The sequence below is a fragment of the Oncorhynchus nerka genome, linkage group LG1 (genome assembly GCF_034236695.1).
Source record: "Oncorhynchus nerka isolate Pitt River linkage group LG1, Oner_Uvic_2.0, whole genome shotgun sequence".
Lineage (NCBI taxonomy): Eukaryota > Metazoa > Chordata > Actinopteri > Salmoniformes > Salmonidae > Oncorhynchus > Oncorhynchus nerka.
In genome coordinates this window covers 28,632,345-28,776,523 of record NC_088396.1, presented here as the reverse complement: position 1 = coordinate 28,776,523, position 144,179 = coordinate 28,632,345, and the positions used below count along the sequence as shown (strand labels likewise).

The 144,179-nt window shown below is 44.7% G+C and overlaps 4 protein-coding genes and 1 long non-coding RNA gene across 12 annotated transcripts; 2 read left to right on the top strand and 3 right to left on the bottom strand.

The window, feature by feature from the left end:
* Positions 1 to 245: 245 nt before the first annotated feature.
* LOC115131099 (M-phase phosphoprotein 8-like) lies at positions 246 to 24,935 on the top strand. Of its 3 annotated transcripts, XM_065017846.1 has the most exons (6): positions 246 to 333; positions 16,562 to 18,644; positions 18,873 to 23,678; positions 23,848 to 23,988; positions 24,126 to 24,212; positions 24,752 to 24,935. In XM_065017846.1, exons 4-6 carry the CDS (start codon positions 23,860 to 23,862, stop codon positions 24,773 to 24,775), a joined length of 240 nt encoding a protein of 79 aa, XP_064873918.1. In that variant the 5' UTR covers positions 246 to 333; positions 16,562 to 18,644; positions 18,873 to 23,678; positions 23,848 to 23,859; the 3' UTR covers positions 24,776 to 24,935. The 3 variants fall into 3 exon arrangements, 2 of the variants coding, with proteins under 2 accessions (XP_064873918.1, XP_064873911.1); XM_065017839.1 differs by having other exon boundaries at positions 18,873 to 23,988; XR_010463841.1 differs by lacking the exon at positions 246 to 333 and adding an exon at positions 388 to 461 and having other exon boundaries at positions 18,873 to 23,988.
* Positions 24,936 to 25,893: 958 nt separating this feature from the next.
* LOC115128823 (zinc finger MYM-type protein 2-like) lies at positions 25,894 to 60,634 on the top strand. Of its 3 annotated transcripts, XM_065017836.1 has the most exons (25): positions 26,717 to 26,816; positions 30,562 to 31,490; positions 37,584 to 38,394; positions 38,556 to 38,844; positions 38,936 to 39,098; positions 39,435 to 39,647; positions 40,606 to 40,762; positions 41,113 to 41,222; positions 41,438 to 41,563; positions 41,799 to 41,949; positions 42,202 to 42,374; positions 42,548 to 42,713; positions 42,795 to 42,829; positions 42,949 to 43,081; positions 43,193 to 43,314; positions 43,597 to 43,747; positions 44,038 to 44,160; positions 44,754 to 44,854; positions 49,670 to 49,820; positions 49,970 to 50,124; positions 57,901 to 58,015; positions 58,377 to 58,622; positions 58,744 to 58,882; positions 59,051 to 59,249; positions 59,380 to 60,634. In XM_065017836.1, the coding sequence occupies exons 3-25, from the start codon at positions 37,602 to 37,604 to the stop codon at positions 59,437 to 59,439; spliced, it is 4,071 nt and encodes a 1,356-aa protein (XP_064873908.1). In that variant the 5' UTR covers positions 26,717 to 26,816; positions 30,562 to 31,490; positions 37,584 to 37,601; the 3' UTR covers positions 59,440 to 60,634. The 3 variants fall into 3 exon arrangements, with proteins under 3 accessions (XP_029514823.1, XP_029514810.1, XP_064873908.1); XM_029658963.2 differs by lacking the exons at positions 26,717 to 26,816; positions 30,562 to 31,490 and adding an exon at positions 25,894 to 25,977; XM_029658950.2 differs by lacking the exon at positions 30,562 to 31,490 and having other exon boundaries at positions 26,711 to 26,816.
* An 8,715-nt stretch (positions 60,635 to 69,349) lies between these two features.
* On the bottom strand, positions 69,350 to 76,580 carry LOC115128782 (gap junction alpha-3 protein-like). Of its 4 annotated transcripts, none has more exons than XM_029658931.2 (3): positions 76,498 to 76,580; positions 74,668 to 74,729; positions 69,350 to 73,442 (listed from the first exon to the last, which is right to left on the bottom strand). In XM_029658931.2, exon 3 carries the CDS (start codon positions 73,405 to 73,407, stop codon positions 72,115 to 72,117), a length of 1,293 nt encoding a protein of 430 aa, XP_029514791.1. In that variant the 5' UTR covers positions 73,408 to 73,442; positions 74,668 to 74,729; positions 76,498 to 76,580; the 3' UTR covers positions 69,350 to 72,114. The 4 variants fall into 4 exon arrangements, with proteins under 4 accessions (XP_029514791.1, XP_029514784.1, XP_029514780.1 ...); XM_029658924.2 differs by lacking the exon at positions 76,498 to 76,580 and adding an exon at positions 76,088 to 76,175; XM_029658920.2 differs by lacking the exon at positions 76,498 to 76,580 and adding an exon at positions 75,931 to 76,018.
* Positions 76,581 to 76,768: 188 nt separating this feature from the next.
* LOC115128813 (gap junction beta-2 protein-like) lies at positions 76,769 to 80,080 on the bottom strand. Its single transcript, XM_029658941.2, has 2 exons — positions 79,875 to 80,080; positions 76,769 to 78,977 (listed from the first exon to the last, which is right to left on the bottom strand). The coding sequence occupies exon 2, from the start codon at positions 78,948 to 78,950 to the stop codon at positions 78,138 to 78,140; it is 813 nt and encodes a 270-aa protein (XP_029514801.2). The 5' UTR covers positions 78,951 to 78,977; positions 79,875 to 80,080; the 3' UTR covers positions 76,769 to 78,137.
* A 2,019-nt stretch (positions 80,081 to 82,099) lies between these two features.
* LOC115128774 (uncharacterized) lies at positions 82,100 to 133,051 on the bottom strand. Its single transcript, XR_003863550.2, has 3 exons — positions 132,875 to 133,051; positions 83,489 to 83,595; positions 82,100 to 83,013 (listed from the first exon to the last, which is right to left on the bottom strand). It is a non-coding gene; the product is annotated as an uncharacterized LOC115128774 (long non-coding RNA).
* Between the last annotated feature and the right edge of the window lie 11,128 nt (positions 133,052 to 144,179).

Here is a 144,179-nt window from a genome sequence, read left to right as displayed (position 1 = left end):
TTTAGGTAGTGGGTTCAAATCTTCCTAGAAGTCAGAAAAACATGCCATGGGACATGTGAAAAAGAATATTTTGGGCACTTAAGGAAGTTTTTAGTTATATTTCAAATCTGATTTATGAAATGTTCCATGTGGTTTATATTAAAATTAGGCTGGTAGTTCCTCCCTGTCGCTGACCCATCTTCCAGCACAGTAGGTGGCGGTAATGCACCATTAACGCTGGAGGCCAAACGTCGATTAATCCCACCGAAGAAGAACTGCTCATTGTCGCGCATGCGTTCCTCGATGTATGGCATGGCACAAAAGTGGCGCTATATCGTTTCAACCTCTACTCAGGTAAGAATTTCCAATACCTTTTGTACAATTTTACGGTTAATTAGTCAAAGTTGCAACAACTAGCTATGGTGTAAGACAGATGTCCACGGACTTCCCGTGTCTCCTGATATGTTTTAAAGTAAAACAAGGTGACCACTTAGCAGTAAATGTTTAACCCGCCTGAGATTGTATTTATTTCTCATCCTCTTGCCTCTGCCCTCTCTTATTGTTTCGCGCTGTCTCTAATGGCGGACGTGAGGCGGTCCTGCTTGCTGACGGAAGAGGGGCACATTTTAGCCGTTGTGGAATATGTTATATTATTTAGAATAGATTTGGAATAGTGTTGTAAAAACGACATACTGAGAATGATTGTTTTTAGGTCTGTCAAGTATTTTCACACAAACAGGGCAGTTAGACATGTAACAGTATAGCGCCTCCCTTCGGCAAGTTGACTACGTCACGTGTATTTTCTTTGGTTGCACCGAATATTTTATGGGGTAACTTTCCAATTAAACGTTGACTTTACACAGTTATCTCAAATACAAGACATTTGTTTTGACTTGTGAAAACAATGTCCACTGTATTGTGTTCGGAGCACGGTCGTTTTTTTTCCTTCTATGTAGTGCTCTTGGATTTGTGTCGGTTACATGACTCGCCAGCACATGTGTTACTAATAGTCGGAATAATTTATACTTTTTCTGTAATAACAATGACACAGTCTGGTTGGCTCTCCTCCCTCCGGCTCGCCTCTAATCCATTCCCGCCAGCACGGGTGGGTATAGCTACAGTTTGTAAGGAGGTAGGCTGTCATAGGGACAGCCGTGGTTGGGCGTACAATTGGCTCAGCGTTGTCTGGGTTTGACCAGGGTAGGCTGTCATTGTAAATAAGAATTTGTTCTTAATTGTCTTGCCGGCTTAAATTAAGTAATGTGTTCTAAATACATAAATCCAAGATACTCCATTTAGTATGGTATTAATTTGTGTTACCATTTCGTATGATGCACTACATGACAGCCCCAGACTATTATTCCTCCTCCACCAAACTTGACAGTTGGAACTATGCATTCGGGCTGGTAGCGTTCTCCTGACATCTGCCAAACCCAGATTCGTCCGTAGGACTGCCAGATGGTGAGGCGTGCGTCATCACTCCATAGAACGCTTGAACCTGGCCAACATCCTGTGAAATTGTAGAGCGCCAAATTCAAAAACAGAAATACTCATTATAAAAATTCATAAATATACAAGTGTTATACATCAGTTTAAAGATGAACTTCTTGTTAATCCAACCACTGTGTCAGATTTCAAAAAGGCCTTACGGCGAAAGCATACCATGTGATCATCTGAGAACAGCACCCAGCAGACAAATCATTACAAACAGTAACCAGCCAAGTAGAGGAGTTACACAAGTCAGAAATGGAGATAAAATTAATCACTTACCTTTGATCTTCATATGGTTGCACTCACAAGACATTAATTTACTCAATAAATGTTTGTTTTGTTCGATAAAGTCTCTCTTAACCTGTAGTGACGCCCAGCCCGTGAACGGGACCGTTATCATCATCTGACACTAATTAGCATAATGCAACGGACATAAATCTTCCTATTCATGAAAATCACAAGTGAAATATATTGGAACACAGCTTAGCCTTTTGTTAATCACCCTGTCATCTCAGATTTTCAAAATATGCTTTACAGCCAACGCTAGACAAGCATTTGTGTAAGTTTATCATAGCCTAGCATAACATTATGCCTTGCTAGCAGCAGGCAAACTTCTCACGGAAATCAGAAAAGCAATCAAGTTAAATAGTTTACCTTTGATGAACTTCGGATGTTTTCACTCACGAAACTCCCAGGTAGACAGCCAAAGTTCATTTTTTCCCAAAATATTATTTTTGTAGGCGAAATAGTTTGTTCTTCACGTTTGGCTGAGAAATCGCCCGGAAATTGCGGTCACCACAACGTCGAAAAATATTCCAAATTAGCTCAATAATATCGACAGAAACATGGCAAACGTTGTTTAGAATCCATCCTCAAGATGTTTTTCTAATATCGATTCGATAATATATCCGTCGGGACAATTCCTTTTTCTCTAGGACCGATTGGAGTAATGGCTACCACTGCACTTTACGCGAGAATCTCTCTCGGAGCCACCATCTGACCACTTACGCAATGTGCCCCCATACGGCTATTCTTCAACAGAAATGCGTAAAACTACGTCACAATGCTGTAGACACCTTGGGGAATACGTAGAAAGCGTAAGCTCATTGATGGTACATTCACAGCCATAATAGGGAGTCATTGGAACGCAGCGCTTTCAAAACCTGGGGCACTTCCGGGCTTTCGCCTGCAACATCAGTTCTGTTATACTCACAGACAATATCTTTACAGTTTTAGAAACGTTAGTGTTTTCTATCCAAAGCTGTCAATTATATGCATATTCTAGCATCTTTTCCTGACAAAATATCCCGTTTAAAACGGGAACGTTTTTTTTCCCAAAAATGAAAATACTGCCCCTTAACACCAAGAGGTTAATATCCAAAAACCTCAGTTTTTTTGCTTGCACGTTTTGTTCGATAATCCACAGGCTCAAACGCAGTAACAGGCAGACTAAAAATCCAAATGGTATCTGTAAAGTTCGTAGAATCATGTCAAACAATGTTTTATAATCAATCCTTAGGATTTTAGCCTAAATAATGGATAATATTTCAACCGGACAATAACGTCAATATAAAAGGTAAACAAAAAAGGCGCGCTCTCTGTCTTGTGCATAAAAAGTCTCTGGGCACTGAATGGTCCACTCATTCAGTGGTCTTACTCCCTCATTTTTCAGAATACAAGTCTGAAACCATTTCTAAAGACTGACATCTAGTGGAAGCCATAGGAAGTGCAATTTGACTCCTAAGTTAATGGATACTGTAATGGCATTCAATAGAAAACTACAAACATTTAAAAAAAGTCCACTTCCTGAATGGATTCTTATCATGTTTTTGCCTGTGAAATCAGTTCTGTTATACTCACAGACATTATAATAACAGTTTTGGAAGTGTTACTGTTTTCTGTCCAAATCGACCAATTATATGCATATCCTAGCTTCTGGGCCTGAGTAGCAGGCAGTTTACTTTGGGCACGTTTTTCATCCGGAAGTGAAAATCGTGCCCCCTACCCTAGTGAAGTTAAGTACTGCCTGTGTTGAGCACAAGGAGCTGTGGGCTTCTGCTATGGTGATGGTGGACCTCTGCAGATAGGCGGACAGTTTGCGCCGGTGTGTTAGTGTGTCATGCAGGAAGCCACAGAAGCGGATAACAGCCTCCCTCGCAGTACTGGCCTTGGCCTGCTAGACATTTTGGGCATCAGCATATTGAATCTTAAATAGATAAAGAACAAAGACATACAAATAGTAAATTGCTGTCCAAAAAAACCTATATTAGATATGACACATTTTATCAGTGCATAAATCATGGAAACATGGTACCAATTGTAACTGTGTATGTTGTTATTTACTGGACATTACATATTGATGATGACTTTTGGAGTACTTAGCATAGCAATCTAAAGCCAGTACCTGTTCCAGGTGCTGGACAAGCCCCTGGTAACCTCGCAGGAAGTGTTCCAGTGCACGCAGTAGGTGTCCTACCCATCGGGTCCCGCCAATTCTGGTGGGCACCAGTGGTGTGTGCCCAAGAACCTGGAAGCTGTTTACCAGTTTTGCCCAGTTCAGTGGACTGGTGTGGTAGAAGGTGTAGAGCCCACTGATGAGGTCTTCTACTTTCTGAAACATCAAATCAAATTTGATTTTTCACATACTAGAGGTCAACCGATTAATCGGAATGGCCGATTTCAAGTTTTCATAACAATCGAAATCGGTATTTTTGGGCGCCGATTTTGCAGATCAAAAAAATATTTTATTTTTATACCTTTTATTTACCTAGGCAAGTCAGTTAACACATTCTTTGTTTCAATGACGGCCTAGGAATGGTGGGTTAACTGCCTCGTTCAGGGGCAGAACGACAGATTTTCACCTTGTCAGCTCGGAGAATCCAATCTTGCAACCATACAGTTAACTAGTCCAATGCAATAATGACCTGCCTCTCTCTCGTTGCACTCCACAAGGAGACTGCCTGTTACGCGAATGCAGTAAGCCAAGGTAAGTTGCTAGCTAGCATTAAACTTATCTTATAAAATAACAATCAATCCTAATCACTAGTTAACTACACATGGTTGATGATATTATTAGATATTATCTAGCGTGTCCTGCATTGCATATGATCTGGCTAAGCATACAAGTATCTGACCGAACGGTGGTAGGCAAAAGCAGGCGCGTAAACATTAATTCAAACAGCACTTTCGTGCATTTTGCCAGCAGCTCTTCGTTGTGCGTCAAGCATTGCGCTGTTTATGACCTCAAGCCTATCAACTCCCGAGATGAGGCTGGTGTAACCAAAGTGAAATGGCTAGCTAGTTAGCGCACGCTAACTAGCGGGACGGAAGCTATACTGTTACACTGGCAGTACTAAAGTGCCAAAAGAACATCCAATAGTCAAAAGGTTAATGAAATACAAATGGTATAGAGGGAAATAGTCCTATAATTCCTATAACTACAACCTAAAACTTCTTATCTGGGAATAAGGAACCACCAGCTTTCATATGTTCTCATGTTGTGAGCAAGGAACTGAAACGTTAGCTTTCTTACATAGCACATATTGCTCTTTTACTTTCTTCTCCAACACTTTGTTTTTGCATTATTTAAACCAAATTGAACATGTTTCATTATTTACTTGAGGCTAAATTGATTTTATTGATGTATTATATTAAGTTAAAATAAGTGTTCATTCAGTATTGTTGCAATTGTCATTATTACAACAAACAAAATGTAAAAATTGCCCTGGTGAAAAGCAGTGGTTTTCGCTTTCAGTTTTGCGTGAATGCTACCATCAATCCACGGTTTCTGGTTTGGGAATGTTTTAATAGACGCTGTGGGTACGACATCGCCAATGCGCTTTCTAATGAACTCGCTCACTGAATCAGCGTATTCGTCAATGTTGTTGGACGCAATGCGGAACATATCTCAATCCACGTGATAGAAGCAGTCTGTTCCTAGAGCGATCATCACATTGGACCGGATGGCATCAAAAGTTCATTTCAAGGCGGTGTGCCATACAGTGGATGGCGATGATTTAGGCCCCACCCCCCTTCAGCATGCTGACCACACCGTTCTTGGCTCTGGTCATCACAGCAGCTCCATCTGTTCCCAGAGCGACCAACTTGCTCCCCCAATCCTCACACACTCCCTCCATGATGGCGTTGCTTATGTGTTCCGCATGTTCGACTTTCTTGATCGACTTTCTCGATCTTGGCCTTGTGACAGAATCTGACAAACTAACTTCTCCTCTTTCACAAAACTGTCTGTTTTGGAGGAAAAAGTTGGTGTTTTTCAGATTGTCTTTGATGTTTCTCTCCACCTCTGCAATATGGTGCATAAACTCTTTGGCATGCTTCTCATTTCTCTATGTTGAGCCCACAGTGATTCCTATTTTTTTTTTCATGCAAAAAATCAAACTAAATTAATTAGATATTCAATCATGTTATCCAATATAGCTGGCAGTTGATTGTGCTAAATTAGCCTTCTACCCTTTTGTGTACTTAAGGATCAACACTATAAGGCTGGTAAAGTTAACAAATTCACAATGCTTTAAAATGTAAACCGCACCTGGAGACAAACATTAAAATACAATGTTACAGAGCCACAGGAAAGCATGGAGATCCATGTCAGCATCAGTAGGCCTATCATTTTATGGTGTTCATACACTATTTTGAGGTGAACAAAAGCTTATCAAGAGCTGAGAAATAACCTACAATACTGGACCACGTCTGCTAAATAGACTTGAAAAAACTACCTACAAAAGTACTAGTCTAGCTACAAGAGTTAACAACATTTTCTCTTACTCGCACATCCACTGGATGTCAGAAAGTGGTCTCGCCTTCTTGCCAATGACATGTACAGTCCTAAACAGTATCTTCGTGTTGGTCTGCTCTGCCATTGCCATTAGCACCGTCACAGAGGGTGTCGAGGGGGGGCTCCGATTGGTTGCCTGCGTGTCTGTGTCCCTGGCTCAATGTGACACTTGCTGTGTTCATGTTCACAAATGTTCTCCAGCTTAATTTCCGTGTTTTATTTCCGATGACAAATTAGTTGTTTATGCTTTTATCTTTAGCGTACTTGCGACACCACACAGAACAACTCATCGCCTCTGCATCATACTGTAGCTAGCCTCTTGAAACTCCATCTCCATTTCTCACAAAACATTCTTTTTTTTATGTGAATTGTCCTCCTTTTCGTCGGTGGGTTTTTGTTTCAAAGGTTGGCTTACGCCAGGTAAATGTCGCCACATAACAGCTATTTAATGAACAATATCTAGCAGCAGACCTGTGACAAGTGAGCGACGTTGAGAAGCTGATGCCCTGTACGGTAAACAGTGCTGCGAAACTAGGAGCACTAGAGGCGATCTGTGGCTGGCAAACATGAGTAATTTCCTCCGAACCATCATGCCAGATATTTTATTATGTGACTTTTGGTAAAAAGATTTTCCTGTCAGTGCCGTGAAAAGCCTTCTGAGATTTACTCGCCAAATGGAAAATGTACCCGCATTTGGCTCTTGACGGGTGTTCATTTCGGACCCTGCTTGTATGTGTATATACAGTATAGTGGATGTTATGAGTTACAATTAGTATGATATGTTTCGAATTTCAAATATTACATGATGTTACAAGTTTTGCAAAAAGTATATGTTATGAATTCCAATTTGTTGTGTCTGACATTGGCTTGGTGGCTAATGCTAGCTAGCTAGCTAGCTGGTTAAAGTTAAGATGAGGGTTACATTCAGGAGTTAGGATTAGGAAGACGACTACAAAATCCAGATCATTCTGTTTCAAAATTGCTAAAGTTGTTCAAGATGAGATTCAACACGCAACCCATCCACCCCAACCAACCACCCTCCTTTAGTTTTTGCCTGAAGTAACCTTATGTCTTATGTAACTTACTTACTGACTTTATTGTCCCCATGGGGAAATTTTGTTGCAGTGTCATGTACACATTTAAAGTGGCGTTTAAATACAAAACAAGATTGACAATACAACTTTCATAAGTTACGCACCAATAAAAATAACAGTAAGAAATATCAAATTATTCATTTTATTTTTTTAACAAGTAAAGACTAGCCTGCTGGCCTTAAGGGGTCAATGGGAACATTCGCCCGAGATATTTAGGAGGGATATTACATCTGGCACAAATGATTGTCTCGTTCTGTTTTTCCTGCTGAGGGGGGCCCTATACCTGCGCCCAGAGGGGAGTAATTCAAAGTCCAGGTACAGGGGGTGGCTTGGGTCTAAAATGATTTTGTGAGCCTTACGGAGGGCCCTGACCTTAAGATCTCACCCAGGCCTGTCTGTTTGACTCCAAGTACCTTGCTTGCTGTGGTAATAATCCTTCTCAGCATGTTTCTCTGGCTGACGGTGGCATTGCCAAACCAACAAACAATACAAGAAGTTAAAATACTCTCAATAAAGGATTTGTAAAAGAGAGTCGATATAGTACAGTCTATATTAAAAGAGCCCAACTTTCTTTAGAAAGTACAGTCTCTGTTGGCTCTTTTTGTAGGTCAGGGCTGTACATTTACTCCACTGAAGCTTATTGTCTAAAAGGACACACAAACTAATTTCACTCGTGCAAAAGAGGGAGGCGTGCACTGCTGGTGCTAGCACATGCGCAGATCAAATACACCACAAACTCCAATTAGTGTTCACGTGTCCTTTATAATTCGAAATATTGCTGAAAACAATCAATGACCGTACACCAATTTTGAATATAAGCAGCGTAAGATGTTTGACTAATGCCATTCGCTACCCAAGAATAGCAAAGCACCCTTTACTGGCTCAAACAGTTGTCCAATCAGCTTAGTAAACTTTTGGGATTTTTTTTTGACCAGATACAATGCTATTTCACAGTGAAACAAATTAACTGGTACAAAAGGTATTGACCGTAGAGCCCCGATAAAGGATTGGAGGCACAGATCTGGGGAAGGGTACCAAAAAATGCATTGAAGGTCCCCAAGAACACAGTGTCCTCCATCATTCTTAAATGGAAGAAGTTTGGACCCACCAAGACTATTCCTAGAGCTATCTGCCTCGTCAAAATGAGCTATCGGGGAGAAGGGCCTTGGTCAAGGAGGTGACAAGAACCCAATGGTCACTCTGACAGATCTCCAGAGTTCCTCTATAGAGATTGGAGAACCTTCCAGAAGAACAGCCATCTCTTCAGCACTCCACCAATCAGGCCTATATGGTAGAGTGGCCAGACGGAAGAAAGTCCTCAGTAAAAGGCACATGACAAATCGCTTGGAGTTTGCCAAAAGCCACCTAAAGGACTCAGATTATCTGGTCTGATGAAACCAACATTGAACTCTTTGGCCTGAATGCCAAGCATCACTCCTAGAGGAAGCCTGGTGCCACCCTAGGGTGAAGCATGGTGTTGGCAGTATCATGCTGTGGAGATGTTTTTCAGGGACTGGGAGACTATTCAGGATCGAGGTAAAGATTAACAAAGTACAGAGTGATCCTTGATGAAAACCTGTCCACAGCGCTCAGGACCTCAGACTGGGGTGGAAGTGCACCTTCCAACAGGACAACGACCCTAAGCACACAGCCAAGACAATGCAGGATTGGCTTCGGGACAAGTCTCCTTAATGTCCTTGATTGACCCAGCCAGAGCCAAGACTTGAACCTGATCTAAAATGTCTGGAGGGGCCTGAAAATAGCTGTGCAGCAATGCTCCCCATCCAACCTGACAGAGCTTGAGGATCTGCAAAGAATGGGAGAAACTCTCCAAATACAGGTGTGCCAAACTTGTAGTGTCATACCCAAAAAGACTCAGCTGCAATCGATGCCAAAAGTGCTTGAACAAAGTACTGAGTAAAGGGTCTGAATACTTATGTAAATGTGTGTTTCTGTTTTAATTTTAATAAATTAGCAAAAATGTCTGATGTGAAGTGAAATCACTGTTACACTAAACAAAGAGCTGCAGTCAGTTTTAGAATGGGTGGAATGTAATAAGCTAGTACTAAATATTTAAAAAAGAAAGCATTGTATTTGTGACAAACATTCCCTGAACACTAAATCTTGTAATGAATAATGTTGAAATTGAGCAAGTTGAGGAGACTGTCATGTTCAAAACATTAATGCAACAGTAGCTAAGATGGGAAGCGGGCGGTCTGTAATAATGCGCTACTCTGCTTTCTTGACATTGCTATCAACAAAACAAGGTCTATAGGCCCTAGTTGTGTTGTAACTGGACTACTGCCCAGTCATATGGTCAAGTGCCACAAAGAGGGACATAGGCAAATTACAGTTGGCCCAGAGCAGCAAGGCTGGTCCTTAAATGTACACACAGAGCTAACTCAATGACATGCATGTCAGTCTCTCCTGGCTCAAAATAACAAAGAGATTGACTGCATCACTACGTGTCTTTGTGAGAGGTATTGACAGCACTGATCTGTCTTTTTAAACAACTAGCACACAGCTCAGACACCCAATGGGTATCCCTAATAAACATACTCGGCCTACTGCCATAATCAGTTTAATATTGAATTATTAGTGTTCATGTAAACGTGGGCTATTCAATGAGAGAAGTTCAGAAATAGACAAGATGACGACGTACACATTACATTGTTTGATTACTTCATGGAGCAAAAATGTATTTTAAGAACGGCACATTTTCAAACGTTCCATCTGCAACTAGCGATAGTTTAGGAGACACCGGTGTCTTCCATGTCGAGAATGAAGAAAGTATCGCCACCTTTAGATTAGTTGACCGTGCTTTTCGTTATCTAATCTGTAGGCTTGGGCGGTGTCCATATTTTTATATTGTCATACCATCCTTCTCTCATAGTGGGATTTACAATATTACCGGGTGTTTAAAAACGCAAGAAAAGCCCATTGGTCCTCTACCAGAATGTGAGCAAAACTAGCACAAACAAATGGCGAAATCACATAGACGCTGTTAGTTTTCGCTTGTTAGCATTTAGCTAGCAAACTAATTGCAAATCCAGCTCAAAGTTATACAAGCATAGCTATTAGCTACCAAATGTCATTTTTGATAAGTGTGGACATTTACAAGCAGAAGTGAACAAGATAAATTGTGCAAATGAACAAAGTTGTGATTCATGGTTTTCTGAATGAAGAGCAGCAGGGTTACAGAGAGCAGATGGGAGAAGAACGCAGGTGGGAAGCACAGGAAAATAATTGCAGCTGTACAGAACTCATCCAGAACTCTGACTTCTGTCAGGAAGCCATTAATACATTTATGATGGCAATAATTTAGTAGTGAATTGCATACATCACCTTGTGCGCCACACAACAGACTCGCTGATAGATATTGAATGCTATGGAATAATCAGCTCGCTTTCTCCCGTTGTGCTATTTACAAACAAGTGACTGGCTCAATTGTTCTGGGAACTATGGTGAGCTTCATAATTTAAAATATTGTGACAGGGAAATCAAGAACGCAGTCTGCTTTACCTCCTAAGGTATTGCACAAGTTGACTGCAGATAATAACTTCAAGTAGCTACAAATATTCACATTTGTTGAAACACTTCACAGAAGTAGTTTTGACAGTATTGAAAAGCCACCCCGTGACTTTTTCCAAATACCCTGGTATACGGTATACCGCCCAAGCCTACTAAGCTGTAACGGGTATGGAAGTATGCCAGAGTACATTATTTCATACCCTGTATACAAACTGTAGCTTGGATGGGAATGGAACTGTTTTGTAGTCATCAAGTTAACTCACTGACCTCATCTACCCCTCTTCTCTGTTCGCTAGAGCGGCTTATCGGGTATCCATAATTTTATATTTGTCATCGGTCTATTATCCACCTAATGTGTTGGACCAATCGCTCTAAGTTTTCTGAATAAAAATGATAACTCGGGGCAGGTTGACATCATTATCCGTTTACCTTGAGAGTGGAGGAGCTGTGGAATGAAAGTTATACCCAGTTTTTGTAGTCAAGGGCACGGCCTCATAGGGGGGAAAAGAGCGCTTTGGGACAAATGTGGTAGGCTTTATTTTTTTCATGTATTGAGCCACATCATTAGGATCCTCAGCTGTTAGTATCTCTGAACATGGGGTTTGATGGCAAGAAATTATGAGTTGCATTCGCAGTCTAGCAACAGGAACGTGCAATAACATCTGCTAAACATGTGTATCTGTAATTTAGCATATTCCGGTGTTTCAAAACCGTAAGAAACTGATTAGTGAACTTGACCACCACCCAATTTTTTCTGATGTCATCAAGCAAGCAAAGTAACAAACAAACCTTGGAATGAAATTTACAGAATGGAAACAAATGTGTGACAGCTCTTTTTTTAAATTGCTGTGTGAGTCACATTACATGGGTTTTTGTAAGCCTGACACATTAATTAAACTACTGGATTTTGCCTAGGCTTCAGAATTGTATGATATTTCACGTTGCACTTGGAGAATATTTTCCCTTCATTGTCCATGGTTTGAGACAAAATGGATCCCATGATGCTGAGGCAGTTGCCGTGTTTACTATGTTGTCATAACAAAATTACCATTCAGTTGTGTTCAGCTTTGGTCTTTGGGGGTGTCCGTCACACTCATGAACGGCTGTGCAACAGCATTGGCGTGCTATGTCTCTGTGGCAACTACAATCAGTTGCAGTCTACAACCATGTTTGATATAGTTGATTGGCTTATACATGGACCCAAACTGGAGAATGAGTGTGGCCAGGTAGTGCTGCATCTCGGCTCCCGTTTAGTGCCTACTGCCTAGTACTGAATGTTAGCCTGATGTCTACCTTCAGATAACAACCAACCCCCATGGTAGTCTCCTGATCACTATGGCAACCAAGGTGTTGGATCACTTGTCCACCTCTACCATCTCTGTTGCCAAAGGGGGAAGAGAGAGACCGAGGATAGATATTTATTTATTTATTTCACCTTTATTTAACCAGGTAGGCAAGTTGAGAACAAGTTCTCATTTACAATTGCGACCTGGCTAAGATAAAGCAAAGCAGTTCGACAGATACAATGACAGAGTTACACATGGAGTAAAACAAACATACAGTCAATAATACCGTATAAACAAGTCTATATACAATGTGAGCAAATGAGGTGAGAAGGGAGGTAAAGGCAAAAAAGGCCATGGTGGCAAAGTAAATACAATATAGCACAATAAAACACTGGAATGGTAGTTTTGCAATGGAAGAATGTGCAAAGTAGAATTAAAAATAATGGGGTGCAAAGGAGCAAAATAAATAAATTAATTAAATACAGTTGGGAAAGAGGTAGTTGTTTGGGCTAAATTATAGGTGGGCTATGATATGTGACAGTGTTTGTAGGGGGAGGTAGATGTTTGAATGAGAGGAGAACCTGGACAGAAGGAGTAGAGGGAGCCCAAACGGGGTATGTGGTAGAGGTCGACCAAAATGAGTGTGCTATATGACATTTATCATGAAGTCACCCAGGTGTCCCAAACAAGTAGCCCAAATGTACCCAAGTGGCCAAATTGGTGAAGTTATACATTTTGAACAGAATAACTATATACAAAATACCAAAATGGTATTCTACCCCCCCCAAAAAAAAGTGGAGAAAACATTTTTTTTAAATACTCGCATTTACAAAATAACACTTTCAATATTTGGAAGAACTGCAGTCCTCTACACAATATTATGCTGCGGATGCCAGGTGCCATAGCACATCCATGCCTGCAGAAATACATTTGGGCAGATGAACACCACTTGTGGCAGAAGCTGGATGAACCAGCTTCAGTCGGGATGGACACCTTGGCACTGGGGGCTCCCATTCGGAGTCAGTGTCACTGTGAAAGAAAATGTTCAGTTAGAATAGTTTCACATATGAGCCCTGTATCAACAGGTATAATAAACAGATATATATATATATATGAGTACAGGGAACATAAGGTTGAATATATTATTATAGATCTGCTAGATCTACTGTCTCTATTATATTATGACAGGCCAGCTAGATCTACTGTCTTCATTTCACTTTGGCCATTGTTGTGGGCCTGCCCTCCCCTCAACAGCCTCAAATAGGCTATTTCATTTCACAAATAATATTTTATATTATTTATTTCAAACAACGGCATTAGCATGAAAAGAACTTACCAGTCCAAAACAATGTCCTCTCCGTTCAAAAAATATTCCTCCATTTGGGAATCGCTAAATGAATCATCCTCGATCAATTTCTTCTAAAATTGTGTGTACATCTGTATATCTAGACTTCGATTTAGCTTTTCCTGACTTAGTCGCCATACTGATTGATATATATAAACAGCTGAATATGTGCTTTACCAAAACAATGCTGTGCGCAACATGTGTTGCTCCTTCCGGTATGAATCATCAATGGCGAATTAACCTCTTTACGCCGGAGTTTACTACATGGGTTGGTCTTCTGACACACAAACGTTACATATTGCCGTTTACCTCAGCTCATTGGCCATCTACCCAGCTAGATTTCAAGACGATCAGTGGTCATTGGGTTAAAATACAGTCAATCAACGAAACAGCAGGCAAATCATTGGTGCACAATGATGTCATTACTTGTCTTCAAATCGGTTTCTTTCAGTCAATACGTCCCGCGAAATGAGTTACAAACAAACCAAACCTGATGGGTCATTTCACGGGACGTATTGACTGAAAGAAACCGGTTGGTTGGTTGTGTTACAAACAAACCAGTTGATTGCAATGAAACCAAACATGACTGGAAAAGTCACGTTCTGTGTGTATTTACCTCGAATGTGTCATCAAATGGAATGAGACGGAATTCACGACAAGCGGTTCACGAAATGTTTTGTGTTAGGCTATAAAAATGGATTTTATCAAACAAAAAAACATTCATTGTGTAACAATGAGCATTGGGATTGCAAACCGAGGAAGATCGTCAAAGGTAAACAATTTATTTCAATGCAGTTTGTGATTTTGTTACGCCTGTGCTGGTTGAAATAGTTGTTTTTTATGGGGCTCTATCCTCAGATAATCGCATCGTATTCTTTCGCAGTAAATACTTTTTTAAATCTGACAACGCAGTTGGATTAGCAAGATTCTAGGCTTTCGAAACATGTGAGACACTTGTATTTTCATAAATGTTTAATGACTATTTATGTAGCGATCACCGTATGTTTTCGAATTTCAGCCCGCTACCGGGTTCCGTGCGCAGAGAGGTTAAGAACACATTCTTACTTTCAATGACGACCTAGGAACGGTGGGTTTAACTGCCTTGTTCAGGGGCAGAATGACAGATTTTTACCTTGTCAGTTTGGGGATTCAATCTTGCAACCTTATAGTTAACTAGTCCAATGCTCTAAGAGACATTGGTTGCTTTCCAGAAACACATTCTATTCAGGAATTCTAGAGACTTCCCTAGGCATTGTAAAACATACCTGACATTCTGTGCATGCCTGCGCAGTTTTGGTGTATTTGAAAGACTACTGTGGTCAGAGGACAATGACAGGGTTGTATGTGGAGCATAAAAAGTCCTGCAATACCAGACTGTCCAGGGGAGCCACTGTCTTGCAAGAATACTAATCTCTGCACATTTTCTCTTATCCTGTCCCTCTTTCTAGTCCCACCTACTAGAGGTCGACCGACTATAACTTTTCAACGCCGATACCGATTTATTGGAGGACCAAAAAAAGCCAATACCGATTATTCTGCCTATTTTATAAATTTTTTAAAATATATAATAATTTTTAAAAAATGTAATAATGACAATTACAACAATACTGAATGAACACTTATTTTAACTTGATATAATACATCAATAAAATCAATTTAGCCTCAAATAAATAATGAAACATGTTCAATTTGGTTTAAATAATGCAAAAACAAAGTGTTGGAGAAGAAAGTAAAAGTACAATATGTGCCATGTAAGAAGGCTAACGTTTGATGTTCCTTGCTCAGAACATGAGAACATATGAAAGCTGGTGGTTCCTTTTAACATGAGTCTTCAATATTCCCAGGTAAGAAGTTTTAGGTTGTAGTTATTATAGGAATTATAGGACTATTTCTCTCTATACCATTTGGATTTCATATACCTTTGACTATTGGATGTTCTTATAGGCACTTTAGTATTGCCAGTGTAATAGTATAGCTTCCGTCCCTCTCCTCGCCACTACCTGGGCTCGAACCAGGAACACATCGACAACAGCCATCCTCAAAGCATCGTTACCCATGCAGAGCAAGGGGAATAACCACTGCAGGTCTCAGAGCGAGTGACGTTTGAAACGCTATTAGCGTGCACCCCACTAACTAGCTAGCCATTTCACATCGGTTACACCAGCCTAATCTCGGGCATTGATAGGCTTGAAGTCATAAACAGCGCAATGCTTGAAGCACAACGAAGAGCTGCTGGCAAAACACATGAAAGTGCTGTTTGAATGAATGCTTACGAGCCTGCTGGTGTCTACCATTGCTCAGACTGCTCTATCAAATCATAGACTTAATTATAACATAATAACACACAGAAATACGAGCCTTAGGTCATTAATATGGTCGATTCCGGAAACTATCATCTCGAAAACAAGAAGTTTATGCTTTCAGTGAAATACAGAACTGCAAATTAGGTGGCCCAAACTGTTGCATATAGCCTGACTCTGCGTGCAATGACCGCAAGAGAAGTGACAATTTCACCTGGTTAATATTGCCTGCTAACCTGGATTTATTTTAGCTAAATATGCAGGTTTAAAAATATATACTTCTGTGTAGAAAGGCATTGATGATTATGGTTAGATACACATTTTTTTTTCCCGCGAGTACGCACCGCATCGATTATATGCAACGCAGGACACGCTAGATGAACTAGTAATATCAACCATGTGTAGTTAACTAGTGATTATGATTGTTTTTTACAAGATAAGTTTAATGCTAGCTCGCAACTTACCGTAGCTTACTGCATTCGCGTAACAGGCAGGTTCCTCGTGGAGTGCAATGAGAGGCAGGTGGTTAAGTGGACTTTTATAAGCTCTGCTCAGGTAATGATTCTTAAGAAATACACCTGTTAGCCTAAAAAGTGGTTGGCTATATTCTTATTTTTTTCACATATACACAGCTTGTACCTGGAATACTTGCACTCAACATGTTTACCATGGACTATACTTACCCATAGGCTTATGGTAGGTTTATCCTAATAACCTGTTTTGTGTTTGTGTGGGTGCAGGTGGTAGCAGCCTAAATGATGGACGGGGAACACCAGGAAGAGAATCCTTCACATGAGAAAGAAAATGCTCTACACAATGAAGAGAAGACTTCATGTGATGTGGAGAAGACTTTATGTGACATGGAGAGAGCTTTGTGTGACATAAAGAAGAGTGCTGAAGAGAGCATTTCAAGTAATGACGAGAACAGTTCAGATGATGAGGTTGGACAAAGACTGGATTCAAAAGTCCCAAATGGCTCAGAGCCTCTTCCATCTAATGCAGAACACCCCTGTGATAATGAATCTGAGCCGTTGCCACAAAAAACCTCCCAAGCTAAAAAACCTCAACGTAAGAAATTCGCGCCACGGAAAGGTACACGGTCAAGCTTACGTTCTAGCACAAAAATGACAGTCAGCGCGTGTAGTATGACAGATGATGGTAAAAGAAAATGGGACAAAAAACACTTCTGCCTGTATTGCAATGAACCACACCACAAAATTGCAAGACATTTAGAAAGGATGCACGCAGAAGAAGCAGCTGTCGCTCATGCTATCAGCTTCCCTAAACTCTCTAAAATCAGATCTCTCTTGCTTGACCAACTCCGTAACAAAGGCAACTATCAAGTTCTTCAAAGTGGAGATGGTGAAATTGTGACTAAGGATAGACCCTCTTACGATGGTGTTTCTGTGCGTGACTGCCTGCCCTGCCAACACTGCTTAGCTTTTTTCAACAAAATTGATTTATGGAAGCATGAGGGCTCATGTAAAGCCAGAAAAGGACCAGATGAAAAGAGGGGAGGAAAAAGAGTGCGGGTCCAGGCTGCGTCCTCTCGACTTCTTCCACTGCCTGTCTACTCTACTGGAGGGTGTGAAGAAATAATACACAATATGAATCAAGATGACATCTTATGCCACATCAAAAATGATCCCCTAATATGTAAATATGGCAATGCATTATCTGCAAAGCATGGCCATGCCAAGTCACAGTTTACATACATTGGATCAAAAATGAGGGAATTGGCTAGATTTGTACTTACTGTAAATGAGATGGACTGTGGTGTCCAATATCTGCATGAAGTATGTGTACCATCCAAATTCAAATTGGCCGTTCATGCTGCCAGGAAAATGAGTGGTCATGACCCTACCTCCGACAGGTACAAGACCCAATCTCTTCCTTTAAAGATTGGCTATTCCTTGAAAAGAGCTACTGAAATAGCTTTTGGGGAGAGTCGTATGACAGAGGACCGTGAGGCAGAGGCACAAGCCAGAAGGTTCATTGAGCTTCTTGAAAACGATTGGAATAACTGTTTTTCTGGTTTGTCCCTCAGCGCTGTCCCTCAGTGTGATGAAGTTGATGTGTCTTCACTAACTGAGGATTTGATTAAACTTCAGAAGTTTCTCAAGGTTGCAGAGGACACAGCAAAGAGAGAATTGCTCGAGAGCCCCACCAACGCTGTCTGGAAAAAGCTCAATGAAACTCTTCTTGCTGAAATAGCTCTCTTCAACAGAAAAAGGACAGGAGAGGTTGCGAAAATGTTGTTGGAAACATACACAAACAGAAAGAAATCTCCAGCTAGTGCAGACATTTTCAATAGCCTCTCAAGGCTGGAACAGGAGCTTGGTGACGACAAACTAACCAGGGTGGAAATAGAAGGCAAAAATGGTAGAACAATGCCGGTCCTACTAACGGCGAGGATGATCTCATCTCTTGAGATCCTAATTGCAAACCGAGACAAAGTTGGTGTGTCAAAGGACAACCCTTATGTCTTTGCACGGAGCCCAGATGCAGCAAGCTACGTCAGAGGGTCTGACTGTTTGAGGAAATTTGCTCATGAGTGTGATGCAAAGAATCCTGAAAGTCTGATCCATGCTACAGTCAGGAAAGAGGTTGCTATCCATTGCCAAATTCTGAACTTAAATGAAAGTGAATTGGATCAGGTGGCAAAATTATTGGGACATGACACCCAGGTCCACAAAGAGTACTACAGACTGTCTGAAAACGCAGCACATCTAGCAGAAATCAGCAAATTGCTGCTTGCAATGGATCAGGTTCCAGTGGTAATACCAGGACCATCTGAGGAAAGGATTGTTTCACCTACATATGGTGAGTATCTGTTGCTTTGGATAGTATTTGGAGAACATTTTCATTTTGTTTCAAGGGTTAAATGTTCAGTCAAAATCACAATTCAAATTTTGTGCCATTTACATGTTGACTAGAGCTAGATTTTTGAGAAGCTCGCAACTCATTACCCTAAACTATTTTCTCTTCCTCTTACAATGTATGATAATGACACATTCATGAATCATTTTCTTCTCTGTATTCATTTCATAGGGGCATATTCTGCAGGGACATATTCAGCGGGAACCGATTCTGCGAGGGCGTATCCTACTGGCACATATACCACTGGGTCATCTTATCCTACAGCGACATATTCAGCAAAGTCATATACATTGGGGGCACAGCCTTCAAGGTCATATCATGCTGGGACATATCCTGAGAAGTCATATCCTTCTGGATCACATTCTGCAAGGTCATATCATGCTGGGACAGATTGTGCAAGGGTGTATCCTACTGGGATAAATCCTGCTAGATCATATTCTGTGACACATCCTGCAGAGACCTATCCAGCAGCTTCGTATGCTGCCGGGACACATCTTGCAAGTTCATATCCTGCAAGTCCTTATGACCTATCATCTCCTGCAAGATCATATACTTCGGGGACAAATCCTGCAAAATCATATCCTCAAGAGACATATCCTATGGGGACATATCGTGCAGGGACACATCTTGCGGGGTCACAACTTGCAAGGTCATATTCTGCCGGAACATATCCTGCACAGACACTTCCAGCACGTACTGTTATTACGCCAACACTTAATGCATCAACACTTCCTGTTGGGGCAGTGCCTGTGGTTGCTGTTCCTTTGGGTGCAGTTCCTTTGGGGACAGGTTCTGTGGGGACAGATAAGGTGGGCACAGTGTGGAAACAGAGGATGTGGAGTGATGCAGCTAAGGCTGCGGTGAACCGTCAGATGGGACACTTTATCTCAATGATGGAGGTTCCAGGTAAACAGGACTGTGAAGTTTGCCTGCACAATGAACCAGCTCTAAGAGACAGGACATGGAGAGACATCAAAAACTATGTGCACAACACAGTAAAATCTATAAAACGAAAGAATGGCCTTACAAGAGTGGACCCCACAAAACAGACAAAGAAAGGAGCAGCAAAGAAACAAAAAGAGGCAAAGCATGTTAAAGAATGGGTTGGTGGAACAATGACAGTACCTGCACAGGGTCAAGAAGACAGACTTGAGGCAGGTCCTGTGGCAACACCAAGGAAACAGAAGATATGGGGTAATGAGGCTCAGGCTGCGGTCAGGCGGCAGCTAGGAGACTTCACTAAACTGATGAAGATTCCAGGTAAAAAGGAATGTGATGCATGTCTTGCAGCTGAACCAGCTCTGCAAGGCAGGACATGGAAAGATGTAAAAAACTATGTGCGTAATACATTAATGACAATGTGCAGGAGGCATATTTCAGGCAAACAAAACATGGACCATGAAAAACCAAGTCCAAGGACACCGAAACCAGGGGTCCAACAAAATCCAGGGGTGCATCAGAAACCAGGGACGCTGTTGGGACTTCCAGAAGATCCTCCTGTTTATCTGTATTTATGATTACCTTGAACTAGTTTTAAAAGCTTTTGATTTAATCTGACATCCTTGCTCATTCTGATCTCAGTTTGGAACATAAAGCAAGAATGTAGAACCATTTTAAGGACATAATATCATTACGTACTTTATTCTACAAATGTATCCGTAGTAACTAGACTACATAGTGACGTAGTATGAATATAAACTTGTTTAGCTGAATTTTACGTACTTTTTCTCAGCTTCTTTTTTAAAAATTTGGCACGATGTATTCTGACGCCCAAATTCAAAATCCTTTGGCATAAGCTACACCAACGATGTATGTAAACCCTGGATTGCTGATGCTATGTGTTGTCCTTTAAGAGGCTTTGAAGACACTGGTTGGCCTTGTTGGCACTCTCCACTAGGAGTAGTCCTCCATAGGAATGAATGACTGGAATTCTACAGTATTTTAATTAAATGTTTCAAGGACAGAATTACATGTGGTTTGTTGTTGTTGTAGTGAGGACAGTAACATTAGTACTCTAAAATACTTTAAGGAAATTGTCTTTTTGCCTGTACCATTGTATGTGTAGTTAATGTATATGTGTAGGTTGGGTTTTGAATTAAAACAACTGTTCAGCAACCCGAGGATTTAGTGGGTTAGGCTATTCCTGGTAGAAGTGCGGTGTGAATGGGTTAAAGTACTACATTTGTGCCCAGGTTAGAGAGTATGGTTTGATGTTTGAGCCGCTTGAAATCCACCAATCACGTAAAGAAAAATGTTTCTTTGGCTGTTCTAGAATTATACTGAACGAAAATTATAAGCGCAGCTTGTTACGTGTTGGTCCCATGAGCTAAAATAGATGACAAATGTTCCATAAGCACACAAACCTTATTTCTCTCAAATGTTGGGCACAAATTACTTCACAGCCCTGTTAGTAAGCATTTCTCCTTTACATTACGACTTACAGTAAGGAGGGTATACATTTTAATATTTGTTCATAATGGTCCCACGTGGGAATCAAACCCACAGCCCTGGTGTTGCAAGTGCCATGCTCTACCAACTGAGCCACACAGGACCTCCTTTACCAAGATAACTCATCCACCTGACAGGTGTGTCTCTCCCAGACTGATAAGAACCTTGGTGTGACCCTGGACAACACCCTGTCGTTCTCTACAAATATCAAAGCAGTGACCCGCTCCTGCAGGTTCATGCTCTACAACATCTGTACATTACGACCCTATTTAACACAGGAAGTGGCGCAGGTCCTAATCCAGGCCCTTGTACTCTCCCGTCTGGACTACTGCAACTCGCTGTTGGCTGGGCTCCCCACTTAACCCATTAAGCCCCTGCAACTTATCCAGAATGCTGCAGCCCGCCTGGTTTTCAAACTTTAAGTTTTTTCATGTCACCCCACTCCTCCGCACATTCCGCTGGCTTCCATTCAAAGCTCTCATCCACTACAGGACCATGGTGCTTACCTACGGAACAGCAAGAAAAACTGCCCCTCTACCATCAGGCTATGCTCAAACCCTACACCCCAAGCCGAGCACTGCGTTCTGCCACCTTAGGTGCCACCCCAGTTTACAATTGGCTCATTCATACCCCTCCTCTCTCCTGTAACTATTCCCCAGGTCGTTGCTGTAAATGAGAACGTGTTCTCAGTCAACTTACCTGGTAAAATAATGGAAAAAGAAAAGAAAGAAAAGGTCTCTTGGGTCTCCCAGCTCAGGCCAATCCAAGTTCTTCTCTTTCCTAGCACCCCTCTGTCCTGGCAAGCCCACCCATGGCTGTGCCCCTGCCCAGTCATGTGATATCCATAGATTTATATGCTTATGAATTGTAACTCAGTAAAATTATTCCAATTTTTGCATGTTGCATTTATATTTTTGTTCAATATAGAATCTTCACATGACTACACAAAGACCAGCTCCATTAAATGTTTTATTTTAATGGATTATACATGCATACATACATACATGCAAGTAACTGAAATGTGTTTTGCCAATTGGAAACAGTTCCTTCGTTCTGTGTGTGTGTGTAATTGGTTTCAGAGAATTACAGAGCCTATTCCTCTTGTACTTCGGTCTTTAGCTGTCCATGTACACTACTGTTCAAAAGTTTGGAGTCACTTAGAAATGTTTTTGTCCATTAAAATAACATCAAATTGATCAGAAATACAGTGTAGACATTGTTAATGTTGTAAATAACTATTGTAGCTGGAAACGGCTGATTTTTCTTTAAACGGAATATCTACATAGGCGTACAGAGGATCCTCCCACTCTTTCTATTCTTGTTAGAGCCAGTTTGCGCTGTTCTGTGAAGGGAGTAGTACACAGCATTTTATGAGCTCTTCAGTTTCTTGGCAATTTATTGCATGGAATAGCCTTCATTTCTCAGAACAAGAATTGACTGACGAGTTTTAGAAGAAAGTCCTTTGTTTCTGGCCATTTTGAGCCTGTAATCGAACCCACAAATGCTGATGCTCCAGATACTCAACTTGTCTAAATAAGGCCAGTTTTATTGCTGCTTTAATCAGAACAAGTTTTCAGCTGTGCTAACATAATTGCAAAAGTGTTTTCTAATGATCAATTAGCCTTTTAAAATGATAAACTTGGATTAGCTAACACAACGTGCCATTGGAAAACAGGAGTGATGGTTTCTGATAATGGGCCTATGAAGATATTCCATAAAAAATCAGCCGTTTCCAGCTACAATAGTAATTTACAACATTAACAATTTCTACACTTTATTTCTGATCAATTTTGTTATTTTAATGGACAATAAATGGTAGTGTAGGTCTACTTGTTTTATTAATGTTGCTATTATTCAGTATTGATTTCACAGCAGCAGTTTAAGTTTTTCAACACTAATTTTGGCTGACTAACCTGTATAGGGTGTGATAGCTGTTGCTTCTCTATATTATTTAATCCACTTGACTAATATTATATATTTCATCCACTTGCCTCCTAGATAATGTTATTATTGCAAGTCAATCTTTGTTGATTCTAATTGCATTAAGGTTCAAGGAGGAATTATGTAAATGAGTTTGTTTATATTTATCAGTTTGTGTAATAACTGCAACATATCTGCTACGGTGTTAGGTGTTAACTGAGGAAAAATAATCAGGGGTTTCAACCACACCCCACTATTTACTGTCTAAAGATGTTTAAATTGTTTTTTTTCACCAACATGTATTTGTTACCAAGCTGCCTTTCGTTGCCCCCTGGTGTTCATTGTGTGTAATCTAAGATACTATATTTGCTTCGTTAATAAATTGTTACTTGATGTAAATGTTAAAATGTTATTCCAGTTCTCAGAATATTCATATAGCCTTCTTGAGGTCCACCATTAGTGTTCCAACAGGGATTTAGAATTGTATCAATAACAGTTCAAGGAAACAGCTTTGAGATTTCATGACGTTGTAATGCTAGGAATCTATCATCACCATTGCTTTATGCTTTCATGAACTTAACCTTTTTGGATGAAAAGACAACGCCCTAGGTAAGTATACAATCAGCTAAACCTTCAAATAAGTGAACTGCCCCTCTAATTCTTTAAGCAATTAGCCCCTCCCCATTTATTATCATATATAACTTGTTTGCTACAAGTGGCTTTGGAAAGCTGTGGTCCTTGGTAATGAAGGTGTGTCTGTGTCTGTTGCCTCCCACAGGACTCCAGTGGTATGTCCATGAGTATGTTGGCAGCAGCAGGGGGACAGGATGACATCCTGAGGCTGCTGATAAAGAAGGGGGTGAAGGGGAACGGACGGCAGAAGAACGGCACCACTGCCCTAATGCACGCTGCAGAGAAGGTAACACAGGGCAGACTGGTTTAAACCACCTTATTACAAGTACACACATATACATTCCCCTTGTTTGTATGTTAAATATCTGTTCTGCAATGTTTACTTACTAACTTAACCCGCTATCCTTTCATTTATCATTTCAGAACTTCCTGACCACAGTTGCTATCCTCCTGGAGGCAGGGTCCTACGTCAACGCTCAGACACTGGGAGGAGAGACTGCCCTGATGAAGGTACGGGGGAGGAGAAAAAAATAAGGGGGAAATGGGGGAGGTGAAGATAAATGCTGTGTTTTAATTAGAACGCAAACATTTCTAAAAAACTAAACATTTTTGCTTTGTCATTATGGGGTATTGTGTGTAGATTGAGGGGGGGGGACGACAATTTAATCCATTTTAGAATAAGGCTGTAACGTAACCAAATGTGGATAAAGTCCAGGGCTCTTAATACTTTCCCAAATGCACTGTACATGTGCGGTGACCATAAGTTTGAAGTTGTTGTTGTTGTTTTAGGCACCTTTGCAACACAGGATTCTATATGATACATAGATGTGAGCATTACTTCTGCCTTAACAGCCATATCATTGAAATCATTTCCCCTTTTTTGTCAACTGCTGTACAAACTGGTATTGAAGTAAAACAGGGTGATATATTCGCCTAGTTCAATAAAACAGTGAGGTTTTATGTCTTGTGTCTGCCGGTACTTTGATTATGTTTTTTTCTCTGTGTGTGTATGTATTGAATGTATTGTACCGTTTCAATGTCCTGAACAGGCTCCTGGGCGGTCCTTTATCTGAACGTCATCAGTAGAGAGTCCTTTTGAGGACGAACAAAATGGCCGGAGCGGATTGAGTGACGATTGCAAGACTCATAGGGCTGTCGTCCAATTTCTCCCCCTATTGCATTTTTGTTTTAACTCCCCCTCATCGATTGAAAATAAATGGACTTTATGAATTATGTTGGAAAATCTCTGGTTTATTCTTACACCAATCCAGTTATTTTAAATCCATGAGGAAGAGTGGTCAAATGCTCACTTTGTGGAGTAGAGAATTGGAATGCAGTATTTTGAAACAGGGCATTTGTTCCTGCTTATGTGAGAGAGTAACAGCCATGGTAGCTTAGAATGCAAATCCTGCTGATGAACGACACAAGACAGATTACTTCACAACTTTGACCAGCAATTCAAGTCTGTGTCACCCATTTGTTGCAATAGAATGGACTGCCAAATGGGAATAAGTGCTTGTGAGTGGTTTGGAATTAGGATAGATGTACATCTAGATTATTTTTAAAAAATGTAATGTATATCAAATGTCTTGATAATGTATTTTTATTAATGGCCTATTAACTATAAAGGCTCATACTTGTATAATAAGCACTTTACAGGATGTAGCTGTGTGACCAACTGGGGTCGAACTCAGGTTTCCCAAGGTTGGGTTGGGCATTAGAGCCTAGGCATTAGCAGGGTGTTTACGCAAGATGCCAGATCATATCAGTAAGGTTACTCATTCACATGTGATTTACACACAGACACTATGAGCATCAACGTTCCACTCTTCAACAATAAAGTATAGCCTAATACAGTCAGTGCACATAATCATCTGCTTGCAATAGCGTAAATTCATCGCTAGGCGGGGGTTAGACTAATAAAACGATGTGGATAAAATGCCCCACAGCACAAGGGTCATGACAAGAAGGGATCCAACAGTTGTCAAAATAACGCCAGAATATGTATTTTTTTGTTGCATTTTAGCTAACCCTAACCTTTAACCCAATTCACCTAAACTGCTACGAAGTCAAATCTGACGTTAATTTGAGAAAAGCAGGACCCGTTCTACCCATTAACGTTTTTTTTAGTTGTTTAGTCCTTTAGAGCTGGGTCAGAGCAAGCGGATCCTGTTCTTTTATAGATCAATGATCCTGAATCATTCAGCACTTTAGCAAATATTGCCGTTATAGCATCATCACCATGAAAGTAATGTCCTTGGGTCTTCTTAATTCGGTAAGTTTGCAGATGTAGGTTATCAGAGTATGGACATAGCACCTGGTTTATATGTTTTGTTTTGAGCCCATGCTTGACTCAGGACCACATTTTATCTCACGTAAACGCACCTGATCCGCCATTTTTATACGCCCTCGTCCTGTGTGCGTTGTATAAAAAGTGCCCCGTGTTCTCTCAACATGTGAGCATGGTCCAACTCCGCAATGCTTCGTTGTAAAGACGGTTCCGAAATGGTTAAGATAACATTGGTCTACCGAACACATACTGGCCTAAGTGTTAAGAGGGTGATTTAAACCAGATGTTTGCAACATTAGGTTTTTCATATCACATGCTACATGATTCCAAGGGTGGTGTTTGAAATTTTTCATTAACATGTATTTTGACACATCGTAATATTCTATTGAAAGTCATTATGTAATGTAGAAACCACCGGTAGACGTGTGTTGGACCTGAACGCAACCGGGACAGGACTGAATGCTGATTGGATCTCTAGTGTGGTCAATGACACCTCGATTGCGGTTCAACCGTAAACACACCAGATGGCATAGTAAAATGCGTAATCATTGCCAAATGCATTATGTGACTGGTTCATGGTAAAGTACTGCTATTATTATGAGCTTCAGGTATTCGAGACTAATTTAATTGTCAACCGCACCACTCCTGATTGAACATTGTGCGCCTGCGCGATCATGAAACAGGAGAAAGATCTCGTTCAGATCTCGTTGGCAGAATCCTCCCACTCGCGGACAAGAACGTCTTTACGTTGGGGCGCATGCGTGCGTTCCCCGATTTATATCAAGGCACAAAAGTGGCGCTATATCGTTTCAAGCTCGACTCCGGTAAGAATTTCCGAGACGTTTTATTGACATTTTACGGTTAATTAGTCAAAGTTTCAACAACTAGCTGAGGTGTTAGACAGATGTCCACGGGCTCCCTTAAGTATCCTGCTATGTTAGAAAGTAAATATGTGACGATTTATCAGTCAGTTTGTACCCCGCCTGAGATTTTCTCCCCCTCTCTGCTGTGGAAGGGTACTAAGCTATATTGCCACCACTCTTTCATATGGTTTCGCTCGCTCTCTAATGGCGGACGTGAGGCAGTGCTGCTTGCTGACGGAAGGAGGGGGGGGGGGGGCAATTTAGCCCTTGTTGAAAATGTTTAGTTACCCCCACATGTTTGGATTAGTGTTGTAAAAACGACACATTGAAAATAAATATGTTTTTAGGTCTGTCAACTATTTTATTGACACAAACGGAGCAGTTTGTAGATATGTAACAGTATAGCGCCCCCCTTCGGGTGGCAACGTGTATTTTCTGTGATTGCCCCGGGTAATCTCTCTGGGGTAACTTTCCAATTAAACGTTTACGTTACACAGGTATTACATAAACTATACATTTGTTTTGGTTTTCAGACTGTTTTGTGAAAACAAATAATATCCACTGAATAATGATGATGTGTTCGCCTCAGAGAGCACGTTTTTTTTTCTCTAGCTATGTAGCCTATCACATTGTCGGGTTAACGTGAATAATACGTTGCTCTCTAGGATTTTTGTCTGTTATGCGACTAAACATCACATGGGTCACTAATAGTCTGGAATAATTTACGTTAATTTTTCAATAAGAATGGCGCAGTCTCGTTGGCTCTCATCTCTCCAGTTCGCCGCAAATCCATTTCGTGGAAGGCCGGGCAAGCAGAGGTGGGAACGGAACTGAACCACGTTTTGTGGTCCTCAAATTAGCTCATTGACCCCATCTACCCCTCTCCTCTGTTCGTCAGTGGGTCTTCTCGGGTATGCATTAATGATATTTGTCAAAGGTCTATTATCCACCTGAAGTTTTGGACCTTTCGCTCTAAGTTTTCTGAATAAAAATGATAGCGGGGCGGGTTGACATTGTTATCCGGTTGCCTTGACAGTGGAGGAGCTGTGGTCCTCGCGGTTGAACGGAGGTTCTACCCGGGTTGTGTAGTGACGGGCACGGCCTGATATGGGGAGAGCTTTGGACAAAATGTGGTATTTTTCCATGTATTGAGCCACATCATTGTGATCATCAGCTATTAGTAGCCCTAAACATGGGGCTTGATGGCAAGAAATTATATGAAGCATTAGCAGTCTAACAGCAGGAATGGAATAGGACTACAATTGAGCATATTCAGGTGTTTGGTAGCTGCTTCACTCTACATCAAGCATCATTCATACACATTACATAATATGACTGAATGGTCATGACTGTAAGAGCAGAAGAGTGCCAGGGACCACCTGGGGTATGATGAAAGCAAGGGGCATGTGCTTGTCTTAATTACATCATACCTTAGTCACTCCCCATGATCTAATTGAAATGATGCAGTTTTAGCTGTGCTCTGTGTTGCCTGTTTGCTGATGTATGAGAATGTGGCTGTTGTACCGTCTGTGTAACACTAGTGCAGTGCTTCAGTGTTCAGTTCAAATCCTCAATGTCTCTCTAACCACACCTGTTATGAGGATAGGAGCATCAACTGATACGTCTTGTTGGTGGAACGTTGCATGTCCAAGCCCTTTGCAGGAAGGAGACACGTGAATGTGGAGTACATTCGCACAATGCTGCACTGCAGTCTGGAGTCTATTTTCTCCTTTCTGTATCAGTGACTTGGTTCTAGCACAGGTTCTTTTGCGGTTTTATTTTTTACTATTTTGATATGAATAATGCATAATGTTACTCTATGTATAGAACACAGAACAATCTTATTGATACTTAGAATAAAACAATTTATTTAACCTTTATTTGAAGGGATACTTCGATTGAGATGTAGGTTATTTTTCAGACAAACTCATGGATACCATTTATGTGTGTGTGGTTTGGAGATTATAATGTATTTTACCCCATTTTCTCCCCAATTTCAATCTTGTCTCATCGCTGCAACTCCCGAACAGGCTCGGGAGGTGAAGGTCAAGTCATGCGTCCTCCGAAACATGATCTGCCAAACCGCACTTCTTAACACCCGCCCACTTAACCTGGAAGCCAGCCGCACCAATGTGTTGGAGGAAACGCCTTTCACTGTCAGCCTGCAGGCGCCCAACCCGCCGCCGCCCAGCCCGCCGCAAGGAGTCGCTAGAGCATGATGAGCCAAGTAAATTCCCCCTGGCCAAACCCTCCCCTAACGTGTACTTCGCTGGGCCAATTGTGTGCCGCCCTATTGGCACTCCCGATCACAGTCGGTTGTGACACAGCCTGGGAACAGACAGCTGCCTACCGGAGAACAGTGGGTTAACTGCCTTGTTCAGGGTCAGAATTACATTTTTACCTTGTCAGCTCTAACCACTAGGCTACCTGCCACCCCAGTACAGTAGCCAGCTCCTCTCAAAAGCAGGGAATTGGACCTTAACTACTCCAAAGCTGGGTGGTTGGTCATTTATAGTCTTACAAAGCTATACATGCATGCATGCATACATTACTGGGCAAAAGTTTTATAACACCTACTCATTCAAGGGTTTTTATTTTACTATTTTATATTTTTACTAATTATATTTTAGATTCTTCAAATAGCCACACTTTGCCTTGACGACAGATTTTGCCAAGAGTATGCAAAGCTGTCATCAAGGCAAAGGGTGCCTATTTGAATAATATAAAATATATTTAGATTTAACACATTTTTTGATTACTATATGATTCCACATGTGTTAATTCATCGTTTTGATGTCTTCACTATTATTATACAATGTAGAAAATAGTACAAATAAAGAAACCCTTAAATGAGTAGGTGTTCTAAAACTTTTGACCGGTAGTGCCGTAATCAATGTTTTGTACATTTGACTGATAATCATAAGAAACAAGATTCTATCCACTTCCCCATTCTCTGTCTTGTTGTCACATAGAGATGTATTGAGGTAGCAACGTTGTTTCTGTCACATTATGGCGTCAGTGAGCGCATGGGCAGCGCCATTGAGACAGATACAACGTTGTGATCTCTATATATCTGTGTGCGACAGAGCATGAGGAAGTGGGTAGAGTCTCGTTTTATAATGACCAACCACCCAGTTTTGGAGTAGACAGCTTCTGGCCAAAACCATTCTACAGGCTAGAGCTGGGCGATATGGATGACGAATGGAATGGACGAATGGATACGATAACGTTAAATAGAATGTTAAGTTTCTAACAATATGCACCAATTTAAAAATATATATTTATTTTTTAACCTAGTACTACTAGTTTGATGGGACTAGCCATCAATTGTCCCATTAACAATCACCCATATTAGCAAGTGTATTTCAAACTTCAAATTTCTCTAGTATAGGCTTAATTACATCAGATGCCTGATAGGGGAGATGTATTAGAAAATATAATAGAACGAGTAGTGGATACAGGGTGGTAAGCTCACCTAGGGTTGCAAAGGGTCGGAAACTTTCTGGTAAATTACCATGGGATGTTAAGCCTGGGAATTTTGCTTAAATTCATTAAAAGAAGTTCGCTTATAACAGTGAACCTTTTTTGAGGGATACACAAGGCAATTCTAGGTCTTGTGGCATATTTTGGTTAAACTATCCCCAATTCAATGGAAGTGCAACCCTCTGCATGCTCAATGCATTCTTTCATCACGTGTGCATTGCAGTCTTCCATCACATGTACAGCTGATAATCAACATCTTGCACACTAATGAGATGCTGTTGAGCCCACACTACTACACTGGCCGACTCAAGGACTACATACTTTCTGGTAAGTTTTGATTACAGTACTGGGTGGGGTGAATATATGACATAGATTTTTGTTGTTGTTGTTAACTAATAAATAGTAACCTACATCAGTGTGTTTAACCTTTTTGGGATAGGGGGCAGCATTTTCACTTTTGGATTAATAGGGTGCCCAGAGTGAACTGCCTCCTACTCTGTCCCAGATGCTAATATAGGCATATTATTAGTAATATTGGATAGAAAACACTCTGAAGTTTCTAAAACTCTTTGAATGATGTCTGTGAGTATAACCAAACTCATATGGCAGGCAAAAACCAGAGAAAAAATCCAACCAGGAAGTGGGAAATCTGAGGTTTGTAGTTTTTCAACTCGGCCCCCATTGAAGATACAGTGGGATATTAGTTATGTTTCACTTCCCAAGGCTTCCACTAGATGTCAACAGTATTTAGAACCTGTTTTGAGGATTCTACTCTAAAGGGGGGCTCATAAGGGCTCTTTGAGTGAGTGGTCTGGCAGAGTGCCACAGCCTCGGTCTGGCGCACTCACGTGAACGGTAGCTACGTTCCACTTCATTTGTACAGACAAAGGAATTGTCCGGTTGGAACATGAATGAAGTTTTATGTTAACATAAAGATTGATTCCATACTTAATTTGGCATGTTTCTATGGGCTGTAATGGAACTTTTTGAACTTTTCGTCCGATGTTCGGCGCAACCTGAACGCGCATTTGGATTTGAAACGCCCTAACGAAAGAAGATATTTGGACATAACTGATGGACATTATTGAACAAATCAAACATTTATGGTGGAACTGGGATTCCTGGGAGTGCATTCTGATGAAGATCATCAAGGTAAGTGAATATTTAAAATGCTATTTCTGAGTAATGTTGACTACCCAACATTTTTGGCTCCTTTATTGTCTAAAGGCTGTACTCAGATTATTGCATGGTTTGCTTTCTCCGTAAGGTTTAAAAATATATATATATGACACAGCGGTTGCATTAAGGAGAAGTTTATCTAAAGTTCCATGTATAATAGTCATATCTTTATCAATGTTTATTATGAGTATTTCTGTAAATTGATGTGGCTCTCTACACAATCACCGCATGTTTTAGAACTGCTGAACGTAACGCGCAAATGTAAACTCAGATTTTTTTAATAAATATGAACTTTATCAAACAAAACATACATGTATTGTGTAACATGAAGTCCTATGAGTGTCATCTGATGAAGATCATCAAAGGTCAGTGATTAATTTTATCTCTATTTCTGATTTTTGTGACTCCTCTCTTTGGCTGGAAAAATGGCTGTTTTTCTGTGGCTTGGTGGTGACCTAGCATAATCGTTTGGTGCTTTTGCTGTAAATCCTTTTTGAAATCACACTGTGGCTGGATTAACGAGAATTTTATCTTTAAAATGGTGTAAAATACTTGTATGCTTGAGGAATTTTAATTGAGATTTTTGTTTTGAATTTGGCGCCCTGCACTTTCACTGGCTGTTGCGGTGGGGGTTCCGCTAGGTTAAATAATTTCTAACTTAACAATTTCTGCTAGTTAGTTTTTGCTACCATGTGGGCTTCAGGCAGAAGTCTTCATGCAGTTCAGAACTGCAGTTTCCTCTGCTTGGAGCAACAGTGAAGTGGGCAGGGCAGTACGGATTTCTTCTCTTACATCTGCAAGCAGAGTCTGAACATCAAGCAGGATGGCATTGTCTCCCTCAATCCGTTCAATGGCTACTGCAATAGGTTACAGGCCGCTTACCACTCTCCCAAAATACATCCTCCAGGAGGGTCCTCTTGATGGGGCTGTCCATATCGGAAGACTGTGATATGGCCATTTCTTGGAGACTCCTACCCCTCCAGGAGACTATCAAACATGATGACAACACCATCCCAATGGGTGTTGCTGGGGGGCTTCAATGTGGTGCTCTTATTCTTCTCACTTTGCTTGGTGAGGTAGATTGCTGCGATAACTTGATGACCCTTCACATACCTAACAATTTCCTTGGCTCTCTTGTAGAGTGTATCCATTGTTTTCAATGCCATGATGAGGAGCAGATTCAATGCATGAGCAGCACAGTCAATGGGTGTGATGTGAGGGTAGGACTCCTCCACTTTAGACCAAGCAGCCTTCATGTTCGCAGCATTGTCTGTCATCAGTGCAAATACCTTCTGTGGTACAAGGTCATTAACCTCTCTTGGATATGTGGGACGGTAGCCCCCCCCAACAGCCAGTGAAAGTGCAGGGCGCCAAATTCAAAACAACAAAAATCTCATAATTAAAATTCCTCAAGCATACAAGTATTTTACAACATTTTAAAGATAAAATTCTCGTTAATCGAGCCACATTGTCTAATTTCGAAAATGCTTTACAGCGAAAGCAACACAAACGATTGTTAGGTCACCACTAACTCACAGAAAAACACAGCTATTTTTCCAGCCAAAGAGAAGTCACAAAATGCACAAATAGAGATGAAATTAATCACTAACCTTTGATCTTCATCAATGACACTCATAGGACTTCATGTTACACAATACATGTATGTTTTCTTCGATAAAGCACATATTTATATATAAAAAATAGTTCTGCCCCTTATTCAGGGGCAGAATGACAGATTCTAATAGGTTATGTTGTACTCAGACATGATTCAAACAGTTTTAGAAACTTTAGAAACTTTTCTATCCAAATCTACTAATAATATGCATATCTTAGCTTCTGGGTCTGAGTAGCAGGCCGTTTACTTTGGACACGCTTTTCATCCGGATGTGAAAATACTGCCCCCTGTCCCAAATTATTTTTTTATTTTAAATGTATGGATAGAAATAAAAATATATTCTCCCCACCCAGTATTGTAATCAACATTTACCAGAAAGCATGTAGTCCTTGGCTGAGAGTGTAGTAGTGTGGGCTCTATAGCAGCTCATTAGTGTGCAAGATCTTGAGAATCAGCTGTACATGTGATGCAATTCCATTGAATTGGGGATAGTTTAACCAAAATATGCCACAAGACCTAGAAATGCCTTGTATCCCACAAAAGGTTCACTGTTATAAGCTAACTTTTTGATTAATTTAAGCAAAATTCCCAGGCTTAACTTCCCATGGGAAATTTACTGGAAAGTTTCCGGCCATTTGCAACCCTAGGTGTGACCACCATTTGCCTCAGGCAGTGCGGCACATCTCCTTCGCATAAAGTTGATTGTGTCCTGTCGAATGTTGTCCTAATCCTCTTCAATGGCTGTACGAAGTTGCTGGATATTGGCGGGAACTGGAACACGCTGTTGTACATGTCGATCAAGAGCATCCCAAACATGCTCAATGGGTGACATGTCTGGTGAGCATGCAGGCCATGGAAGAACTGGGACATTTTCAGCTTCCAGGAATTGTGTACAGATCCTTGCGACATGGTTGCTGTGCATTATTACGCTAAAACATGAGTTGATGGAGGCAGATGAATTGCAGGACAATGGGCCTGAGGATCTCGTCATGGTGTCTGTGCATTCAAATCGCCATCGATGAAATGCAATTGTTTTTGTCTGTTGCTTATGCCGGCCCATACCATAACCCCACAGCTACCATAGGGCACTCTGTTCACAATGTTGTCATCAGCAAACCGCTCGCTCATACTTCGCCATTAACAAGTGGTGTGCGGTTGTGACCATTTTTTTGTGACCATTTATTGTTCCCAGTACAAGGTGTGTAATGATCATGCTTCTTGATATGCCACACCTGTCAGGTGGATGGATTATCTTGGCAAAGGATAAATGCTCACCAACAGGGAGGTGAACAAATTAGTGTACAAAATTTAGGTAAGCTTTTGTGCATATGGAACTTGTCATGCACCGATATGACGTTTTTGGCCGATTCCGATATTTCTTTGCAAAAAAACGATACCAATTTTTCTTTTACTGTTTTAGCGGCCTTTTAAGCATACTAGTACAGTTAAATAGTTAACGCACACGGACACAGCAGTCTAAGGCACTGCATCTCAGTGCAAGAGGTGTCACTACAGTCCAGTTTGAATCCAGGCTGTATCAGTTTGAATCCAGGCTGTATCACATCCGGCCTTGATTGGGAGTCCCATAGGGTGGCGCACAATTGGCCCAGTGTCGTGCAGGGTAGGCCGTCATTGTAAATAAGATTTTGTTCTTAACTGACTTGCCTAGTTAAATAAAGGTTACACACCACACTGACCAAAACATTGTTTTGTTGGCATTTACGTATGTCCACACTACCAGTAAAAACCTAATCAAAACCTATTTCTCTTACTTGCGCCGCTGTTTTGTTGTTCAGTCGTTTCATTCTCAACCAGAATTTCTATGGACCGCCATTTGCGTCTTTGCGTGTCAAATAAGCTTGTTGACCAGTCAGGATCTGAATATGACTGCACGTCGCATAATTTAACTTGTTCCTTAATTTTTACAGTTATTACACAATCACTCATATTTAATATGTCACAACAATTCATCGATACGTATGCTCTATGATGCTGGTGAAGTTGTCTCGCGCACATACAGTGCTGGTGATAAAATTTTAAAAAGCTAGCTAGCTCATGGATGCAAACAATGTTTTTCCCCAAAAACATAGCAACACGACATCTTTTTCAATAGCTATAGTTAGCTAGCTAACTATATAGCTATGTGTCATCTGAAATAACCCTTTATAAGACTGTTCTTATTTGGTTATTGGTGCTTGGGCCCATCTGTAAAGCTAGCCACGATAGTGGACTTTGCGGTTAGCCTTCAAAATAAAAGCATGGCATAATTCTATTTGTATTCACTTGCATCACTGTCAATTACATACTTTTTACATTTAGAAGGAAAACTGTTCCACTTGTGAAGCTAGCCACAATAGGGACTAGGTACAACACACAACCCGGTCCGGTCGAACCTCACTAGCCAGATGAAGCTAGCTGGCTGCTTATAACGTTAGCTTTGAGCAACAGAGTTTAGTAGCTGGCTAGCTATTTACTTTCCTGAACTGAAGTTCAATTTCAATAGGCGAACAAGAAGTGGCAACGTAGCTAATACTTACAAGGATTCCTAAATCATTGCTAAGAATAATGAAAATGACTGCAGTTTCTACTGGCCATTGTTTTCAGGCTGATCGGGGCGGCAGGGTAGCCTAGTGGTTAGTGTTGGACTAGTAACCAGAAGGTTGCAAGTTCAAACCCCCGTGCTGACAAGGTACAAATCTGTCGTTCTTCCCGTGCACAGGCAGCTAACCCACTGTTCCTAGGCCGTCATTGAAAATAAGAATTTGTTCTTAACTGACTTGCCTAGTTAAATAAAGGTTAAATAAATAAATAAATTGTATTGGGGCTAGCTAGGTAGCTACCGAAGAAATTGTGGTCAAACAAATGATGCTTTATTACCACCGCGGTATTGTAAACACATCGTTTGTTCGGTGTTTGCAGACTTCTGTACCAAACTACATTCCATAGTATGTATGTCGTAAAGCTAATAGGTGTGAAGCTATTACTGTGTAACTAACATCTGATAAATAGCACTTGGTAGTGTGTGCTCGACCAGTCGGCGAAAGCCAATATCACCCATGACAGAATGGTTGATTGTCAAGGGCAATGAATTCCATTATCTTGACTTTAATGGATTTCGCCTTTTGAGTTGTCTCGCTGATATTGTCTTACTCTTTCAAATGACTGCTCGACTTGTTGACTACTCGATCCAAACAGCAGACATTGTGGGCTATGTTAGGAATGCTGTGTTGCACGTGTTCGTCATTACGTCATGTACCTACGTTATATAGGTATGCACGTCAGCTTTGACATTGGTTTTGCACATCAGCGTTAAACTAGACATCAGCCTATACCGATGTTAGCATTTTTAGCTAATATCGTCCAATTCCGATATGTTCACCTATATATCGTGATTCCCTATATGGAACATTTCTGTAATCTTTTATTTCAGCTCATGAAACATGGGACCAACACTTTACATGTTACATTTATATTGCTGTTCGATATATGTTGTCATAACAGTGGACTTTGGGGGGATGTCCATCGCGCTCATGAAAGGCTCTGCAAAATTGACCGTTTGTCTGTGGCAACTGCAATCCGTTGTAGTCTACAATTGTGTTTGGTATAGTGGACTGGATTAAACATGGACCCAAACTGGAGAATGAGTGTGGCCAGGTTGTGCTGCATCTTTGCTTCCATTTGGTGTCTACTGACTAGTACTGAATGTTAGCCTGATGTCTACCTTCATAGAACAACAAGCCCCCATGGCAGTCTCCTGATCACTACAGCAACCACGGTGTTGCATCACTTGGCAACAGATGGTAGAGGTGGACAAAGGGGGAGGAGACAGACAGCTGAAACTGAGAGGATAGATGTGTGTGGCTGTTTGTATGAGGAGGTAGAGTTTTGAATGAGAGGAGAACCTGGACAGAAGGAGTAGAGGGAGACCAAAAGGGGTAGGAGGGACAAGAGAAGTGGGAAAGGATGAGAGAGAAAATATGCAGAGATTAGTATTCTTGCAGGACAATGGCTCCCCTGGACAGGCAGTGGTATTGCGGGCATTTTTATGCTCCAGATTCAGCCATGCAACTAGATTCACATGTAATCCAATCAATGTCTCCTGAACACACATGTGCGTTCCAAATACACCAAGGCATGCACAACATTTAAAATATGTTTTACCATTCCCAGGGAAGTCTCTGAGGAGCTACATCAATGTGACATGATCTTGAAATGTGCACAGGCCTGCATAGAATTTGTTTGTCTGGAAAGAAACCACAGTCTCCTAACTGGGATTTAACTGAACTCATTAATGACTCTTTAGGGAATCAACTTGCTAGCTTAGACAGTGCTTGGCCGTATTCCTATTTCTTCACATACACACAGCTATACCTGCACTTGACATGCTATGCACTTAACATGCTTATGGTAAATTGTACCTAATAATCTGTGCTGTGTTTATGTGGGTGCAGGTGGTAGCAGTCTAAACGATGGATGGGGAATCAGAGGCCAAACCTCGAGTAGAGGAGGAGAGCACAGCCCCAGATAAGGAACCCATGGACACAGACACCACTCCCTCAGAGCAAACTACACCCCCCATGAGAACCCAGGCTCCTGTCACCAAGGCAATAGAGGAACCCTCCAGGGTTATAGAGAACAATGACGATGATGATGTGGTGCTGGTGGAAGAGGCCCCGTCTCCCTCTGCTACTCCCTCTTTCCAATCTGCCTCCACACCCACAGACTGCACTGAGCCCCACCCCACTGAAACCGATACCACAGCAATGATAAACACGACAACAGCCACAGCCCCCGCCAAGATCCCCAGTCCACCCGCCACCTATTCTGCAGCACCTACAGAGCCCATCGTCATTGACGATGAGGAGGATCCCGGGCACAGAGGCTTTTCCTCACTTGCCACAGCCGGAGGCCCTTCTTCAGATAGCGAAGGCATACTGAGCAGCACAGAGCCCGATTCTGAGATAAAGATTGCCAGTGTCACAACGCTGGGGCCCTCTGTTGCCACGGCAGCTACAGCAGCCGAGCCAATGGCGGAAGGGGACATGAACCTGGTGATCACCAGTGTGACGTCACTGCAGGGCGGGGTGGGCATGGTGGAGAATGGCTTGCAGATCAGCAGCACCTTCAGTCTGAATCCTGAGGCCCAGAGCTCCATCAGCACCAACAGGCTCCCGGCCACCTTCAACCCTGGCCGGGTTAGCAACACCTCCACCACTAGCCAGCCTGTACAGAACGGAGACACGGTGACCCACCAGACGCCTGGTAATAAACACTCACTCATGATTTTCACACGATTTTCACACGAATGTGCTGAATCATTCTGTGCTGGCTTTTTAAAATTATTTTCACATTGCAGCCATGTTAAGTCATTTCTTCAGGTGTGCTAATGTTTGTTTTTTGTTCTTGTTTTCTTCCTGCCACAGATTCGTGGATCTCCCAGTCGGCCTCGTTCCCGCGAAACCAGAAACGGACGGGGGTGGACTCTACATCACCAGCCATATCCCTGCCCAAACCACCCGGCCCCTCCCCCTCAGGCTCACAGAACCCCCCTCGCACTGTCAAGGTGACCTGCGCCAATTGTAAGAAGCCTCTGAAGAAAGGCCAGACTGCTTACCAGCGGAAAGGGTCCACACACCTTTTCTGTTCCACCACCTGCCTCTCTTCCTTCTCACACAAACCTACCCCTAAGAAGAGCTGCACCATGTGCAAAAAGTAAGAAGGAAGTGTTGTTTTTTTGTGTCGCTATATCTAATTTGCTACATTATTTCTAATGTGTGTGTGTGTGCATTACCCTGTCTTCCAGGGACATCACTACAATGAAGGGCACTATCGTGGCCCAGGTGGACTCCAGTGAATCGTTCCAGGAGTTCTGCAGTACAGGCTGTCTGGGAGCCTACGAGAATAAACAGAACCCACCCAAGTCCTCCCTTAAAACTAAGTGCACTGTCTGCAGCAAGCTCACTGAGGTTAGTCACAACCGTGGGTAGGGGTCGATTAGGGACTGAGCATATATGAGATGCGTTCCAATCACTCTCCCTCCAACATTGCTGCCGACGGCACAGTTTCTCATCCGCTGTGTCTGTCCAAGCCTTGAGCCTGGTGACCATGGTTACTGCATGGAAAACAGTTGGCATCATAATTAAGCGTGGCTCCCATCTCACAATAGAGTATTTATAAACAACCCCAACAACACCAGCTAGAATCTCTTACAGATCTTACTACTTCCAGAGTATTCATTCACTGATTGATTCATAACAATATGTGGTCAAAATAATTATTTCTATTGGCTTTCCTCATAACAGATCCGCCATGAGGTGAGTTTCAAGACTGTCACGCATAAGATCTGCAGCGATGCCTGTTTCAACCGTTACCGCATGGCCAACGGGCTCATTGTGAACTGTTGTGAGCAGTGTGGTGAATACCTGCCCAGCCGCGCCACCGCCAACCACTTCCTCATCATCGATGGCAAGCAGAAACGCTTCTGCTGCCAAAACTGTATCAGTGACTACAAGCAGGTAACAACCAGTCAGAACTGTATCAGGGACTACAAGCAGGTAACAACCAGTCAGAACTGTATCAGGGTCTACAAGCAGGTAACAACCAGTCAGAACTGTATCAGGGACTACAAGCAGGTAACAACCACTCAGAACTGTATCAGGGACTACAAGCAGGTAACAACCACTCAGAACTGTATCAGGGTCTACAAGCAGGTAACAACCAGTCAGAACTGTATCAGGGACTACAAGCAGGTAACAACCAGTCAGAACTGTATCAGGGACTACAAGCAGGTAACAGAGAACTGTATCAGGGACTACAAGCAGGTAACAACCAGGGACTACAGAACTGTATCAGGGAACTCAGAACAAGCAGGTAACAACCACAGAACTCAGAACTGTATCAGGGACTACAAGCAGGTAACAACCACTCAGAACTGTATCAGGGTCTACAAGCAGGTAACAACCAGTCAGAACTGTATCAGGGACTACAAGCAGGTAACAACCAGTCAGAACTGTATCAGGGTCTACAAGCAGGTAACAACCAGTCAGAACTGTATCAGGGACTACAAGCAGGTAACAACCAGTCAGAACTGTATCAGGGTCTACAAGCAGGTAACAACCACTCAGAACTGTATCAGGGTCTACAAGCAGGTAACAACCACTCAGAACTGTATCAGGGACTACAAGCAGGTAACAACCAGTCAGAACTGTATCAGGGACTACAGGCAGGTTACAACCAGTCAGAACTGTATCAGGGTCTACAAGCAGGTTACAACCAGTCAGAACTGTATCAGGGACTACAAGCGGGTAAAAAGCCAGGCTGTGTCATCTAGTCTCTCCCTGACACTGGGAGATTGTAGATTTTTGCTATTTGTTTCTATTGGTCCATATCAGCTGGTAATTGTTAACAATAGTATCTACCTTAGGTGCTATTAATGTTATGGCTACAAATATTTGTGTTCCCTTATTCCTCCAGGCCAACTCTAAGATGACGATGTGTACTGGCTGTAGGGCCATGGTCCGGTCTAGTGAAGTAACTCACTGCATTGGGGCCAGCGGCACAATGGAACCATACTGCTCCACAGCCTGCATGAACAAGACCAAGATCGCCAGCAGCGCTACCACTATCCTCCGTCAGTATTTGTCTATCCCTCACCATCAGAGCCTCACTGTTCTCAATTTTAACTTCATTACTTGAATTTCAGTTCCTGGATTAAACCTCGTCTCACACATATTATAGCACTGCCACTCTCACTCTCCAGTGAGCCCACATCTTATGTCCTTTACACTAACTGTTGGTGTGGTTGCGTAAATGTGGTGGTTAGTTGTTTTATTTGTCTCTGTGTACATATGCATGGGTGTATGAGTCTAGTGCAGCAAGTACAATAAAAAAGGTGCTGGTGCTTACTTAAGTTGGATCATACCCTGTGTAGGAAGGTTATGTGGTAAGAGGTGTTCTGTGTTTTTATTTCTGCGGATTCAGAGCCCACGTGTCACTTCTGTAAGAAGACATCGTTACCTCAGTACCAGGCATCACTGCCTGAGGGAAAGGTCGTAAACTTTTGCAGCTCAATGTGTGTCACCAAGTTCCAGGTACGTATGAACTCCAATTCTGTCTTTATTATTGTAAATGTCACCTTAACCAGGACTAAAGATTTGATTAAGAATTCTAAAAGCCTACTTTAAAGTTAGGTTTCATGTTAGAAAGAGCATTCTAGTGCAGTGCAATGAAACAATATGAGTCCCTGACTGTCTGGGGCCCTTATCTGGTTGTCTGCATCTCAATGAAATTTTTTCTCTTTCTTCAGAATGCAACCATTCATACAGTAACCAATGGACAAGCTCCCATGTCTACAACGAACCACAACATCCAGCTCAAATGTAATTACTGTCGAGGAGCATTCAGCCTAAAGCCTGAAATCCTGGAGTGGGAGGTAAATAAACCACGTTCATGACCACAAAGTGAATTGAACACAATTCTATTATGTTTTTAGTTGTAATATTTTTTTGTTCTCAAAATTGAGCACCAAAGTTAATTGTACACCTTTCTGTTGGAAGTCTTGAGTGTACATGCTCCACTTCTCGCTCTGTGCAGGATAAATAAAGTGGTCAAAATTAAATATGCAAGAGCATTCAACATTGTGTCTATCTATTTCCCCCCCCCCCCAGGATAGAGTGTACCAGTTCTGCAGTAAAATATGTTGTGAGGACTACAAGAAGCTGCACTGCATCGTCACGTTCTGCGAGTACTGCCAGGAGGAGAAGACGCTCCACGAGACGGTCAAGTTCTCTGGAGTCAAGAGGCCCTTCTGCAGCGAAGGTTCGCCAAGGCTCTCACTCCTTCATCTGTGTACCTGTTAGCTAGTCGGTTTTGATTGTGAGAGAACCCTGATTGAACACTCTCGGGGTGGATAATACTTGTCCTCATCCCATATTTATTCATGGCCTTACCATGGTTTGCCACTAGATGGGGCACTTCACCCATACCAAACATGAGTTGAGCCATAGTTTGTCTGTCAGGTGAGCACTGACATCATGTAACCACCTAATAGTTGTCCCTGTTTCCCCTCAGGTTGTAAGCTGCTGTTCAAGCAGGACTTTGCCAACCGGCTGGGTCTGAAGTGTGTCACCTGTAACTACTGCACTCAGCTGTGTAAGAGAGGAGTGATCAGGCAGCTGGCCAGTGTTTCCAGGGACTTCTGCAGTGAAACCTGCGCCAAGAAGTTCCATGAGTGGTACTACAAGGTCAGTGCACCTACCTAAATCAGTTTAGCTGTGAAAAATACTATTCCTGAGTTAGTCAATGATTACTTATTTTTATGTTGTCCTCAAAATTGTGTCTCCAGAGGGTCATTTTGATTTGATCAATCTCTTATATGAAGGGTGTTTTTGTGTGCGTTACCCTGTATGTCCTCCAGGCGGTGCGTTGTGACTGCTGTAAGGTGCAGGGGAACCTGACTGAGTCGGTACAGTGGAGAGCAGAGATGAAGCACTTCTGTGACCAGCAGTGTCTCCTCCGTTTCTACTGCCAGCAGAACGAACCCAACCTGGAAACGCAGAAGGGCCCAGAGAACACCAGACTTGGTACTAATTTGTGTCTGTTTAGTCTTTTAATACAAATGCTTCTTTGTGGTTGACTTATGGAAATCTGTTTTCTATTGACAGGATTTGGAATACAAACCGAGGCAACCAACATTGCGGTGAGAAAAAAACACTTCACGTTAAAACCCTATAATTGTTGCAGTACAGCTGACCGTAAGGTAAAGAATATCATTCTCCTTCTATAACAAATATCCTTCTTATCCTTTCTATCTGCTAGATGTTGAGTCAGCCGTACACCGGTGGAGGGATCCTAAAGGATGTGAAGAATAAAGCTGTACTCTGCAAGCCTCTCACTATGACCAAGGCCACCTACTGCAAACCACACATGCAGAGCAAGCTCCTACAGACTGGTACACAGCTCAATATTACACTAAGAAGCTGTGGTTCAAACTGTTCATTATCTTCCACAAAGTAGTGTCATTGTCCTTGGTTTGACTTTTGACCAGTGTGTCTGTCTCCAGATGAGGATGACGGGGTGAAGAGGGAGTACATTCCCGTGCCCATCCCTGTACCCGTGTTCATCCCCGTCCCCATGAACCTCTACGCCCAGGTTACACCCATGCCCATCACACTACCCGTCCCGGTAAGAAACGCCCTGGGCTCCATGGAACCTATAGAATTGTCCCAAAAGTGCAAATTTGGTCATTTCAAGCAGAGGTGTGTCCGATGATTAGAACTCTATTGCTGTTCACATTCTGAAACTCTGATTGGTATTTTGTAAATATGAGGACAACTATGAATCACATTCTTGTTGTGAAAATAATAAGGTGGAGCGAATATTGACTCTCAATCTACTCTTACTAGTATTTGACACATGGACAGTCCCTAACCAACCAGTTGTCCCTCTCCCTCCCTTGTATCCCAGGTTCCAGTGCCGGTATTCCTGCCGACCACGATGCAGGGTGCAGATCAGATTGTCCAGACCATCACCGAGCTTAAGGCCAAAGTCCCTACTGACCCCCACGAGGCTGACCTCTTCTCCAAAGCTGAGATGATCGCAGAGGACCAGAAGCCAGGTAGAGAGCGCGAGAGAGAGAGAGAGAGAGAGAGAGACACACACAGAGAAAGAAAGAAAGCTGGATACCACATTCAGTTTGCATGTTCCAACAGTGCAAACTCCGTGTTACTCAAGTACTGTGAAGTGTGTCCAATGATTAGGACTCTAACTGTGAAACTGTGATTGGTGTATTGTTATGTGAGGACATGAAACAAGCCATGAAGCTTTATCCATGACTACCAGTACGTATTTTTGCCCACCTGAATGGGAAGCACAGTTGTGAGGTTGATTGTTGTGTGACTATTTCAGATGTTAAGAGTGAGCGAGGAGGAGAGGCCAGGTCCAGCAGCTCCAGTAGCAGCAGCTCTGAATCGGATGGGGAGGATGAGAAGTATGAACCAGACCTGGACCTGGAGAACGACTTTCCTCAAGGTACGATGACTGAACAACATCTGACCACTCTGAGACACTTTCTAGTGCTGTCCTTCTCTATTGTGGAAAATTATATTATTTGACTGCTCTCTGTACAGTGGGGAGGTGTTACAATGTCACATGGGTGTGTTTTTTATATTATGGAACAGTACAGTACAGATAAATATCTAGGGTTATTTCTGGACTGCCTGCTCATTTGACTCGTCACTCCTATTGGACAAAGGGATTTTTTTATTTATTTATAATCCGAAGTGGATTCAGAAGGAACAGTAAAGGACCTAGCTAATAAATTAATAATGCTTATAATGGTAGCTTAAAGAACCTAGCCAACTGAGCCAGTGACCGGCAGCACTGGACAATGTGTTCAGTAGAGAGAAGCTAGTTATAAAACGGTGGTTTGATTTAATTCACCCCCACAGTGAAGAGCCAGTAGCTAATTCACTCATTCACATCCCTCCCTCCATCTGTCTGGCTCAGTTTGTCTCAGTTCAGCCCGGTTCACTTTAGCTCTGCCTACCTCTGTCCAACTCAGTCTGGTTGGCTTTGACTTGGCTCATCCCTTACCTGTGTCTGTTTGTCCTGTGGTGCCCCAGACCCTGTCCCTGCGCTGGAGGGCCTGGACATGGACATGGGGTTCACCCTGCCCCCTCTCCTGGCTGAGGAGAAGGAAGTGGCACCCAGAGCCAGGAGACAGGTAAACTACCCACCCTGACTAGTGTTGTCGCGATACCAACATTTTACAAACAGTAATATACTAGGCCAAGTATCACAATACCACGGTGTGGCAAATATCTGTGGCCTACCATCCTGTTCGCCCCATCCCCCGGACACTTGTTCCTGTTTTCTAAACGTTCTCTAAAAACCTGAAATTTACGCTTCTACTCAATACAACACATATTCAATTTAACTGCACACTGTTCACTGTATAATAGAATGCTGCATAGAATGTCTGATTTGCTCATATTTGCAAAGGCCTGTGATTTGGCTGGAGGAATGGGAGGAAGGAGTGTACATGCATAATGATCTGCATGTCATTGTGTCACTTAGGGGAAAACACTGCATGAAACCTTCTTTAATCTTCAGTTTACAGACACACCCCCCACTCTCTCTCCCACAAACACATACACACACTGCTCCAACTTTTAAAACGTTAGGCATCAAACAGAATTTTAAGGAGCACCAGAAAAGGCCTATTTGAAAATAACCTTTTGAAGCACATCTCATGAGTAGCAGACTTTTTTTCATTTTTTCTGTGCCAATCAAATGTGCCTAAACCAATTGTCAAGTTACCAGGTTGTTAGCTAGCTAGGTAACATGACTGAACAACGTTGTTTGTTATCAAACCAATAAATAGCAACCCGGGATTAATTTAAAACGGCCCATGACATGGTTTGTGAAATTAAAAAATATGTTTGCAAATTCCAATAAAAGGTTTCTGATAATATTGATTTAACTGTTTAGGCTACAGACTAGACCTCTGGTAATATGGGTCATATTGTTTTAACTGTTTAGGCTACAGACTAGACCTCTGGTAATATGGGTCATATTGTTTTAACTGTTTAGGCTACAGACTAGACCTCTGGTAATATGGGTCATATTGTTTTAACTGTTTAGGCTACAGACTAGACCTCTGGTAATATGGGTCATATTGTTTTAACTGTTTAGGCTAGAGACAAGCAGTTTTCTTTGCTGTCTGTCGCGAAGTGGTGCTCCATTTTCCCTCTGACACTGAGGATGCATGAAAGTGAACTTGCAAAGGTCTACTCTGACTGGTCTGTGCTCTTGGTTACAATAGGCAATGAAATTATACAATGTATCAACATTGCTCGCTTTGAGCGCTGCTCCAATGTGACCAATGTACAAATCTAACAACAGAAGACTCTTCTGGGTTTGCATCCCCATTTCCGCTCACCATCACTGCTAAATTATTTATTTTTTAATCTGACGGAGGAATAGATGTGCATGAATCCCACCCCCTACCCTAAACCAGATTCATATCCAAATCCCAACCATACCGTCCCCATACACTGATATCACACTCTTTCACTTTGAGCTCACCCCTCTCTTTATTCATGTTTAGTCTGTTTTCCCTCTTGTTTTGTTTTTTCTTTTTTGTTTCTATAATTGTGAAGTGACTTTGAGTCCTTGAAAAGTGCTATGTAAGTCCCATGTGTTATTATGAAGAGAGGATGGAGAGAAGCAGGTAAGTGAGGGCTGGTATGGGATACGGTTGGTTGATTTACAGCTGCCACACCTGATATGTGCTTAGTTAAATAAAGGTGAAATAAAAATACATAAATTAAAGTGAAGTGGATATTATTGGACCGGTTCAATAAAAATGTACTGAACTTATAAACAACTGACTTTATACATTTTTTATAAAAGGCGCCAGCGTGGTGTGGTTGTATCATAAGAAACGGTACTACTGTATATTAAAATGTTGGTATTATGACGTTTTGGTACAGTGATATTACCATGGTACCGGTATATCAGCAGCATACCACCCTGCATATCACTGCTGGCTTGCTTCTGATGCTAAGCAGGGTTGGTCCTGGTCAGGTCCTGGATGGGAGACCAGATGCTGCTGGAAGTGGTGTTGGAGGGCCAGTAGGAGGCACTCTTTCCTCTGGTCTAAAAAAAAAATATATCCCAATGCCCCAGGGCAGTGATTGGGGACACTGCCCTATGAAGGGTGCCGTCTTTCGGATGGGACGTTAAACGGGTGTCCTGACTCTCTGAGGTCATTAAAGATCCCATGGCACTTATCGTAAGAGTAGGGGTGTTAACACCAGTGTCCTGGCTAAATACCCAATCTGGCCCTCAAACCATCATGGTCACCTAATAATCCCCAGTTTACAATTGGCTCATTCATCCCCCTCCTCTCCCCTGTTACTATTCCCCAGGTCGTTGCTGCAAATTAGAACGTGTTCTCAGTCAACTTACCTGGTAAAATAATGGATCAATTAAAGTTTAAAAAATATCGTGCAACTCTGGCCCCTTTCATCTAGCTACTAGCTCCAATTGGAAGCAGAATTGTGTCTGATGATTCCAAATCAAATCAAATTGTATTTGTCACATACACATGGTTAGCAGATGTTAATGCGAGTGTAGCGAAATGCTTGTGCTTCTAGTTCCGACAATGCACTAATAACCAACAAGTAATCTAACTAACAATTCCAAAACTACTGTCTTATACACAGTGTAAGGGGATAAAGAATATGTACATAAGGATATATGAATGAGTGATGGTACAGGGCAGCATACAGTAGATGGTATCGAGTACAGTAGCGTCTGCTAAATGACTTAAATGTAAATGTAGATGAGTATGTAAACAAAGTGGCATAGTTAAAGTGGCTAGTGATACATGTATTACATAAGGATGCAGTCGATGATATAGAGTACAGTATATACGTATGCATATGAGATGAATAATGTAGGGTAAGTAACATTATATAAGGTAGCATTGTTTAAAGTGGCTAGTGATATATTTACATTTCCCATCAATTCCCATTATTAAAGTGGCTGGAGTAGAGTCTGTGTCAATGTCAGTGTGTTGGCAGCAGCCACTCAATGTTAGTGGTGGCTGTTTAACAGTCTGATGGCCTTGAGATAGAAGCTGTTTTTCAGTCTCTCGGTCCCAGCTTTGATGCACCTGTACTGACCTCGCCTTCTGGATGATAGCGGGGTGAACAGGCAGTGGCTCGGGTGGTTGTTGTCCTTGATGATCTTTATGGCCTTCCTGTAACATCGGGTGGTGTAGGTGTCCTGGAGGGCAGGTAGTTTGCCCCCGGTGATGCGTTATGCAGACCTCACTACCCTCTGGAGAGCCTTACGGTTGAGGGCGGAGCAGTTGCCGTACCAGGCGGTGATACAGCCCGCCAGGATGCTCTCGATTGTGCATCTGTAGAAGTTTGTGAGTGCTTTTGGTGACAAGCCAAATTTCTTCAGCCTCCTGAGGTTGAAGAGGCGCTGCTGCGCCTTCTTCACGATGCTGTCTGTGTGAGTGGACCAATTCAGTTTGTCTGTGATGTGTATGCCGAGGAACTTAACTTGCTACCCTCTCCACTACTGTTCCATCGATGTGGATAGGGTGGTGTTCTCTCTGCTGTTTCCTGAAGTCCACAATCATCTCCTTAGTTTTGTTGACGTTGAGTGTGAGGTTATTTTGCTGACACCACACTCCGAGGGCCCTCACCTCCTCCCTGTAGGCCGTCTCGTCGTTGTTGGTAATCAAGCCTACCACTGTTGTGTCGTCCGCAAACTTGATGATTGAGTTGGAGGCGTGCGTGGCCACGCAGTCGTGGGTGAACAGGGAGTACAGGAGAGGGCTCAGAACGCACCCTTGTGGGGCCCCAGTGTTGAGGATCAGCGGGGAGGAGATGTTGTTGCCTACCCTCACCACCTGGGGGCGGCCCGTCAGGAAGTCCAGTACCCAGTTGCACAGGGCGGGGTCGAGACCCAGGGTCTCGAGCTTGATGACGAGCTTGGAGGGTACTATGGTGTTGAATGCTGAGCTGTAGTCGATGAACAGCATTCTCACATAGGTATTCCTCTTGTCCAGATGGGTTAGGGCAGTGTGGTTGAGATTGCATCGTCTGTGGACCTATTTGGGCGGTAAGCAAATTGGAGTGGGTCTAGGGTGTCAGGTAGGGTGGAGGTGATATGGTCCTTGACTAGTCTCTCAAAGCACTTCATGATGACGGAAGTGAGTGCTACGGGGCGGTAGTCGTTTAGCTCAGTTACCTTAGCTTTCTTGGGAACAGGAACAATGGTGGCCCTCTTGAAGCATGTGGGAACAGCAGACTGGTATAGGGATTGATTGAATATGTCCGTAAACACACCGGTCAGCTGGTCTGCGCATGCTCTGAGGGCGCGGCTGGGGATGCCGTCTGGGCCTGCAGCCTTGCGAGGGTTAACACGTTTAAATGTCTTACTCACCTCGGCTGCAGTGAAGGAGATACCGCATGTTTTCGTTGCAGGCCGTGTCAGTGGCACTGTATTGTCCTCAAAACGGGCAAAAAAGTTATTTAGTCTGCCTGGGAGCAAGACATCCTGGTCCGTGACTGGGCTGGGTTTCTTCTTGTAGTCCGTGATTGACTGTAGACCCTGCCACATGCCTCTTGTGTCTGAGCCGTTGAATTGAGATTCTACTTTGTCTCTGTACTGACGCTTAGCTTGTTTGATAGCCTTGCGGAGGGAATAGCTGCACTGATTCGAACTCTATTGCTGTTCACATCCTGAAACTGATAGGTATTTTTCATATGAGGACATTAAATAATAAGCCATGATGAAGATTAACATCTAAATATCTTGATAAAATATATACTAAAAACAATCCGGCATCATTAACACAACAGAAAAATTAAATTATTTAAATATTGAAAGTGTGTGGGCTTATGTTTTTATTAAATTATTCATATAAAGAAAAGAGTCTAAGGTCTCCCACACGACGAAGGCTTTTACCGAGACATTACCAGTCTCATTTGTAGGAGCTGTGTGTTTGTTTTAGGGACACAAGAGGCGAGCTGTGGAGGGAGACCCTTCCTCCCCCTCCCCCCCTACACCAGATGGTCCTGTGGAGGGGCGCTCGCTACCCCTGAGATCTCGCTACGCGATCAACGCCTGGAAAAGTTGGGCACTGTCCTCAGCTGAACAATCAGGTGACCATAAAGGGAAAGACTATCTCAAGCAGGCTGAGTAAGCTCCGCCCACAGCAAGTATTATCGTACAACAATTGGAACCATAGGCTTTCTGTATGAAAGGTGCTATATAATTAAGTTGCTAAGCGATTATAATTCTTTGTCCTCAGAACCTCCACCGGCCCGGTCGACGAGTAACCCGCTCTCTCTGAAAGCATCAGAACTCAGCCTGGCCCTGTCACGATTTGTCCATGAGGTACGGCGGCCCAACGGGGAGTGCTACGCCCCCGACAGCATCCTCTATCTCTGCCTGGGCATCCAGCAGGTCAGTCACCTCTGTTTAGTTTCCCCCTTCTCGTTTGACTTCTGTGGCCTGGTTCCATTTCAGTTTGTAGCCCTTTGCTCCTACCCATTCAGACAGTGTTCACAGATCTGACAAGCCATGGATAGGTGAAAGCAATATGTTGGAGGTTCTGTCTTAAGGCTGTTTCAGTACTATATAGATCTATGAACATCAGCTGAATAGGTGCTAATGACCAGAATGGCTCCAGGCCCACATTTGGAAAGTATTCAGACCCCTTGACTTTTTCCACATTCCTCACTTATTCTAAAATTGATTAAATTGTTTTTTTCCCCCTCATCACTCTACACACACATACCCCATAATGACAAAACAAAAACAGTTTTTTAGACATTTTTGCAAGAAATAAAATGTGGGGAAAAAACGGAAATCACATTTACGTAAGTATTCAGACCCTTTACTCAGTACTTTGTTGAAGAACCTTTGGCAGCGATTAAAGCCTCAAGTCTTCTTGGGTATGACGCTACAAGTTTGGCACAACTGTATTTGGGGAGTTTCTCCCATTCTTCTCTACAGATCTCTTCAAGCTCTGTCAGGCTAGATGGGAAATGTCACTGCACAGCTATTTTCAGGTCTCTCCAGGGATGTTAGATCAGGTTCAAGTCCGGGCTCTGGACATTGAGGACATTGAGACTTGTACCGAAGCAACTCCTGCGTTATCTTGACTGTGTACTTAGGGTCGTTGTCCTGTTGGAAGGTCCTCGTCCCAGTCTGAGGTCCTGAGCACTCTGGGGCAAGTTTTCATCAAGGATCTCTCTGTACTTTGCTCTGTTAATCTTTCCCTTGATCCTGACTAGTCTCCCTGTCCCTGCTGCTGAAAAACATCCCCACAGCATGATGCTGCCACCACCACCATGCTTCACCGTAGGGATGGTGCCAGGTTTTCTCCAGATGTGACGCTTGGCATTCAGACCAAAAGGTTTAATCTTGGTTTCATTAGACCAGAGAATCTTGCAAGAGTTGGCCAGTATAATGTCAGTTTATATAGTTTGCTTTGTTTGCTACATGAGTCATCTCTCCCCCTCCTGCTGCTGCATGCCGCTAACCACACCAAGCCCTACCCTGTCACTCAAGGAGAGGGCAGTTGCTCGGCCACGGAGTCACAAGTACTTTCTTGTCGTTCGCTCTGCATGGTCAGATGGCTGCAACAATGTTGGTGACATGCTGCTTTCCACAAGTGTTCTATACACTTTGGTGCAAAAAGTGCAAATCAATCCCAGAACAGCAAAGGACCTTGTGGAGATGCTGTAGGAAACGGGTACAAAAGTACACTGCTCAAAAAAATAAAGGGAACACTTAAACAACACAATGTAACTCCAAGTCAATCACACTTCTGTGAAATCAAACTGTCCACTTAGGAAGCAACACTGATTGACAATAAATGTCACATGCTGTTGTGCAAATGGAATAGACAACAAGTGGAAATTATAGGCAATTAGCAAGACAACCCCAATAAAGGAGTGGTTCTGCAGGTGATAACCACAGACCACTTCTCAGTTCCTATGCTTCCTGGCTGATGTTTTGGTCACTTTTGAATGCTGGCCGTGCTTTCACTCTAGTGGTCGCATGAGACTGAGTCTACAACCCACACAAGTGGCTCAGGTAGTGCAGCTCATCCAGGATGGGGCATCAATGCGAGCTGTGGCAAGAAGGTTTGCTGTGCCTGTTAGCGTAGTGTCCAGAGCATGGAGGCGCTACCAGGAGACAGGCCAGGACATCAGGAGACTTGGAGGCCGTAGGAGGGCAACAACCCAGCAGCAGGACCGCTACCTCCGCCTTTGTGCAAGGAGGAGCAGGAGGAGCACTGCCAGAGCCCTGCAAAATGACCTCCAGCAGGCCACAAATGTGCATGTGTCTGCTCAAACGGTCAGAAACAGACTCCATGAGGGTGGTATGAGGGCCCGACGTCCACAGATGGGGGTTGTGCTTACAGCTCAACACCGTGCAGGACGTTTGGCATTTGCCAGAGAACACCAAGATTGGCAAATTTGCCACTGGCGCCCTGTGCTCTTCACAGATGAAAGCAGGTTGACACTGAGCACATGTGACAGACGTGACAGTCTGGAGACGCCGTGGAGAACGTTCTGCTGCCTGCAACATCCTCCAGCATGACCGGTTTGGCGGTGGGTCAGTCATGGTGTGGGGTGGCATTTCTTTTGGGGGCCGCACAGCCCTCCATGTGCTAGCCAGAGGTAGCCTGACTGCGATTAGATACCGAGATGAGATCCTCAGACCCCTTGTGAGACCATATGCTGGTGCGGTTAGCCCTGGGTTCCTCCTAATGCAAGACAATGCTAGACCTCATGTGGCCAACGTTCACTCACTCCCTTGAGCTAAATCGAGGGCCAAGGGGGCAACGTTAGTGAATTGTCTCCTTGCTGAGTTCCAGCAGTTCCGGCAAGAGGAAGGCATTGCTGCTATTGACTTGCCCGCCCGTTCCCCAGACCTGAATCCAATTGAGCACATCTGGGACATCATGTCTCGCTCCATCCACCAACGCCACGTTGCACCACAGACTGTCCAGGAGTTGGCGGATGCTTTAGTCCAGGTCTGGGAGGAGATCCCTCAGGAGACCATCTGCCACCTCATCAGGCATTGTAGGAAGGTCATACAGGCACGTGGAGGCCACACACACTACTGAGCCTCATTTTGACTTGTTTTAAGGTCATTACATCAAAGTTGGATCAGCCTGTAGTGTGGTTTTCCACTTTAATATTGAGTGTGACTCCAAATCCAGACCTCCATGGGTTGATCAATTTGATTTCCATTGATAATTTTTGTGTGATTTTGTTGTCAGCACATTCAACTATGTAAAGAAAAAAGTATTTAATAAGACTATTTCATTCATTCAGATCTAGGATGTGTTATTTTAGTGTTCCCTTTATTTTTTTTGAGCAGCGTATCTATATCCACAGTAAAACAAGTCTTATATTGACATCAACTGAAAGGCTGCTCAGCAAGGAATAAGCCACTGCTCCAAAACCGCCATAAAAATGCCAGACTATGGTTGTCAACTGCACAAGGGGACGAAGATCGTACCTTTTGGAGAAATGTCCTCTGGTCTAATGAAACAAAAATAGAACTGTTTGGCCATAATGACCATTGTTATGTTTGGAGGAAAAAGGGGGAGGCTTGCAAGCCGAAGAACACCACCCCAACCGTGAAGCACGGGTTGGCAGCATCATGTTGTGGGGGTGCTTTGCTGCAGGAGGGACTGGTGCACTTCACAAAATAGATGGCATCATGAGGTAGGAAAATTGTGGATATATTGAAGCAACATCTCAAGACATCAGACATCAGGAAGTTAAAGCTTGGTCGCAAATGGGTCTTCCAAATGGACAATGACCCCAAGTATACTTCCAAAGTTGTTTCAAAATGGCTTAAGGACCACCAAGTCAAGATATTGGAGTGGCCACCACAAAGCCCTGACCTCAATCCCATAGAATATTTGTGGGCAGAACTGAAAAAGCATGTGCGAGCAAGGAGGCCTACAAACCCGACTCCGTTACACCAGCTCTGTCAGGAGAAATGGGCCAAAATTCACCCAACTTAGTGTGGGAAGCTTGTGGAAAGCAACGTGAAACATTTGACCCAAGTTAAAACAATTTAAAGGCAAAGGTACCAAATACTATTTGAGTGTATGTAAACCTCTGACCCACTGGGAATGTGATGAAAGAAATAAAAGCTGAAATAAATCATTCTCTCATATTATTCTGACATTTCACATTCTTAAAATAACGTGGTGATCCTAACTGACCTAAGATTTTTTTTTACTGGGATTAAATGTCAAGAATTGTGAAAACTGAGTTTAAATGTATTTGGCTAAGGTGTATGTAAACTTCTGACTTCAACTATGTGTGTGTGTGTGTGTGTCTATATCTATCCATCTCAGCAAAAAGAGAAACGTCCCTTTTTCCAGGACCCTGTCTTTCAAAGATAATTCGTAAAAATCCAATTAACTTCACAGATCTTCATTGTAAAGTGTTTAAACACTGTTTCCCATGCTTGTTCAATAAATAATTAATGAACATGCACCTGTGGAATGGTTGTAAAGACACTAACAGCTTAGACGGTAGGCAATTAAGGTTCCAGTTATGAAAACTTAGGACATTAAAGAGGCCTTTCTACTGACTCTGAAAAACATAATAAGAGGGTGAGGGTCTCTGCACATCTGTGCGAATGTGCCTTAGACATGCTGCAAGGAGGCATGAGGACTGCTGATGTGGTCAGGGCAATAAATTGCAATGTCCGTACTGTGAGACGCCTAAGACTGCGTTACAGGGAGACCGGACGGACAGCTGATCGTCCTCGCAGTGGCAGACCACGTGTAACAACCTCGGTATATTCGAGCATCACACCTGCGGGACAGGTACAGGGTGGCAACAACAACTGCCCGAGTTACACAAGTCACAATCCCTCCATCTGTGCTCAGACTGTCCGCAATAGGCTGAGAGTGGCTGGACTGAGGGCTTGTAGGCATGTTGTAAGGGGGATTGAGGTGGAGGGTCCGTCATGGTCTGGGACGGTGTGTCACAGCATCATCGGACTGAGCTTGTCATTGCAGGCAATCTCAACGCTGTGCGCTACAGGGAAGACATCCTCCTCCCTCATGTGATACCCTTCCTGCAGGCTCATCCTGACATTACCCTCTAGCATAACAATGCCACCAGCCATACTGCTCGTTCTGTGCGTGATTTCCTGCAAGACAGGAATGTCAGTGTTCTGCCATGGCCAGCGAAGAGCCCAGATCTCAATCCCAATTGAGCATGTCTGGGACCTGTTGGATCGGAGGGTGAGGGCTAGGGCCATTATCCCCAGAAATGTCCTGGAACTTGCAAGTGCCTTGGTGGAAGAGGGGAGTAACATCACACAGCAAGAACTGGCAAATCTGGTGCAGTCCATGAGGAGGAGATGCACTGCAGTTCTTAACCTCTTAGTCCGCCCCATCCCGCATGCGGTATCGTTACTACAGCCTCAAGCTCATTAGCATAATGCAACGTTAGCGATTTTTAAAAATCGCAAATGAAACGAAATAAATATGCCTGTTCTCAAGCTTATCCTTTTCTTAACAATCCTGTCGTCTCAGATTTTCAAAATATGCTTTAGAACCAGAGAAAATCACTAATTTGTGTAAGAGTGGTGATAGCTAGCTTAGCGTTAGCATTAGCATTTAGCACGCAACATATTCACAAAAACCAGCCACGGAATCAAATAAAATAATTTACCTTTGAAGAACTTCAGATGTTTCAATGAGGAGACTCTCAGTTACATAGCAGATGTCCAGTTTTTCCTGAAAGATTCTTGTGTAGGACACATCGTTCCCTTTTGTTACTATGCATATGGCTACCGAAACTAACCGAAAATTCAGTCACCTACATGTCGAACTTTTTCCGAATTAACTCCATAATATCGACTGAAACATGGAAAACGTTGTTTGAATCAATCCTGAAGGTGGTTTGTCATATTTCTCTCCATTGAAAGCACCGTCCTTGTAGCCTGGTTTGTTCTGAGATTTGAATGGAAAAATACCGGGACCTGACTTTTGCGCACCAATTGGCACGCAGACACCTAGCGGGACACCTGGTAAATGTAGTCTCTTATGGTCAATCTTCCAATGATATGCCTACAAATACGTCACAATGCTGCAGAGACCTTGGGGAAACAAGAGAAAGAGTCCGTTCATTCCTGTCGCATTCACAGCCATATAAGGCAATCATGGAAAACGTAGCCTCAGAAATCCTGTGCATTTCCTGGTCGGTCATACATCTTGGTTTTGCCCGAAACATTTGTTCTAAGGGACTCACAGTGAAAATCTTTGCATTTCTGGAAACGTAAGACTGTCTTCTTTCCAAAGCTATCAATTCCAAGCATATTCGAGCATCTTTTCGTGACAAAATATTGCGCTTAAAACGGGCACGTCTTTTTATCCAAAAATGAAATACTGCCCCTATAGGACTAACAGGTTAATGCAGCTGGTGGCCACCAGATACTGACTGTTACTTTTGACCCCCTCCCTTTCTTCAGGGACACATTATACAATTTCTGTTAGTCACATGTCTGTGGAACCTGTTCAGTTTGTCTGTTGACTCTTTATGTTCATACAAATATTTTTGCTGAGTTGATATTTATATACATTGATTTTTGTGTTGGCAAATTGGCTTAGTCTCATAGTGGGTATCCTATAAAACATAGCTAGATTCATAAACATATTTTTTTCCGAGTTCTGAAATGTATTGGAATAAATTGCCAAACTATAATAATAGCTAGCCAGCTTTGGGTAACTGTAGCTAGCTGCCTGACAGGAGTGCTAGCTAGATCTGTTAGCTTACTAGGTACATTAATAGCTTTAGGTTGGTTGTTTGTTTTTTTAAAGCTCAACTTCAACATTTTCACCAAGGACGTTGCATCGCCAATCATCAGTCTCCTTCGCTTGGGCAAAGGACATTTTTAAGGTACACCTGTATGGGAAGATGTAAAACGTCATTCAAGGTGCTGAGGGTTTAGGGCCGAGGGCTGTCTACTTTGAGTTTGAAACGCAGGCGAAGTAAGAAAACAGCATGTACTGTAGCATCTAATTAGGGTCACTTGGAAACACTGACCAACATTTTGGTTCCTACCCAGTCAATAATTTCTCCTTGCTTTATTCATTCATTGTGTTGGAACACTCAATGTGCACTTATAAATCATAACAATTTTAATTGAAATACAGCTATAGACAGAAGTCAAACATCACATATACAACGGATGTCTCATGAGTTCTGCCCCATAGGAAAAGTCCAAGTTGCATTTATCATGCTTCTCGTCAACCCTCTGTGATGTCACTGCATACGTCATTACCTGCTACTCCTCAGACCAAGCCCATGCATACACAGCTATACAAACTTGCAAGAGATACACTATTGTATCTAAGGCCTCAGCAGTAAATGTCCACTCCAAGTTGATGTTATAGAGGTCTGTCTGACTAGCCTCTTATCTATTCTATTCCCCTGCAGGGAATTAATCTGTAGTCTAGGACCCTATAAGTGTAGAGGGGTCCCATAGCCCCTCCCTTTCTATTAATACAACATAAGAATAATAAATTATTATAATACATCAAACATTTGGTGCATTCCCTATTGTGACCCCAATTTTGACCCCATCAGTTGTCCTGTCAAACAATGTATTCAAGGTGCTGCCCACGATATTCCAACTATAAAATGTCCTTAATTCCAACTGTTCACCTAGGCCTATATTTTTTGCCCATATCATTCTGCGTGGCACAAGTGTGGAAATTATAAATGTGCTGGGGATTTTTTGTTGTTGGATTGAACAGTAAGTATAAATGGAGAATGCCCCATTTTTTTTAAATGACTAATTTATGTGTTGTCACCTTAGGGTCATTAACTACTCATAAAGCATATTTAGAACTTTTATCATTCAAAACATTAAAATACCGTCAAGTATTGTGATATGAATTTGTCAATATTGTCAAGCCCTAGAAGATGGTATTGTGAAATGGACTCTCTTAGGAGCAGGAACAGACCTCTTTCTCACCGCTCTCCTTTCATCGTTCCCCCTCTATTGCCCCTCCCATCATTCTTTTTTGAAGTCTTGTCCAAACAAGGTGTTGACTATTTAAAATATGAGGACACCATCTATATTCTTCACAATCTCATAACCAGGCCTAGGTTTGGATTCCCACAAGATTTACCTTTAGTCCAGTTATTCTCCACTGGTGACTTATTACTTGTTTGTCTGTAGCATCTGCAGGCCAAAGGCAGGAAAGATGACCTGTTCAGTGACCTGTGCTATGAGCCGTTTGGAGAGGAGCTCAACAAGGTCCTCAAAGACTGGCAGCCCAGCGTGATGCCTGATGGTAAACAAATAGCGCACACTTTACCACGGCTCAATTTACTTGTCTATCAACTGAATGATCTTCAGCACACACTGATTATGGTAATAGGTTTAGACCTGGAAGTGTATGTTTTGAACTCCAACTCCTCCAATAGAAGACCTTCCTGCAGTGTCCAATGATTAGAAACATTTTTGCTTTTCACATTCTAAAACAGTGATTGCACAATATTTATGATATGAGGACACTGTAGACATGATACATTTTAAAACCACATTCGATTGTAGCAGGGTTCATACCTTGTACCTATATTTGTGTTAGGTCCAGAGGTAGTGTATTGTGATCTGTGTTAACAGCTGTGTTTGTCTTGTCTGTCTGCCCCCAGGCTCTCGGTGGGGCCGTGTGGAGGAGCAGTGCCTGTGGAGCTGTAAGCTGCTGGGGGAGCAGAGTCCTGCAGCATTGCTGCGCTCCCTGGTCTATCTCAACACCAAGTACTTTGGCCTGCGCACCGTGGAGCAGCACCTGCGCCTCTCCTTCAGAAATGTCTATGGCCCCGACCACACAGACCCAACCACACAGGAAACCACTGTCTGCATCTGCATCCCCTCCTTCTCCCCACAGGACCACCACTGTGAGTCTGACCACTAAAACACACACACTCTTGTGGTCGAGTCCATCTTTTTATCAGCATTTCCTTTTTGTGCCAGGGTGCCTGTCATGCTATTAATATTCTTTTTTGTCTCGGTGAGCAGTACCAACAGGGTCCAGGAAGAGGAAACGTAAAGAGGACAGTGATGCAGCCTACGAGCCAGACGACGGCTCGGGAAGCACCACACACTGTCCAGTCAAAAAGCACGAGGGCAGATTCTACGAACTCTACCGTTCCAAATGGTGAGTTACTCTGCTCTTCTATAACCTTGTCTTCCTCAAGTGGTTAATTGCAACTTCCCTTAATACATTGCACTCATTTATTAGTTATTTTGTCAGGGACCACTGCACAACAAATATATTGGACCAAATGTAGCTACATAACTATAATTTGTGGTCATTCCTCTCCAGCCCAGGGTCGTTGAGTCAGCGTATGGATGTGTTCTATATGCAGCCAGAGTCATCGGGCAGCAGCAGTGACAGTGACAGCTCCCTGTGGTACTCCTCTACTCCTATGGACCGCAGTGTCCTGGAGAGCATCCTCACCCCTCTCCTTCTGGTAAAAGACATCTACAGAGAGCGCCATCTAGAAGAAGAAGAAGAGGAGGAGGTAGGCGGAGAATAGTCCACTCTTCCGTCATCACAGAGTCCGCTTATGCTCCATGTTCCATCCGCAACAACATTACAACTGGGTTGCTGCGTTCTCTGTTAGTAATTCCACCATTTCACACCGATCTCAGGCCAGCTGTGAGCGTACAGTGGATGTCCGGTTGGAAGGGACTACACATGCCCAGAGCTGATCGGAGGACGGTGTTTCCCTGAAGGGCCAAGGAAGGGGACTCTGACTGCGAGTAGCTAGGGTGATATTGGAGTGTGTCGTGTGAAAAGCAATTCCCCAAGAACTGTTGCCCTTCCTTCCATAGGGGAACTCCGTTCACGTGATGTAGCATTACTTGCTAAGCCCAGATTGGGCTGCTATGCTGTGTAACTATTTCTGAAAGTTAAAAGTAGTAGATGGGAAGAGACAGAGACATCCACAAGAAATGCCCACCGAATCCTCTGCTTTGACCCCCAGAAGCCTTTTTAAAGATGAGACATTTATTTATTGAGGTTGATTGATTGCTTCTATTGTACATTTGTTATTTTTACGCCGGGATGGGATGTGTGTTCGATTGTGCCATTTTCTCTCCTCCATTAAGAGCATGAATTAGTTGATCAATTAAATCTGCTGCAGCCTGGAGCTCTCCCGTGTCCCTGTCTTTCCCTTCTCTTTGTCCTGAGGGGGGCTGTAGGGGTACTGTCTGGGGCTTCAGAGTAGTTGCAAGTTCAAGTATGAAGGAGATGGTATCCTGCCGAAAGACTATATTTTGTCAGTTTGAATTCCATTGTGTTTTGTCTCATTTAAGCTATTTGATGTTTATTATTTAGTTGAAAACGTAGCACTTGATAATGGGTGATGTATTACTCCCAACTAATGAGTGATAATCTGTTAAAACGGCAACAACTGAAACTGTTTGTTGCAACTAGGGTGGTCAGATCTCTTTCAGGAGTAGCACATTATAGACCTGCCTGGTTACGTTTCCCAAATTCACTCCATCTCCAGGCATCCAAGTTACAATAGAAAGCTCTGAATTTGTCTCCCCCCTTTTAAGTTTTATTTTATTTTCTATCAATAAATTACACAAGCGAATACCTCGTTTTCACGTTGACTTCTGAATAGGATTTTGTTTGTGTTTTAGTTTTCTTTGAATGACACCTGCCTTGCCTATTGACTTCCATGTAATGTCTGGAGACCACGCTTCGAAGCTGGAGGGTGTCTGGATAGAGCCTGTCAAGGAAAGGAAAAGTCACGGTTGGGTCTGTGAATGACCGGCTGGCTCTGAAGCCTAATGTGAATGTGCCTATCTGTGTGTACTGAAAGTGTGTGTAACTTCACGAGAGGTTGGTGCCGTGTGGGCTGACATGACAAAATAAATCATTTCATTTCTTAATGTTTATCCTCTTACATTGCTTTATATTTCTCTTACATGGCTTACAAAGTTCTGAAGTTCTCTATGGGAGATGGTGTTCACATTTATGTTTTTTTTTTTCTCACCTTTATTTAACCAGGTAGGCCAGTTGAGAACAAGTTCTCATTTACAACTGCGACCTGGCCAAGATAAAGCATAGCAGTGTGACACAAACACATGGAATAAACAAGCGTACAGTCAATAACAGAATATATAAATGAGAAAGTCTATATACAGTGTGTTCAAATTGTGTTTTGAGGTAAGGCAATAAATAGGCCATAGTAGCAAGTAATTACAATTTAGACAAATTAACACGAGTGATAGACGTGCAAGTAAAATTACTGGTGTGCAAAAGAGCAGAAAAGTAAATTAAAAACAATATGGGGATGAGGTAGGTAGATTGGATGGGCTATGTTTTATTTATTTATTTTATTTCACCTTTATTTAACCAGGTAGCTGCAGCGATTTACAATCAGTTAAAGCAAAGCAGTTCGACACATACAACAACACAGAGTAGCAAACATACAGATGTTTAATGTTTAGGTGAGAAGGAAAAGGCTATAAAAGTCAATATAGCAAGTAAAACACTGCAATGGAAGAATGTGCAAAGTAGAAATAAAAATAATGGGGTGCATTTATTTTATTGTTTATTTTTATTTATTTTTTGCTATGGTGACCAGCGAGCTGAGATAAGGGGGACTTTACCTAGCAGGGTATATTTTTTTTCCAATTTGTTGAGATTTGTTCCAGTCATTGGCAGCAGAGAACTGGAAGGAAAGGCGGCCAAAGGAGAGCCGTCCAGAGTTAGCGATCGGTTGGGATCAGTGACTAGAGAGAGCTGAGTGTTTAGAGGTTGACTTTGAGGATGACCAGTGAGAGAAACTTGCGGGTGCTACAGGTGGGTGGCGGTATCGTGACCAGTGAGCTGAGATAAGGTGGAGCTTTACCTAGCAAATACCTATAGATGACCTGGAGCCAGTGGGTCTGGCGACGAATATGTAGCGAGGGCCAGCCAATTAGAGCATACAGGTCGCAGTGGTGGGTGGAATATGGGGCTTTGGTAATAAAACGGATGGCACTGTGATAGACTGCATCCAATTTGCTGAGTAGAATGTTGGAGGCTGTTTTGTAAATGACATTGTCGAGGATCTGTAGGATAGTCAGTTTTACTAGGGTATGTTTGGCGGCGTGAGTAAAGGAGGCTTTGTTGTGGAATAAAAAGCCGATTCTAGATGTAATTTTGGATTGGAGATGTTTAATATGAGTCTGGAAAGAGAGTTTACAGTCCAACCAGACACCTAGGTATTTGTAGTTGTCCACATATTCTAAGTCGGAAGAGTAGTGATGCTAGTCGGGCGGGTGCGAACGGTTAATAAGCATGCATTTGGTTTTACTAGCGTTTAAGAGCAGTTGGAGGCCACGGAAGGAGTGTTGTATGGCATTGCAGCTCGTTTGGAGGGTTAAGTGTCCAAAGAAGGGCCAGATGTATACAGCATGGTGTCATCTGCGTAGAGGTGGATCAGGGAATCACCCACAGCAAGAGCAACATCGTTGGTATATACAGAGAAAAGAGTCGGCCAGAGAATTGAACCCTGTGGTACACCCAGACTGCCAGAGGTCCGGACAACAGGTCCTCTGATTTGACACACTGAACTCTGTCTGAGAAGTAGTTGGTGAACCAGGTGAGGCAGTCATTTGAGAAACCAAGGCTGTTGAGTCTGCCGATAAGAATACGGTGATTGACAGAGTCGAAAGCCTTGGCCAGGTCGATGTACTGTGCAGCCGTCTTCAATCTTTTCTTGGTGGCGGTTATGATATTGTTTAGGATCTTGAGCGTGGCTGAGGTGCACCCGTGACTAGCTCGGAAACCGGATTGCACAGCGGAGAAGGTACGGTGGGATTCGAAATGGTCAGTGATCTGTTTATTAACTTGGCTTTTGAAGACTTTAGAAAGGCAGGGCAGGATGGATATAGGTCTATAACAGTTTGGTTCTAGAGTGTCTCCCCCTTTGAAGAGGGGGTGACTGCAGCAGCTTTCCAATCTTTAGGGATCTCGGACGATACAAAAGAGAGGTTGAACAGACTGGTAATAGGGGTTGCAACAATGGCGAAGGATAATTTTTTGAAGTTATTGTCTAGCCCAGCTGATTTGTACGGGTCCATGTTTTGCAGTTCTTTCAGAACATATGCTATTTGGGTGAAGAAGAAGCTGGGGAGGCTTGGGCGAGTAACTGCGGGGGGTGCGGAGCTGTTGGTTGGGGTAGCCAGGAGGAAAGCATGGCCAGCCGTAGAGATGCATTTTGAAATTCTCGATTATCGTGGATTGATCGGTGGTGACAGTGTTACCTAGCCTCTGCAGTGGGCAGCTTTGAGGAGATGCTCTTGTTCTCCATGGACTTTAGTGTGCCAAAACTGTTTGGAGTTAGAGTTACAGGATGCAAATTTCTGTTCTAAAAAGCTAGCCTTTGCTTTCCTGACTGACTGCGTGTATTGGTTCCTGACTTTCCTGAACAGTTGCATATCGCGGGGACTATTCAATGCTATTGCAGTTCGCCACAGGATGTTTTTGTGCTGGTCGAGGGCAGACAGGTCTGGAGTGAACCAGGGGCTATATCTGTTCTTAGTTCTACATTTTTTGATAGGTGCATGCTCATTTAAGATGGTGAGGAAATTACTTTTAAAGAACGACCAGGCCCTCACAAACCCTCTTTTTGTTACCAAACTTTGCACTGTTCTTCAAGTAAATGTTTTTGTAAAATTGTCAATGGACATTGTTAAACCTAGTCCTTGTGCAGAGAGTTGTATGGTTTGTTTACATTTGCAGTCATTGGTTTTTGTTGGCATACATTGTAATGAAAAAAATCTTAGTCTCAGCATCACTCTTACTGTAGAATTGCCCATATGTTAATGTCTTGTCATACAATATCATAATGATGGTGACATTCTGATGATCATCCACTGTTAGATGTAAAGTGATTGGGGTCAACTCAGGAAGTGAATTGAAATTCAATTAATGAACTCAAAATTGTCCATTCTTTTCCCTGGCATGTAATTCATATTCCTGTTTAGTGTTCATATTATTGTGAAAAACATTCTGAACAAGGGTATTGAACATGTTCCCAATAGGGGGCGCTATATGCCATGAGCATGCACGTTCTCTATTGACCAGTGCATAGATGGGCAGATGGTGCCTAAACTCTTAACATCACAGCACAAGGTCATGTTAAAATAATATCCATCATTCCCCACATGAATGCTGCTATGCTGAACTCCACGACAGGGGCATGTGAAAGGGGCTGCAGTGTTTCCCCTGTGTGTGTGACTGACGTAAGGCCTTAATGGCCATCCCACCAGAATTTCAGAGGACATAGACCCCTGTAACCTTCCCCACTAGCAGTGCTAAATCTATCTGGAAAGCTTAACCTTTAAATGGTCTAGCATACACTTCAGGTGTTTAAACAGGCCATTTCATCATGAGCATTATGACAAAGGTATGACAACCCCTTTTTTTGAAGAGGCAGCTTTTTTCTTTTCTATCGGTTAGATTTGGCCAGACTCCAATAACTTGTCCTATTGATCTAAAGCTAAAACGGCCCTGTGCGCACACAGCCAGACCTGAGAGAGTGCGGGCCTGGTGTAAAAACATTTTTCAACCTCTTGTTTTTTTTTTGTTTGGGCTCAATCCCCGGTTCTTTCAGGGGGCATAAAGGAAGCGCTGCGCTCAGCAGGGTCATGTGGGTGAACCCTGCAGCCCAGGCGAGGGCAGACTATAGGTGGTGATTAGGGCCTCTAATGTGTGATGAATCCTTTTCGAATCACATGATATGAACTAATGTCGCCGTTTAATTATAAAACAACAGAGAGTGGGAGCGGGGGTGAAGAGCGCACAGCTGAATTGGACCGTATAGGGTGGATGGAATGGATGACAACTGCATTTCTAATGTTTTGTGCTCCAACACATGCCTCATACCCCAGTGAAGAAAGATTTAAAAAGCCCAGGGGGACTGATGGAAAGATACAAGTATTTAAGTTAAACACCTGACAACTTTGTTTTGCTTTTGCCTCATTGACAATCCTCAACAATGCTGTATCTGACAGTAGCTGTTTTCTCAGCTTTATTTGCTCCCTGTGTAACTTATGGATGGTTTTAGTTTGTCCTTCCCATTGGCCAAAAGAGTGGGTCGACAGGATAGTGTCTACGTCCGTTACACAGCCCTGTAACCTTGGGAGCTGGTTTTAAAGGCTGACTCTCAATAGAGGGTTGTCGGGGTGGATTAAGTTATATTTAGGATGACCTATCCTTATTTGGGGGACTTAGGGAAGCAGTGGGCGTAGCCCTCCAATAAACAGACACAGAGCTCTCTCACTCAAACAGGGAGTTTTCATACTCAGATTAAGAGACGGGCACTTTGATAACCTAGCACTGCCTGTAGGAGTCTCTGTTGAGATCAGCCCCTCTCCACATCCCTATGTCCTTCTCATCCCCATGTTCCCACATCTCTGTCACTGGGATCTTGGATGTGTTGTCATCTTTACCTCACTTTCTTGTGACAAGCCCCTCTTTCTCATGGACAGTCAAAACACAGGATCCCTATTGGATGCACTGTTTGGCCACACTGTAGAAAAGTTACAGGACATGAAGTACTCAATAACAGGATTAGGGTCTATGCCATTTTCCAATCCGTCTATTTAAGCAATAAGGCCCGAGGAGGTGTGGTATATGGCCAATATACCATGACTAAGGGCTGTTCTTATACGTAATGCGAAGTTCCAGAGGTGCCTTATTGTTATTATAAACTGATTACCAACATAATTAGAGCGTTAAAAATAGTTGTTTTGTCATACCCGTGGTATACGGTCTGATATACCACTTCTGTCAGCCAATCAGCATTCAGGGCTCGAACCACCCAGTTTATAATCATGATTATACAACCAGTGGGTATAATCTTGAATGCTGATTGGTTAAAAGCGCATTCCAACCGGTGCCTTGTCCACAAGTTACCACCGGCTAAATCTATGAAGTTAAAATGCCTATTTACTCTGTTCCATATGACTGCGCAATCCACTGTCACATCAGCCCAGGCAGGGAAGTTATAAACATGATCTCCACTATAAAAAGCCTCTAGACATTATCTCACATTTCTTTTAGACTAACATTTAGTTTTCAACAGCAGAGATTTGTATAAACCATATTGTCTGCCTCTCCGACATTTGCAACATTGTTTCAGTATTCAAATTCGATCTAAAACTGTCCCTTAGTTATGAGTGTGTAGGGTCAGGGAGTCGAGACTAGAGAGACACAGGCAGCGTTTCTCAGCCAGTCGAAATCATGAATCAGCTGGCATCATTTTTATGGATATATAACAAGAAATGTCAATTGAAAAAAGGTCAAACGAAATGAAGTGCAGCTAGTTTGCAGTCTTTCCAGCTTCAGTTTGAAGTTGTGTTCCCTGTGTTGTTGTCTAGCTCCTCAGAACAACAGTGTCTTATTAACGAGAGAGCACATTTTCTATGCCAATGCGAAAAATCGTGCCTCGTTAGCTCATTGTTATGGATGTATCCAAATAAATGTCATTAGAAAACAACTTAGAACAACAACAGTAGCTGCATTTGTTTATCTGCACCGTTTGACGTGACTGTAAGTTAGCCGTAGTTGGCTAGCTAGCAAGCAGGGGATAAGATTGTTTCCAGCCAGTATGGCAATGAAACATTTAGAACAAACGACTGGGTCACATCCATAGATACAGAACAAAAAGACTGAACGACTGGGTCGCGTCCATAGATACAGAACAAAAAGAGTGGATGACTGGGTCGAGTCTCTGGAAACCGAACCAATAGAACGAACGACCAGCCGGCTTTGGTTGATTTGTGTCGGGACATTATCTTGTGGAAGGATGAAATAGTATGAATAAATTAATCAAAATAATGATTTGAATGAAAACATGTCAATCGTTATTTGAATATGTTGGTAACCCATTGTATAAAAGTGATAATGCCCTCGAAGCCGGGTGTTGTTCGTCGGGGGCAGGCAAACCATGCCAGTATATCCTCCAAACACCCGGCTTCTCTGGCATTATCACTTAACTTCTTGGCGCACCCATCCCGTTAGCGGGATCATTTTCGTCAACATCCGCTGAATTGCGCAAAATTAAATTACTAAAAATATTGAATTTTCATGAAATCATAAGTGCAATATAGCAAAACACAGCTTATTTTGTTGTTAATCCACCTGGCGCGTCAGATTTCAAAAAAGCTTTACAGCAAAAGCTTCCAAGCGTTTATGTTAGGACATCTCTCTCAGCAGACAAAACATTACAAACAGCTAGCAGCAAAGTAGATTGGTCACGAAAGTCAGAAAAGCAATAAAATGAATCGCTTACCTTCGATGATCTTCGGATGTTTGCACTCACGAGACTCCCAGTTACACAATAAATGTTCCTTTTTGTTCCATAAAGATTATTTTTATGTCCAAAATACCTCCATTTGGTTGGCGCGTTTTGTTCAGAAATCCACCAGGCTCAAGCGGTCACGACGGGGCAGACGAAAATTCCAAATATTATCAGTAAAGTTCGTAGAAACACGTCAAACTGTTTTTATAATCAATCCTAAGGTTGTTTTTACAATAAATTATCGATAATATTTCAACCGGACTGTAGCTTTTTCAATAGGCGAGAGAGAGAGAAAATGTCTGCTCCAAGCTGTTGCGCATGCAAAACTCTGCTGGCACCCAGCCATCCACTGACGAGATGTGATCTTTCTCGCTCATTTTTCAGAATAAAAGCCTGAAACTATGTCTAAAGACTGTTCACACCATGTGGAAGCCATAGAGAAAGGAATCTGGTTGATATCCCTTTAAATGTAGGGAAGGCACGCAATGGAACAGGGACATTCGTTTCTCTTAAGCACTTTCTTGTTGGATTTTTCCTCAGGTTTTCGCCTACATTTTGGAAACTTTAGAGTGTTTTCTATCCTAATCTGACAATTATATGCATATTCTAGATTCTGGGCCAGAGAAATAGGCAGTTTCATTTGGGTACGTTTTTCATCCAAACATCAAAATACTGCCTCCTACACTCAACAGGTTAAGTAGAAAATGACACATGTGGATACGATTCATGAATCAAATGTAATTTAACTTGTTGAATTGACAGAATAAAACATGGAATGTATTTGGCCACACTGTTTCAATGTTCCAATGTCTTCACTATAGGTTTAATTAACATCATTGTTTAACCCCTCATTCTCTCTCACACGCACACATACCCACGCACACCCTGTAACTGAATTTTGAGGCCTTGTATTAGAAGATTATGTCTGGGAAGGCTATTCTAGGCCCCATAAAAACATCCAGGGCACTACTGAAATTAACAACTGGGTACTAACTGATTGATTGACTGACTGGCTAACTGAAGTATTTGGACTCTGGGGCTAATGTGAATTTGTTAGGCGATTAAAGGCTATAAATAACTGCTGTCTGTTTTGGGCCTTGTGGGCAGGGCTGGTGTCTCTGTGCCCTGGCAGCATGTAGAGCAGCTTTCACATGGCAGCTCCTTGCCAACCCACCAGCAATCTACCAACACTCCTCAGCCACAGGACCCTGTACCCCCGCACCTATCTGTTATCTCTCTATCTTGTCCCTCTGCCAGTCTGGCTGGCCCTGTCTGATCTATGCACCCAATACTAATCACTCTCCTCCTCCTTGTTCCTATTGTACCTACTACTTCTTTGTCCATTATCATTCTCCCTACATTTCTCATCTTCTACCCACTGTTCTTCCCAACTCTCAAACATGTCCACAAGTTCAGAACAGGTGTCCATTTAATTTGTAGATGTGTAGGTTTTGCTTCCCTGGTTCCCATGAATTCCAGGGACAGCCTGAAGGGCCATTCCTAGCTCATTCTCATGCGTCAGGTGCTCCTGATCCAGGCTCTACATTAGACTCCAGGCTCTACATTAGACTCCAGGCTCTACTTTAAGACTCCAGGTTCTAATTTAGACTCCAGGCTCTACACTAGACTCCAGGCTCAACACTAGACTCCCCTAAGCCTGGTCATTTGTTGTTTTAGGCAGGTTACGAATCACTCATTGACTCGTGGTGCCCAATGTAGATATCATCGACACCTTGATATCTTAATTCATATTCATAAGCCAGCTGGCTAACTACATTGCCCTCAGTTTTCTTGGGTTGCAGTTTACTATAATACTGTTGATTGTCTCTATTTTTATCCTAGTTATTATATGCCACCTCTGTGCCAAACTCATATTAACTTTCCCAGAGGTTTAATGTTGGGGAGTTGGTCCACCGGTGCTGGTAAGAGTTGCTGGGTCTGTGTGATGGTGTTTAATGGATTTGTGATAGATGTTTGTCTCCAACGTGTGAGACTGACACACTGGTCTCAATTTAATTATATGTGTGGATGTGTGTTCGCAGGGTAGTCAGCACTGTGGGGAGTGGTGTCACTCTTTCCTCCTTTCCAGCGCAATATCCCATTCTCACATCCAACCTTGGAATGTGAAGAGAGGGAGCGATACATTTAAAGGTCAGTGAGTGTGAGCTCTTCTTGTACAAGATGCATCCCAGCTTTCCCAAGATATTATCTACTCATGAAGGTACAGAATGTGTGTGTGTTGAAAATGTATACTCAAGTACAGTAGGTCCACATACTGGCTCAATTTTATTGATTGCCACATATACCGGAAATATGGTACAAAAAGTTTGTTTAATAACAGTTTTGTAAACATTTGAGGTAAATTAACATTTACATCAACTTGTTTTTACAAAATGTCATACACAAGGCACTTCTCTTAAGACAGCATTGAAACAGGCTGTTGTTCTGAGCATAATGTAGATGGTTCCTACTCCTGGCCAGAGAAATCACACTCAGCATGACACACATCAAGAGTTTGAAGAAAGCTACTGTATATTAACCTATTGCATGAGGGGCTTGCGGGCAACTCAAAACGATACACAAGTTGCTGTGTGTAGAAGAAGAAAAGGGCCAGCTACCCAGGTAACATTGTCTCAACATTAGTGTGCTATTTTAATACAAGCTAACCAGAGAGTCACAGGAATGTGTTGAGAACATAGTGAAAGCACTGAGTGAGCACACAGGAAATACTCACAGCCCACTTTTTTCTATATTTGAAAACCCAAACTTTCTGCAATCGTCTCAGACCATGACATTTGACGTAATTTAAAAAAAATACTGTCTTTAACGCCGTTGTGTTTAACTGTTAAGACATTTTCCTTTGAAGATTATAAACATTGTCAGTCTGTCTTTTCCACTCTCTCTCCTACCAATATAAACTTCTTAGAACAGCATGTTTTGCCTAAATGTGCAAATCTTTTACCTTTTTACTAAAATGTAAACTTTGAGAACCAAAATGACAAATGCAAATAACACAGATTGTTTTGTGGTTTGGGACATTTAAATAATTTAAATGAAAAGGTAACATACATTGGGAAAAACGGTTGTCCCAATAAGAGTAACACTGTTATAAGCAAAGGATTGCATAGTCTCCTCGGGTAGTCTCTCCACGGTTGTAACTATGGTTTCTAGTTTGCATTGAATGTTTGTTATTGTGTTTTATTTATGATCCTTCTCTAACTATAAACTATAAGCATATGGTAATTTGAAAGTATAAGAACTATGTAAGAAATACATAGAAGTGTGGTATTATACCAATCATGTTTCACAAATAATTTAAGAAAAGGCCTATTTTAAGTGAATGATTGTGTTGTGCAATTACTTGCATAGCTTTTCAGTTATTCAAGATAGCTCAGATAATCTACGATGTGAAATATTACATTTACACTAACTAGGCGGAAGCATATGCTTCCCATTGCTTACAACAGGTGAAGTAGTCAGTAATAGTTGAGCTTCTGTCAAAAATAAGAAATGAGGATGGACTTTTCATCCTGGCGTTATGACACTTGCAACGTCATTGCATTTGTCCATTTTGTACCATATAGCTGTTTTGGTTGTCATAAACTGACTACAGTTTAGAATTAAGATATCATTATAATTCAATTCTGTTTAAAAAAATAGCACTTTTAAGAAAAACCAATAAAGTATCACATGTGATGTATGAGAGTGAGTTACCCTCAACATGAAGATGCAATGATTAAAAAGTGATATTGTGTTTAAGATGACAGCAATAAACATGGTTATCATAAATATATAAAAAACCAAATCTTATTTACCGTCTTAAGTTGAAGCATTTGGTTTATATTTTGTTTTCAACCTCTTAAAATCGGATGTCAACTTTTCATTGTCCATATGGCAGTGCGCTTTTTAATTTCAGGCAAAAACAAATACTTTATTTGCTTAGTTTCTGCATTGGAGAATCAAATGTAGGAGCAGGGGCTGGAACCATGGAACCTTGTAACAGCTTTAGACTACAAGAACACATTAAACTTTTAGCTTTGACCCATAATCCGGTTATAGTTTGTGTAAATTGTGTTCAGTAAGTGGATCCTGGGTAAAAATCATACCGAGAAATGCATCTGCAGACCAGTTAGTGAATCAGTGAGTTGTAGTTTGCATTTACAGATTCCACTGTTACTCTTCAAACACATAATACAAAAAATAGCTAGGCTATTTCCTGAATATTATAAAAATAAGTTATTTAGATTGTGAAATTCAGGAAGTGTTAAAGTACAATATAAAAGTTTGATAATGAACAAGCAAATGTTGTCCCCATATTGGTGTCATTGCTGACATTGAAGAGTATTCTTCATCTTAGAGAGAGAATGAGAGCATACATGTTTGGATTTAGTTTGTCTTGCAAGCGACTTTCTGATACACCAAAAAGAAGATAAAAAATAACTTGTTTTAAGAAAGGCTCAACTTGAAGGAACTGTATAACAGCATTAGAGTAAACATACTAAACACACAAGTGGTTTCAAAACACCCTGTACGTACTTGTTCCACATAACAGTTTTATTCGAAGTTGGTTCTCAGCAATTTGCCAACCGAACTTAACAACTTGATGAATGTACAGTATCATTCCTAATTGGAATAAATAGGCTTTTATGTTCATCAAATAAACACAACAACAATAACCACTGTTGACAAGAGCACATTGACACATACCAGGCCATTGAAACCAAAATCAAACAGAAAAGTTACTTGGCCATTTTAAACTGGAATAAGAACCATAAAGTCCCCTGATGTCCAGTATATCGAAGCCTTCAGCTTGTCAGACCATTTTAACCAACATTGCACAATCAGACTGTGTGCATTTTTTATTCTAAAACGTATGCTACAACTCACCAATTGCACTGATATCAACTGCTGTTAATAGAGATATATATATATATATATACTAGGCAACAACTCCAGTTCCAGCCCCCTGCCTCACATTGCCTCCATTAAAAAAACTTTTTTTTGTTTTTTTTGTACTTTTTATATAGAAAAATCATTGGGGGCTTTGGGAGGTTGTAGGTGTATTTAGGGGGACTGACTATACTGCCAGGTCTTTGGGCCTGGATCTGATGCTGCTGCTCTTGCTGGCCCTGCTGAGCCGTCGAGGGTCTGTGATCATAACGGGGGGCTCGTGCATTTCCACTGTGGTGGTGACGTGGCCTCCCTCCTGATCGCCACTGCCCCCACTGGAGCTAGGGTTGGTGGTGGTGGTGGGGGGAGCAGCTTCACGAGGCTGCTGCTCACTATCAGAGGGAGAGGAGGAGGAGGTGGCCTTCATCTCCCGAGTCTGCTGCTCGGTGGCCAGGTTGGCCCAGTTCTGCTGCGTGGTCAGCCTGTGGTTGTTGTTTCTGCTCATGTAGTAGGAGGATGAGGGCTCCTCCTGCAGGGGGTCCATCTTGAACTCTGCCGGGGAGGCTTCTGCCATGGGCGGCAGGAAGGCACCGCTCCCAGCCGTCACGTCCGTGTACATCGGTGGGTAGCTGAGGTTGGGAAGGGCAGTTCTGGAGGCTGAAGTCATGGACTCAGGCCCCACACCATCAGAGCGGGGCAGCAATGCATGATCAGGGGTGACCATTCCCTGTTTAACTTTCTTCCATCCAAGGTGATAGATCTCTAACAAATTCAGCAAAAGAGACAAGCAAGCCACCACAAGCATAAATATGATGAAAATCGTCTTTTCAGTGGGCCTAGATATGAAGCAGTCCACAGTGTTGGGGCAGGGCCACCGGGCACACTTGTATAGCGGCCTCAGCTGGAAGCCATAGAGAAAATACTGACCTAAAATGAACCCCACTTCAAAAAGGGTTTTGAATATGATGTTGAACACATAGGTGCGCAGCAGGGCACCCCTAATGCGGATCTTGCCATGCTCATCCCTGATAGGTGGCTTCTCCTTTTTACCACCTCCTCCTCCTCGTCCTCTTCCTCCACCTGCATCCCCTTTGCCGTTGTAAAGGAGTTCATTCTCCTCCTGGAGTCTGTTGGCCTTTCGCAGCTCCTCCTCCTTCTCTTTCCGCTTCTCCTCCATGCGGACGATGTGCAGTACGTGACCCAGGTAGATGAGGGTGGGCGTGGACACAAAGATGATCTGCAGCACCCAGAAGCGAATGTGCGAGATGGGGAAAGCCTCATCATAGCAGACGTTCTCACACCCAGGCTGCTGTGTGTTGCAGGTGAAGTCAGACTGCTCGTCGCCCCACACATCCTCGGCTGCCGCTCCCAGCACCAGGATCCTGAAGATGAAGAGGACAGTCAGCCAGACCTTGCCGATTACTGTTGAGTGTTCCTGTGCATTCTCCAACAGACGCCCCAGAAAGCTCCAGTCACCCATGCTTCAAGATTTCTAGCCTAGGGAGAAAGTACAGTCTGGAGCAAACAGAGGGAGGAGAGAGGGAGGAGGGGAAGAAGAGACAATGAGAGGGGGGAAAAGAGATTGTCAGGAAACCTGTCAAAGTGATGCTGTGTAACAAAGCATAAATAGCAGTCAAATAAAACATAGACAGAGAAGCATTACACACCTAGAGAGAGAAAGCAGAGGTATCATCACCCACAAACATACAAAGTGTTAATCACACATCGGCACAACACATTAAGCGCTTATTAAAATGAATTACAAAAAATGGCCTTGAAGAAGTCATTGACGTAAACCGCTGAATCAATGTCTCAATCGAACAATTGGTCAAAGGAAGTGAACGGTATAGAAATGTTCGGTAATGTCATATCATTTTGCAAAACACCCTATTTCACTATTTAGCTTAGAACTATGAACCTGACATTTATGCTAACACTCTTTCACTATCCTGTTCTCTCTCTCTCCCACTCTTTCTCTCAGTTACTGTCAAACTCACACACACACACTCTCTCTCTCTTTCTCCCTCTCTCACCCGCTCGCTCCACTGCCCAGATGGCATGTGCTGAGATCAACATTATAATGTTCAAAAACAGCAGCGAGCAGAGGTTGGACTGCGGTGTGTAGGCCCTGACACACACAACTCCCACTGTTACAGATCCAATAGGGCCATAGGGGTCAAGTCCAAAGTCCAGCTATAGGCCTCTTTTAACATGATGACAATTATTAATTAGCTAAATCTAATACATCTCTACCTCACTTGTTAAAAAAGGATGAGAGAAGAAATAACCAATGCAGAGGCCATTTGATGTTTGAGTCTAAAAAATGTGTGTTCTTTTAATGGGAATTGAATGGTAATTTGTATCAGAAATTGCAGCCAATAAATGCAAATACACCATACTCACAATAACATGCATTGACTAAACTATTAACTATGCAATAATGTGTACCGTCATGCTGCATAAATGAAACCAAACAGAATAATCAGATGACACTTTCCCATAATGATGGTCAAAAACAAGCTTTTAGAATGTTTTTTTAACTGACCAGGAGCATGAAGACAAATAGGTCTACTGCCTTTTGTTATTGATATATAGCGTTCGGTTAGCGTTGTGCACATGAACTTGCCAGTAGATGCCTATCAATCTACTATTCACACCAAAACCAAAACACAAGCAGATCAATCTACTATTCACACCAAAACCAAAACACAAGCAGGAACATCAAATAGTTGGAACTTACTAAAATGTTTTTCTATTGACGGTAATAAATCCATCGACTAGGGTTCAGAATATATATGACACCTGTAATGAAAAAAAGTATAAATCAGTTAACATATTCGTCCATGAATGTATTTACATCAAACCCAAACGAAGCCTATTCCCTTAGGTTTTATGTGCCAGTCTGCTTAAATCTGTTATTTTGTTTAATGATGGGTATTCTTTGGTTTACTAGTATTTCTCTTATTGAAGTGACAATTACCATAATCTGATTCATAACTAGTATGGTGTCACTAATTAGGATGTTAATTAGATTGGAAAGACAGGCATTTTGACAAATAATTTATATGCAAATACATTTCTATTTTGAAACATGCTTTCACCTATTTCTCTCTCCTTATCAATAGCCCACCCTATAGTTTGTATCCTGATTAAAATATTGTAAATATATATATATATATATTATAATAATAATAATAATAATAATAATATAGGCCTATATAGTTCACAGCAAATACATATGAAATATATATTAAGAAGTGCTAACATTATAGGCCTACGCATATTGATACAACTTCAGATTAATCGATTCCAAAATTGTTGTTCGATGGGTCTGATGATGACCCACCCCAAATCAATGCTGGTCTCATCAGAATTTGAAGTGCTGATCAAGGGGAGAAAAAAAAACAGGCATCTAACTATTGAAGTCATCAGGGCTATGGGAAACATAAATGACTGCATAAAACAATGCAGAATGCTTTAACATGTATATGTTTCATATATTTGTATTTGCATTATCACTGCTATTATTAGGCTAGTATAAAGACTACATGATTAGAATACCATATCTGATAAGGTTGGAATGCTGCATGTTAATTTGTTTTGTTTTGTCTAAACACATATCAGTCCAGACAATGTCTCATCAGTTTATACAAATCGAATACATTCAATATCAGATGTTTTATGAAGGTTTTGTTTAACATTAAATAAGTAATATTGATTAATTTGATCATGTTCAGATAGCCTTCAGTTACTTACAAAGGGTGCAGGATAGGACTTGTGTCTGTCCACTGGCTCTTTTTAATAAGCATCCCTATAACTTTGTTATCCTATTATTTAATCCTGATTATATATTACAGTAGTAACCCTATATTACAATAATTAAAATAGGCACACTCAACATTGACATTGTCATTAAATAAAATGTGCTTATATATAAGTTACCAGCATCACGGTCTAGGACGACAGTGCCGGGAAAGATATTCACACCTAACTTCAATCATACCTTAAACTGGGGAAGCCCAACTTAAATATCGAAAGCAATATCCGTCTGCCATTGGTGTCATATTTTGAGTGCGTCGGATAGCCTACAGACCTCCCAATGAAGCTGGTAACCTCCCCTCTCCCCCTGTCCCCAAATTCTGGCACCTCTGCCAGCTTACCAAACTCTTTTAAACGCAGCCAGGCCAAGATATTCATGCGCAAACTTCTTCACACGTGGATTCGCCGCCAAACGTGCGCAAGGAAAGTTCGTTTTTCCGAGGCAAATTTAACTTGGAAATGGGTTTCCTAGAAGGGCAGCTCCCTCCAGTTCCCAGTTATCGCGACTGTCACATTGTGTGACCATGCATGAATGAATTCAGAAAGTCATCACCCTGGACCAATGCACGCCACGCCCCTGTAAACTTTTTATTCATCGCTCAAGCGTCAACTATAGGCTATGCAGTCTGGGGGTGTATGTTATCCCGGAAAAGTGGGTTCTGCGTTCATTCTTTTACATCTGACCTTTGGCCTACTATAGTGGCTGAATTAGGCGGTTTTGACAATACAGTAGGCCTATACAGTAACCCACCTGTGAGAAATAGTTCATTTGGAAAGCTGGGGAGAACATAGGCCTGTCAAATAAAATGTGATTTAGGTATTTATGATTATACACTTCACTAGAATAAAATTAACTTGTCATATGGCTATCAAAAGTTACACTGCAAATGCAGTCACCCACCCCAAAACCTATATCAATAACCTCCTGCCCTCTCTTGGTTGTCCAGAGAAGCACATCCTAGTGACTGAGGTTGATGCACATGCAATCAATCATTGTTATTACAACCGATAGTCCAACAGTGTGAAAGGAATAAGTATCTTTAAAAAACATTTTTTTAAAAACAGTCAAGACTGGGGGTCAAAGTGCAGATAGCTAATAAAAAAATACAAATCAAACATCCTTCAAATAATATGCAGTTAGGGCATATCTATCAGCTTTCTAACTGCTGAAGTGTGACCATGAGGCTTTCAAAATGTTGCATTTACAGATATCCTTTGGCATTTCCTCTAAACAATCACAATACAAATAGTGCCTCAACTGAATATTGAGAGAAAGTTAGCCTACGATTTGCTTTCCATGACAATGTCCAAATCATGAGCCATCACAAAATGTGTGGGATGCATCTCACTGGTAAAAGTGTCCTTACGTCTTCCCAGGTAACAGTCAGATTGTCACTACAGTGATACAAGTTATGGTGTTCCAACTTCTACATGTATGTGTGGACGGAGCACATTAAGACATTTTTGCCTGTAGATCAGTCTGCTTACTCACATTGAAAGAGGTACACTGATTAGTTCAGTGGCTAAAATAAGCAACACACTGAAAGACAACACCCCCAGTTAGGCTCTGTAGCCAGGTTTACCACCAGTCTTGGCATGCTCAGAGGACCAGTTTCCAGGACCCAGCTTAAGCCTACTCTTGGACCAAAAAGCACTTTCCAATTAATATTCCTAATTGAGCATGCCTTCTAGTCTAGGCATAGGCTTCATCTGGGTCCAGGAAACCTGCCCAGAATGTTCAACTGGATCAGCCATCTTCCCTGAAACATCGTGCTCAATATACAGCATCAGGTACTATTTGACACTGCTGATAGCGATTCTCTTAAGGCACTGAATCTTAAAATTGCTTTGGTACTTGAGAAATTCCACTCGTCACTGTTAGAATGCAGGCAGATATGTGTACATGGGTGATCCTCAAATAGAACTTGGAGCAAAACTGCACATTTGTGAGTTTCTGCTTTGGAAAAGTCTCCCACAAAAGCTGAACACAATGTTAACCAATTCTGGTTGCTCTCCTCAATAAAACATCAAACTCCTGCAAACACATTGTAAACCAGAAGGTGGCACTCTAGACCCATTTTTTCACTTCTGTTCAACCTACCACTCGCTGAACAGACATACAGCTCAAACATACAAGCACCTTAAATTGATATCAATAACAATAATACATTAAATTCTAGCACGTTAACTTTTAAAACTCAAAAAGTAGTTTAGGGCACCGAGAGAGAAATATCCTCTACATGAGCAGACTCAGGGTTAGGCCGGTCCTCAGCTGCTACAGGCATCTAGAATACAAGTATGGTCTCATCTCATGGTAACAAAACACTGATAGATGTCTACTCCCTAGTTATGTGTAGTCTCTAATGGAAAAGAACAGGCACTGGGCTGTCCTCACACAGTCTTGATGCTGGAGGAATCCGTAACAGACGACAGCAGCATCTGATTATTTTTATTCTGTAGTAGAGACTTGTCTGGGGCCACATGATCAGGGTGAGCATAGGTACGGCGCTTGGAAATCCTGGTGGAGCACCTCATCAGGGCCTTGGCGATGAGGTAGGCCAGCTCGGCCACATTGAGCACCATGCAGATGGCAGAGGAGACCACCATGAAGATGGTGAATATGGTCTTCTCCGTAGGTCGTGAAATGAAGCAGTCCACCTTGTTGGGGCAGGGCCATTGCTCACACTTCACCAGATGAGGCATCTGGAAGCCGTCGTAGACAAAGTAGAGTGCGTACATGAAGCCAGCCTCAAAGATGAGGCGGAAGAACAGGCTGCAGGTGTACGTCCACCACAGAGGCCCAGTGATGGACAGACGCCGCCTCTTTAGAGTCTCCAGGTCCACCTGCCTGGTCTTGTCATCACCACCGCTTCGTGAGGCCGCGATGATGTGCCGCTTGTCCCCACTCTTCCTGTAAGCCACATGCATGGCCACCAGCAGGGCCGGTGTGGACACGAAGATCAGCTGTAGGCACCAGAGGCGGATGTGTGACACTGGGAAGAAGTGGTCGTAGCAGACGTTCTTGCAGCCAGGCTGCTGGGTGTTGCAGGTGAAGTCAGCCTGCTCGTCTCTCCACACGCTCTCTGCAGCCAGTACCAGGATGGTGATACGGAAGATGAAGAGGACAGACAGCCAGATCTTCCCCAGGCTGGTGGAGTGTTTGTTCACCCCGCCCAGCTGGGTGTACAGAGCAACCCAACTCATCTCGAAGACAACTTTGTCTGAGACCACCTGGAGAACACATGGAAAGAAGGATACAAATTCATTTCAGTTCTTAGTGGACATCAGGTCGCAGTTGCAAATGAGAACTTGTTCTCAACTAGCCTACCTGGTTAAATAAAGGTGAAAAAAAAAAAAAAAAATTAACATCAAAGGTTTTATTTTCAGAAAACCGAACAGACCCTGGGTAGGAAAACAGTAGACCTACATCACTGTTAAGTGTTTGTTTTAGTCCCCCCCCATTTAAAAAACCTAACCAAAAGGTCCAACCCAAAAGTGTTCAACTTAACACTAAGTGGTGTTTCTGTCCAATACATTTCAAGACAACTACTGTATATAATGTATATCAGTAGTTCACAACCTTTTTTGGTTACTGTACCACCAACTGAATTTGTCTCTGCCCGGAGTTCCCCCTCATGTGCATTTTAGCATTAAACCTATGGTCTCATGAGTCTTCTCAAGTACCCCATTTTAATAGGCCAAGTACCCCCAGGGGTCCTGGTTGGGAACAACTGATGTACAGTATAGAATGTGTGTTTTCAGTCAAGTAATTACCTTCACACAACACTGGCTAGTGGCTATGAAACGTGAAGCTATATTGAGAGATGGATCAAAATAAATAATGTCATACAAGAAAGTGAATTCCCATTATCTTAGAGAAATCAATTCATTCGCTTTTGTTTTCATTATAATAGGCCACAAACTGTCAAACTGTCCATAACAATTCGACAATCAATCACATTATATCAAGTTTGGTTTCCTCATCGAATTTCTAACCTTACCATTCTAACCTGTATATAAGGGGGACAACATCTAAATCTCATTCACCATTGGCTCCATCGTTACACAAATCCGAATAAAACCGTTGAATATGCGGCACGAATGATTCACAAATCACAGCTAACTCACCTCCAACTTTCCTGGAATATCAGCAAACTTCCATCAACTTCAATTTTCAGTTCTCTTTAACGCCGTCTTGTCAAGTAACTCCAAACGTAGAAGAGTAAAGTGTGATTTGTTTGGAAGCAAGTCCAACTGAGAAAGCTGCGTGTGTGAGCTGAGTTTTTATAATCTTCTCCTTTTGAGGATCCACCCGCTAGGGGCGAGACCAAGGATAAGAGCACTCATCAACTCCACTCGCTAATCGGAATACCGGGACATGTTCAGGAGGCCTATGTATTTTTATGACTACCAGAATCTACTATTTGGTTTCGAAGTATTGAAACCAAACCATTGTGATTTCAATTAAAAGTATTTTAATAAACAACCGGAAAAGGTTGTCATCATTTGAAATAGGTTACATGTCATATTAAACAGCATATAAACACTCTAAACATAGGTCAGGAGCCAAACAAGTAGCCTGAGAAGGAACGAAAATGAATGATTTAGGCTATATTATTTCAAGGCTATAGTCTACAAAGAAATACAATACATCGTAAAGCATTTGCGAGTGCGACACACTAGGCTGTCGGACATTAAGCCTTAGCATTTAAATAACATTTCGTTGTATTAAATCATTATAGTCTATAAATTGCACATCTAGGCTGTGACTTACTTATAATTCAAATCAAATGAAACGAAAAATGCCTTATTAGGCTCCATCTACAGTCCCTTTGAATTCATTTTTAGAAACATGAGTTTGGCCTAAGTCACTGCTTTCAGGCTCAGGTGCCTGGAGACCATGCCAGCAGCGGGAGAATATGCGCTCAGTGCTTGCAGAGCCACTGGGAACACTAAACACCCGTGGGACACTCTTGCCAGGCTGGGCAGGGATGAGTATGTGTTTTTTTTTCTGTAGGTAGGCCTAAAGGATTTTAGGTAAAATAACCCTATCAAAACGGAAAGCTCCTTGCAAGAGGTAACGTCATAATGCCAGGCATATTGAGCCAAAATTCATTGATGGCCTATTGTATAGATAATATAACAAAAATTAACCTAACTTTATCTGTTTTTTGTTTATAAATACTTTCCTACAATGACACACCTAGCTATCTACCCATCTCGTTTCATTCTGTTAGCATTTGCACGTAACAAGTACACGATAAAGGCTTTCGGGATAACGTTCTTTTCAGATTCCACAACGATTCTTCAGTTCACCGCACTCCCTCTTTTTTAAAACCTTTAACTAGGCAAGTCAGTTAAGAACACATTCTTATTTACAATGACGGCCTTCCAGAAGGCAAAAGGCCTCCTGCAGGGACGGGGGCTGGGATTAAAAATACAAATATAAAACAAAACACACATCACGACAAGAGATATTTAAGACAACACAGCACTTACTCCTCATCTTTGTAAGTCACCTTGATTTTTCACCTGTGTGTCTTATCAGTTTCTTTATGAAAATATTTTGCATACTAAATGACAGTAGCCAAAGCAAAGGGCTATAGCAGCACACAAGTCGACTACAAATGCATGCTGGGCCGGTGTTGCCCTGAGCTCGTCAAGTGAGCGCTACTGGAGAGAAACTGGAGCGGGCGAGAAGGACCATGCTACTCGCTCCACTTTTCGCTCTGTATGATTAAACATTCTGAACGTTTCATTTCACTGAATACACCCTGTGATCACATTAACTTCAAATGTACTGTTGTCAGATCGAGACACTTGAATTCGCTGTTAATTACTGGTCAAGCATACTGTATAAAGTACATAGTCATCATGAGTCACAAGATCACCAGAACAAATGTAGGCATGACAGAAGAGGGAAGATAAAAAAGAAAAAATTGATGTTCAACCCATTTAACAGATCCCAATCATAGTTGTCCAAAATGTGACACAATATGAAAAACCCTATGATGTATCTTCAATCAATTCATATGTTTGTTGTTTGTTGTCTCCTGACCCCTCCTGTCTCAGCCTCCAGTATTTATGCTGCAGTAGTTTGTGTCGGGGGGCTAGGGTCAGTTTGTTATATCTGGAATACTTCTCCTGTCCTATTCGGTGTCCTGTGTGAATCTGAATCTTCTCTAATTCTCTCCTTCTCTCTTTCTTTCTAGGACCTGAGCCCTCCTTCTGACATGATGACTTTCTCTCCACCTCTGCTGTTCCAGGACCTGAGCCCTAGGACCATGCCCCAGGACTACCTGACATGATGACTGACTCTGCCCCAGTCTGTTCCAGTTTCAACTGACCTGCTGTCCCCAGTCCACCTGACCGTGCTGCTGCTCCAGTTTCAACTGTTCTGCCTTATTATTATTCGACCATGCTGGTCATTTATGAACATTTGAACATCTTGGCCATGTTCTGTTATAATCTCCACCCGGCACAGCCAGAAGAGGACTGGCCACCCCACATAGCCTGGTTCCTCTCTAGGTTTCTTCCTAGGTTTTGGCCTTTCTAGGGAGTTTTTCCTAGCCACTGTGCTTCAACACCTGCATTGCTTGCTGTTTGTGGTTTTAGGCTGGGTTTCTGTACAGCACTTTGAGATATCAGCTGATGTACGAAGGGCTATATAAATAAATTTGATTTGATTTTGATTTGAGTTTATCTTTAGTTCTTGATAAGGACAATTCAAATGTATTGCAATCCTAGAGAAATTCAACATTAATAAAAAAATATTTAAAAATCATTAAACAAGTTTATCACATTAACAATTCATATTCACAATTCAAGAAACCATTGTGGTATGACCAAACCATTACTTCCTTTGTCTGATCATCAACTTGTTGATTGCATAAAACATGGATATATTTCTGAGAAGGCATGGCAATCAATCCCCAGATTGGTTTATTGTGTGTGTGGGCTCCTACTGTAACATCCCAGATTAGTTGAGCGATTGTGTGTGAGGACTCAGGGCTACAGTATTCATTACCATTCCCAGTGTAGGTACCATTGAGAGATCAGATCATTCTCATCACCATGCTCCTCAGGCTGAGTGAGGGTCAGTGAAGGCCTGAGTGATGGACAGAAGAGTCCCAGACACAAGTCCATCTTGTACATCAGTGGTGTTGATAATCCAGTGGTCACTTCTTGAGCTTGGCCAGGCCCATGAGGAGCTGATCCCTCCTCTCTCTTCTAGCAGACAGGTGCTGCGGGTCAGCTCACACATCTCCTGTAGGGATACATCAGAGGAGGGAGGGAGAAGATGAGATGAGTAGAGAGTAGTTTTAGCTGCTGGGATTTCTTTCTGCTGTTGGCCTGGTAAAATATTTCCTTGGTTGGATACACTTGGATGCATTAAATTGGTCCAATTTGAAATATTTTCTGCTTGTGAAATATTTTCTGCCTATGGTCAGGGTGTTCTCTCACGACAGCCTCCATCTGTGGAGAATAATGTTTGAACAGCCTGATGGCATGTGGTGAGTAATGTCTAATTAACAGAGTAAAGTTCTAGAGGAGGAAATATGTAGAACGCTCGACCTTGAGCTCATTGGACTAAAAGTTCCACATGTAAACATTGCCCTCTTTGAACTAACCCAGTTTTTCAGACCTTGAACTTGATTAGTCAAATCTGAAGATATTTTTCCTAGTCCAAGAATCTAGTGGAGTTAGTACAAACAGTTCAACACACAAACACATAAGCCTACTTTGTTGATGCGCTCGGCGGCCTCCCCAGAGAACTCGGGAACAGGTCCAAAAGCGATCAGAACACTCCTCATGCCCTCTCTGTAGCCCTGGAGATAGCCCTCCAGACCTGGGAGAGTGGACCATACATAGAGGGTTGGCCAGCAATGAGAAGATCTTATTTGTTACAGAAGTTCAGAGCAGCAAAATCAGATCTGTATGGTCTCACTATGACCGAAAATGAACATCTTCCAAGTACTTTAGTCATATTCTATAATGATTCTAGTAAGGGTTCTAGAGTTCTAGGGTGTAAGCATTTAAATGAGTAACTTGTTTCTTGGGTGTAAAACGGTATTCCCCATTTTCTTACTTCCAAGTTGAACACTGAATGTGTACATGGACATTACAGAGACAGACTAAAGCTAACATTTCAGTGTGATAACTGCCAGCTACATCCAACTAAGCTCTCTCACAGAGTTATGTTTTTGGTGAGAGAGATCTCACCTGACTAGGACATTTTCAGTGATCCTTTCTCTCCTCTCTTCTGCTTCAATAGTCTGAACAAAATAAGTGCATGGCTCCTTCAGTCTCGTGTTTAGCTTATAAAATGACACTGCTTTCTGGTTTAAGGGCTTTTCTGTGTCCTAACTGGAAAGTATAGTCACTCAGCCAGAGCAAAGCAGAGAGTGGACCAGAGTGTTTTACAATCTGATTGGACTGGTTAGACTAGACGACCTACAGTCACAACAGGAATTGGCTTGAGTAACCTTTGGATGTTCTGAGCAACATGCTGTATGTAACACATGCTACTGGTGTTTTTATTCCATACAATGGGAGATAAGTGTATTTTACTACACTTACACAGGCCGATGTTAATTCATCACTTGAGAAGATGACCATAGACTGGCACAATAGGACTGGTATAAAAAATGATTAAGAAAAAGGAAAACAGGTCAAGTAGAATGTGTGAGTACTGTACAACATGTATTCCTCCCTGGCAATAGTGGTTTTAGATGACTTGTGTGAGGGAGTTCATTAATCTGTGTTGCTCAAAAGACAGCTTTGTTCTGCCAAAGTGCTCTCTCACTCTCTGAGCACGGTGGTACAGCCAGAGCAAGGTTAACCTTTAGGTTTTCACACTTCCCTTTCATATTCTACATCTATATGACATCTCTCTCTCTCAAACACACGCACACACACCCCACCTTCCCCCAATATATGACTATATGGTAAAGGGGGACTGAGACATGTGAAGGCCACAGTTCCCCCTTCTCTTCACAGATGTTCAGGGTCTAGCAGAGCGACCTCTTTGAACTCTAATATCACGGTCTGGTCATAAGCTCTGCCTCTCACACAACCATAATTGTACATGGTTAAATGTGCCACAATCACACAGGACAAAGAGGACCGTATATAAATATGTATTCTTTGGGGACGGCCTCTCTATGTGTAAGTCAAATGAGGAACTGTTCCTTCAGGTGCATTAAGGTGCATGGTTTCCATGGGACCAATAAAAGTGTAGCACATTCCCAGCCCCTCTGACATTACCAGGTCAATGTCCTTGACTGAGATGACACCATCCTGAAACAGTAGGTAGCAATGAACTCAGATTCAACAAAAAGGGCAAAAGTTGTATTTTTGTCCACCCCCCTCACTTAGGGTACCAAAGACACAGACGAGGGGTTATTCACCCTCAACGACACTCTTAATAAGCTTTCTACCTGCCCAACAAACAACCATCAGTCTGTCAGGAGGGCTGATGAAGCAGCAGACTAGACAACCCTTCTCCTTTCATCCCAGCAGAGCACAGCAGCATTAAGGCTACTCCCACCAGATTGGGTTTCCCTAATCATCCCATTCTGTGTCCAAGGATAATGGCAGGGTACAGAGGAGAGGAAAGGCTGTGAGGGCAGTGCCAGGCCTGGGACAGGGCCTGCTGTTCCCCACTCAGATTACTGCTCAACAGATACTTGTTGGCTGACCAGGGGGAAATCAAAGCTCGGACACAGATATGGAGAGTAGAGGGAAAAGGGGACAGTGGCGTCTTTGTTCGCTTCCTGCAGGCCAACAACGGGCCCGTTATCTTGGTGTCGCGAGGCGGCGTACAGGCGGGGAGCAGCCGTGAAAAGGGGCCTTTCCTCTGCTAATCACTGGGAGCTACCGGCTGCGTTCTCAGCCACTCTGCTTTCCGACACTGGCTTGGACTCAAAGGCCACGTTTTGTGTGTGTGTGTGTGTGTGTGTGAGAATGTTATTTAACATTAATATCAGTAACACTTCACTTGAACTCTCCTTCATTAAGCCTATATACGACCATAACTATAAGCAACTTGTACAGCAATGATCAGGTAGACCTATGTACTTACAAGGCAACATTGTAATAACATTAATGACTTTATTTACATTTACATTTAAGTCATTTAGCAGACGCTCTTATCCAGAGCGACTTACAAATTGGTGCATTCACCTTATGACATCCAGTGGAGCAGCCACTTTACAATAGTGCATCTAAATCTTTTAAGGGGGGGGGGGGGGGGTGAGAAGGATTACTTTATCCTATCCTAGGTATTCCTTAAAGAGGTGGGGTTTCAGGTGTCTCCGGAAGGTGGTGATTGACTCCGCTGTCCTGGCGTTATTTTGTGGGGATTCTCTGGGAAGCACCACTAGGTATCAGGTACTGCAGAGTTGAATTATTCTATGTAACCTAAGTGACTAGTACATTTCCATTGATGCCATATATTTTCCTACCAATTAACAATACAGCACCGTAAAATTCCCTCTTTCAGAGTGCTAACAACAAAATGAGTTGTGTCAAAGGAGAGAACATGCAGAATAGACCAGATTTCCAAACTCTGACATCACAGCAAGCTTACATTGTCATGCACCGAGGCAAGGTGTGTATAAAGGATGATAACATCTCAACAGCTGAGTTGATGCTGGCTTTAAGATAAGCAAAGTGTGTCAATATCATTACATGTCAATTGAGTAGATTCAGTTCGGAAATGGAAAAGACTGAAATATCTGCATTAGCGAATCGGCAGTAATTACATTTAAATTGACCCAGACTGGTAAATAATAAAATACCGTCTGAAATGTTGATTCCATTAGTTAGGTTTCCATACAAATGGCGACAGATTTTCATGTGAATATTCTAGAATCTATATAAAAATAATATGCTCACTTCCCACCAGAGAGGGGGGGGGGGGGTGAATGCTCAGCAGTGGAGGCAGCTAAGGGGAGGAAGGCTCACAACAATATCTGAAATGGAGCCAATGAAACAGCACCAAACACATCAAAGATGTTGTTTCCATGTGGTTGACACCACTATATTGACTCCATTCCAGCCACCACTAAGGTCCGTCTTCTCCTCAATATTCCCCACTGATGCTTGGTATGTGTAGTGCTATGCTGTTACAGTAGAACATGTACCTCCCATAGCCTTCCAGGTGTCTTTGTATGATGTGTGTGGGTAGCATGTATTTTGAGCCAGTACATACAATGTCTGATATTTGTCAATGTAGCTTTTGGTACAGCACCAATGACAAAACTACATAGAACAATCTTATGGCACATACTATGTATAACAAAACCCATTTTCAAATTGACTTATTGCGGGTAAAAAGCTGTGTGTGATGATATAGTGCACATAAAAATTAAATGATCATGTACTGAATTTAAAAAAAAATGTATATTGCATTTTCAACTCTACTGATGGTTTTGTCACAAGAAATGTGTATTATATAGTAATGGGCCCACTCTGGTCTTTACACATGAGCTCTAGCCAACAGCTCACAGATACAGTCTAGCCAACAGCTCACAGATACAGTCTAGCCAACAGCTCACAGATACAGTCTAGCCAACAGCTCACAGACACAGTCTAGCCAACAGCTCACAGACGCAGTCTAGCCAACAGCTCACAGACGCAGTCTAGCCAACAGCTCACAGACGCAGTCTAGCCAACAGCTCACAGACGCAGTCTAGCCAACAGCTCACAGACGCAGTCTAGCCAACAGCTCACAGACGCAGTCTAGCCAACAGCTCGCAGACGCAGTCTAGCCAACAGCTCGCAGATACAGTCTAGCCAACAGCTCGCAGATACAGTCTAGCCAACAGCTCACAGATACAGTCTAGCCAACAGCTCACAGATACAGTCTAGCCAACAGCTCACAGACGCAGTCTAGCCAACAGCTCGCAGACGCAGTCTAGCCAACAGCTCGCAGACGCAGTCTAGCCAACAGCTCGCAGATGCAGTCTAGCCAACAGCTCGCAGATACAGTCTAGCCAACAGCTCGCAGATACAGTCTAGCCAACAGCTCGCAGATACAGTCTAGCCAACAGCTCGCAGATACAGTCTAGCCAACAGCTCGCAGATACAGTCTAGCCAACAGCTCGCAGATAGTCTAGCCAACAGCTCGCAGATACAGTCTAGCCAACAGCTCACAGATACAGTCTAGCCAACAGCTCACAGATACAGTCTAGCCAACAGCTCACAGATACAGTCTAGCCAACAGCTCACAGATATAGTCGAGCCAACAGCTGCTATTATATCAATATGATGCCTATTATATCAATATTTGCACATAAAGGTGTTGTTTAGAGCCATTTCATGCATTATTAATTTTACAGACACAAAAAGATCCCACCATGTCCAAATAACATGATTATTTATTCAATTGAACCGAAGCTTTCTGTTTCCTGTTTCCACAACTGTCATGATTTTGGCCACCTAATGCATAGTTATAGTGGATCAGCCTGTTCAGCTGGTTCACCCAGAAGGCAGCCAGCCTCAAACAGAAGGATTTACAAATCACTGCCTGGCTCTGTCTCAGTGACTACTGACTACCTAGAGACAACATGATTAGAGAGCAACAAACCCAAAATAAATAGAAGAGTAAAATCCTCAATGACATATTTGACATTCATACAAATATTTGACCCAGATCTGTCTGGTTTTACCTGCACAACAGCCTTACAAGATCTTAAAAAGCTGAAAAACTGATCTCAATCTCTCATGACATATGGTGTCTATAGATGACATGTATCACACTGTTATTTTCATCAGCTGGCATGATACACGTGACCAACACATGCTACAGTTCCATACTGTGTAGGTAGAGAACCATCCACTTAGTTTAAACTCCATCCAGGTCAGAGCATTTCAATAGTAACAGCAATGTGTCATTTGTCAGTAAAGAACCAAGGGTGCCCTCAGAGGTAATTTGGCTTCAGGGTACACCTTACAGCCAGCCAGGACACTCCAAACACTCCAAGGATCCAAGGAATGTCATAAAGACATGTGTCTGAGTTTCTACAGGTCCGTGTTAAGACGTAAATATCTGCACAGATGAGATGTATAGGGCGTGGGGAGTACAGCGCTTGTAGTCCTAAAACCTGGAAATGAGTGGCCTCTGGTTTGTTCAGCCATCCCTACAGGAAAAATGAATAGGAAAGGAATAGGGTTTTGGAATAAATGCCAAAACTAAGGTCTGAGGTTAACACAGGCTTAAGAGATATATGTTTTGTTCTATGAGATAATAGCAGTCAGTTAACATGACCTTTATGAATTATGAAGCCTTTGTGCTTTTTTTATTACATAAGTTCTTCAAAATTCACAAAAAGTGATGAAGATGATCTCCTAGAACAAAACGTATAAGATCTCCTAAGCCTGTGTTTACCACAGACCTTCTTTTCTGGGTTTATCCCAAAACCCTACAAAAACGCCATTCATTTCCCCCATAGGCTTTGTCCAACGAACCAATAGCAGAGTTAGTGCTTACAAAAACTCACCATTACTATTTCTCTCTATGGATGTAACGTGAAGAGGCTCAGTTCCCTGCGCCGTTTCTCGGAGCTAAAAACAACACAGATGTTCTCAGTAGCGTGACCACAGCGCTTTGAGTGGACTGACTGAGCTCACAAGAGCTGTGCCCTTCACTCTGAAGGCTCACTTCACCTGTCTGTGAGAACAAGGTAACTCTCTAAAGACACACAGTGTTACACGCTAATGCACATCCAGACTTAAGAGCTAATCGACTAGGTCGGAATGTTCTGAGTGTCTCTGTGCATTCCACTGGGTTGTCATCTCTGTTGTATGAAGACAATGGAAGTAGAATAATGATTCTCTTGGGTAGAGGTTCATTGACTAAATGGTTTGTGAAATCAATGCTAATTGACATTGCCAAATAAGTGGCAGACAGTGACATGACAAAAGCCCCACTGAGGCGTTATTCTTTTATGATTGAGAGGTTTCATGTCCAGTACTAGGCCAGATAAAGAGCCACAAAAGCAAAGCCGTCGTGACTGTGCACATTATCTGAGACTTCAGCACTTCTTACCATGTACAGTACCAGTCAAAGGTTTGGACACACCTACTCATTCAAGGGTTTTTCTTTATTTTTACTATTTTCTACATTGTAGAATAATAGTGAATACATCAAAACTATGAAATAACACATATGGAATCATGTCGTAACCAAAAAAGTGTTCTCAAATATATATTTATATTTGAGATTCTTTAATGTAGCCACCCTTTGCTTTGATGACAGCTTTGCACACTCTTGGCATTCTCTCAACCAGCTTAATGTGGTAGTCACCTGGAATGCATTTCAATTAACAGGTGTGCCTTGTTTAAAGTTAATATGTGGATTTTCTTTATTTCTTAATGCGTTTGAGCCAAATCAGTTTTATTGTGACAAGGTAGGGGTGGTATACAGAAGATAGCCTTATTTGGTGAAAGACCAAATCAAATCAAACTTGATTGGTCACATGCGCCGAATACAACAAGTGTAGACCTTACCGTGAAATGCTTACTTACAAGCCCTTAACCAACAGTGCAGTTCAAGAAGAGTTAAGAAAATATTTACCAAATAAACTAAAGTGAAAAACAATCAAAAAGTAACACAATAACATAACAATAACGGGGCTATATACAGGGGGTACCGAGTCAGTGTGCGGGGTTACAGGTTAGAGGTCATTTGTACATGTACAGTGCCTTGCAAAAGTATTCATCCCCCTTGGCGTTTTTCCTATTTTGGTGCATTACAACTTGTAATTTAAACAGATTTGGATTTGGATTTCATGTAATGGACAAATTGGTGAAGTGAAATTAAAAATATAAAACTTTGCTATAAACCCCTTTGCTATAAAGTCCCTAAATAAGATCTGGTGCAACCAATTACCTTCAGAAGTCACATAATTAGTTAAATAAAGTCCACCTGTGTGCAATCTAAGTGTCACATGATCTCAGTATATACGTACACCTGTTCTGAAAGGCCCCAGAGTCTGTAGCACCACAAATCAAGGGGAACCACAAAGCAAGCAGCACCATGAAGAACAAGGAGCTCTCCAAACAGGTCAAGTACAAAGTTGTGGAGAAGTACAGATCAGGGTTGGGCTATAAAAAAAATATCCAAATCTTTGACCATCCCACAGAGCACCATTAAATCCATTATGAATTTTTTTAAAGAATATGGCACCACAACAAACCTGCCAAGAGAGAGCCGCCCACCAGAACTCACGGACCAGGCAAGGAGGGCATTAATCAGAGAGGCAACAGAGACCAAATATAACCCTGAAGGAGCTGCAAAGCTCCACAGCGGAGATCGGTGTATCTGTCCATAGGACCACTTTAAGCCGTACACTCCACAGAGCTGGGCTTTACGGAAGAGTGGCCAGGAAAAAGCCATTGCTTAAAGAAAAAAATAAGCAAACACGTTTGGTGTTCGCCAAGAGGCATGTGGGAGACTCCCCAAACATATGGAAGGTACTCTGGTCAGATGAGACTAAAATGTAGCCTTTTGGCCATCAAGGAAAACTCTGTCTGGCGCAAACCCAACACCTCTTATCAACATGAGAACAGATTTCAAAGCACTTCATGGCTACCGAAGTAAGTGCTACTTGTGTAATTATTTTAGGCAGGTTACCTTCGCTTCCTTGAGCACAGAGACTTATTGTGGTCTGCTTGAAACATGTAGGTATTACTGACCCAGTCAGGAAGAGGTTGCAAATGTCAGTGAAGACATTAAGTCCCGGTAATCTATTTGTTACCGCGGCTTTGTGAATGTTGACCTGTTTAAAGGTCTTGCTCACAATGGCTACCGAGATCGTTATCACACAGTCATCCAGAACAGCTGGTGCTCTTGTGCATGCTTCAGTGTTGCTTGCCTCGAATCATGCATAAAAGGCATTTAGCTCGTCTGGTAGGCTCGCGTCACTGGGCAGCTCGCATCTGGGTTTCCCTTTGTAGTCCGTAATAGTTTTCAAGCCCTGCCACATCCGACGAGCGTCAGAGCCAGTGTAGTAGGTTTCAATCTTAATCCTGTATTGATGCTTTGCTTGTTGGATGGTTCATCTGAGGGAATAGCGGGATTTCTTATAGGCATCCCGCTCCTTGAAAGCGGCAGTTCTAGCCTTTAGCTTGATGCGGATGTTGCCTGTAATCCATGGCTTCTGGTTGGGAGATGTACGTACGATCACTGTGGGGATGGTGTTGTCGATGCATTTATCGATGAAGCCGATGACTGAGGTGGTATACTCCTCAATGCCATTGGATGAATCCCGGAACATATTCCAGTCTGTGCTAGCAAAACAGCCCTCTAACGTAGCATCCGCCCCCCGTCTGACCACTTCCATATTGAGCAAGTTACTGGTACTTCCTGCTTTAGTTTTTGCTTGTAAGTAGGAATCATATCATATCCACTCATATGTCAAATGGAGGATGGGGGTGAGCTTTGTATGCATCTCTGTGTGTGGAGTAAAGGTGGTATAGAGTTGTTTCCCCCTCTGGTTGCACATGTGACATGCTGGTAAAAATGTGATAAAACTGATGTAAGTTTGCCTGCATTAAAGTCCCCGGCCACTAGAATCGGCGCTCCTGGGTGAGCATTTTCTTGTTTGCTTATGGCCTTATAGAGTTGGTTGAGTGCGTTCTTAGTGCCAGCATCGGTCTGTAGTGGTAAATAGACGGCTACGAATAATATAGATGAGGTCTCTCTTGGTAGATAGTGTGGTCTACAGCTTATCATAAGGTACTCTACCTCAGCGAGCAATACCGCGAGACCTCTTTAAATATTAGACATCGCACACCAGCTGCTAATGACAAAAAGACACACACCCCCACTCCTCGTCTTAACACACGTAGCTTCTCTGTTCTGCCGGTGTATTGAAAATCCCTCCAGCTCTATATTGTCCGTGTCGTTGTTCAGCCACAACTCTGTGAAACATTGGATGTTACAGTTCTTAATGTCCCGTTGGTAGGATAATCGTAATCGTAGGTCATCCATTTTATTTTCCAATAACTGCATAACTTCTTCCACCAAGTAGAATTAATGGCAACAGAAGTTTAGTCGCTCACCTACGGATTCTTAAAAGGCACCCTGATCTGCGTCCTCTTTTTCTCTGTCTTATCTTCACGCAAATAACGTGGATCTGGGCCTGTTCCCGGGAGAGCATTATATCATTCTTGTCGGACTCGTTAAAGGAAAAAACTTCTTCCAGTCCGTGGTGAGTAATCCCATTTCTGATTTTCGGCCATAATAGACGGTAGCAGCAACATGATGTACAAAATAAGTTTAAAAAATAAGTTACAAACAACGGGGAAAAAATGAACAAAATAGCACAATTGATTACGGCCATGTAAAACGTCAGCCATCCTCTTCGGCAAAATTTTCCATCAAGTCCATATTATGGCAAGAACAGCTCAAATAAGCAAAGAGAAACAACAGTCCATCATACTTTGAAGACACGAAGGTCAGTCAATGCGGAAATTTTTAAGAACGTTGAAAGTTTCTTCAAGTGCAGATGCAAAAACCATCAAGCGCTATGATGAAACTGTCTCTCATGGAGGACCGCCACAGAAAAGGAAGACTCAGAGTTACCGCTGCTGCAGAGGATAAGTTCATCAGAGTTACCATCCTTAGAAATTGCAGCCCAAATAAATGCATCACAGAGTGACACACACATCTCAACACCAACTGTTCAGAGGAGGACGTGAATTGCTGCAAAGAAACCACTACTAATGACACCAATAATAAGAAGAGATTCGCTTGGGCCAAGAAACACAAGCAATCGACATTAGACTGATGGAAATCTGTCCTTTGGTCTGATGAGTTCAAATTTGAGATTTTTGGTTCTAACCGCAGTGTCTTTGTGGGACGCAGAGTAGGTGAACGGATGATTTCTGCATGTGTGGTTCCCACCGTGAAGCATGGAGGAGGTGGTGTGATGGTGCTTTGCTGTTGACACTGTCACTGATTTATTTAGAATTCAAGGCACACTTAACCAGAAAGGCTACCATAGTTTTCTGCATGCCATCTCATCTGTTTATTTTGCGCTTAGTGGGACTATCATTTGTTTCTCAACAGGGCAATGACCCAACACACCTCCAGACTGTCTAAGGGCTAATTGATCAATAATTACTATTATTTTTTTTCACCTTTATTTAACCAAGTAAACTAGTTGAGAACAAGTTCTCATTTACAACTGCGACCTGGCCAAGATAAAGCAAAGCAGTGCAACACAAACAACAACACAGAGCTACACATGGACTAAACAAGCGTACAGTTAATAACACAAAAGAAAAAAAGAAAGTCTATACACAGTGCGTCAAAATGGCGTGAGGAGGTAAGGCAATAAATAGGCCATAGTAGGGAACTAATTACAATTGAGCAAACTAACACTGGAGTGATAGATGAGCAGATGGTGATGTGCAAGTAGAAATATTGGTATGCAAAAGAGCAGAAAAGTAAATAAAAACAATATGGGGATGAGGTAGGTAGATTGGGTGGGCTATTTACAGATGGTCTATGTACAGCTGCAGCGATCGGTTAGCTGCTCAGATAGCTGATGTTTAAAATTAGTGAGGGAAATGTAAATCTCCAGCTTCAGTGATTTTTGCAATTTGTTCCAGTCATTGGCAGCAGAGAACTGGAAGGAAAGGCAGCCAAAGGAGGTGTTGGGTTTGGGGATGACCAGTGAAATATACCTGCTGGAGTTCGTGTACCGGTGGGTGTTGCTATCGTGACCAGTGAGCTGAGAGAAGGCGGAGCTTTAGCAAAGACTTATAGATGACCTGGAGCCACGAAAATGTAGCGAGGGCCAGCCGACAAGAGCATACAGGTCGCACTGGTGGGTGGTATAAGGGGCTTTGGTGACAAAACAGATGGCATTGTGATAGACTGCATCCAATTTGCTGAGTAGGGTGTTGGAGGCTATTTTGTAAATGACATTGCCGAAGTCGAGGATCGGTAGGATAGTCAGTTTTACAAGGGTATGTTTGGCGGCGTGAGTGAAGGAGGCTTTGTTACGAAATAGGAAGCCAATTCTAGATTTAATTTTGGATCGGAGACGTTTAATATGAGTCTGGAAGGAGAGTTTACAGTCTAACCAGACACCTAGGTATTTGTAGTTGTCCACATATTCTAAGTCAGAATCGTCCAGAGTAGTGATGCTAGTCGGGCAGGCGGGTGCAGGCAGCGAACGGGTGAAAAGCATGCATTTGGTTTTACTAGCGTTTAAGAGCAGTTGGAGGCCACGGAAGGAGTGTTGTATGGCATTGAAGCTCGTTTGGAGGTTAGTTAACACGGTGTCCAAAGAACGTCCAGATGTATACAGAATGGTGTCGTCTGCGTAGAGGTGGATCAGGGAAGCACCCACAGCAAGAGCGACATCGTTGATATATACAGAGAAAAGAGTCGGCCCGAGAACTGAACCCTGTGGTACCCCCATAGAGACTGCCGGAGATCTGGACAACAGGCTCTCCGATTTGACACACTGAACTCTGTCTGAGAAGAAGTTGGTGAACAAGGCAAGGCAAGGCAAGGCAGTCATTTGAGAAACCAAGGCTATTGAGTCTGCCGATAAGAATGCGGTGATTGACAGAATCGAAAGCCTTGGCCACGTCGATGAAGACGGCTGCACAGTACTGTCTTTTATCGATGGCGGTTATGATATCATTTAGGACCTTGAGCGTGGCTGAGGTGCACCAGTGACCAGCTCGGTAACCGGATTGCACAGCGGAGAAGGTATGGTGGGATTCGAAATGGTCAGTGATCTGTTTATTATCTTGGCTTTTGAAGACTTTAGAAAGGCAGGGCATGGATATAAGTCTATAACAGTTTGGTTCTAGAGTGTCACCCCCTTTGAAGAGGGGGATGACCACAGCAGCTTTCCAATCTTTAGGGATCTCGGACGATACGAAAGAGGTTGAACAGGCTGGTAATAGGGGTTGCAACAATGGCAGTGGATAAATTTAAAAAGAGAGGGTCCAGATTGTCTAGCAGCTGATTTGTACGGGTCCAGGATTTGCAGAACATCTGTTATCTGGATTTGGGTGAAGGAGAAGCTGGGGAGGCTTGGTCAAGTAGCTGCGGGGGGTGCGGAGCTGTTGGCCAGGGTTGGGGTAGACAGGAGGAAAGCATGGCCAGCCGTAGAGTAATGCTTATTGAAATTCTTGATTATCGTGGATTTATCGGTGGTGACAGTGTTACCTAGCCTCAGTGCAGTGGGCAGGAGTGGGGAGGTACTCTTGTTCTCCATGGACTTTACAGTGTCCCAAAACGTTTTGGAGTTAGAGCTACAGGATGCAAATTTCTGTTTGAAAAAGCTAGCCTTTGCTTTCCTAACTGACTGTGTGTATTGGTTCCTGACTTCCCAATTAGAGTGATGAGTGCTGCACCAGATGTCCTGGCCTCCACAATCATCCGACCTCAACCCAATTGAGATGGTTTGGGATGAGTTGGACCGCAGAGTAAAGGAAAAGCAGCCAACAAGTGCTCAGCATATGTGGGAACTCCTTCAAGACTGTTGGAAAAGCATTCCAGGTAAAGCTGGTTGAGAGAATGCCAAGAGTGTGCAAAGCTGTCATCAAGGCAAAGGGTGGCTACTTTGAAGATTCTTAAATATTAAATATATTTTGATTTGTTTAACACATTTTTGGTTACTACATGACTCCATGTGTTATTTCATAGTTTTGATGTATTCACTATTATTCTACAATGTAGAAAATAGTAAAAATAAAGAAAATCCCTTGAATTATTAAGTGTGTCAAAACATTTGACTGGTACTATAATTCTGATCTTGGTTTTCTTGTTTAAATGAAGTGGGAACATCAACAATAATTAGTGCTTTCTCTGGGAAACTCCTTGCAAAAATAGCTTTCTTTCTTCTGATATGGATGACCATGATAGGGAAGTGTCCGTGTCACTTCATGAAAAATCTTTATAGTCACTTTTCACATCATACAGTCTAGGGTTCACAACAATAAATACTTCACTTTCCAAATCAAATTCATTTATGAAGCTCTTTTCACATCAGCAGATGTCACAAAGTGCTTATACAGAATCCAGCCTAAAACCCCAAAGAGCAAGCAACTCAAAGGTAGAAACAAGGTTGCTAGGAAAAACTCCCTAGAAAGGCAGAAACCTAGGAAGAAACCTGGAGAGGAACCAGACGCTGAGGGGTGGCCAATCCTCTTCTCTGAGAGCTATTTTTTTTCTTCTTTTACCATTATTTCACTAGGCAAGTCAGTTAAGAACAAATTCTTATTTACAATGATGGCCTACCCCGGCAAAACCCTAACCCGGACGACGCTGAGCCAATTGTGCACTGCCAATCACGGCCGGTTGTGATACAGCCTGGAATCGAACCAGTATGTAGTGACATCTCTAGCACTAGATGCAGTGCCTTAGACCGCTGCGCTACTCGGGAGCCCAATGGCAATGGTCTATTTGCATATAGGCCTACCGCAGCTCTGATTGGTTATGCCACACTGGTCTGTGTAGAGTACAGGCATTTCAATGCAATAGAATCCTACTCCAATGCGTTTTGCCTACAACAAAATCTCTTGCATAGTTTGTTTTGTTTCGGTATGTTGCATTGAAAGTGGCTAAAATTACGTTGATTCGATCATAATTCCCACAGTAAAGGAAAACATTGATAGTGTGTACTAATGGGGAAAACTCTAGAAAGTTGAGTTTAGTTCAATCTCCTGCTTATCTGCCAGGGCTGATATTTCTTCTACACGGAAGTCCCAGGAAGCTGCGAGCCCATGCGCAGTTTAGAGTGAACATTGCCTAGTGCCTCGCTTTGTTATGTTAGAATTTGGAAAAACAGGGTGGTTGAAAACAATATGGTGGTTGTGTATGAGGAGTTTCACTCGTCCAGCACTCTCACACCATCAATGCAAATGCAATTGAAAATCAAATCAAACACTTCATGAGAGCCCCGGCATTCAGAGTTTGAGCGGAATAAGATCACCTGTTGAGCAGCAAGAGCCAGCTCCTCATAGTTTATTGACGCATTGAATAAGTGTTCCTGTTGTGCATTTCTATATGCTATGCTATGCAATTGCGTTACAAAAAGGCGTTTTGATGGCCTCTATTAAAAAGAGGAGGATCCCATCAGCTTTCTATAGGCAAAGCATACTATATTAATTTCTCAAATTTCCATATATAAAGCACATTACTTCGCTTTACAATTGGAGTAGCCTACCTGGCTGAACCACAGGAAAAGCATCTTCCATTTGCTATTCAAGTGCATACGGATGACATACCAGGCATACCATCACCGCCTGGTACGGCAACTGCTCCGCCCACAACTGCCCACAAGGCTCTCCAGAGGGTAGTGAGGTCTGCACAACGCATCACCGGGGGCAAACTACCTGCCCTCCAAGACACCTACACCACCCGATGTCACAGGAAGGCCAAAAAGATCATCACGAACAACAACCACCTGAGCCACTGCCTGTTCACCCCGCTATCATCCAGAAGGCGAGGTCAGTACAGGTGCATCAAAGCGGGGACCGAGAGACTGAAAAGCAGCTTCTATCTCAAGGCCATCAGACTGTTAAACAGCCATCACTAACATTGAGGGGCTGCTGCCAACATACTGACTCAACTCTAGCCACTTTAATAATGGAAGAATTGATGTAATAAATGTATCACTAGCCACTTTATATAATGTTTACATACCCTACATTACTCATCTCATATGTATATACTGTACTCTATACCATCTACTGCATCTTGCCTAAGCCGTTCGGCCATCACTCATTCATATATTTTTATGTCCATATTCGAATTCATTCCTTTAGACTTGTGTGTATAAGGTAGGTTGTTGTGAAATTGCTAGGTTAGATTACTTGTTAGATATTACTGCATGGTCAGAACTAGAAGCACAAGCATTTCGCTACACTCTCATTAACATCTGCTAACCAAGTGACAAATAAAATTTGATTTGGAACCTGCTCATGTTCCGATAGACGGTTGATAATGGGCCATTCTAATTCAAAACTAATTTCAACATATTGTTTAGTATATATAAAGACAAGATCAAATTCAGAATAGTCTGAATGTCTAGCCCATAGGCCTATATATTTTGCTAAGGTTTGTATCACAACTAAAGTGGCCAAATAACTCCAAATGTAGCTTACAGGCCCAAGTCCCCTGGAACATGGATGGAGAGTCCATAGCCTACAGAGCCTACTGAACATGGAACATGGATGGAGAGCCCATAGCCTACAGAGCCTACTGAACATGGAACATGGATGGAGAGCCCATAGCCTACAGAGCCTACTGAACATGGAACATGGATGGAGAGCCCATAGCCTACAGAGCCTAATGAACATGGAACATGGATGGAGAGCCCATAGCCTACAGAGCCTACTGAACATGGAACATGGATGGAGAGCCCATAGCCTACAGAGCCTACTGAACATGGAACATGGATGGAGAGCCCATAGCCTACAGAGCCTACTGAACATGGAACATGGATGGAGAGCCCACTGAACATGGAACATGGATGGAGAGCACATAGCCTACAGAGCCTACTGAACATGGAACATGGATGGAGAGCCCATAGCCTACAGAGCCTACTGAACATGGAACATGGATGGAGAGCCCACTGAACATGGAACATGGATGGAGAGCCCATAGCCTACAGAGCCTACTGAACATGGAACATGGATGGAGAGCCCACTGAACATGGAACATGGATGGAGAGCCCATAGCCTACAGAGCCTACTGAACATGGATCATGGATGGAGAGCCCATAGCCTACAGAGCCTACTGAACATGGAACATGGATGGAGAGCCCACTGAACATGGAACATGGATGGAGAGCCCATAGCCTACAGAGCCTACTGAACATGGAACATGGATGGAGAGCCCATAGCCTACAGAGCCTACTGAACATGGAACATGGATGGAGAGCCCATAGCCTACAGAGCCTACTGAACATGGAACATGGATGGAGAGCCCACAGCCTACTGAACATGGAACATGGATGGAGAGCCCATAGCCTACAGAGCCTACTGAACATGGAACATGGATGGAGAGCCCATAGCCTACAGAGCCTACTGAACATGGAACATGGATGGAGAGCCCATAGCCTACAGAGCCTACTGAACATGGAACATGGATGGAGAGCCCATAGCCTACAGAGCCTACTGAACATGGAACATGGATGGAGAGCCCACTGAACATGGAACATGGATGGAGAGCCCATAGCCTACAGAGCCTACTGAACATGGAACATGGATGGAGAGCCCACTGAACATGGAACATGGATGGAGAGCCCATAGCCTACAGAGCCTACTGAACATGGAACATGGATGGAGAGCCCATAGCCTACAGAGCCTACTGAACATGGAACATGGATGGAGAGCCCACTGAACATGGAACATGGATGGAGAGCCCATAGCCTACAGAGCCTACTGAACATGGAACATGGATGGAGAGCCCATAGCCTACAGAGCCTACTGAACATGGAACATGGATGGAGAGCCCACAGCCTACTGAACATGGAACATGGATGGAGAGCCCATAGCCTACAGAGCCTACTGAACATGGAACATGGATGGAGAGCCCATAGCCTACAGAGCCTACTGAACATGGAACATGGATGGAGAGCCCATAGCCTACAGAGCCTACTGAACATGGAACATGGATGGAGAGCCCATAGCCTACAGAGCCTACTGAACATGGAACATGGATGGAGAGCCCACAGCCTACTGAACATGGAACATGGATGGAGAGCCCATAGCCTACAGAGCCTACTGAACATGGAACATGGATGGAGAGCCCATAGCCTACAGAGCCTACTGAACATGGAACATGGATGGAGAGCCCACTAGCCTGGAGAGCCCATAGCCTACACAGAGCCTACTGAACATGGAACATGGATGGAGAGCCCATAGCCTACAGAGCCCACTGAACATGGAACATGGATGGAGAGCCCACTGAACATGGAACATGGATGGAGAGCCCATAGCCTACAGAGCCTACTGAACATGGAACATGGATGGAGAGCCCATAGCCTACAGAGCCTACTGAACATGGAACATGGATGGAGAGCCCATAGCCTACAGAGCCTACTGAACATGGAACATGGATGGAGCCCATAGCCTACAGAGCCTACTGAACATGGAACATGGATGGAGAGCCCACTGAACATGGAACATGGATGGAGAGCCCATAGCCTACAGAGCCTACTGAACATGGAACATGGATGGAGAGCCCATAGCCTACAGAGCCTACTGAACATGGAACATGGATGGAGAGCCCATAGCCTAACAGAGCCTACTGAACATGGAACATGGATGGAGAGCCCATAGCCTACAGAGCCTACTGAACATGGAACATGGATGGAGAGCCTACTGAACATGGAACATGGATGGAGCCCAGCCCATAGCCTACAGAGCCTACTGAACATGGAACATGGATGGAGAGCCCATAGCCTACAGAGCCTACTGAACATGGAACATGGATGGAGAGCCCACACTGAACATGGAACATGGATGGAGAGCCCATAGCCTACAGAGCCTACTGAACATGGAACATGGATGGATGGAGCCCATAGCCTACAGAGCCTACTGAACATGGAACATGGATGGAGAGCCCATAGCCTACAGAGCCTACTGAACATGGAACATGGATGGAGAGCCCTACTGAACATGGAACATGGATGGAGAGCCTACTGAACATGGAACCTATGAACATGGAACATGGATGGAGAGCCCATAGCCTACAGAGCCTACTGAACATGGAACATGGATGGAGAGCCCACTGAACATGGAACATGGATGGAGAGCCCATAGCCTACAGAGCCTACTGAACATGGAACATGGATGGAGAGCCCACCTGAGAGCCTACTGAACATGGAACATGGATGGAGAGCCCATGGATGCCTACAGAGCCTACTGAACATGGAACATGGAAGAGCCTACTGAACATGGAACATGGATGGAGAGCCCATAGCCTACAGAGCCTACTGAACATGGAACATGGATGGAGAGCCCATAGCCTACAGAGCCTACTGAACATGGAACATGGATGGAGAGCCCACATGGATGGAGAGCCCACGAACATGGAACATGGATGGAGAGCCCATAGCCTACAGAGCCTACTGAACATGGAACATGGATGGAGAGCCCATAGCCTACAGAGCCTACTGAACATGGAACATGGATGGAGAGCCCACTGAACATGGAACATGGGATGGAGAGCCCACTGAACATGGAACATGGATGGAGAGCCCATAGCCTACAGAGCCTACTGAACATGGAACATGGATGGATGGAGAGCCCATAGCCTACAGAGCCTACTGAACATGGAACATGGATGGAGAGCCCATAGCCTGGAACAGAGCCTACTGAACATGGAACATGGATGGAGAGCCCATAGCCTACAGAACATGGAACATGGATGGAGAGCCCATAGCCTACAGAGCCTACTGAACATGGAACATGGATGGAGAGCCCACTGAACATGGAACATGGATGGAGAGCCCAGAGCCTACAGAGCCTACTGAACATGGAACATGGATGGAGAGCCCATAGCCTACAGAGCCTAACTGGAACATGGAACATGGAACATGGATGGAGAGCCCATAGCCTACAGAGCCTACTGAACATGGAACATGGATGGAGAGCCCACTGGAACATGGAACATGGATGGAGAGCCCACCTGAGCCTACTGAACATGGAACATGGATGGAGAGCCCATAGCCTACAGAGCCTACTGAACATGGAACATGGATGGAGAGCCCATAGCCTACAGAGCCTACTGAACATGGAACATGGATGGAGAGCCCACAGCCTACTGAACATGGAACATGGATGGAGAGCCCATAGCCTACAGAGCCTACTGAACATGGAACATGGATGGAGAGCCCATAGCCTACAGAGCCTACTGAACATGGAACATGGATGGAGAGCCCATAGCCTACAGAGCCTACTGAACATGGAACATGGATGGACATGGAACATGGAGGAGCCCATAGCCTACAGAGCCTACTGAACATGGAACATGGATGGAGAGCCCATAGCCTACAGAGCCTACTGAACATGGAACATGGATGATAGCCTACAGAGCCTACTGAACATGGAACATGGATGGAGAGCCCATAGCCTACAGAGCCTACTGAACATGGAACATGGATGGAGAGCCCATAGCCTGAGCCTACTGAACATGGAACATGGATGGAGAGCCCATAGCCTACAGAGCCTACTGAACATGGAACATGGATGGAGAGCCCATAGCCTACAGAGCCTACTGAACATGGAACATGGATGGAGAGCCCACTGAACATGGAACATGGATGGAGAGCCCACTGAACATGGAACATGGATGGAGAGCCCATAGCCTACAGAGCCTACTGAACATGGAACATGGATGGAGAGCCCATAGCCTACAGAGCCTACTGAACATGGAACATGGATGGAGAGCCCATAGCATGGATGGAGAGCCCATAGCAGAGCCTACTGAACATGGATGGAGAGCCCATGGATGAACATGGAACATGGATGGAGAGCCCACCTGAGCCTACAACATGGAACATGGATGGAGAGCCCATAGCCTACAGAGCCTACTGAACATGGAACATGGATGGAGAGCCCATAGCCTACAGAGCCTACTGAACATGGAACATGGATGGAGAGCCCACTGAACATGGAACATGGATGGAGAGCCCATAGCCTACAGAGCCTACTGAACATGGAACATGGATGGAGAGCCCATAGCCTACAGAGCCTACTGAACATGGAACATGGATGGAGAGCCCACTGAACATGGAACATGGATGGAGAGCCCATAGCCTACAGAGCCTACTGAACATGGAACATGGATGGAGAGCCCATAGAGAGCCCATAGCCTACAGAGCCTACATGGAACATGGAACATGGATGGCCTACTGAACATGGAACATGGATGGAGAGCCCATAGCCTACAGAGCCTACTGAACATGGAACATGGATGGAGAGCCCACCTACAGAGCCTACTGAACATGGAACATGGATGGAGAGCCCATAGCCTACAGAGCCTACTGGAACATGGATGGAGAGCCCATGGATGGAGAGCCCATAGCCTACAGAGCCTACTGAACATGGAACATGGATGGAGAGCCCATAGCCTACAGAGCCTACTGAACATGGAACATGGATGGAGAGCCCATAGCCTACTGAACATGGAACATGGATGGAGAGCCCATAGCCTACAGAGCCTACTGAACATGGAACATGGATGGAGAGCCCATAGCCTGGAACAGAGCCTACTGAACATGGAACATGGATGGAGAGCCCATAGCCTACAGAGCCTACTGAACATGGAACATGGATGGAGAGCCCATAGCCTACAGAGCCTACTGAACATGGAACATGGATGGAGAGCCCATAGCCTACAGAGCCTACTGAACATGGAACATGGATGGAGAGCCCATAGCCTACAGAGCCTACTGAACATGGAACATGGATGGAGAGCCCACCTGAACATGGAACATGGATGGAGAGCCCATAGCCTACAGAGCCTACTGAACATGGAACATGGATGGAGAGCCCATAGCCTACAGAGCCTACTGAACATGGAACATGGATGGAGAGCCCATAGCCTACAGAGCCTACTGAACATGGAACATGGATGGAACATGGATGCCCATAGCCTACAGAGCCTACTGAACATGGAACATGGATGGAGAGCCCATAGCCTACAGAGCCTACTGAACATGGAACATGGATGGAGAGCCCACTGAACATGGAACATGGACATGGATGGAGAGCCCATAGCCTACAGAGCCTACTGAACATGGAACATGGATGGAGAGCCCATAGCCTACAGAGCCTACTGAACATGGAACATGGATGGAGAGCCCATAGCCTACAGAGCCTACTGAACATGGAACATGGATGGAGAGCCCACCTGAGAGCCTACTGGAACATGGATGGAGAGCCCATAGCCTACAGAGCCTACTGAACATGGAACATGGATGGAGAGCCCATAGCCTACAGAGCCTACTGAACATGGAACATGGATGGAGAGCCCATAGCCTGGAACAGAGCCTACTGAACATGGAACATGGATGGAGAGCCCATAGCCTACAGAGCCTACTGAACATGGAACATGGATGGAGAGCCCATAGCCTACAGAGCCTACTGAACATGGAACATGGATGGAGAGCCCATGGATGGAACATGGATGGAGAGCCCACCTGAGCCTACATGGAACATGGATGGAGAGCCCATAGCCTACAGAGCCTACTGAACATGGAACATGGATGGAGAGCCCACTGAGCCTAACATGGAGAGCCTACTGAACATGGAACATGGATGGAGAGCCCACTGAACATGGATGGAGAGCCCATAGCCTACAGAGCCTACTGAACATGGAACATGGATGGAGAGCCCATAGCCTACAGAGCCTACTGAACATGGAACATGGATGGAGAGCCCATAGCCTACAGAGCCTACTGAACATGGAACATGGATGGAGAGCCCACTGAACATGGAACATGGATGGAGAGCCCATAGCCTACAGAGCCTACTGAACATGGAACATGGATGGAGAGCCCATAGCCTACAGAGCCTACTGAACATGGAACATGGATGGAGAGCCCACTGAACATGGAACATGGATGGAGAGCCCATAGCCTACAGAGCCTACTGAACATGGAACATGGATGGAGAGCCCATAGCCTACAGAGCCTACTGAACATGGAACATGGATGGAGAGCCCACTGAACATGGAACATGGATGGAGAGCCCATAGCCTACAGAGCCTACTGAACATGGAACATGGATGGATAGCCTACAGAGCCTACTGAACATGGAACATGGATGGAGAGCCCACAGAGCCTACTGAACATGGAACATGGATGGAGAGCCTACTGAACATGGAACATGGATGGAGAGCCCATAGCCTACAGAGCCTACTGAACATGGAACATGGATGGAGAGCCCATAGCCTACAGAGCCTACTGAACATGGAACATGGATGGAGAGCCCATAGCCTATGAGCCTACTGAACATGGAACATGGATGGAGAGCCCATAGCCTACAGAGCCTGAACATGGAACATGGATGGACCCATGGAACATGGAACATGGATGGAGAGCCCATAGCCTACAGAGCCTACTGAACATGGAACATGGATGGAGAGCCCATAGCCTACAGAGCCTACTGAACATGGAACATGGATGGAGAGCCCATAGCCTACAGAGCCTACTGAACATGGAACATGGATGGAGAGCCCATAGCCTACAGAGCCTACTGAACATGGAACATGGATGGAGAGCCCATGGATGGAGAGCCCATAGCCTACAGAGCCTACTGAACATGGAACATGGATGGAGAGCCCATAGCCTACAGAGCCTACTGAACATGGAACATGGATGGAGAGCCCATGGCCTACAGAGCCTACTGAACATGGAACATGGATGGAGAGCCCATAGCCTACAGAGCCTACTGAACATGGAACATGGATGGAGAGCCCATAGCCTACAGAGCCTACTGAACATGGAACATGGATGGAGAGCCCATAGCCTGGACAGAGCCTACTGAACATGGAACATGGATGGAGAGCCCATAGCCTACAGAGCCTACTGAACATGGAACATGGATGGAGAGCCCATAGCCTACAGAGCCTACTGAACATGGAACATGGATGGAGAGCCTACAGAGCCTACTGAACATGGAACATGGATGGAGAGCCCATAGCCTACAGAGCCTACTGAACATGGAACATGGATGGAGAGCCCATAGCCTACAGAGCCTACTGAACATGGAACATGGATGGAGAGCCCATAGCCTACTGAGCCTATGGAACATGGAACATGGATGGAGAGCCCACTAGCCTGGAGAGCCTACTGAACATGGAACATGGATGGAGAGAGCCCAGAGCCTACTGAACATGGAACATGGATGGAGAGCCCATACAGAGCCTACTGAACATGGAACATGGATGGAGAGCCTACTGAACATGGAACATGGATGGAGAGCCCATAGCCTACAGAGCCTACTGAACATGGAACATGGATGGAGAGCCCATAGCCTACAGAGCCTACTGAACATGGAACATGGATGGAGAGCCTACAGAGCCTACTGAACATGGAACATGGATGGAGAGCCCATAGCCTACAGAGCCTACTGAACATGGAACATGGATGGAGAGCCCATAGCCTACAGAGCCTACTGAACATGGAACATGGATGGAGAGCCCATAGCCTAGAGCCTACTGAACATGGAACATGGATGGAGAGCCCAGAGCCTACTGAACATGGAACATGGATGGAGAGCCCATAGCCTACAGAGCCTACTGAACATGGAACATGGATGGAGAGCCCATAGCCTACAGAGCCTACTGAACATGGAACATGGATGGAGAGCCCATAGCCTACAGAGCCTACTGAACATGGAACATGGATGGAGAGCCCATAGCCTACAGAGCCTACTGAACATGGATGGAGAGCCCATGGAGCCTGGAACATGGAACATGGATGGAGAGCCCATAGCCTACAGAGCCTACTGAACATGGAACATGGATGGAGAGCCCATAGCCTACAGAGCCTACTGAACATGGAACATGGATGGAGAGCCCATAGCCTGGACCCAGAGCCTACTGAACATGGAACATGGATGGATGAGCCCATAGCCTACAGAGCCTACTGAACATGGAACATGGATGGAGAGCCCATAGCCTACAGAGCCTACTGAACATGGAACATGGATGGAGAGCCCATAGCCTACAGAGCCTACTGAACATGGAACATGGATGGAGAGCCCATAGCCTGAGCCTACTGAACATGGAACATGGATGGAGAGCCCATAGCCTACAGAGCCTACTGAACATGGAACATGGATGGAGAGCCCACTGAACATGGAACATGGATGGAGAGCCCATAGCCTACAGAGCCTACTGAACATGGAACATGGATGGAGAGCCCATAGCCTACAGAGCCTACTGAACATGGAACATGGATGGAGAGCCCATAGCAGAGCCTACTGAACATGGAACATGGATGGAGAGCCCATAGCCTACAGAGCCTACTGAACATGGAACATGGATGGAGAGCCCATAGCCTACAGAGCCTACTGAACATGGAACATGGATGGAGAGCCCATAGCCTACAGAGCCTACTGAACATGGAACATGGATGGAGAGCCCATAGCCTACAGAGCCTACTGAACATGGAACATGGATGGAGAGCCCATAGCCTGAGCCTATGGAACATGGAACATGAGCCTACTGAACATGGAACATGGATGGAGAGCCCATAGCCTACAGAGCCTACTGAACATGGAACATGGATGGAGAGCCCACCTACAGAGCATGAACATGGAACATGGAGGAGAGCCCATAGCCTACAGAGCCTACTGAACATGGAACATGGATGGAGAGCCCATAGCCTACAGAGCCTACTGAACATGGAACATGGATGGAGAGCCCATAGCCTACAGAGCCTACTGAACATGGAACATGGATGGAGAGCCCATAGCCTACAGAGCCTACTGAACATGGAACATGGATGGAGAGCCCATAGCCTACAGAGCCTACTGAACATGGAACATGGATGGAGAGCCCATAGCCTACAGAGCCTACTGAACATGGAACATGGATGGAGAGCCCACTAACATGGAACATGGATGGAGAGCCCATAGCCTAGCCTACTGAACATGGAACATGGATGGAGAGCCTACTGAACATGGAACATGGATGGAGAGCCCATAGCCTACAGAGCCTACTGAACATGGAACATGGATGGAGAGCCCATAGCCTACAGAGCCTACTGAACATGGAACATGGATGGAGAGCCCATAGCCTACAGAGCCTATGGAACATGGATGGAGAGCCCATAGCCTACAGAGCCTACTGAACATGGAACATGGATGGAGAGCCCACTGAACATGGAACATGGATGGAGAGCCCATAGCCTACAGAGCCTACTGAACATGGAACATGGATGGAGAGCCCATAGCCTACAGAGCCTACTGAACATGGAACATGGATGGAGAGCCCATAGCCTGAGGATGGAGCCCACTGAACATGGAACATGGATGGAGAGCCCATAGCCTACAGAGCCTACTGAACATGGAACATGGATGGAGAGCCCATAGCCTACAGAGCCTAGAACATGGAACATGGATGGAGAGCCCATAGCCTACAGAGCCTACTGAACATGGAACATGGATGGAGAGCCCATAGCCTACAGAGCCTACTGAACATGGAACATGGATGGAGAGCCCATAGCCTACAGAGCCTGAACATGGAACATGGATGGAGAGCCCATAGCCTACAGAGCCTACTGAACATGGAACATGGATGGAGAGCCCATAGCCTACAGAGCCTACTGAACATGGAACATGGATGGAGAGCCCATAGCCTACAACATGCATGGATGGAACCCATGGAACATGGATGGAGAGCCTACTGAACATGGAACATGGATGGAGAGCCCATAGCCTACAGAGCCTACTGAACATGGAACATGGATGGAGAGCCCATAGCCTACAGAGCCTACTGAACATGGAACATGGATGGAGAGCCCATAGCCTACAGAGCCTACTGAACATGGAACATGGATGGAGAGCCCATAGCCTACAGAGCCTAACATGGATGGAGAGCCTACTGAACATGGAACATGGATGGAGAGCCCATAGCCTACAGAGCCTACTGAACATGGAACATGGATGGAGAGCCCATAGCCTACAGAGCCTACTGAACATGGAACATGGATGGAGAGCCCATAGCCTACAGAGCCTACTGAACATGGAACATGGATGGAGAGCCCATAGCCTACAGAGCCTACTGAACATGGAACATGGATGGAGAGCCCACCTACAGAGCCTATGAACATGGAACATGGATGGAGAGCCCATAGCCTACAGAGCCTACTGAACATGGAACATGGATGGAGAGCCCATGGAGAGCCTACTGAACATGGAACATGGATGGAGAGCCCATAGCCTACAGAGCCTACTGGAACATGGAACCCATGGATGGATGGAGAGCCCATAGCCTACAGAGCCTACTGAAACATGGATGGAACATGGATGGAGAGCCCATAGCCTACAGAGCCTACTGAACATGGAACATGGATGGAGAGCCCATAGCCTAGCCTACTGAACATGGAACATGGATGGAGAGCCCATAGCCTACTGAACATGGAACATGGATGGAGAGCCCATAGCCTACAGAGCCTACTGAACATGGAACATGGATGGAGAGCCCACTGAGCCTACTGAACATGGAACATGGATGGAGAGCCCATAGCCTACAGAGCCTACTGAACATGGAACATGGATGGAGAGCCCATGGATGGAGAGCCCATAGCCTACAGAGCCTACTGAACATGGAACATGGATGGAGAGCCCATAGCCTACAGAGCCTACTGAACATGGAACATGGATGGAGAGCCCATAGCCTACAGAGCCTACTGAACATGGAACATGGATGGAGAGCCCATAGCCTACAGAGCCTACTGAACATGGAACATGGATGGAGAGCCCATAGCCTACAGAGCCTACTGAACATGGAACATGGATGGAGAGCCCATAGCCTACAGAGCCTACTGAACATGGAACATGGATGGAGAGCCCATAGCCTACAGAGCCTACTGAACATGGAACATGGATGGAGAGCCCATAGCCTACAGAGCCTACTGAACATGGAACATGGATGGAGAGCCCATGGAGCCTACCCATAGCTGAACATGGAACATGGATGGAGAGCCCATAGCCTACAGAGCCTACTGAACATGGAACATGGATGGAGAGCCCATAGCCTACAGAGCCTACTGAACATGGAACATGGATGGAGAGCCCATAGCCTACAGAGCCTACTGAACATGGAACATGGATGGAGAGCCCACTGAACATGGAACATGGATGGAGAGCCCATAGCCTACAGAGCCTACTGAACATGGAACATGGATGGAGAGCCCATAGCATGGATGGAGAGCCCACTACAGAGCCTACTGAACATGGAACATGGAACATGGATGGAGCCCATAGCCTACAGAGCCTACTGAACATGGAACATGGATGGAGAGCCCACTGAACATGGATGGAGAGCCCATAGCCTACAGAGCCTACTGAACATGGAACATGGATGGAGAGCCCATAGCCTACAGAGCCTACTGAACATGGAACATGGATGGAGAGCCCACTGAAACATGGAACATGGATGGAGAGCCCATAGCCTAGAGCCTACTGAACATGGAACATGGATGGAGAGCCCATAGCCTACAGAGCCTACTGAACATGGAACATGGATGGAGAGCCCATAGCCTACAGAGCCTAACATGGAACATGGATGGAGCCCATAGCCTACAGAGCCTACTGACATGGAACATGGAACATGGATGGAACATGGATGGAGAGCCCATAGCCTACAGAGCCTACTGAACATGGAACATGGATGGAGAGCCCATAGCCTACAGAGCCTACTGAACATGGAACATGGATGGAGAGCCCATAGCCTACAGAGCCTACTGAACATGGAACATGGATGGAGAGCCCATAGCCTACAGAGCCTACTGAACATGGAACATGGATGGAGAGCCCATAGCCTACAGAGCCTACTGAACATGGAACCCATAGCCTACAGAGCCTACTGAACATGGAACATGGATGGAGAGCCCATAGCCTAGAGCCTACTGAACATGGAACATGGATGGAGAGCCCATAGCCTACAGAGCCTACTGAACATGGAACATGGATGGAGAGCCCACTGAACATGCATGGATGGAGAGCCCATAGCCTACAGAGCCTACTGAACATGGAACATGGATGGAGAGCCCATAGCCTACAGAGCCTACTGAACATGGAACATGGATGGAGAGCCCATAGCCTACAGAGCCTACTGAACATGGAACATGGATGGAGAGCCCATAGCCTACAGAGCCTACTGAACATGGAACATGGATGGAGAGCCCATAGCCTACAGAGCCTACTGAACATGGAACATGGATGGAGAGCCCATAGCCTACAGAAGCCTACTGAACATGGAACATGGATGGAGAGCCCATAGCCTACAGAGCCTACTGAACATGGAACATGGATGGAGAGCCCATGAGCCACTGAACATGGAACATGGATGGAGAGCCCATAGAACAGAGCCTACTGAACATGGAACATGGATGGAGAGCCCATAGCCTACAGAGCATGGAACATGGATGGAGAGCTGAACATGGAACATGGATGGAGAGCCCATGGAACATGCCTACAGAGCCTACTGAACATGGAACATGGATGGAGAGCCCATAGCCATGGATGGAGAGCAGAGCCTACTGAACATGGAACATGGATGGAGAGCCCATAGCCTACAGAGCCTACTGAACATGGAACATGGATGGAGAGCCCATAGCCTACAGAGCCTACTGAACATGGAACATGGATGGAGAGCCCACTGAACATGGAACATGGATGGAGAGCCCATAGCCTACAGAGCCTACTGAACATGGAACATGGATGGAGAGCCCATAGCCTACAGAGCCTACTGAACATGGAACATGGATGGAGAGCCTACCCTACTGAACATGGAACATGGATGGAGAGCCCATGGAACATGGATGGAGAGCCTACAGAGCCTACTGAACATGGAACATGGATGGAGAGCCCATAGCCTACAGAGCCTACTGAACATGGAACATGGATGGAGAGCCCACTGAACATGGAACATGGATGGAGAGCCCACAGCCTAGCCTACTGAACATGGAACATGGATGGAGAGCCCATAGCCTAGAGCCTACTGAACATGGAACATGGATGGAACATGATGCCCATAGCCTACAGAGCCTACTGAACATGGAACATGGATGGAGAGCCCATAGCCTACAGAGCCTACTGAACATGGAACATGGATGGAGAGCCCATAGCCTAGCCTAACATGGAACATGGATGGAGAGCCTACCTGAACATGGAACATGGATGGAGAGCCCATAGCCTACAGAGCCTACTGAACATGGAACATGGATGGAGAGCCCACTGAACCATGGATGGAGAGCAGAGCCTACTGAACATGGAACATGGATGGAGAGCCCATAGCCTACAGAGCCTACTGAACATGGAACATGGATGGAGAGCCCACTGAACAGCCTACAGAGCCTACTGAACATGGAACATGGATGGAGAGCCCATAGCCTACAGAGCCTACTGAACATGGAACATGGATGGAGAGCCCAGCCTACTGAACATGGAACATGGATGGAGAGCCCATAGCCTAGAGCCTACTGAACATGGAACATGGATGGAGAGCCCATGGAACATGGATGGAGAGCCCACTGAACATGGAACATGGCCCATAGCCTACAGAGCCTACTGAACATGGAACATGGATGGAGAGCCCATAGCCTACAGAGCCTACTGAACATGGAACATGGATGGAGAGCCCATAGCCTACAGAGCCTACTGAACATGGAACATGGATGGAGAGCCCATAGCCTACAGAGCCTACTGAACATGGAACATGGATGGAGAGCCCATAGCCTGAACATGGAACATGGATGGAGAGCTACTGAACATGGAACATGGATGGAGAGCCCAGCCTACAGAGCCTACTGAACATGGAACATGGATGGAGAGCCCATAGCCTGAGCCTACTGAACATGGAACATGGATGGAGAGCCCATAGCCTACAGAGCCTACTGAACATGGAACATGGATGGAGAGCCCCCATAGCCTACAGAGCCTACTGAACATGGAACATGGATGGAGAGCCCATAGCCTACAGAGCCTACTGAACATGGAACATGGATGGAGAGCCCATAGCCTACAGAGCCTACTGAACATGGAACATGGATGGAGAGCCCATAGCCTACAGAGCCTACTGAACATGGAACATGGATGGAGAGCCCATAGCCTACAGAGCCTACTGAACATGGAACATGGATGGAGAGCCCACTGAACATGGAACATGGATGGAGAGCCCATAGCCTACAGAGCCTACTGAACATGGAACATGGATGGAGAGCCCATAGCCTACAGAGCCTACTGAACATGGAACATGGATGGAGAGCCCACTGAACATGGAACATGGATGGAGAGCCCATAGCCTACAGAGCCTACTGAACATGGAACATGGATGGAGAGCCCATAGCCTACAGAGCCTACTGAACATGGAACATGGATGGAGAGCCCACAGCCTACTGAACATGGAACATGGATGGAGAGCCCATAGCCTACAGAGCCTACTGAACATGGAACATGGATGGAGAGCCCATAGCCTACAGAGCCCACTGAACATGGAACATGGATGGAGAGCCCATAGCCTACAGAGCCTACTGAACATGGAACATGGAACATGGATGGAGAGCCCATAGCCTACAGAGCCTACTGAACATGGAACATGGATGGAGAGCCCATAGCCTACAGAGCCTACTGAACATGGAACATGGATGGAGAGCCCATAGCCTAACAGGATGGAGAGCCCAGCCTACTGAACATGGAACATGGATGGAGAGCCCATAGCCTACAGAGCCTAACTGAACATGGAACATGGATGGAGAGCCCACCTACTGAACATGGAACATGGATGGAGAGCCCATAGCCTACATGGAGCCTACTGAACATGGAACATGGATGGAGAGCCCATAGCCTACAGAGCCTACTGAACATGGAACATGGATGGAGAGCCCACTGAACATGGAACATGGATGGAGAGCCCATAGCCTACAGAGCCTACTGAACATGGAACATGGATGGAGAGCCCATAGCCTACAGAGCCTACTGAACATGGAACATGGATGGAGAGCCCACTGAACATGGAACATGGATGGAGAGCCCATAGCCTACAGAGCCTACTGAACATGGAACATGGATGGAGAGCCCATAGCCTACAGAGCCTACTGAACATGGAACATGGATGGAGAGCCCATAGCCTACAGAGCCTACTGAACATGGAACATGGATGGAGAGCCCAACATGGATGGAGAGCCCATAGCCTACAGAGCCTACTGAACATGGAACATGGATGGAGAGCCCATAGCCTACTGAACATGGAACATGGATGGAGAGCCCATAGCCTACAGAGCCTGAACATGGAACATGGATGGAGAGCCCATAGCCTACAGAGCCTACTGAACATGGAACATGGATGGAGAGCCCATAGCCTACAGAGCCTACTGAACATGGAACATGGATGGAGAGCCCATAGCCTACAGAGCCTACTGAACATGGAACATGGATGGAGAGCCCATAGCCTACAGAGCCTACTGAACATGGAACATGGATGGAGCCCATAGCCCACTGAACATGGAACATGGATGGAGAGCCCATAGCCTACAGAGCCTACTGAACATGGAACATGGATGGAGAGCCCATAGCCTACAGAGCCTACTGAACATGGAACATGGATGGAGAGCATGGATGGAGAGCCCACTGAACATGGAACATGGATGGAGAGCCCATAGCCTACAGAGCCTACTGAACATGGAACATGGATGGAGAGCCATACCTGAGCCTACTGAACATGGAACATGGATGGAGAGCCCATAGCCTACAGAGCCTACTGAACATGGAACATGGATGGAGAGCCCATAGCCTACAGAGCCTACTGAACATGGAACATGGATGGAGAGCCCACTGAACATGGAACATGGATGGAGAGCCCATAGCCTACAGAGCCTACTGAACATGGAACATGGATGGAGAGCCCATAGCCTACAGAGCCTACTGAACATGGAACATGGATGGAGAGCCCCTACAGAGCCTACTGAACATGGAACATGGATGGAGAGCCCATAGCCTACAGAGCCTACTGAACATGGAACATGGATGGAGAGCCCATGGAACATGGATGGAGAGCCCATAGCCTACAGAGCCTACTGAACATGGAACATGGATGGAGAGGATGGAGATAGCCTACAGAGCCTACTGAACATGGAACATGGATGGAGAGCCTACAGAGCCTACTGAACATGGAACATGGATGGAGAGCCCATAGCCTACAGAGCCTACTGAACATGGAACATGGATGGAGAGCCCAGCCTACAGAGCCTACTGAACATGGAACATGGATGGAGAGCCCATAGCCTACAGAGCCTACTGAACATGGAACATGGATGGAGAGCCCATAGCCTACAGAGCCTACTGAACATGGAACATGGATGGAGAGCCCACCTACAGAGCCTACTGAACATGGAACATGGATGGAGAGCCCATAGCCTACAGAGCCTACTGAACATGGAACATGGATGGAGAGCCCATAGCCTACAGAGCCTACTGAACATGGAACATGGATGGAGAGCCCATAGCCTACAGAGCCTACTGAACATGGAACATGGATGGAGAGCCCATAGCCTACAGAGCCTACTGAACATGGAACATGGATGGAGAGCCCACTGAACATGGAACATGGATGGAGAGCCCAGAGCCTACTGAACATGGAACATGGATGGAGAGCCCACTGAACATGGAACCTAGCCTAGAGCCTACTGAACATGGAACATGGATGGAGAGCCCACTGAACATGGAACATGGATGGAGAGCCCATAGCCTACAGAGCCTACTGAACATGGAACATGGATGGAGAGCCCATAGCCTACAGAGCCTACTGAACATGGAACATGGATGGAGAGCCCATAGCCTACAGAGCCTACTGAACATGGAACATGGATGGAGAGCCCATAGCCTACAGAGCCTACTGAACATGGAACATGGATGGAGAGCCCATAGCCTACAGAGCCTACTGAACATGGAACATGGATGGAGAGCCCATAGCCTACAGAGCCTACTGAACATGGAACATGGATGGAGAGCCCATAGCCTACAGAGCCTACTGAACATGGAACATGGATGGAGAGCCCACAGCCTACTGAACATGGAACATGGATGGAGAGCCCATAGAGCCTACTGAACATGAACATGGATGGAGAGCCCATACTGAACATGGAACATGGATGGAGAGCCCATAGCCTACAGAGCCTACTGAACATGGAACATGGATGGAGAGCCCATAGCCTACAGAGCCTACTGAACATGGAACATGGATGGAGAGCCCACTGAACATGGAACATGGATGGAGAGCCCATAGCCTACAGAGCCTACTGAACATGGAACATGGATGGAGAGCCCATAGCCTACAGAGCCTACTGAACATGGAACATGGATGGAGAGCCCATAGCCTACAGAGCCTACTGAACATGGAACATGGATGGAGAGCCCACTGAACATGGAACATGGATGGAGAGCCCACTGAACATGGAACATGGATGGAGAGCCCATAGCCTACAGAGCCTACTGAACATGGAACATGGATGGTGAGCCCATAGCCTACAGAGCCTACTGAACATGGAACATGGATGGAGAGCCCACCTACAGAGCCTGAACATGGAACATGGATGGAGAGCCCATAGCCTACAGAACATGGAACATGGATGGAGAGCCCATAGCCTACAGAGCCTACTGAACATGGAACATGGATGGAGAGCCCACTGAACATGGAACATGGATGGAGAGCCCAGAGCCTACTGAACATGGAACATGGATGGAGAGCCCATAGCCTACAGAGCCTACTGAACATGGAACATGGATGGAGAGCCCATAGCCTACAGAGCCTACTGAACATGGAACATGGATGGAGAGCCCACTGAACATGGAACATGGATGGAGAGCCCATAGCCTACAGAGCCTACTGAACATGGAACATGGATGGAGAGCCCACAGCCTACTGAACATGGAACATGGATGGAGAGCCTACTGAACATGGAACATGGATGGAGAGCCCATAGCCTACAGAGCCTACTGAACATGGAACATGGATGGAGAGCCCATAGCCTACAGAGCCTACTGAACATGGAACATGGATGGAGAGCCCATAGCCTACAGAGCCTACTGAACATGGAACATGGATGGAGAGCCCATAGCCTACAGAGCCTACTGAACATGGAACATGGAACCCATGGGAACATGGATGGAGAGCCCATAGCCTACAGAGCCTACTGAACATGGAACATGGATGGAGAGCCCATAGCCTACAGAGCCTACTGAACATGGAACATGGATGGAGAGCCCACTAGCCTGGAACAGAGCCTACTGAACATGGAACATGGATGGAGAGCCCATAGCCTACAGAGCCTACTGAACATGGAACATGGATGGAGAGCCCACTGAACCTGGAACAGAGCCTACTGAACATGGAACATGGATGGAGAGCCCATAGCCTACAGAGCCTACTGAACATGGAACATGGATGGAGAGCCCACCTACAGAGCCTACTGAACATGGAACATGGATGGAGAGCCCATAGCCTACAGAGCCTACTGAACATGGAACATGGATGGAGAGCCCATAGCCTACAGAGCCTACTGAACATGGAACATGGATGGAGAGCCCACAGAGCCTAGAACATGGAACATGGATGGAGAGCAGAGCCTACTGAACATGGAACATGGATGGAGAGCCCCTACAGAGCCTACTGAACATGGAACATGGATGGAGAGCCCATAGCCTACAGAGCCTACTGAACATGGAACATGGATGGAGAGCCCATAGCCTACAGACTGAACATGGAACATGGATGGAGAGCCCACCTGAACATGGAACATGGATGGAGAGCCCATAGCCTACAGAGCCTACTGAACATGGAACATGGATGGAGAGCCCACCTACTGAACATGGAACATGGATGGAGAGCCTACTGAACATGGAACATGGATGGAGAGCCCATAGCCTACAGAGCCTACTGAACATGGAACATGGATGGAGAGCCCATAGCCTAACATGAGCCTACTGAACATGGAACATGGATGGAGAGCCCATAGCCTACAGAGCCTACTGAACATGGAACATGGATGGAGAGCCCATAGCATAGCCTACAGAGCCTACTGAACATGGAACATGGATGGAGAGCCCATAGCCTACAGAGCCTACTGAACATGGAACATGGATGGAGAGCCCATAGCCTACAGAGCCTACTGAACATGGAACATGGATGGAGAGCCCATAGAACATGGAACATGGATGGAGAGCAGAGAGCCTACTGAACATGGAACATGGATGGAGAGCCCACTGAACATGGAACATGGATGGAGAGCCCATAGCCTACAGAGCCTACTGAACATGGAACATGGATGGAGAGCCCATAGCATGGAACATGGATGGAGAGCCCAGAGAGCCTACTGAACATGGAACATGGATGGAGAGCCCCTACTGAACATGGAACATGGATGGAGAGCCCATAGCCTACAGAGCCTACTGAACATGGAACATGGATGGAGAGCCCACTGAACATGCCTAGCCTAGAGCCTACTGAACATGGAACATGGATGGAGAGCCCATAGCCTACAACATGGAACATGGATGGAGAGCCCATAGCCTACTGAACATGGAACATGGATGGAGAGCCCATAGCCTACAGAGCCTACTGAACATGGAACATGGATGGAGAGCCCATAGCCTAAAGAGCCCACTGAACATGGAACATGGATGGAGAGCCCATAGCCTACAGAGCCTACTGAACATGGAACATGGATGGAGAGCCCATAGCCTACAGAGCCTACTGAACATGGAACATGGATGGAGAGCCCACTGAACATGGAACATGGATGGAGAGCCCACTGAACATGGAACATGGATGGAGAGCCCATAGCCTACAGAGCCTACTGAACATGGAACATGGATGGAGAGCCCATAGCCTACAGAGCCTACTGAACATGGAACATGGATGGACCCACTGGAACATGGATGGAGAGCCCATAGCCTACAGAGCCTACTGAACATGGAACATGGATGGAGAGCCCATAGCCTACAGAGCCTACTGAACATGGAACATGGATGGAGAGCCCATAGCCTACAGAGCCTACTGAACATGGAACATGGATGGAGAGCCCACTGAACATGGAACATGGATGGAGAGCCCATAGCCTACAGAGCCTACTGAACATGGAACATGGATGGAGAGCCCATAGCCTACAGAGCCTACTGAACATGGAACATGGATGGAGAGCCCATAGCCTACAGAGCCTACTGAACATGGAACATGGATGGAGAGCCCATAGCCTACAGAGCCTACTGAACATGGAACATGGATGGAGAGCAGAGCCTACTGAACATGGAACATGGATGGAGAGCCCATAGCCTACAGAGCCTACTGAACATGGAACATGGATGGAGAGCCCATAGCCTACAGAGCCTACTGAACATGGAACATGGATGGAGAGCCTACTGAACATGGAACATGGATGGAGAGCCCATAGCCTACAGAGCCTACTGAACATGGAACATGGATGGAGAGCCCATAGCCTACAGAGCCTACTGAACATGGAACATGGATGGAGAGCCCACCTAGCCTACTGAACATGGAACATGGATGGAGAGCCCATAGCCTAGAGCCTACTGAACATGGAACATGGATGGAGAGCCCACTGAACATGGAACATGGATGGAGAGCCCATAGCCTACAGAGCCTACTGAACATGGAACATGGATGGAGAGCCCATAGCCTACCTACTGAACATGGAACATGGATGGAGAGCCCATAGCCTACAGAGCCTACTGAACATGGAACATGGATGGAGAGCCCATAGCCTACAGAGCCTACTGAACATGGAACATGGATGGAGAGCCCATAGCCTACAGAGCCTACTGAACATGGAACATGGATGGAGAGCCCATAGCCTACAGAACATGCCTACTGAACATGGAACATGGATGGAGAGCCCACAGAGCCTACTGAACATGGAACATGGATGGAGAGCCCATAGCCTACAGAGCCTACTGAACATGGAACATGGATGGAGAGCCCACTGAGCCTACTGAACATGGAACATGGATGGAGAGCCCACAGAGCCTACTGAACATGGAACATGGAGCCTACTGAACATGGAACATGGATGGAGAGCCCATAGCCTACAGAGCCTACTGAACATGGAACATGGATGGAGAGCCCAGCCTATGAACCTACTGAACATGGAACATGGATGGAGAGCCTACTGAACATGGAACATGGATGGAGAGCCCATAGCCTACAGAGCCTACTGAACATGGAACATGGATGGAGAGCCCTACTGAACATGGAACATGGATGGAGAGCCCATAGCCTACAGAGCCTACTGAACATGGAACATGGATGGAGAGCCCATAGCCTACAGAGCCTACTGAACATGGAACATGGATGGAGAGCCCATAGCCTACAGAGCCTACTGAACATGGAACATGGATGGAGAGCCCACTGAACATGGAACATGGATGGAGAGCCCATAGCCTACAGAGCCTACTGAACATGGAACATGGATGGAGAGCCCATAGCCTACAGAGCCTACTGAACATGGAACATGGATGGAGAGCCCATAGCCTACAGAGCCTACTGAACATGGATGGAGAGCCCATAGCCTACTACTGAACATGGAACATGGATGGAGAGCCCATAGCCTACAGAGCCTACTGAACATGGAACATGGATGGAGAGCCCAGCCTACAGAGCCTACTGAACATGGAACATGGATGGAGAGCCCATAGCCATGGATGGAGAGCCAGAGCCTACTGAACATGGAACATGGATGGAGAGCCCATAGCCTACAGAGCCTACTGAACATGGAACATGGATGGAGAGCCCATAGCCTACAGAGCCTACTGAACATGGAACATGGATGGAGAGCCCATAGCCTACAGAGCCTACTGAACATGGAACATGGATGGAGAGCCCATAGCCTACAGAGCCTACTGAACATGGAACATGGATGGAGAGCCCACTGAGCCTACTGAACATGGAACATGGATGGAGAGCCCATAGCCTACAGAGCCTACTGAACATGGAACATGGATGGAGAGCCCATGGCCTACAGAGCCTACTGAACATGGAACATGGATGGAGAGCCCATAGCCTACAGAGCCTACTGAACATGGAACATGGATGGAGAGCCCATAGCCTACAGAGCCTACTGAACATGGAACATGGATGGAGAGCCCATAGCCTACAGAGCCTACTGAACATGGAACATGGATGGAGAGCCCATAGCCTACAGAGCCTACTGAACATGGAACATGGATGGAGAGCCCATAGCCTACAGAGCCTACTGAACATGGAACATGGATGGAGAGCCCATAGCCTACAGAGCCTACTGAACATGGAACATGGATGGAGAGCCCAGCCTACAGAGCCTACTGAACATGGAACATGGATGGAGAGCCCACATAACCTAGCCTAGAGCCTACTGAACATGGAACATGGATGGAGAGCCCATAGCCTACAGAGCCTACTGAACATGGAACATGGATGGAGAGCCCATAGCCTACAGAGCCTACTGAACATGGAACATGGATGGAGAGCCCACTGAACATGGAACATGGATGGAGAGCCCATAGCCTACAGAGCCTACTGAACATGGAACATGGATGGAGAGCCCATAGCCTACAGAGCCTACTGAACATGGAACATGGATGGAGAGCCCATAGCCTGGACAGAGCCTACTGAACATGGAACATGGATGGAGAGCCCACCTACAGAGCCTACTGAACATGGAACATGGATGGAGAGCCCATAGCCTACAGAGCCTACTGAACATGGAACATGGATGGAGAGCCCATAGCCTACAGAGCCTACTGAACATGGAACATGGATGGAGAGCCCATAGCCTACAGAGCCTACTGAACATGGAACATGGATGGAGAGCCCATAGCCTACAGAACATGGAACATGGATGGAGAGCCCATAGCCTGAGCCTACAACATGGAACATGGATGGAGAGCCCATAGCCTACAGAGCCTACTGAACATGGAACATGGATGGAGAGCCCACTGAACATGGAACATGGATGGAGAGCCCACTGAACATGGAACATGGATGGAGAGCCCATAGCCTACAGAGCCTACTGAACATGGAACATGGATGGAGAGCCCATAGCCTACAGAGCCTACTGAACATGGAACATGGATGGAGAGCCCATAGCCTACAGAGCCTACTGAACATGGAACATGGATGGAGAGCCCACTGAACATGGAACATGGATGGAGAGCCCACTGAACATGGAACATGGATGGAGAGCCCACTGAACATGGAACATGGATGGAGAGCCCATAGCCTACAGAGCCTACTGAACATGGAACATGGATGGAGAGCCCATAGCCTACAGAGCCTACTGAACATGGAACATGGATGGAGAGCCCACTGAACATGGAACATGGATGGAGAGCCCATAGCCTACAGAGCCTACTGAACATGGAACATGGATGGAGAGCCCATAGCCTACAGAGCCTACTGAACATGGAACATGGATGGAGAGCCTACAGAGCCTACTGAACATGGAACATGGATGGAGAGCCCATAGCCTACAGAGCCTACTGAACATGGAACATGGATGGAGAGCCCATAGCCTACAGAGCCTACTGAACATGGAACATGGATGGAGAGCCCATAGCCTACAGAGCCTACTGAACATGGAACATGGATGGAGAGCCCACTGAACATGGAACATGGATGCCCACTGAACATGGAACATGGATGGAGAGCCCATAGCCTACAGGAACATGCCTACTGAACATGGAACATGGATGGAGAGCATGGAACATGGATGGAGAGCCCATAGCCTACAGAGCCTACTGAACATGGAACATGGATGGAGAGCCCATAGCCTACAGAGCCTACTGAACATGGAACATGGATGGAGAGCCCATAGCCTACAGAGCCTACTGAACATGGAACATGGATGGAGAGCCCACTGAACATGGAACATGGATGGAGAGCCCATAGCCTACAGAGCCTACTGAACATGGAACATGGATGGAGAGCCCATAGCCTACAGAGCCTACTGAACATGGAACATGGATGGAGAGCCCACTAGCCTACAGAGCCTACTGAACATGGAACATGGATGGAGCCCATAGCCTACAGAGCCTACTGAACATGGAACATGGGAACATGGATGGAGAGCCCATAGCCTACAGAACATGGAACATGGATGGAGAGCCCATAGCCTACAGAGCCTACTGAACATGGAACATGGATGGAGAGCCCATAGCCTACAGAGCCTACTGAACATGGAACATGGATGGAGAGCCCATAGCCTACAGAGCCTACTGAACATGGAACATGGATGGAGAGCCCATAGCCTACAGAGCCTACTGAACATGGAACATGGATGGAGAGCCCATAGCCTACAGAGCCTACTGAACATGGAACATGGATGGAGAGCCTACAGAGCCTACTGAACATGGAACATGGATGGAGAGCCCATAGCCTACAGAGCCTACTGAACATGGAACATGGATGGAGAGCCCATAGCCTACAGAGCCTACTGAACATGGAACATGGATGGAGAGCCCATAGCCTACAGAGCCTACTGAACATGGAACATGGATGGAGAGCCCACCTGAGCCTACAACATGGAACATGGATGGAGAGCCCATAGCCTACAGAGCCTACTGAACATGGAACATGGATGGAGAGCCCATGGAACATGGAGGAGCCCATAGCCTACAGAGCCTACTGAACATGGAACATGGATGGAGAGCCCATAGCCTACAGAGCCTACTGAACATGGAACATGGATGGAGAGCCCACTGAACATGGAACATGGATGGAGAGCCCACTGAACATGGAACATGGATGGAGAGCCCATAGCCTACAGAGCCTACTGAACATGGAACATGGATGGAGAGCCCATAGCCTACAGAGCCTACTGAACATGGAACATGGATGGAGAGCCCATAGCCTGAGCCTGGGAACATGGATGCCCATAGCCTACAGAGCATGGAACATGGATGGAGAGCCCATAGCCTACAGAGCCTACTGAACATGGAACATGGATGGAGAGCCCAGCCTACAGAGCCTACTGAACATGGAACATGGATGGAGAGCCCATAGCCTGGAACATGGATGGAGAGCCTACTGAACATGGAACATGGATGGAGAGCCCATAGCCTACAGAGCCTACTGAACATGGAACATGGATGGAGAGCCCATAGCCTAAGAGCATGAACATGGAACATGGATGGAGCCCATAGCCTACAGAGCCTACTGAACATGGAACATGGATGGAGAGCCCATAGCCTACAGAGCCTACTGAACATGGAACATGGATGGAGAGCCCATAGCCTACAGAGCCTACTGAACATGGAACATGGATGGAGAGCCCATAGCCTACAGAGCCTACTGAACATGGAACATGGATGGAGAGCCCATAGCCTACAGAGCCTACTGAACATGGAACATGGATGGAGAGCCCATAGCCTACAACATGGAACATGGATGGAGAGCCTACTGAACATGGAACATGGATGGAGAGCCCATAGCCTACAGAGCCTACTGAACATGGAACATGGATGGAGAGCCCATAGCCTACAGAGCCTACTGAACATGGAACATGGATGGAGAGCCCATAGCCTACAGAGCCTACTGAACATGGAACATGGATGGAGAGCCCACAGCCTACTGAACATGGAACATGGATGGAGAGCCCATAGCCTACAGAGCCTACTGAACATGGAACATGGATGGAGAGCCCATAGCCTACAGAACATGGAACATGGATGGAGAGCCCATAGCCTACAGAGCCTACTGAACATGGAACATGGATGGAGAGCCCATAGCCTACAGAGCCTACTGAACATGGAACATGGATGGAGAGCCCACTAGCCTGGACATGGAGCCTACTGAACATGGAACATGGATGGAGAGCCCATAGCCTACAGAGCCTACTGAACATGGAACATGGATGGAGAGCCCACTGAACATGGAACATGGATGGAGAGCCCATAGCCTACAGAGCCTACTGAACATGGAACATGGATGGAGAGCCCATAGCCTACAGAGCCTACTGAACATGGAACATGGATGGAGAGCCCATAGCCTACAGAGCCTACTGAACATGGAACATGGATGGAGAGCCCACTGAACATGGAACATGGATGGAGAGCCCATAGCCTACAGAGCCTACTGAACATGGAACATGGATGGAGAGCCCATAGCCTACAGAGCCTACTGAACATGGAACATGGATGGAGAGCCCACTGAACATGGAACATGGATGGAGAGCCCACTGAACATGGAACATGGATGGAGAGCCCAGAGCCTACTGAACATGGAACATGGATGGAGAGCCCATAGCCTACAGAGCCTACTGAACATGGAACATGGATGGAGAGCCCATAGCCTACAGAGCCTACTGAACATGGAACATGGATGGAGAGCCTACTGAACATGGAACATGGATGGAGAGCCCACTGAACATGGAACATGGATGGAGAGCCCATAGCCTACAGAGCCTACTGAACATGGAACATGGATGGAGAGCCCATAGCCTACAGAGCCTACTGAACATGGAACATGGATGGAGAGCCCACTGAACATGGAACATGGAGAGCCCAGCCTACTGAACATGGAACATGGATGGAGAGCCCATAGCCTACAGAGCCTACTGAACATGGAACATGGATGGAGAGCCCACTGAGCCTACTGACATGGAACATGGATGGAGAGCCCATAGCCTACAGAGCCTACTGAACATGGAACATGGATGGAGGAGCCCCTACAGAGCCTACTGAACATGGAACATGGATGGAGAGCCTACAGAGCCTACTGAACATGGAACATGGATGGAGAGCCCATAGCCTACAGAGCCTACTGAACATGGAACATGGATGGAGAGCCCATAGCCTACAGAGCCTACTGAACATGGAACATGGATGGAGAGCCCATAGCCTACAGAGCCTACTGAACATGGAACATGGATGGAGAGCCCATAGCCTACTGAACATGGAACATGCCTACTGAACATGGAACATGGATGGAGAGCCCATAGCCTAGAGCCTACTGAACATGGAACATGGATGGAGAGCCCATAGCCTACAGAGCCTACTGAACATGGAACATGGATGGAGAGCCCATAGCCTACAGAGCCTACTGAACATGGAACATGGATGGAGAGCCCATGCCTACAGAGCCTGGGATGGAGAGCCCATAGCCTACAGAGCCTACTGAACATGGAACATGGATGGAGAGCCCATAGCCTACAGAGCCTACTGAACATGGAACATGGATGGAGAGCCCATAGCCTACAGAGCCTACTGAACATGGAACATGGATGGAGAGAGCCCAGCCCACTGAACATGGAACATGGATGGAGAGCCCATAGCCTACAGAGCCTACTGAACATGGAACATGGATGGAGAGCCCATAGCCTACAGAGCCTACTGAACATGGAACATGGATGGAGAGCCCACATGGATGGAGAGCCCACTGAACATGGAACATGGATGGAGAGCCCATAGCCTACAGAGCCTACTGAACATGGAACATGGATGGAGAGCCCATAGCCTACAGAGCCTACTGAACATGGAACATGGATGGAGAGCCCACTACAGAGCCTACATGAACATGGAACATGGATGGAGCCCATAGCCTACAGAGCCTACTGAACATGGAACATGGATGGAGAGCCCATAGCCTACAGAGCCTACTGAACATGGAACATGGATGGAGAGCCCATAGCCTACAGAGCCTACTGGAACATGGATGGAGACCCATGAACATGGAACATGGATGGAGAGCCCATAGCCTACAGAGCCTACTGAACATGGAACATGGATGGAGAGCCTACATAGCCTACTGAACATGGAACATGGATGGAGAACCTACATGAACATGGAACATGGATGGAGAGCCCATAGCCTACAGAGCCTACTGAACATGGAACATGGATGGAGAGCCCATAGCCTACAGAGCCTACTGAACATGGAACATGGATGGAGAGCCCATAGCCTGGAACAGATGCCCATACTGAACATGGAACATGGATGGAGCCCATAGCCTACAGAGCCTACTGAACATGGAACATGGATGGAGAGCCCATAGCCTACAGAGCCTACTGAACATGGAACATGGATGGAGAGCCCATAGCCTACAGAGCCTACTGAACATGGAACATGGATGGAGAGCCCACTGCCTGGAACATGGATGCCCATAGCCTACAGAGCCTACTGAACATGGAACATGGATGGAGAGCCCACTGAACATGCCCCATAGCCTAGAGCCTACTGAACATGGAACATGGATGGAGAGCCCATAGCCTACAGAGCCTAACATGGAACATGGAACATGGAACATGGATGGAGCCCATAGCCTACAGAGCCTACTGAACATGGAACATGGATGGAGAGCCCATAGCCTACAGAGCCTACTGAACATGGAACATGGATGGAGAGCCCACTGAACATGGAACATGCCTACAGAGCCTACTGAACATGGAACATGGATGGAGAGCCCATAGCCTGAACATGGAACATGGATGGAGAGCCCATAGCCTACAGAGCCTACTGAACATGGAACATGGATGGATGGAGCCCATAGCCTACAGAGCCTACTGAACATGGAACATGGATGGAGAGCTGAACATGGAACATGGATGGAGAGCCCATAGCCTACAGAGCCTACTGAACATGGAACATGGATGGAGAGCCCATAGCCTACAGAGCCTACTGAACATGGAACATGGATGGAGAGCCCATAGCCTACAGAGCCTACTGAACATGGAACATGGATGGAGAGCCCACAGAGCCTACTGAACATGGAACATGGATGGAGAGCCCATAGCACAGAGCCTACTGAACATGGAACATGGATGGAGAGCCCATAGCCTACAGAGCCTACTGAACATGGAACATGGATGGAGAGCCCATAGCCTACCATGGAACATGGATGGAGAGCCCATAGCCTACAGAGCCTACTGAACATGGAACATGGATGGAGAGCCATAGCCTACAGAGCCTACTGAACATGGAACATGGATGGAGAGCCCATAGCCTACAGAGCCTACTGAACATGGAACATGGATGGAGAGCCCATAGCCTACAGAGCCTACTGAACATGGAACATGGATGGAGAGCCCATAGCCTACAGAGCCTACTGAACATGGAACATGGATGGAGAGCCCATAGCCTACAGAGCCTACTGAACATGGAACATGGATGGAGAGCCCATAGCCTACAGAGCCTACTGAACATGGAACATGGATGGAGAGCCCATAGCCTACAGAGCCTACTGAACATGGAACATGGATGGAGAGCCCACCTACAGAGCCTACTGAACATGGAACATGGATGGAGAGCCCATAGCCTACAGAGCCTACTGAACATGGAACATGGATGGAGAGCCCATAGCCTACAGAGCCTACTGAACATGGAACATGGATGGAGAGCCCATAGCCTACAGAGCCTACATGGAACATGGATGGAGAGCCCATGCCTGGACAGAGCCTACTGAACATGGAACATGGATGGAGAGCCCATAGCCTACAGAGCCTACTGAACATGGAACATGGATGGAGAGCCCATAGCCTACAGAGCCTACTGAACATGGAACATGGATGGAGAGCCCATAGCCTACAGAGCCTACTGAACATGGAACATGGATGGAGAGCCCATAGCCTACAGAGCCTACTGAACATGGAACATGGATGGAGAGCCCATAGCCTACAGAGCCTACTGAACATGGAACATGGATGGAGAGCCCATAGCCTACAGAGCCTACTGAACATGGAACATGGATGGAGAGCCCATAGCCTACAGAGCCTACTGAACATGGAACATGGATGGAGAGCCCATAGCCTACAGAGCCTACTGAACATGGAACATGGATGGAGAGCCCATAGCCTACAGAGCCTACTGAACATGGAACATGGATGGAGAGCCCACTGAACATGGAACATGGATGGAGAGCCCATAGCCTACAGAGCCTACTGAACATGGAACATGGATGGAGAGCCCATAGCCTACAGAGCCTACTGAACATGGAACATGGATGGAGAGCCCACTGAACATGGAACATGGATGGAGAGCCCATAGCCTACAGAGCCTACTGAACATGGAACATGGATGGAGAGCCCATAGCCTACAGAGCCTACTGAACATGGAACATGGATGGAGAGCATGGATGGAGAGCCCATAGCCTACAGAGCCTACTGAACATGGAACATGGATGGAGAGCCCATAGCCTACAGAGCCTACTGAACATGGAACATGGATGGAGAGCCCACTGAACAGAGCCTTCTGAACATGGATGGAGAGCCCATAGCCTACAGAGCCTACTGAACATGGAACATGGATGGAGAGCCCATAGCCTACAGAGCCTACTGAACATGGAACATGGATGGAGAGCCCATAGCCTACAGAGCCTACTGAACATGGAACATGGATGGAGAGCCCATAGCCTACAGAGCCTACTGAACATGGAACATGGATGGAGAGCCCATAGCCTACAGAGCCTACTGAACATGGAACATGGATGGAGAGCCCATAGCCTACAGAGCCTACTGAACATGGAACATGGATGGAGAGCCCATAACATGGAACATGGATGGAGAGCTAGCAGAGCCTACTGAACATGGAACATGGATGGAGAGCCCATAGCCTACAGAGCCTACTGAACATGGAACATGGATGGAGAGCCCACTGAACATGGAACATGGATGGAGAGCCCATAGCCTACAGAGCCTACTGAACATGGAACATGGATGGAGAGCCCATAGCCTACAGAGCCTACTGAACATGGAACATGGATGGAGAGCCCATAGCCTACAGAGCCTACTGAACATGGAACATGGATGGAGAGCCCATAGCCTACAGAGCCTACTGAACATGGAACATGGATGGAGAGCCCATAGCCTACAGAGCCTTCATGGAACATGGATGGAGCCTACTGCCATGGATGGAGAGCCCATAGCCTACAGAGCCTACTGAACATGGAACATGGATGGAGAGCCCACTGAACATGGAACATGGATGGAGAGCCCATAGCCTGGATGGAGAGCCTACTGAACATGGAACATGGATGGAGAGCCCATAGCCTACAGAGCCTACTGAACATGGAACATGGATGGAGAGCCCATAGCCTACAGAGCCTACTGAACATGGAACATGGATGGAGAGCCCATAGCCTACAGAGCCTACTGAACATGGAACATGGATGGAGAGCCCACTGAACATGGAACATGGATGGAGAGCCCATAGCCTACAGAGCCTACTGAACATGGAACATGGATGGAGAGCCCATAGCCTACAGAGCCTACTGAACATGGAACATGGATGGAGAGCCCACTGAACATGGAACATGGATGGAGAGCCCATAGCCTACAGAGCCTACTGAACATGGAACATGGATGGAGAGCCCATAGCCTACAGAGCCTACTGAACATGGAACATGGATGGAGAGCCCATAGCCTACAGAGCCTACTGAACATGGAACATGGATGGAGAGCCCATAGCCTACAGAGCCTACTGAACATGGAACATGGATGGAGAGCCCATAGCCTACAGAGCCTTCTGAACATGGATGGAGAGCCCATAGCCTACAGAGCCTACTGAAACGTGTTCTTATAAGCCCAGTCATTGCGTAATCGCCTGTGAAAACAGAGTTTTGACTGGCCACTTTTTAATAGCGGATCCCAGCCTTCTCGTGATGCTATATTTATTGCTCAATTCCTAAAAACGTCAAACGTTGTAGCCTACCTCGCATATTAAAAAAGTAGCTGCACGTAACGTGGATGACTTTCTTTTTTTTGTGTGCCATTCCAAATAAAAAATAATTACACACATATATTAAACAGTAAACTATATGTAAAGACCAGATTAAATTGAGAAAAGAGCGCTTCCCTTTCATGTAACTTTTTTCAAATAATAATTTGTTGCATCATGCAGCCTTAGAATCTATTAGAAATTAAAACATATAGCCTAACGTTTGTATTTTTTATTTATTTTACCTTTATTTTACTAGGCAAGTCAGTTAAGAACAAATTCTTATTTTCAATGACGGCCTAGGAACAGTGGGTTAACTGCCTGTTCAGGGGCAGAACGACAGATTTGTACCTTGTCAGCTCGGGGATTCGAACTTGCAACCTTTCGGTTACTAGTCCAACGCTCTAACCACTAGGCTACCCTGTCGCAACTAAAGTTGCACAAATAACTCTAAATTAAGCATATAGGAGGACCTCAATACAGAATAGCCACTCGACACAGAATAGCCACTCGACACAGGAGAGCCACTCGACACAGGAGAGCCACTCGACACAGAATAGCCACTCGACACAGGAGAGCCACTCGACACAGGAGAGCCACTCGACACTGGAGAGCCACTCGACACTGGAGAGCCACTCGACACTGGAGAGCCACTCGACACAGGAGAGCCACTCGACACAGGAGAGCCACTCGACACAGGAGAGCCACTCGACACTGCATATAGCTCCCTCGGAAATCGTTTGGGGAAAAATATATTTTCTATTTTATTCAGCTATGTTAAATTGTATTGTTCTTACTATAAGATAATATAAAATAATGCCACGGGAATTATAAGCATATCTTGCCTGCTAAATGAACTAGTGTTGCCCACAGCCATATGACATAGCCAGATCAGGGCCTACCTAACATAAGGCCTAAAATATATAATGGATTCATTGTGACAATGTTGGCTATTTGAAATGGATTTAGACTTTTTTTTATATATAAATGTTAGAAAGGTTCACATCAGTGGCTTGTAGACTATGTGTTTAGGTTAATTAACGGTCAATTACCGTGAGACCGGCAGTTATCTGCATGACAATCACCGGCTGACAAAATGTCATGACAGCCACAGCCCTATACACACACCCAGGGTATGTTCTTCTCTGTTGGACCACATTACTCTGTGATCCATAAGCAGGGCTTAGCTCACAGATCTCCCTCTGTGAAGGCCTCTATGAAAGGAGTGGTACTGAGGTAAAACCATGGGGGGATTAAACATTCACCACACACATACGCGCACATGCACACAAACCTTCCCAGGTAAAGGTAAACTCGTCTCTCAGGCCACAGAAGGACTGTGTCTGTATGTGTGTGTGTTTAAGCCTCAAGGCGATGATAAGGGTGGAATTTCAGTGGTTAGCTAGTTGGTAGGAGACTAATGGAAGAGAGGGTAAAGTCCATAAGGTTCTCTAATACTTCTTTAAGACTGGACAAGGAGTGGACTGCAATAAAATATAGTGTTGCAACCTAGAGATTAGAACCTGAAGGTTACAAGTGTTACTGTTGGAATGGATGGGTCATTCCCTTGTGCAAACACCAAAAGTACTGGCCTTGGACAGGGAGCGAGCATCCTGTTCCCTATGCTGTGCAGTGCTCTGGCCAAAAGGAATGGGATTAGGGCGCCATATTGGACACAGCCTTGGTGTTTGGGGTAGTGCTGTACTGACCGGTTGAGATATGATGCAGCGCTTCCGGTTCTGGAGCCGGGAGAAGACGTTGCTGGGCAACAGGCCGGAGGTGGAGCTACTGAGGATCACGCCCTCTCCCACATGACTCTCCACCACCTGAAAGACAATCTGCTTGTCCTCAATCTCCTCAAACACACTCTCCTGTACACACAGAAACACACACACGTTTGTTTAGCAGAGACAATGTGACAGTGAAGTTGACACATTTTCCCATTGCAGTGGCAACAGATCTTCAGTGCAACATTATAAACTAATATTAGGACATACAGAAATACAAAGTAAAGGCCGATGAGAATAAAAATGGTGTACTTTCAAAATATTCATTTTTTTGCTTGAAAAATGGTTCTTCTTCACACAAAAAACAGCTTTCCGAGCTACTTGCATATGGCTGTGTCGTAAACTAAGTTATGGCACATGATCTGAGATTCCAGACACAATGTGTCACATATACTGAACATAAATATAAATGCAACAAGATTTTACTGAGTTACAGTTCATATAAAGAAATCAGTCCATTTAAACAAATTCATTAGGCCCTAATCTATGGCTTTCTCATGACAGATATGCATTGGTTGGTCACGGATACCTTTCAAAAATAATTATGGGCGTGGATCAGAAAATCAGTCAGTATCTGGTGTGACCACCATTTGCCTCATGCAACGTGACACATCTCCTTCGCATAGAGTTGATCAGGTTGTCGATTGTGGAATGTTGTCTCACCCCTCTTCAATGGCTGTGTGAAGAGGAACATGCTGTCGTACATGTCGATCCAGAGCATCTCCAACATGCTCAATGGGTGACATGTCTGTTGAGTATGCAGGCCATGGAACTGGGACAATTTTACCATCCAGGAATTGTGTACAGATCCTTGCGACATGTGGCCGTGCATTATCATGCTGAAACATGCAGTGATTAAGGTGGATGAATGGCACGACAATGGGCCTCAGGATCTCGTCACGGTATCACTGTGCATTCAAATTGCCATCAATAAAATGCAGTTGTGTTCGTTGTCCGTAGTTTATGCCTGCCCATACCATAATCCCACCATGGGAGCGCACTGTTCACAACATTGGCATAAGCATAAACTCGCCCACACGATGCCTTACATGTGGTCTGCGGTTGTGAGGCTGGTTATGATAGAGAAACTTACATGAAATTCTTTAGCAACAGCTCTGCCGGACATTCCTGCAGTCAGCATGCCAATTGCACGCTCCCTCAAAACATCTGGGCATTGTGTTGTGTGACAAAACTGCACATTTTAGAGTGGCCTTTTATTGTCCCCAGCACAAGCATTTAATCAGCTTGCCACACATGTCAGGTGGATCGATGATCTTGGCAAAGGAGAAATGGTCACTAACAGAGATGTAAACAAATTTTTTCACAAATTTTGAGAAATACACTTTTTGTCCGCATGGAACATTTCTGGGACTTTTATTTCAGCTCATGAAACCAACACTTTACATGTTGCGTTTCATATTTTTGTTCAGTGTAGTTCTACGACGTGATATTCCTATAAGACGACCTATTTCTTAAAGTAACTGCCCAGTGTTTCCAGATTTCTATGAAATATGGCCTATAATTACTTACAATGAGTGAAATAGTTTTCCTTTACATTTTTTAAATTAAGTTTGTTAAAAAGCTGATTTTCTGTGTTGGAATGGTGTGGGTGTACTCCAACAACAGAATGGTCATAAAAAATATTCACGCAAGTAGACCGCTTATTGGCTAGCTCATCCTCCTCTAGACCGCTGATTGACTAGCTCATCCTCTTCTAGACCGCTGATTGACTAGCTCATCCTCTTCTAGACCGCTGATTGACTAGCTCATCCTCCTCTAGACCGCTGATTGACTAGCTCATCCTCTTCTAGACCGCTGATTGACTAGCACATCCTCCTCTAGACCGCTGATTGACTAGCTCATCCTCCTCTAGACCGCTGATTGACTAGCTCATCCTCCTCTAGACCGCTGATTGACTAGCTCATCCTCCTCTAGACCGCTGATTGACTAGCTCATCCTCTTCTAGACCGCTGATTGACTAGCTCATCCTCCTCTAGACCGCTGATTGACTAGCTCATCCTCTTCTAGACCGCTGATTGACTAGCTCATCCTCCTCTAGACCGCTGATTGACTAGCTCATCCTCCTCTAGACCGCTGATTGACTAGCTCATCCTCCTCTAGACCGCTGATTGACTAGCTCATCCTCTTCTAGACCGCTGATTGACTAGCTCATCCTCTTCTAGACCGCTGATTGACTAGCTCATCCTCTTCTAGACCGCTGATTGACTAGCTCATCCTCCTCTAGACCGCTGATTGACTAGCTCATCCTCCTCTAGACCGCTGATTGACTAGCTCATCCTCCTCTAGACCGCTGATTGACTAGCACATCCTCCTCTAGACCGCTGATTGACTAGCTCATCCTCCTCTAGACCGCTGATTGACTAGCTCATCCTCTTCTAGACCGCTGATTGACTAGCTCATCCTCCTCTAGACCGCTGATTGACTAGCACATCCTCCTCTAGACCGCTGATTGACTAGCTCATCATCCTCTAGACCGCTGATTGACTAGCTCATCCTCCTCTAGACCGCTGATTGACTAGCTCATCCTCCTCTAGACCGCTGATTGACTAGCTCATCCTCCTCTAGACCGCTGATTGACTAGCTCATCCTCCTCTAGACCGCTGATTGACTAGCACATCCTCCTCTAGACCGCTGATTGACTAGCACATCCTCCTCTAGACCGCTGATTGACTAGCTCATCCTCCTCTAGACCGCTGATTGACTAGCACATCCTCCTCTAGACCGCTGATTGACTAGCTCATCCTCCTCTAGACCGCTGATTGACTAGCACATCCTCCTCTAGACCGCTGATTGACTAGCTCATCCTCCTCTAGACCGCTGATTGACTAGCTCATCCTCCTCTAGACCGCTGATTGACTAGCACATCCTCCTCTAGACCGCTGATTGACTAGCTCATCCTCCTCTAGACCGCTGATTGACTAGCTCATCCTCCTCTAGACCGCTGATTGACTAGCTCATCCTCCTCTAGACCGCTGATTGACTAGCTCATCCTCCTCTAGACCGCTGATTGACTAGCTCATCCTCCTCTAGACCGCTGATTGACTAGCACATCCTCCTCTAGACCGCTGATTGACTAGCTCATCCTCCTCAGGGAGATGACATCATGTTCTATGAGGAAATAGCAAGCATTCTTGAAACGGTCTGAGATACAAATGTTTTTTTTCTCCTATTTATGCTTTGGCCACAAATACAGGTATAGGGTGAGTCAACAACATTATTTCAATACGGGTTGACAGAATATTAACTTTTAAAAGTGACATTTTGACTGGGCAGTTACTTTAAGACTGAAAAGGAATATTGGGGCATGATCATGTTTTTACTCCATATATATAACCTCCCAGTAATCTATTGGCTAAAAAAACACCAACGTCTCGGCATCACCAATGCCTTCTTCTGGGTGTGACTGTCTTTGTTTTCATAGCTTACAGTTTATACCCCTTTAGGCAGCACCTCGACAACGAAATACTTTTTCTCTAGGTATGTGCCAGCTCATGCTTTTTATTAGACTGAAAATGTCACATCTACAATGACTCCGGAATGGTGGTTTACAAAATATGTTTCCCAGCTATCCTCATGATCCCCAGTCACAAGAGGGTTATGTACACTGCTGACATTAGTGTTTCAATACAAATACAAACCACATTGAAAAAAACATGACATGATTCGATGTGGTCATCGCTTCTTAATGAATTAATACAGAACATTGCTTGTGCTTAGTCCTGTTATGTTTCGCTCATCACAATCATATGCACAGAGAAATGTCTTGAAGACCACGATGCTCTCTACCTCACAATGCTCTTTCACCTTCTAACTAAACTAGCCAGCTAAACTAGCCACTACACAATGGCTGCAGGGCAGCTTAACACCTCCATGTATTTCTCTCTAAGCCCTGATGGCTCTCTTGTGGGCAGGTAAGGCAAGGTGTGTTGGCCAGTCCCCCTTGCAATGGTTACTATGTCTTTATTAGTAAAATAATAACTTCATGACAAAGTGGCAGGTCACCAGATTAAACTAGCAGCAGCAACTGGCTGGGTGAGTGGCATACCTGACACATTCACAAATAAAATGGTATGTCCCTCACATAAAGAGAGAGACAAAAATCAACAGTTACCCGCTGAGGCGAGACACATTTTGCCTAAAATATTTCACTCATATTATTATAAGTCTTAAGCGGGAAAACGATTATAAAGCCTATTCATCCAAAATAAGGTTAGAATCAAAGTAGGAGTGAACTGCTGCTGTCAGTGAGGAAATGTATCTGAACCAGGAAATTGTGGTCTCAGATGGGGACAGGAGGTACTCTGAATATTTCACAACAGAATTTCCCTGTGACTTTCTAAGACACCCTCTATTGTTCTCCTCCACAATGTGACATGATGGTATGTTTCAGAATGATATGTTAGATAAAGGAATAACGACAGACACCAATGTCAGGTTCAATAGCCTTGTTTGTGCATTGTACAAATCCCTACAACTGGAGTCCGGGGAACAGTCCGTCTAGTCGATTACCTATCAACTAGACTCCGTAACATCATCCTTTTCAATAGAAAGTGCAAACATAAAGGCATAACATTAAGTTCTTAACAGTCAGGTCATAACAATAGAAAAGCATTACATTTTCTTTTTTACTTCAGTTGTCATCTTCCTTTTTTAATTTCAATTTAATTATTTAAGAACAAATATAGATTTTAATTAACCGAGGGCAAGTTAACAGTCCCTTGCTTACAGGGTAAGCCTGTCCGGTGGCTTGCACAGCCAACCCACCCGTGAGTAAGTATTGGCTCTGACAGGGGTAGGATTAGGGCCACGAGCTGGAGAGCTTGTTGGGGTAGAAGCCTCATCTTCAGTTGACTCATGTTTCAATTCTGCACCCCTTACCCTTAGGCCTGGACTGTGATCCAGCTCATCTAGGTGAGTGTATGGCGTGTTCTGGTTTGTCTGCTCTGCTACGTGCAGATCCACCCGATTGCGATGATAGAGGGAGCCACCAACATCCACCAGGTAAGAACGTGGTGCAACTCTCTGCAGGCATGTGCCCAGCCTCCAAAGTCCTGTGTGGTCTCCCGGCAGCGGTTTCATCCTTATCGTTTCACCCACCTCCAGCTCTGGTAGGTCTCGAGCAGTCCGGTCGTAGAAGCACTTAGCGAGCTGCTTTCTGTGACGCAGTTTGTCCGTGACGCCAACCATGACGCAGGGCTCAAGTAGCTTGTTAGCTACGGGGATGGTAGTCTTCAGACGTCTGGACAGAAGGCGTTGTGCTGGGCTGCTATCCATGTTTTCAGTGGGTGTGTTCCTCCACTGTAAGATCGCTTTCCATGGGTCGTTGTTGGTTTTTTGCAATCTTGACAGCTGATTCTGCCTTGCCATTTGCTTTTGGGTGTCTTGGAGAGGAGGTCACGTGGTCAAACTCCCATTCTGAGGCGAAACGCTTGAACTGTGCAGTGAATTGTGGGCCATTGTCCGTGATTACCTTGTCAGGCTGATCTTGCCTTGCAAACTGTGTCTTGCAGCGCTTTATGACCGTCTCTGCAGACAAGTCAGGGAGCAGTTCAATTTCCCAAAAGTCAGAGTAGTGATCAACGATGAGAAGATAGTATTTTTGTCTGTGGCTGAATAAGTCCATGCTGACGATTTGCCAGGCCCTTGTGGGCAGTTCGTGTGACATCATGGTTTCCTTTTGCTGTTCATGAGCGTACTCGTTGCATGTGGTACAGTTGCTGACAAAGTCTTTAATTTCTGCATGCATGTTTGGCCAGTATAATGTTTCACGAGCCTGGCGGTAGCATGCGTCACCTCCAACGTGACTGGAGTGTATGCGGGTAAGCATCTCTGGACGTAGTGATTTGGGAATAATGACCTTCTGACCTCTGAACAAGACGCCATTTTGCACGCTGATCTCATCTCGAAAGGTCCAGTATTCTCTCACTGTGAAAGGTGTCTCCTCTTTCAGGTATGGCCAACCTGCGAGAGCCATGGACTTCAGTGACTGTAGGCGTTCGTCCTTGTCAGTGTGTTGCCTTATCTGGGCTAGGCGGTGATCTGTGACGTTTAAGTAGTCTGCCTGATTGATCTGTTGAACATCTTGTTGTTCCTGCTGTAGCGAACAGATGGCCTGCCGCTGATAGACAGTGCCTCTGCCTGTACATTGTGTTGTTGCCCTGCTCAGTGTGTCGCTGATGTACATCTCTGGTCCTGGCTTGTAAATTACCTTCAGGCTGTAGTTTTGCAGAGTCAGGAGCATGCTTTGAAGCCTCTTGGGCACGTTGAGGAGAGGTTTACTGAATATGGCAATGAGTGGTTTGTGGTCAGTTTCAGCGATGACCAGGTGTCACCCATATAAGTAGTGATGGAATCGCTGGCAGGAGAAGACGATGCTGAGGCACTCTTTCTCAATTTGTGCATAGTTTTGTTCGGTGGGGGTGAGCGCTCTCGAGGCAAACGCAACGGGCTGGCCTTCCTGCATAAGGCAGCATCCAAGTCCCCTTTGGCTGGAGTCGCTCTGGATTGTGACAGGCTTCATGACGTCGTAGTAGCGCAACACTGGCATGGATGAAGCCAGAGATTTCATCTCCTGCACTGCGGCCTCGTGCTTGGGTAGCCAGTGCCATGGTGTGTCTTTGTCCAGCAACCGGCGCAGAGGCTCACAGACTGCTGATAGGTGTGGCATGAACTTTGCAAGATAGTTTGCAAAGCCGATGAGACGCTGTACTCCTTTTGCATCAGACGGGTTTGGCATGTCGAGGATCGCTCTGACCTTGTCTGGGTCCGGCTTCAGGCCTTTTGCAGAGAGAATGTGGCCATGGAAGTGGACGTCTTTCACCTTGAACTGCAGCTTCTTCAGGCCAAGGCGAAGCTTAACTGATCGGCAGCGCTCCATCAGTGCCAGGAGCTTCACATCGTGGTCGAGTACTGCTTCTTCGTCTGTGTCACCACAGCCTACAATCAGGACATCATCTGCGATGGGTTCAATGCCCTTGAGCCCAGCCAGTAACTCGTGCTGCTTACGTTGGTATATCTCAGGCGCCACTGAGACACCAAACAGGAGCTTGAGCCAGCGTTTCCGACCCCAGGGGGTCCAGAAGGTAGTCATGAGGCTGCTTTCTTCATCCAGCTTGCATTGAAGGAATGCATCTCGGGCATCCATCAAGGTGACAATCCTGGCCTTGGGAAGCTTATAGAGGACATCCTCTAGTGTCGGCATGATGTAGTGGGATCGTTTCAGTGCTTGGTTCAGATGCTTTGGGTCGATGCAGACCCTCAGCTTCTCTGGTTTTTTCACTATGACCATATTGCTGATCCAGTCAGTTGGTTCAGTCACAGATGTCATGTGGCCATCGGCCTCATTACTTGTCCAGCTGGGTCTTCACAGCCACTTTCATTGCAATGGGCACATTGCGAGGAGCACACTGGACTGGAGTGATGCTCTCATCCACTTCAAAGTGTACCTCCCCAGGCACAGATTCAACGGACATGTTGAATACATCGTCATAACTGCTAAGTAGTTGTTCTTTGGACAGGGGTCCATGCTGGACATGATCCACAATGTGCAGGTCATTTGGTACAGTGAACTGCATCAGTCCCAGGCGTTGCATGTAGAGCCTGAGAGGAGAGGATGTTGACTGGTTTTTACAATCTCAAACTCCAGCTTGTGTTTGCGTCCCCGAATAACACATTCGGTCTCAAAGGTGCCCATAGAGCTCGTTAGCTCTCCTGAGTAGAGCTTTAGTCTAGTATCGCTGGGCAATAGATGTGTGTCAGGTGCCAGATTGATTTTGTCTTTGTAGCTCATTACGTTGCATGTAGCACCAGAATCCAGTTGACATTGTTGTTGCTTGTTGTGTAATCGTAGTGTCACAAACCATTTCTTCCCTCTTGAGTGTAGAGCCCCAATGGATTCATGCATGTAAATGTCACTTTCACTTTTCAGCTCTGAACATTGAATGACATCATCAACACAGTGAATCTTGCCCTCACTCACCCTTCTTTTGCTTTTGAGACACACTTTTGCAAAATGATTATTAGTTCCACAAGCTCTGCATGGTTTTCAGTAGGCAGGGCAGTGCTCTTTGCCACGTGTGTGTGTATTCCCACAGTCTTTACATGCTACGGGGCTCTCTGTGTTCACCGTTCGTGGTGAATTGCTCTGCCTCGATTGGTTTAGTCTGAATGTCTGCCTAGCAACAGCGTGAACGGTATCAACATCGGAGCGTGGGGTTTCGATTTCCATTGCTCTCATTCTCATGTCAGTGACTTCAGCAGTGCGGCACATTTCAATGGCAGTTACTAATGTTAAGTCTCTCTCTCTCAGTAGACGCCGGCGTGTATCCTCATTTGCAATTCCCAGCACTATTTTGTCACGAATCAATTCATCTTTCAATCCCCCGTATTCACAAGTGGCGGATTTCTCTCTCAAACGGGTTACAAAGTTGTGTACTGACTCACCCTCTTCCTGTTTACAGCTTCCGAAAACGAACCACCCATAAATTACGTTTCTGGCGGGTTTGAAGTAATTCTCCAATGCATCCAATATAGCCTTTGCATCACACTGTTGTCGTGCTGTGAGGGTGAGATTGTGCCGGTAGATATGCCTCCATTCGCTGCCCATTAAACTCCTCAGAGTTGCAGCTTGTACCTCGTTGGGTTTCTCATGTAGACCGGTCGCCAGCGCATAGTCCTCGAATTCATCCCTGAAGTTGTCCCAATTAGTATTCCAGTCCCCTGTGAGAACCATGGGATTTGGTGGCGGAATGTTCGCTGCCATAGCAATGGAATATGAGATTTCTTTGCCTTCAGTCATCGACGTAGGTAGTGATGCTAGCTAGGCAGCTAACAACGAGTTGATCAGTGTTGTGAGTAGGAAACGGCGTGTTCGCATATGGAATGTAACTGCGCCTATACTGTACTTAGCTACAAAAATAACAAACGTGTGTTTTCCGAGCCACTTCTGATACCATGTTTCAGTATGATATGTTAGATAAAGGAATAACGACAGACACCAATGTCAGGTTCAATAGCCTAGTTTGTGCATTGTACAAATCCCTACAACTGGAGTCCGGGGAACAGTCCGGCTAGTCGATTACCTATCAACTAGACTCCGTAACATGGTACTTCCTGAAAGTTTTAATCGATACACTGTAATGATTAAGCCTATGTGAAATACCATGTATCGATCTCCCCCGTGACCCCTGTCTATTTTTGGCTTGAAGACCACACTTCCTGGTTAGCGTGGTGTACTTGTGAGCATGTGTAGAGCGTGACTAAGACCAGATGAAATAATTAATTCAATGGTCATGTGGACTCTCCCATAGCCATATCCCCCTACACCTTCCATAACAGGAAATGTCTCAAAGCCAACCCTTCTAAGGAAGGGATGGGAAAACTGAATCTTTACAGTCTCCTGGCTTTTGTTCTAGATTATTGAGATCAGAGTATGTGAGCGGATCGGAGCAAGGAGTGGAGCGTGCCCAATTATACTGGAGCAAGTTTCCCAAGGGCTGGAACTTCGGCCTTCTCGCCCACTCCAATTTCGCTCCAGTAGCGCTCACTTCACAAGCTCAGTGTATGCCAGGCACAGCAGAAAGGAACGAGGTGGGTAGCTAGCTAAGTTGGTCATTGTATAAAGTGAAAATCAGATCTCTTAAAAGTTTCGTTAATTTTCGTTCTATACATTAGGCCATCGTTGATTTTGGCTCAATATGCCTGGCATATTACCTCTTTCAAGGAGATTTCCGTTTTGATAGGGTTATTTTACCTAAAATCCTTTAGGCCTACCTACAGAAAAAAAAAAACACATACTCATCCCTGCCCAGCCTGGCAAGAGTGTCCCAAGGGTGTTTAGTGTTCCCAGTGGCTCTGCAAGCACTGAGCGCATATTCTCCCACTGCTGGCATGCTCTCCAGGCACCTGAGCCTGAAAGCAGTGACTCAGGCCAAACTCATGTTTCTAAAAATCCAGTTTCAACTGTTCAGCCTTATTATTATTCGACCATGCTGGTCATTTATGAACATTTGAACATCTTGGCCATGTTCTGTTATAATCTCCACCCGGCACAGCCAGAAGAGGACTGGCCACCCCACATATGCTCTCTCTAATTCTCTCTTTCTCTCTCTCAGAGGACCTGAGCCCTAGGACCATGCCCCAGGACTACCTGACATGATGACTCCTTGCTGTCCCCAGTCCACCGGACCGTGCTGCTGCTCTAGTTTCAACTGTTCTGCCTTATTATTATTCGACCATGCTGGTCATTTATGAACATTTAAACATCTTGGCCATGTTCTGTTATAATCTCCACCCGGCACAGCCAGAAGAGGGCTGGCCACCCCACATAGCCTGGTTCCTCTCTAGGTTTCTTCCTAGGTTTTGGCCTTTCTAGGGAGTTTTTCCTAGACACCGTGCTTCTACACCTGCATTGCTTGCTGTTTGGGGTTTTAGGCTGGGTTTCTGTACAGCACTTTGAGATATCAGCTGATGTACGAAGGGCTATATAAATGAATTTGATTTGATGATTTGATTTAAAAATGAATTCAAAGGCACTGTAGATGGAGCCTAATAAGGTATTTTTTTGTTTAATTTGAATGTAATTCTTAGTAAGTCACAGACAATATATGTGAATTTGGAGCAGCAGTTTTTTTCCTTTGAGCGACGAGCGTTTGGAAAGGACGTGGAGTGCCGGAGCGTTGCACCACTCAATGAGCAGGATTTCCGACCGCTCAACTCCGCTCACATTCTCTGATTGAGATGCATCCTAGCGAAGTGTTATTGCTATTTCAGCATGAGAGGGCATTTTCCTCAAAGATGATACTCATACCAGTCAGCCTACTGTACCTGGACGAAGAAGGCTCTCGCTAGTGCCTGAGGGAGGTCATGACTGCTCAGTAGGGCGGCTGCTCTGAGGCACTCAGCTGCCCCCTCAGCATGTGCGCTTCCTGCAGCTCCTCAAGCTGTTTCCTGGGCCACCACACAAGGAAACTGGGTTAACACACACACTCACAGGCACACCCACAACCCAAGGTCTTTTTCAATGACCCTTAACTATACAGAAACGTTTTGACCTCTGGAATATGAAGGAGAGTCATTGCGTGCCACCTGACTACATAATTAATACACTATAACACTGTGTCTGTACCTGTCCGATTGATCCCATTACAAAAACCATGGGAGTCTGGCAAAACACAATAACAACAGACAGGTTGAGAACTTTACCACA

What these genes read in the sequence shown, in the direction of transcription:
- LOC115131099 (XM_065017846.1), top strand. Translation starts at nt 23,860, where the DNA reads ATGTCCATGAGTATGTTGGCAGCAGCAGGGGGACAGGATGACATCCTG. An exon ending in TAATGCACGCTGCAGAGAAG is followed by an intron (nt 23,989 to 24,125) that starts GTAACACAGGGC and finishes TTATCATTTCAG; the next exon opens with AACTTCCTGACCACAGTTGC. An exon ending in GAGAGACTGCCCTGATGAAG is followed by an intron (nt 24,213 to 24,751) that starts GTACGGGGGAGG and finishes TGTCCTGAACAG; the next exon opens with GCTCCTGGGCGGTCCTTTAT.
- LOC115128823 (XM_029658963.2), top strand. Translation starts at nt 37,602, where the DNA reads ATGGATGGGGAATCAGAGGCCAAACCTCGAGTAGAGGAGGAGAGCACA. An exon ending in GAGGCCCTTCTGCAGCGAAG is followed by an intron (nt 41,950 to 42,201) that starts GTTCGCCAAGGC and finishes GTTTCCCCTCAG; the next exon opens with GTTGTAAGCTGCTGTTCAAG. An exon ending in CACCCAGAGCCAGGAGACAG is followed by an intron (nt 44,855 to 49,669) that starts GTAAACTACCCA and finishes TGTTTGTTTTAG; the next exon opens with GGACACAAGAGGCGAGCTGT.
- LOC115128782 (XM_029658931.2), bottom strand. Translation starts at nt 73,407, where the DNA reads ATGGGTGACTGGAGCTTTCTGGGGCGTCTGTTGGAGAATGCACAGGAA.
- LOC115128813 (XM_029658941.2), bottom strand. Translation starts at nt 78,950, where the DNA reads ATGAGTTGGGTTGCTCTGTACACCCAGCTGGGCGGGGTGAACAAACAC.